The sequence below is a fragment of the Equus przewalskii genome, chromosome 25 (genome assembly GCF_037783145.1).
Source record: "Equus przewalskii isolate Varuska chromosome 25, EquPr2, whole genome shotgun sequence".
NCBI lineage: Eukaryota > Metazoa > Chordata > Mammalia > Perissodactyla > Equidae > Equus > Equus przewalskii.
Window position 1 is genome coordinate 4094787 of NC_091855.1, and position 144179 is coordinate 4238965.

Sequence of the window (144179 nt, forward strand, 5' to 3'; positions counted from 1 at the left end):
AGTGGAATGAACCAAATTACTTTAATTATGGAGTAATTGCACAGAGTGATGGTAATTAAATCTTGATCAGTTTAAGTGAGTGAATTAATTGCTCCAACTTGGAATGCACACCACAGCAAGAGGAGTTGTTTTGTAGTTTAATTAACACCGTCCACTGAAGTCTTATCGTATCTAAAATGCAGACAGTTAATGAGTTTGATATTATTCTCACCTTCATAAGAACTAGGACAGAATACATGCTGAGAAAGGTAGTGTACTGGGGAATGATAGAAAACTTAATATTCTTGTCACTTGTATAGATATAGTGGTTGCAATCTCTACTTTGCCTTCTGGAGAAATGTGCAAATAGAAATATTTCCATATAATTAGCTTCTGGCCCCATTTCATTTCAATATTCCCTGATCTGTGCAACAGTATACATTTCTGAATTTGTTAATGTTTTACATTTCTACAGCCTGAATTTCGTTGTGGATTTATCCATCATCTGCTTGCTTTTACTTGGAGGAGTCCTGCCATTGTGAAGGTATGCATGAGGTCTTCATAAAATTTGATCAGTTATCAACCATCATTTATTAGACATAGATTTCTCTGACTGTTCTATTATCCATTCCCCAGTGCTGGGAAATGCTTTCTGTTTTTAGAGGAACTTTCCTGCCTAGATCTAGCTTAGAGATGCTCAGCGCTGACTATGAATTAGAATCACCTACCAAACCTAAAACAATTACCAATACACAGGCCCCAGTATAGAAGTTAGAGGGATCCAGGCATGGGTATGTTTTAAGAGCTCTTCAGGTAACTCTAATGTGCATCACAAATTGAGAGCCACCATGCATCCCATTCCATAACCCTGAGGAAGATGGTATTATCACAAATTTCTAGGTAAAGACCCTCTGGCTTATTCTGGACAGAGTCTGAGGATTGGGACCTGGACTCTTAAGAGCCTGGACTCTTAAGAGATTGTCTCCTAAGAGCCAATTCTTCATAAATGTTCTACAACCATGCTCTAGAATAAACCAAATTGATAAGTCTCAGTTTACAAACTAGAGAAACAAAGAAGCAAAGAAAATGAACATGATTTCTTTAGCAATCTTCAGCATTGTCTTATCAAACTCCAGGTAAGAAAAAGATGTATTGTTCTAAGCCCCAAGAGTGTTCATTTGTGGGCAGTTAGTTTCAGGCCATTTCTTTAGCGTCAGTGGGTAGTAGTGATTAAATGTAATTGGTCGGGGCAATGGCCCTGATTGGAGTAGTAAGTAAGCTTCTCAAGGTCATGCGTTGCCAAAGCCAGAACTTGAATCTAGTCTTCTCTGATTTCAATGTCCACCAATGGTGGGCCTCTACACAGCAGTCCCTAGCTCAAAGTTAACACATTCAGTGGGAACATGACCGAAGAAAGTGTGTAGATTCCTGGAAGTGTTCACACATGAGTTGACAACTGAGTTGGATTTTGAAAACAAGATAGAGTTTTCTGTGTGGAGAAAGGGAAGGAAATGTTCTGAAAGCCGAGGGAACTGCATGTGCTAAAGGACACAAATTTGGGAAACTGCACATGGTCTTGCTGTGACTGGAGCATGCATTGTGGAGGGGAGACATATGCTAAAGCCAATGGACCAAAACTATCAATAACATACTCCTACGCAAAAAAGACAAATTTATTTAGCTTGTTGTGGCAAGCGAGATTGGTCAGCAGAAGGTTTGTGGAGCGGCCTGGTAAGAGGGAATTGGGAGGGGCTCTCTACAGGACTTGGGCTTTTGCTAGGTGGTTCTAAGGAGGGTTTAGGAAAGTGCAGGCTCATTCTGGATTGAGTGCCATCAAGAACGGGGAATTCAGTAATTGGATTTTTAACAATTTTATCTAGGAGATGAAAAGATTAAAGCAGGGCTAGCATCATCACTGGTAAAGTCTTCCGTGTTAGCTTGGAAAGGGGGCTATTTAGTCATTTTTGTGGTTGCGGAGTGTCCTTGTCTCTGTTTGTTCCAGACATGGTCATGCAGGGAAGTTGCCTGACCACTGTTCCATGAGCACAGTTATGTTCAGTTGGGAACCTCACAGGCTAGCCTCCAGGAATGCTTTTTACCTTCTCAAGGGGCAGGCCCTTAACTGACGTATTAAGGGGCTAAGACTTATATGTTGAAGAGTTTTAAAAAGTGAAATAACACAATACAATTTCTGTTCTGGAAGAATCCCTCAGGTAGCTATGTGGAAGATGGTTTTGAATATGGCAAGACTAGATGCAGATGTCCCAATGGGAGCAGAGGAAAGAAAACGCCCAAGAATGGAGATTGAGAGGAAAAGACTGTTAAGAGATGCCTCATGGGTAGAAAAGAGAAAAATTGTACTTTATAACAATTCAAAGAGAAATAACAACACAAGTTTACTTGGACAAATCAAGGATGTCTCTTTATCTCTATTGTTTCGTTGGGGAAAACTACTTTGAAATTTTAAAGAGTTTCCTTTTCCTTGAAAACTAAAATCCAGTGTTTACTAAGTTCCTGTTGAGCAAACATAATTTCTTAGACCCCTGAAACTTGTTTCAGCTCTGGTAATGTCCCTACATAGCCTTTTCTTACTTAGGATGCAAAAAGTTTGCAATATATTCATCCTGGCACAGTTCAGAGAAATACACCAAGCAAAGAGATAGCCAGTCCCAGGTTTTCTTGGGAGATGGACTCCATCTGTTGGTCCACGGCTGCGAGTCCTCATTCCGCTGCCAGGAGCCTGAGCAGCAGATAGGAAGGACAGCTGATGAAATAGGGTCGGTCATTCAGCCCACGCCTAGTCTCCAGGGTGCTCTTCATCCCATTCTGCCCCAGTAAAAAGAGTAAATGGGCCATGCGGAGAAACAAGAAATCACTAGAAAGCAGTAGAACTCTGGAAATTAGGAGAAAAGGGAGAAAACTTTCTTTAGTGTTGGGCAGGAGATTGACAGTAACTGAGCATCAAGGAGAGGGGACTACCTTTTTCAGAAACAGAATGCTAATTATAATGTTGTCCTGCTTTTCTTTAATCCATAAAGTTGTCATTTACTGATGTAAAAACAGGTGCATAGAGAAGACTCATGTGACGGAGGGAGGAATGAACCAAACAATGAAATCAAGAACAATAAATCATATAGTATTGCTTATTAATGGCCATAGGATAGGCATTTTAGCTATTTAGGGGAAAAAGGATATGACAATATGCAAAAAAAGTCTTTCCTCTTAGGCATTTTGTTTATTTGGGAGATTGCCTCAAGTCACTTAATTCTAATCTGTGAGAGCACATTTATATAAATAGCTTTGAGCAGAGTGCTTCTTACCATTTACTTCTACTCCATTTAACGTCAGTGTTTTGAGGAGCAGACATTGGTTTGAGAGCAACGTTTCATAAAACTCAGATGTCTTATTTACCCAGTACTTCTACAAGCCTATTCTGCAAATTAATCTTTTCTAAAAGTGTTGTATCAAGCCAAGTGAAACCCTCAGAAAGTGAGGATTTTATTACTTCATGACCTTATGTTTTAGTGGAGAAAAAGTAGCTTTGCACTCCCTAAAATGTGTTAATGTAGGGATAGAAATCTTTATCCTTCCACTTATATCATGTCCAATCACCAGAATGGATTAGGCCCTAAATAATCTGACATTAGTATTAAAGCAAATATTTAAAAACATGTGTAGCCATTACTGGTACATTATGTATGGAGCTTTATTTCTTGGTATTAAAACATATCCTGACCCCAAAAACATTTAGTAGAAATCATGACTATTATGTGAAGTCGGGCAGGGAATACAGATTACGACTTACATCACTTTTTCAATTAGTAGCAGAGGAAAGATTGATGGCCATTTAAGAACTGATTAGAGAGACAGCAGATTAGAAAGGGGGTGCCTGGTGACACATTTTGCTTCCCAGCCTTTAAATGTGTCTGACTGCAGTGCTGAAGGACATCTGCCACCAGCAAACAGCGCATCATGTTCGGATTTCACAACTAAACAATGCTGTAACTAGCACGAAAGGGGTGTCAAAATCTCCAAAAACCACAAACCACTTTTCAATTATCAACAAATTGGAAGTGGCATTACATAAAGCTATATATATGATTAATGTAAATTATTTTCCAAAAACACAATTTCACATATTTCAAAATGTAGCTCATTTTCCATCCAATTGCCTAGGTTATTCTGGCACCTAATTATTAATCAGTAACTAATTTCTTTAACACACTCTATTTTGAGCCCCTGCCATTTGTTTTCACTCTGACAAACCCCATGGGACATATAGATGCATAGTACATTGTTCCTGCTCTCATGGAGCTTACAATCTACATGAAGAATCATTAAAGGCTAAATGCTGGCATGTTAAAATAACATGATATCATCAATCTAAGCCACAATACATTGCTTAACAGTCAAATAAAGGGAATAGATTGTATGAGTGCTCTCAGCTTGTGGTAGGCAGGAAAGCATTGTTGGGTTCGAGTAGTCAGTTGAAGCTTTATGAGGAAACGGGTATTAAGCTGGTTCATGAAAGATGAATAGGGTGTGCTGGTGAAAACCAGCTCCAGGGCTAGGGAACATGATTTGGAGCTTTTGCACTTTCCGTAAATACTCCCGCCATGGCCGATTTAAAGCTACCAATCTGACATCATTGAACATGAAATGGGAGAGAAATGCTCACAGTTGGCTGTTGTGAGCCAGTACAAGCTGACTCCGACACCACTGAATGGGAAATTTACAAGTGATGAAGATTCATTCAGTACAGCAAGTGTTTTAGTTTGTTTATTTTTTATTGAAGTAACATTGGTTTATAACATATAAATTTCAGGTGTACATCATTATAATTCAACTTCCGTATAGACTGCATGGTGTTCCCCGCCAAAAGTCTGGTTGCCATCCATCACCTTACACATGTGCCCCTTTAACGCCTTTCGCCCTCCCCTCACCCCCTTCCCCTCTGGTAACCGTCAATCTGTTCTCTGTATCTATGTGTTTATTTATCTTTCACATGAGTGAAATCATATGATATTTGTCTTTCTCTCTCTGACTTATTTTGCTTAGCATTATACCCTTAAGGTCCACCATCCATGTTGTCACAGATGGCAAGATTTCATCTTTTTTGGGGGCAGCCCCATGGCCGAGTGGTTAAGTTCACATGCTCCGCTTCGGTGGCCCAGGGTCTGGCTAGTTCGGATCCTGGGCACGGACAGGGCATCACTCATCAAGCCATGCTGAGGCGGTATCCCACATGCCACAACTAGAAGGAGCCATGACTAAAAGTGTGCAACTATGTGCCAGGGGGAAATGTTAAAATGCCTCTGGTGAAATCTGGCTTTCATTCCCCGTGACTGGTGAAACAGTCTTTGGGAACTAAGGCAGTAGCAAACCTGCTGTGTGAGATCAGGTCTCCCAGAGGGACATTCTGCAGCCGCCGCTTTGCTTTGGATATATGTGTGTATCCAAAGAAATGTTAACGTGACTTAAATATTGCTAGCAATTTTCAAGTGAAAATGCATGGCTGAGGGGAGAAGAAAAGGCAATTTGCCCATTCATTCCACTACAAAAAATTAGAATAGACTTTATTTTCTTTGCTTCAATCCCTGCCTCCTTGTTCTTTCTTTTTCTCTTTTACTTTCTCTCCCCATTCCTTTTTTTGCTACCTCCACCTCTCATTAACCTTGATTTACAGACAACCTCCAAGTTTACAAAAACAGCTCTTGAGAGAACTGTTCTGACAGTTGCTGGAATGCTGTTGCTCAGCTGTACCTCTGGCCCAGCACTACTCTCCGTGCTTTGGGTACACAGGTGAACAGTACAAAGATAAGATCCCTGCCCTCATGGGGTCCACATTCCAGCTGTCTGGAAACCACAGGTTGACTGATTTCCGATGGAATAGCAGGGTTATATAGGGGAGTCATAAAAGTAAAGGCTGATGGCAGAATTCCAGGATTCTAGACTCACCGCCTAGTCCCTGAATATTGCTTATGCCCATAACGCCCTCTCCAACATTCCATTTTCATCCTAAATTGGAATGATGACCTGACATTACCAAACGCTGCACTTTCCAGAAAGGACTCCAAAAGTACCAGATTCTTAGAAACGGTGTGAAGTGGGAGATTTAAAATACAAATCTTAATTTATTTGACAGAAAGAATGGGGAGGTCAAACTCTTAAGACAAAAAGACTACTGATTTCTCCGAGAGTAAATATAGAGCACCCAGCTCAGACTGTTTTGTAAGAATTACCAGGGCGGGGAAGGACGACCAGAATAGTCTTTTATGGTCTAGAATTGCTGGTGCATGATAATAATAAAAAGTGGACTGACTTTCAGTTGAATTTATTGTTTTACAGTCTCTCCAGATGACGTCTCCGTTTTGCTTCACCCGGGCCCACCCCTCCCAGTGGCCCCCCCTTGGTACACCGCTGTTCTCCTTTCAAACGTCATCTTAGATTCATCGCATCTATAAAGTCCTTTAGACCAGCCCATGTCAAGCTGATTCCTAGCATCTGTTTCTTCTATGATCTTCTATAGCCATTATACTCTGTCCCTCTTAATTAGCCCGTATTTAAATGCAACCTTCAGTGTGTTAATTATTCCTTCCTGCGTATGCTGTACCTCCTCAAACAAAAGGTAATGAGGGCAGGACTGGGTCTGGCACCCAGCACCTACCAAATGACCTGATAGCTGCACAGTAATTGTCCATCGGTTGGTAGCGCAGAAGGATGTGGATGGCTCTGTGCGAACCAGTGCCCTCAGAGGCCCAGCTCCTCTCACGGGAGGTGAGTGCATCACTGTCCCAGTGTGGGCCCACGTTGGGCTCCCTGCAGAGACTCAGCCACGTGTAATGACCCAATGCAACTGGCCCGCCAGGCAGGGAGGGGGAGACGGGCCGGGGAGCCTGACCTGGGGGCAACATTTCAGGAATAAAGGGCAGAATGCTGCTGAGGTACAAGGTGGGGACCTGCGTCTGGGCCAGTGGGAGAAGAGGAAGAAGTAAAAGCTTTGTGAAGTCTGGGGCCCAGCAGTACTGCCCGGGATCTGTGCAACAGAGTGTGTCTCCCAAAAGGGTGGGACTCTGCCCAACTTTGCCACAGATGCCTGCGCGGTCTTCAGACGATGGGAGGGGCATCATGAGAGAGCAATCTGACAGGGAAAAAAATAGCAGCGTTGGGAAGGGACAGTGGTGTCCAGCGAAGGGAATGGTGCCTGGCAGGGGTGGCCAATCTCCCAGGTGCCACCTATTAATTGTAAAAACCCTAACATCTAGCGAGAGCACACCTCGCCCCAAGCACTAGGCTGATGTGCTTTATGTACGTCATCTCTTTGCTCTTCACAATCCTTTGAGGTAGTGTGATCTCACAGATACGATGTGGCAGAATAGGGATAGTAGCCGACTGAATTTGTTCAAGAGCATGCGTGAGGCACCCCCCGGAAACATCAGACACACCTGTGGGGTGAGCTTTCCAGGGTCTGAATATTGGGGTGGGTTTTTCCAGTGGCTATTTTGTTCATGTGTCCCCATGTGATTTCACTGTTGGTGAAACCCCAGAAAACGTGGATGACAAGAATAAAATAATCACACCGGGTTAAGGAGAAGGGAGATAACCACAAATCACAAACAAAGTAGTCCAGGCTCAAATATCTGGAGGGTGGGTGGTAATGGCGGGATGGTACTGCGCTGTGCTGATGTCCCCAGGGCAGATGGGTACCTAGGAAGAAGCTGATTAGCACTGAGGGCTGGCAGATCACCGGCCCTGCAGGGGCAGCAGAGGGAAGACTAGCCTTGAAGCGGGCCTTGGGGGAGGTGGGAAGCCTGTCACCCTCCTCCTGCCCTCCCCCTTCCCCTCCCCGAGGAGGCTTATTAGCTGGTGCTTATTACTAGGCCGCAAAGAAGTGACTGCTCCTTAGCGACACTCAGACCAGTGGTTCTCAGCCCAGGCTGAACACTGGAACCACCTGGGGCTTTAAAAACAGCCCCACTCACCTCAGAGATTATTTTATTGGGCTGGGGTGTAGCCTGGGAGGGGGGGATGTTGAGCAGAATGGATCAAGATTTTTCAAAGCTCCCCCAGGTGATTCTAACGTGCAGCTGCCAAGGCTGAAAGGCCCCGGGTTAGAGCAGGCCCTGAGGAAGGAGAGTGAGTGCACCTGACGTGGACTGAGCACCTACTGTCCCAGGCACCGTGCTGGGTGCTTTCAGGGACCTTTCTCATCCTGAAAATCAACCTGCAGGGAGGTTTGCTCATCCCATTTTGTAAAGTGCATCAACTAAGCCTTGGGGCTAAGTCAAGGTCACAGTGCATCTCCGCCACCTGCCCCCAACCCTTCCTGCTCTAACTGCTGTCCGTCCTGGAAGGACAGCACCATCATTTCAAACACTGAAAAGAGACGTAGAAAGAGACCAGAGATTATCTTCTCAAATACTCTTCATGACAGATTATAAAGACACGAAGTGAGGCCCTGCCACACCCTTCCTGCCAATATTGCAAAATTGTCCTTGAGCCTGTCTCCTTCCTCACAGCTGTGCTGCTGTCCCCTCTGACAGGGTTTGCCCGTGTGTCTCAGAACTTCATCTCCCTCCTTCTGATGCGGTGCCACGCCAGGTGCTGAGGGATATGCAAAGGAGGTGGAATACACAGCGCTTGCCTTTGGGAAATCTCTCATTGAGCAGAGAACATTAACTGAAGCTACTTTGGAACAGCAATATGGGGCAGGGCCGAATTATTTGCAAGGCAGTGAATTGCTCTAGCCTAAAATGTGGTCCTCGGACCAGCTGCACCTATATCCTGTGGGAGTTTGTCAGAAATGCAGGATCTCAGGCTGCACCCCGGACCCACTGGTTCAGAATCTGGTTCTCACACGACCCCCATTTATATGTTAAAATGTGGAAGCAAGCAGTGGTCATGAGTGATACTGGCATTACTTGTGTCCCTTTGTTGCTTTAGGAACATCTGTTTTAGCCTCTTTTTCCGAAGAATTTCTCCCCCTGCCCCCGCTACTTTTTTTTTAAAGAGCGTAGTTGCAATTTTCCCTGTTCTTCTTAAAGTACACGAACCAAGATGAGCAGAGAACCAGGATCTTGCTCATAACTCAGTCTTTTGTCAGGCTTCCTTATGTGGCCCCAGGGGCCTGGCACAGCTGCCGATGTTTAGCTACGTTCTGCACCAGCAGTTCTAGCATTTGGTATGTGAAATTCATTTTTCTCTCTCTGGCTTAGAAAAGCCTGGGGCAAAGGAGGTGAAGAACGTGGCTCTTGCAGGACATCAGGGTTGTATTAGGTGTGGCAGCGACGTCAGACCATTTTCATTTTAGGTTCTGGCATTTTATTTAGGCTGTGGCCATCTATCCCTTTAAATGGAGGCAGGAGGATTTCTTTAATAAGGCCACAAACAAAGGTTTGTAGTTCTACAGGCTCACCATTTGACTCAGGAGTCCTTATATTGAGTTATACCCTAACCAGGGGTTGTCTTCTGCTCTATGTTTGGGATAATTACTCTCAGAAATGTTCAGTGAAGTCCTCTCAAGCATGATCTTCAGACACTTATGATATTAATTGTTCCATTTAATAAGGGAACGTGATTTTCATGTAGTCAAGCAACAAAGTGAATCACTTTCTCAGATCCTAGATTTCCTCTTTAACAAACCTGTTCTACTCCTTGTTTTAGCATTAAGAATAAAGACCTACCTTTGCTATTGAACAGATTCAAAAACAAAACCTACTCAAACAGAGGAATGAATTTGCACATATTGGGAAACTCTCTGGAGTTTAAGGATGTGGATGACTTTGAAACAAACTGCATTGTTCTTGCACATTTGCAGAATTATGCTCTATAATGTTTGCATTTAGGAAAATTAATTATGATCCGAAGTCATGGGTTAGAAATATAATTAAACTGATTAGTGTCATAGGATAAAAATAAAAAGCAAGGCCTGTGACAGCTCCCCACGTGCCCCCAACTCCCCAGAAAGGCTCTTAAAGGAACATTTACAACACAAGCCTTTGTTCCCTAAATCTATGGTGCTCAGGTCAGGTGGACCCTGTGGTGTGGCTGAAATATTTCAAACAGTCACTCACAAATGTGTCATTTGACCTGCTGTTCTTCCAAAGAGGTAGGAAAAATGTGTTTCTTGCTGAGATAACTTGAAATCAAATAAACATAATCTCTTTAATTCTTTCTAAACAGTTCCATATTTTAAGTCTAAACACAATAGAACACAAAGCTTCTGGCTTTAAAAAATAAAAGTTTTTTATTTTTTATGTGTTGTTGGATTTTTTTTTCTTCCAGTTTGTGTAAGTTTGATTTTAAGAGTATCATTTATTTCAAACCAAGTAAATGTATTTCCTTCAGTTTGGAGACACACACAAAAAAGATAGCAGCATCGTTACTTGGTTAAATGTCCATGGGTGATTTTGGGAGCGCTATCTTTACGCAAAGACAGGTGTTCTTGTTTATATTAACCATCACTTGATAGACCAGAAGAAAGTCTAAACCCAGGCTTGCCACAAATGGAATGATATTTCCTTATGTAAAATTGGTTCTGGTCCATTGTTTTTATTTATCTGCAATAATGGTACTCACTCAAGTTTGTAATAACACTGTCATGGCTGAAAGGAGTTTGTTTTAGGTATTATATCTGTTATCTGCCTCCTCTCCCTTCTTTAAACAGAATCTCCAAGGAGAAAGTCTGAATGTGGCTTGGATTTAAGAAGAAGAGAAAAAACAAAAGCTTTCCTAAAACCTCATTGGGCAGGATGTTATTTTCGATTGTTTTAAGATTTTTAATAATTCTTGTTTGTTTGCCCTTGGCATTAAACATTGGATAAAACAGAAATTGCCTTATTCTTAGAGGAGAATTACAAGGCTTGAAGTCATCATATAATGTTCTATTAATTTCCTTTGCTGTCTTGAGGCAAGCATACCTAACCCTTTGCAGAAACAAGGAATGTTTTCTAGTGCTCCCTTGCAGGGGACACACACAGCAGTTTCGAAGTGTCTGCTTTGCATCACCACCACTAGAGCGCGCTCTAGTGCCACAAGATTCAGAACGTTTTCTTCAGACAGTTGGCAGGGTAGATGGGTAAAATGCCTGGAAAAAAATCTTTCCATCTAATTACACGTGTCCCTTTAAGTGTGTTGGTAAGAATGGATTACATTAAGGTGGAACTGCAGACTTTACCTTCAATATTAATGCATGACAATATTTTGGGTGAGTTTTTTTTTGGTACTTAAATTAGTTCCACTTAGCTCCAACGGTATAGTCAGAAGTATTATTTTTCCTCCATCCACAAGCTGCGTTTTCAGGCAATAACTCTCTCACTTTGTGTATAAATCAGCTTTGCCGTAGCCCCACGCACAGATGTGCAGGGGGATGGCTCGGGAAGAATGAACTTCTTGAGCGTTTGCTGCCCTCATCTCACGCCCCTGGCAGAGGACCCTCCCCGTATCTTAGCCCCCTGGGGAGTGACCAGACCACAGTCTGAGCATCTGCGCTGGGCGCTGGCCATGCCGGGGGACAGCATGTGCACCTTAGTGCGACCCTAGCACAGTTTAGCAGCACCTCTGCCTCAGCCCTCTATTCGCACAGAGCACTGACTCCTCCCGAGGAGCGAGCATCACTGTGACTCTCTCCAGGCGCTGTGGGCCTTGTGTCTCCAGTGACTCACAGTCCTTTTGCTCTTGAGCCTTTAAACAGCATCAGACCCAATACAACTTCTTCTCCAGGCATCAGTCATCGTTGATCCAGCGAAGTCTGGACCACTTGTCCCCCTAGATGTCTGAGACTCTGTGCTCAGGGTTCAGCGACACAACCTCTGGGGCTCACATCCTCCTTCTGAGCAGAAGGTAGCCTAAGGCCACTTTCACATAAGCATGTAGCTGAGTCTGCCTGGACAGACGGAGGCCCAGCTCTTGAGTCACCCTGAAGCAGATTGGCCCTAGAGGGACCACAGTCCAGAGTGCCATCTGAGGTGTCCGGTGTGCCAGGCTTCCTTTGCCTCACTATGGGCCTGGAGGGCCCCCCACAGGTGTCCAGCCCTGTGTGGGGCTTGGTGCTACCTGCTCCTGGGAACCTCAGTGAGGTGTGGAGCAGAAACATCCCAGCCCCCTTCTCAGGGGGGGTGGTGGTGAATGCTCTTCGCTGGACGGTTTCTTTTGCACAATGGGGACACGAAGAGATAGCTTAGGAGATTTCAGGCTCCCCCAGCCCAATAATCTCCACCTTGCCCCTTTCAAAGCCATCCCAAATAAAAGCAGAATCTAAATACAAGCAGTGCACTTGCTGTGTAAGTACAGCTTTAAGCCAGGCCACGGACTGAGCCCCTGCCTGAGGCCACGAGCCCTCTCTCTTCTGGCGTGGCTCCCAAGCAGCCAGTCCTGACTCCCCTTCCAGAAACCCAGGGGCCAGCCCCTCCTGGCTCCAAGCCTCCTGGGGCAGAAGAGCACCGTCTGTCCTGCTCCTGATCCCGAGATTCCATCAGGACCAGGAGCCCCCAAATGCCAGGTTTGTGGCACCTCACAGGCTTCAGAGAACACCCGTGATGATGGTCTGTGTGATAACAAAGCCCCCGAGCCGACCCCTGCTGTCCTCGTGCTCTCCCGAAGTTCCTTCAGCCTGTGCGCCTGCGACTTGCACACACGCAAACCCTGCCGTCTACTTCCCACCGGGGCCGCGGCGGGATCCGGCGTGTGGCGGGCGGAGCACAGGCCCCGAGCCCTCAGCTTGTGCACTGTGCAGTCAAGGAGCTTCACGCGAACTTTCTGGGCCTCCGTTTCCCTGTTTGTAGAGGAGCTGAGGCAGGTGACCCGGGCTTAGCGCGCGCGACTTCCCCGCGGAGGCCGGCGCCCGTCCCACCCCGTCCCCCGCCGCGCCTGGCGCCCCCACCGAGCAGGTGGCTACTCCGCCGCCGCCGCCGAGTCAAAGCGGCCTTGGCCTTGCGGAGCGAGCCGCAGGCGTCCTTCCTGGGTGTGTTACTTACCAAACAAGCTGGGAACTTCAAAAGCAACAAAGGTTTGACAGACTTGAAAAGAAAACAAGAATTCTGAGATTTACGCTAAAATAAATGTTCTCCTGCCACAATATTGAGTTTCCACCACTGAACATGTTGTGATGTGTTGGCTTTTTGTAAATTGTTGCTATTATTTATTTGACATTTATTAAATCTACCTTGGGAGTTGGAGATACAAAAATGAAGAAATAATGTGGTTCCCGCCTCTGAAGCAGTCTACCTGGGGCTAGAACCACACAACTTGGCACTGTAACGAGAGCTTGTTGCATAGAATTTATTGTGCATAATTACGATTCCTCACAGTGTATGATGAACACTATTTCATAATCTCATACCAAAACACAAATGCGCTCATATTTGGGAATGTTTCCTCCTAAAGCATTTTCCCCGTTCAATATGGTGACAGGAGCATAGAATATTATGGAAAGAACACTGGACTAAGGCCCAGTTCCGGTTCTGCCATCAACCAGCTGTGGCTCAGGTGCGATGCTTTGCCTTCCTGGTGTCTGCTTCCTTAACTGTAACACCGGGGGTTGTCACTTTAGATCAGTGGGCCCCAGACCAAGCTAATCAACAAGGTCACCGGAGATAGCCAGGACCTACCTGCAATTATTAATGAGACTCTCCAGGGGTGGGCCCAGGAATCCACATTTTTAACAACCTCTGCTGAACATTTCTGATGATCAGCCAGGTTTATGAAACACCACTCTCGGTCTTTCTTTAACATACCTCTTTTCTCACTTGGCTTGAAGAAATCTCTCTCAAATTCACCCCAGTCTCTTCCCTCACCTTCTCACTCCTTGCTGAGGGATTTCAGAACACGCTCTTTTGCATCTGTGGCCTGAGACACACACCTCTGCTCCTCCTGTGTCCTCAGGTCCTTCTTCCGCTGGGAGCCCATTCTATTCTGACTGCCTCAGTTCCTTCTCCACAGCTCGCTAACGCTTACAGCTGAAGTCACTTATAGGATGAACCCAGTCCCAACTATCCCACTCCCACCACCCACACATCCACACACTCAGGCTTTGAGGCCAACCCAGCCCAAGAAAAGGGCACTTCAAAAATTAACTCAAGGACACAGTGTCAAAGCAAGGGCCACTTGCCAGACAAGACAGTTGTCCATCATGGTTAATGTGTGGGCCTGAGATGAAATACGTGGGTCTGAACTCCTAGGGTTCACGCCCCAGCTCACCAGCTCAGTGACTTAGGCAAATTACCTGACCTCTCTGTAGCTCCCTTTCCTCATCTGTAAAATGGAAATAAAAGTAGTTTCTAGCTCAAGGTTGCTGGAATGTAAAATGAGATCATGTGTAATAGCTACCCTCTTTGGGGGCCTTAATATGCTGCAGGCACTGTTCTAAGCATTGTACATATACTAACACAGTGCACTGGTGGAAGCAGGTCTCAAACCCAGACAGGTAGGCTCAGAGTCTGTGGTCTCAGCCACTACTCTATAACTTATGTAACACACTTCAGGAAGTGCCTGGCATACAGTAGGAGTTCAATAAATGTTAATTTAAAGAAAATCTGTCCATGTGTTTCTTGTGACTCTGACTCACTTTTTATTTAGGATCCAGAATCTGGGCTCTTGCTTTCTACGTTGTGACTATTCCTTTATCTTATAGTCCAACTACAGCCAGACTCTGCATTGCTTTCTGTGACTCCATCTTACCGCCTGTCTACTTATCCAGTTCCCCCAGGGCTCATCCACCTCCAAAGAGCTCCCTTTTGTGAGACCTTCCTTCCTAATCCCTGTGTCTTTAGCCCACAGTGTTTCTGCTCTTCTTCCCCCATCCTCCTGAGAAGGACTTGACTGTGCTGGCCTGATGGAAGATGGAAGACCCATGGAGGAGAATTAAGTCATCAGTCCTCCCAGGCAAGACCATCCTAGACCAGCCAGCAGCCAGCCAATCCTCAGACATGTGAGCAAGTTCAGCCAAGGTCAGCAGAGTTACCATGCCAATTTCCCCAGATTCATGAGCAATCATAAGCCCTTATTGTTGTATGCCACTGAGGTTTTGCAGTGTTTTGTTACACAGCATTATTGAAGTAACAGATGACTGGTACATAAATGTTAAATGACATCACATGGATGCAATAACAAAAGCCAGAATGTGGGAAATCCTACAGGATGAATAATCCAGTTTCCTCTCTTGTCCTGTAGAATCCCTCACATTCCGGAGGGAGAAATGTTATAGATTAAACGAGACTTAAAAGACATACGAGCAAAGGGAATGTCTAGATCTTATATGAACCTTAATTCAAACAAACCTGCTATTTAAAAACATTTATAAGACAACCAGGGAAATTTAACGTTAACAGGATAGTTGGTAATATTAATAAATTATTGCTAATTTTAGGTGTTGTAATGATAAGATAGTTATGTTTTTAAAAAGGAGACCATATCTCTGAGAGACACATGCTGAAACATTTATGCATGAAACGATGTCTGGGATTCTCTTTACAATAATCCAGTGCAGAAAAAAGGAGGGGAGGGCTATTGATGAAACACAAGTAGTCATATATTGATAAGTGTTGCAGCTGAGTGATGAGTACTAGAGATTCAGTATACTATTCTCTCTACTTCTGTGTATGCTTGAAAAAATCCATAATAAAAAGAAAGAAAAGAAGGAAGGAAGGAAAGGAGAGAAGTAAGAATAGGATAGCGAGGAATAAGGAGCAATTGGAAATCATGAAAATGAAAAGTACAGTTGATTATATATACTGTTAAAAAATTCATTAGGTAGGCTGCCTGTTTTTAACTGAAGAGATAATAGGTAAATTGGAAGAAAGAACTAAGTAAATCTCTCAAAATGTAGCTCAGAAAGATAAGAAATGGAAAATCTGTAAGAGATGTAGAAACAAGGAGAAGCCCAGTTGGAGTTCCAGAAGGAAAGGAAAGATAATGTGATAGAGAAGCAGTCTTTGAAAAGATAATGGCTAACAATTTTTCAAAGTTAAAAGACCTGAATCTTCACATTGAAAAGAACAAATGAGTGCCAAGCAGAATAAATTTAGAAAGATCTATGCCCAGAAACATCACAGAAAATTTAAAAACAATAAAGATGAAGAACGAACCCAAACAGCTATCAGAGAGAAAAGGCAAAATAGCTAAAGGAGTGACAATTTGATTAATAATAGATTTCTTATCAATAGATGCCTGGGGAAAAAACAGGGCAATAAAAGTGCTGAGGGGGAAAATGATGAATTTAAAATTCTATACCCAGCTAAATCATCATTCAGAATCAGGATGAAAAAAAAAGACAAGGTCAGACATTCAGAGATTCAGAAACTACTGAAAGATATATTTCAGAAAAAATGAACCCAGAAGGAAATGGCAGGATGAAAGAACTGATAGTGGAAAAATATTTAGAAATCTAAATATTACCTGAAAAAGCACCTGCATTTAAATGTGCATATTCTAATGCATCTAATTCTGTTCTTCTTCATCTCTGCCACCACTGCTCTGGTTAGGACGCGAGCCAGCTCTCACCTAGACTACTCCTGCGCTCACTCCTAACCGCCTTCCCTGCCTCTCTTCTTACTTACCTTTCTTCTTCACCTGCAGCCAGGGTGAACTTGCTAAAACATAGATCATACAACACATTGGAAGTTTCCTGACATTTTTAGGATAAAGGTCTTGAGATTATGTGTGTGACCAGAGGAACAGGACACCAGTTTGAGTTTTGTTTTTGCCGCTGTAAGTATTCTTCCTTCTCTGTCCCAAGAGGGGAGTCAGATCTTCATGTTCTCCTAGGTCCGTGTTGGAGAAGGGAAAGGAGAGGTTACCAGGAAGAAGGCAACTCTAGGCTGGGCTTTTGTTTCTGACATTTGGGCTCATCAATGTTGTCTTGTCCCAGAAAGGGAGAGGAAGGGCACAAGAGCTGAGGGTTTAAGACATAGAAGGAACCAAACTAGAGGGGTGAGAGGTTTCCAGAGATGAGAGACCAGATTCTCGAAGGTCTCCAAGCAGGTGGAGACCCAGATTCACTTGCTAGCAACACTTCGCAGTAAGAACTGGTGGAGGATGCTGGAGTGGGGTAGAGGGAACAAGGAGTGGGATACATACACAGACAGGCATCTCTTTGGCATCCCTGGGGGGAAATCTCTGCAGGCCCAAACCTGGCACTGGCATTGATGGCACCTGCCTTCAAGGGACCCTGTGGATTGGACAAGGAGCACATCAGCAGAGACCACCATGCAGATTAAGCCCAAAATGTGGCTTCACTTTTCTTACCTTTTTTTTTCATCAATAAAATGAGGATATTGTGAGAATTAAATAAAATATTCTAGGTCAAGCGCTTAGCAGCCAGCCTGGCACACAGTAAGCACTCAACAAATGTTGGTTGTTATTATTGTTCACTTCAAATATATCAATTGGGTAATAATGCCTGCCATACTTATAATTGTTTACCAGTGCATGCAGGCTGGCACAAAGTAGATACCTAATTGATATTTTTGAAGTGAATAATAATCAACATTTGTTGAGTGCTTACTCTGTGCCAGGCTGGCTGTTAAGCACTTAACCTAGATTATTTTATTTAATTCTCACAATATCCTCATTTTATAAATGGGAAAAACAAGGTAAGAAAAGTTAAGCAATTTGCCCAGCTAGTAAGTGATGGAGGTGGGATTTGAACTCAGGCAGTCTGACTCCAAAGCTCATGGATGTGACCACTGCCCTGTAGTCCTGAAAGGAGTGTGGCTCCTGGTAGGCCGGGTACCACCGTGCTCCTGAGCTCTTGCAGGACTACCATGGTGCTGAGAGGCCCGTCTCACAGTTAGGACTGCTTCCCGCCATCCCTGCATGCTATCTGTTGGCTCCATGCTCCCCTCCCTGCTGCTCTTGCAACCTTCCTCTGTTTCTACAAACACGCCTGCTTTATGTACCACCCTCGCGTCTCAGACATTACCTTCTGAGGTGAAGACTCTAGAACCTACTAAACCCATCTTCTTTCATGTGCACAGAGGAGAAGGTTCTCATTTGTCCCTTAGGTAGTGTATTTGAATCTTAATAATAACACTTGATGAATGGGCCCTGGACTGACTCCACTGATTACAGTCAGCTCATTCAAAAGGTCCTAAGCCCAACCTCGTGATTCACCCAAATGACACACTCCACATGGGGCATTCCCACGAGGAAACAAAGCTCTTTTATTGGGTTTGTGGAAAAATAGACCACCAGGCATGGCATTAACTTCCTGACACCTGACAGAAGTCTCCTGTGTTCAGATACTCTTCATCTCAGCTTATCTTTGGCTTCACATGAACTTGCTGTTACTATCCTTCCAAGATGAGCATCAACTCTCAGTGTCCTTGCCTTTCCCATCTGGGGAGAGACAAGCAGTGGGGATGGATCTAGGGCATTATTTAACAGGGTGTAATGCCAGCCCCAGAAGCCTTCGTGTATGTGGGGCTCAGACCTCCAAAAGTGCCCCAACTCCCTACCTCATCCAGCTCCCATCCTTTTTGGAGCTCCCCTCCTTCAGAGAAAAGCCAGCTTCCCACTGGGCTCTGTTACCTGAGAAGTAAGGAGTTTCTCCCTTGCTCATCTTACTCACTCCTAAGATCCAGGCACAAGAAAGAGGACCCATCTTATCTTACTTAGGAAGACAAAGATAACTAAGACATTCTTCTGATGCATTGTGAAACACTAAGTTGTCTTTTGACTCTCAAAACATTTTGAGCCACTGTTTGTCTTCTTAACCCCAGCTATTAGTGTATGGCTATTTTCTAAAGGGAAAGAAAAGTTTTAGTCTCAGAAAATCATTCAAATACAGTCTGACACCTATTTTAGTGTTTTTCTTCCCAAATCCCAAGGTTAGATCACCATAAGCAAACTGACACTTCTGCAGACAACCTCCCCAACTTCGGCGATTAGTGTGGCTGAGTGACTAATCACAGCATTTCAGGTCAGGGAGAAGTAAAGAGCGGGATCACAGCCTGACTGGCAGTGGGGCCTGGGGCTATTGATCCTCAGAAAGTGCCATCCAGGGACTCCCTTCCTGAAGCCAGAGAAACGATTGCATAGTCCAGAATGGGTAAACTTTAATTATGTGCGGAATCACTACTTGTAGGCATGTGTATGAAAATAATTTATTTTATCAACTACGTTAAACTCATCACGATGTTACACATCCATCCTTTGGTGATTTTTCTTCAGATGTTGAAATCATCAAAGCAAGAAACTTGAGAGAGAAGAAAATACACTAACCTGGGAGTCAGGTACTAGATCATTAACTATGCCCATAGTTCAGAGCTTGTAAATCCTGTCACCGGGAAGGTCCTTTATTCTACTACCGGAATGCCTTTGATGACCTTGGGGATGTTAGTTTGAGCAAGCTATCGTGGTGCCAAAGTGGGGGAAGCATTTAGAGTTTGCAGAGGCAATTTTGGGAGTGAGGTGGATGAGGAGGCAAGTGAGCAGGAAGCTGGGCGATGGCTGTTGGTTGAACGCTTCTCCCCGTTCTACTAGAACTCAGCTTGTTTGGCACAAGTGGATTGCTATGGAAACGAGAAAAGGCCGAGTTTGGGCTGATGCAGCATGTTGAAGAGCAAGAGACAGAGTGGAACACGGTAGCAAGATTTCCCACCCTGGAAATACTGGGAAGGAGTTTGGACTTCTATAGACCTTGGAATTGGGGTTTTTATCCAGTTAGACTCTAGGGAGCAAGGAGCTTCCCAGTTCACATCCTGGCTGCAAATGGATGGTTTGTTTCTCTCATATATTTGCATTTCTAGCAAATTAACTTTGAATTGGAAGTAGAAAACTATGAGTCTTACTTGGCCTATTTTAAAATCATATCCTGGAGTGTTTCTTCTAAATGTTGGATAATAATAATGATAGCAAACATTGATTATGGCTCACAATGAGCCAGGCTTTGTTCTTTTTATCATTTTACTTATTCTTCAGATCAAACTTATGAGGATGGAATTGTTATTATTCTCATTTTTCAGATGAGCAATCTGAGGGCCAAAGAAGTTAAGAAACTTGTTCAAGATCACGAAGATAATTAGTAGTGCCAGGATTTAACACAAGCTGCTCCCTGGACTATTAAGAAAATGTTTAATATCATATAAGTTCCATAATTTCTAAATTACCCTGTATAGTTACAGGTCTCTTAAATTTCCTTTGTCATTTGATTTATATCTGAGGTCTGGCTTAGCACAGACCTTCTTTAGGTGGGTTAGATATAATCTTTTCTAAAAACAATGGCGAAGTTAGATATCCTCTCTACAACCATTCTACTGTCAATCATCAAATACTTTTTGAGTTCTTATTATGTCCTAGGTACTATGATCGGCACTAGGATAAATCCACAATCCTAGTATTCAATATTTATTTTCAATGTGATAGATACTTTTTTAATGTCATCTTCTTTACTGATTGTAAAAAATTCATTAGTTGAACCTGAATTAGAATAAAAAGATTTTGAAAATAGCGTGAATCATTAAAAATTCTAGTTGAATTATTCAGGTATGAGCTCACCAGATTTTGAAACAGTAGTACCATAATATTTGTTATAAGACTCTTCTGTGTTGGGGCCAGACTTTTCTTTTCCTAAATGCATATTGTATCAATGTTTTGAATTTTCCAGCCATCCTGCCTCAAATGTGTTTTCTTCACTCAAATAGAAAAAAATAATATTTGCCCCATATATTTTCTTTATTTTCGTATCAAGGGTCTTTTTGGAGGATGCGTTAAAGATGGCCATAAAGTCTTCCCTATTCCCCTTGATAGGTGGAGTCTAACTCCCTTCGTCCCGAATCTGGGCTGGCCTTAGCAACATGTCTTAGTAATTTGTAACTCACCCAGTAACATTCTGGGCCTTCTGAGGCCACGTGATTAAAAAAACCCAAAAACCCTTGCAGCTTCTGCCCTGGCCTCTTACAAGTCTCTGGGAAACTCAAGCAGTTAACAGGTTCAAGGACCCTGAGACCACAGTTGCAATCACCCCCAGAGGTAAGGACCATTATCCCAACATCTGTGAGGATGATTTCCAGTTTTGTTCATAGTTTAAAACTCTATGGATATGTCTCTAAACAATTTGGTTTAGTTTTACTATCTTTCAACTTTAAATAGCTAGAATCTTTCTACACGTATAATTTTATAATTTTCTTCTTTCGCTCAATATGTTTTGTGAGAGTCATCGGTATTATTCCATGGGAGCTAGCTACAGTTTGTTCATTCTCTTTGTTGTACAGTATTTCACTGTATAAATATACTTGGATTTATTTCTCTAGTCCATTGTTGATGGGTGTTTGGGGTTGCTCCTATTTTGGGGCTCTTATGAACAATACTGCTATGAACACTTTGTATCTGTCTCCAGGCTTCTCTAGGTACAAACCTGCAGTGGAACTGCTGGGTTACAGGCTCTGTGTATCTTTATCTTCACTTTTGTTTCCCAAAGTGGTTTTACAACTTACACTCCTGATAACATTTCCATTGTTCCACACAGTTGTCAACAGCATATATAGTGAAACTTTCATTTTTGCTAACCTGGTAGGCGAGTGGTATCTATCCCATTGTGGTTTTAATTTGCATTTCTATGATTACTAATAAAATTGGACACATTTTCATATGTTTACAGACCATTTAGGTCAAATTATATGAATATCTCATAGATTTTTGATTCATGTAGCTAAGCGGCCCTGTAAAATGTTACACCAAATTCCTTTATCACCAATACTCTATAGGTATTAAATATCTTTGGCAGTTGGAAAGGTGAAAACGGCTTTTCTTTGTTTTCATTTCAAATTCCTTTGATTACTAGTACATTTGAGTGATTAAAATTATTTTTCTAAGGCATGTTTGTGTCTTCTTGCATTGTCCTATTGTAGACGGCTTATCAGATAGTATCCCAGGTATCTAATTTTTCTAAGTTAAAGTTTCTAACTAAAATTTCACAGACATTAGTGAGATTAAGACACATTTGACTTTATTCAGGTGGGGTTTGGGGGGATAATGACTTCTAAATGACAATTTATTTATTTATTTTTTTTGCTGAGGAAAATTCAGCCTGAGCTAACATCTGTTGCCAATCCTTCTCTCTCTTTTTTTCTTTTTGCTTGAGGAAGATTTGCCCTGAGCTACCATCTGTGCCAGTCTTCCTCTATTTTGTATGTGGGTCACCGCCACAGCATGGCCACCAATGAGTGGTGTAGGTCTATGCCTGGGAACACAACCTGGGCTGCTGAAGCAGAGTGTGCCAAACTTAACAACTAGGCCATGGGTCTGGCCCCCTAAATGACAACTTCTTAGGCAAATATTAGCGCATTAATGTCTGTGAAGCTGATCTGAATGCTCAGAAAGAGTAAAACAAAGGGCCTCAGTTCCTCACTGGCTGCTGGCTGGAGGTGACGCTCAGTTCCTTGCCATGTGGACCTCTCCAAAAAGCAGCTCACAACATGGTAGGTGGCTTCATCGAAAAGAGCCAATGAGAGGGCAAGAGAGGTAGTGTCCACGAGGGGAATGCAAGCAAGATGAAAGTCCGTCTTTTATAACCTAATCTTGAAAGCGACCTCCATCACTTTTGCCTTATTCTGTTGATGGAAGCGAGTCTCTAGATCTGGCCCAGACACAAGGGGAGAGGATTACACAGGGGAGCGAATATCCGGAGTCAGGGAACTTTGGGAGCAGCCTACCACATAGCCACTGCCCTCCAGGAACTTACGATACAGCTGAGAAAGCATTATGTAAGTACCTGAGGAAGACTAAGGGACGCAATGACCACCACTCTATGCAGTGGATGTTAGTTACTCTGCAGTGAGACACTGTGTTCCTGTCAGGTCGCTTGTGCCACGGTTTCGATTGCCACTGATCTTCAGTGTATTTTGCTATGCATTCCACGGAGGTTGCCCTCCTCCCCTCCACTCCAGAATAATTGCTATAATGATGTGAAATGTAAGCTTAAAAATCCTACTAAGAGCTGTGCTATATGGTTGTCCGGTCGTCCCCACTCTTTTTTGCATTGCAGCTAATTGGAAAGTATTGTGTCTCCGTTTCATTTCCCACTTTGCGGTCAAAGCTCCACCAAAATAAATACCTCTCTTCATTAAAGTAGGAGACCACTTTCCCACGATATGAGTTATTTAATATAGAAACAAGTTTCTCAACTCCTGTGCAGAGTTTTTCTCACGGTGTAAGAAAAAAAACAGACCAACTAGCTTATTTTAATCTTTCTGAAAATGACTCGGCTCTTTAGTAGTTAGCACCTGGGCTCACGACCAGCCGTAGCAAGCGCGCGCTGGCCACGTTTCCCGGCTCCCTCTGCCCAGCGCGCGCCCACGCCGGCGGGTCGGGCAGGGTGGGCTCCGGCGGGCGGGCCGGCCTTCCGTGCAGTTCCACCCCGCGCCGCAGGCGGCAGAGGCGGCCCGTCCCCACCCCGGGACCTCCATCCTGCTTCCGTCTCCGTCAGACGCGACCAAGTCGGCGCGCGGGGGGGCGGCCGCGGAGCCGGCGGCCCCGGGCCCAGGTTGCGGCCCGAGAGGCCGTCCCACGCGAGCCGCTGCTTGGGGGCGCGCAGCAGCTGTCAGCCGCGGCGCGAGGGGCGCTGCCGGAGCCCCGGGCCTGGCTCTGGCGACGCCGCCGTCCCCCCGCCCGGCGGAGGCCCGCCCCGGAAGCCGCCGCGCGGCCGCGCTCGCCTCGCCGGGGCCTCGGGCTGCCGGTCGTCGGTCCTCCGTGCCCGCCGGCCATGGGGCTCCGCGGCGACGGCCCGGCCCGGGGGCGGGCAGCCCGAGCGTGGCCGCGGCGCTCCGGGGGCCTCGGCGGCGGCCTGGCCGTGTTCGGGGCGGTGGCGGCCGTGTTCACCGCCACGCTGCCGCCCTCGGTGCCGGGGGGAGACTCGGGTAAAGTACGCTCAGGCCGCCCCTGCCCCTCGCGTGCGCGCACCGCTCTCCGGGCCGGGCCGGGCGGCGGCCAGGGAACGGGACCGGTGGCCATCCTGTGACTGGTCCCTCGGTCCTCGGGCTTTCGGTGCGGGCTGGTGCCTCGCCCGCTGGGACTCCCGGCCTGTGCCCTTCGCGGCTCATCTCCCGGCCCCGCGTGTGCACAGGCGGGGCTGCCCGAGTCCCCGCGGCTTCAGCCCGGGGCCCGGCGGCGGGAGCGCGGGTTGGCGCAGGGGCTAGTGCGCAGGCGCCGCCCACAGGCGCGGGGAGGGAGGGGGGCGGAGAAGCGGGAGGGACGCGGACGCAGGCGGCGGGGGCGGAACGGCCCTGAGGCGGTGGCGGCGTGCTTGACAGCTGGCTGGGGCGCGGGAGGCGGCCCGCGGACCGTGTCGGGCGGGGCGCTGGCCGGGGGGGCGGCGGCCGGGTGGCTGCGAGCACGCCGCCTCTGCAGCCGCGCGGGCCGCACGCGCCCCGGGGTCGCAGGAATGATGGTTGGGCGTGTAGGATGAGGAGGGAGATCCAGGGTTTGTTCCGCTGCCGAGTTAAGTGGCCCTCCAGTAATGCCTGGGAATGGCCAGCACGGTCAGAACGGTGCTGTCACTGCGGGAGGAGGCTCTATAGATTGGAGAAACTGAAGGCATCCTTATCTTGCCGCTGAAGAGACCCGCAAGTCGAGGGACTGAAAACGGCAGCCGTTGGCGTGCCGCGTTTTCCGGGGCCGGGCGCTCTTGCTGGGTCCGGGTTGCTGTCGGCTTGTGGGCTGCGCGGCGGTCCCCTCGGGCTCCCCTGGAGGAGGATTCGCTTCCAAGCTCAATCCGGTTCTCTGCCAAGTGGGTCCCTGGGTAAACTGACCTCTGTCAAGAGAGGGAGAGGGCGCCTGTGTCCGAGCCTCTGTCGCTTGTAACCTACCCCTGGAAGCGGAGACCGCTGCGCTGTTCTGTTCTGGGCAGTCCGTCCGTCCAGCCCGCGCCCAGGGGACAAGGTCACAGTGAGGATACCAGGAGTCGGGCGCACGGGGGCGTCTTCAAGGCTGCCTCCCACCCATATTGTCAAGATGCTACATGACAATATAATTGTATAATTAATATAAAACACCCTTGATGTTTCTCTACACGCCGTTCCCATTATTCTTTCTTTCAGGTCCTATTGAACAAAGGGGAGCAATGTTTCATTAGTACAGTGGGGAATGGAGTCACCATATTCCCAAGGTTTATGTTAATAGAAATAACTTTCTATTTGCCGGAGTTTTGACATTAGAGAGCTTTCCTCAGGGGCTGTGTAGTTGTGTACCTTTACAAAAAGAAGAAAACATTGACAGTTACCCTGGTGGTTTGAGCCTGAGGTATTGGGGTGGGATGAATAATCCTAACAACACTTATTGAGCACCTACTGTGTGCCAGGCACTGGTCCAAGCGCTTCACGTGGATTGTCCTTTAACCCTCCCAGCCCCTACTCTGTGCTGTAGGTACTGTCAATAGCTTCCTTTTATAAATGACAAAACTAAGCCTAAGCTGTGTCCAGAAGGACACAGCTAAAAAGTCGGGGCAGTCAAGGAAAGAAGCGGAGTAGATTGACTTGAGAACATGCTCTCTTAACTTCTGCTCTAAATTCTTTGTTAAATTTGTCATCACATATATGTAGTCATAAAGTCTATTTAAAAATCTGTGATTATTGTCTTTATTAATACCGTCTTTTAGTTTTCTATGAAAAATAAAGTTATCTCTTCACTTTGAGTTACGCAGTTTTTAGGTGTTCTGATTTGTTTAGTTTGATGCTAAATAGTGGTTGCTTCTAGTATTTTGATGTTCATTTTGGGGGATGATAAATAAAGTTTTCCAAATATTTCCAGTAAAGTTTGTACAATATCTTTATAGTTTTGTTCATATATTGAATGTACTCTTCCCCTTGTGTTTATGAAATATATTTTTATCAATAAACAGCACATCTTAAAACTGATATAAAGCATGTATTCTTTTTCCTGATAAATATAAAATTATACTGTATAAATCCATCACATTGTGTGGCCTTTCCAAAACTCTTTTTTGCACCACTTGGTACACGTGGTTGATTTATGGGCTGGAGTGCTCATGGTCCCTTGGAGGAGAGGGTGGGAATCTACTTCTATTTGTTATTCTTGGGAAAAATAAATTAGCTTGTATATGTGTTTGTATATTTTAAGAATACTGTCTTTAAAAGATGCTACATGACAATATAATTGTATAATTAATATAAAATATAGAGGGAGCTGGTTTTTATAAAGCTTAAGCATCTACTAACCACTCTGAGCTTGCCACCCATTTGTGTCCCAGACAAAAAAGCTGTGGTTCTCAAACTTGACTGTACTTCAGAATTGCCTGGGCAGCTTGGCCCCAAGGCCAGAGGTCTTATGTAGGTAGGTTTGGGGTATGCTCAAGGGATCTTCAGTTTTAAAAAGCAGATATTTCTGATGCAGGTCATAGTAAGACTTAAATTTGAGGAAACCTTAATGTAAAGAGTTGAGAGCAAGGACCAAGTAGGCTTTTTTTTTTTACTATTCACTTTTTCTTTTCTCTTTATCATATTCAATTTTAAGAGTTTGTTTAGTTTTTTATCAAGGATACGTTTATAGACTTTGAATGGTAGCATCTTTTCTACTTAGATTTTAGTTTAACATTTGATGAGAGTTGGTTATGGAAATTTGTCGCATTCCAGATTTATCTTTATACCAGCAACTCCAGCAAAGAATAACAGCATGTTGACTTTTTAATGGTAAAAAGAAGTTAGAGAAGACAGGCTATTTTTCTTAATGTTAAATGTAATTCTAAATACATTTTAAATGGAAGAGAATGAATAGTGACCTTGAAAATTTGAATGTAACTTTGCTTCATCGCACCTATAGAAATAAAAGAACCAAAAATTGATGAAAACAGTTTGGGAGTGAAGACATAAGGGCTAACCCATTCTAGGGTAAAACTATAGAATATCCTTGACAGTAGTTACAAAGGGAACAGTTATTTTAAATATTTTTACGTCACAAACAATTTCTTTAGAAAGTAGGTAGGATACAAAAAGTGCCTTTGGTTTCTAAGGTGCCCTTGAATATCTTCAGAAAACTTAAAGGATGTTCTTAAGTAATAGACTTAAGTGAGCAATATCTGTCTTTGGGTGCCCTTATGGGGCTTCCATGATGCAAGCAGTCACTCACCTAATATAGAGGTGTCTGAGCAGCAAGGGTGACAATGTGATAGGTCATTTTGTCAGCCTCTACGGGCAAGGCTTGAATTAGATTGTGTGGCCAGAGGAGGGAGAGGTGGTGCTCTCTGGACAGGATCCTGAAATGGATAGGATAATATTTTCAGCTTAGTGGGAAAGAGAAATGAAAACAACTAACCAGAATATAAGGCGATCTAAATAGGGTGTGAAATAGAGAGGTCCAAGCAGGCTCTATGGAAGAGGAAGAAAAGATTACTTCTGATGGGGGAGGCCGGGCAGAGATGTATAAGGAAAGGTGTCATGAGAAGGTGGCAATTGAACTAGGCCTTGAAGGATGTAGGAGAGAATGCCCTGTGAGAAAATGAGTGATAAGAGGTGCGAAAGAGGACCGTTCCAGAGGAACAGTGGGTAACAGATTTGACTGAGGTTTTCATGGATATAAGCCTTGTAAAGGGACCTGGAGCCACAGAGGCCTTGCATGTCATCCTGAGGAATCTGAACTTCATTCAGTAAGGAGAGAGCAGCTGCTGAGAAATTTTAGACTAGGGATACGATCCAACCTTTTTTGGGGGGATGGGGGTGGCAGTAATAAGTGATTTCACTATGAAGATGAGTTGAAGTAGATTGGTCAAAGCTATTACTGTAGTCCAGGCCAGAGAGGATAAAGGTATAAACTATGGCTGGGGTAGTAGAAATTAAGAGCATTGATATCCATTGAAGGATAGAAAATGGACATTAATATATTTCCTAATACATAATAGTAACTTTCATTAATCATCAATAAGTATTAATTGATTTCTTACATTGTACTGTATTATAGTGTACAGGGATGTGTCAGAAATGGTCCCTGTGCTCTGGATACTTAAAATATTAACAAATAAGCATTGAGTTACTGCATCATAATTTTAGAAATAATTAATAATGGTGAGGAATTATAAAGAACTATGAAATAATATAATGATTAATGTTTTAAAAAAATGTATGGTAAAGCTTACCAAAATAACCTGGAGCTAATAAGCATTTGGTAATTGTTTAAAGGTGTGTAACATAATTAATGTAGAGAAGATATCCAAATACCAGTTTAGGGCAGAATGGAACATTTTATGGAGTGTCCAAAACTCAGATGTCTGCACATTTTATATATGATAAGGTTGTATCTTTATAGACAGTTTTGGACTAAATTTTTGAGGGATAAAGAGCATATTACACTAATGCGCCGTAAACGTTTTTATATATTTGCAAGTGTATACAACTTTCAGGAGGGAAAATAAGCATTTTTTTTTAAAAACTGGACTTCACCTATATTTCCACTGACCAGTTACTAAAAACTATCAAAGATAGTTTGTTCAATAAGACCTAAGGGGGAAAATATTCTTAGACTATTTCATGCTGTTAAATCTCTACAGATTTACAGTTTTATCCAGTTAAATTAATGCAAAACCCCAATGCAAGCATTTGGATTTTGAAAACTTTGGAGGAGTGTCATTTTCTAATAGTAATTATTGGTTTTACATTATTTTTTCACAGGGGAACTGATCACAGCCGCACATGAGCTTGGAGTAAGTATTAGTTTTATTGTTTAATCAATGCTCTCATTAACAGTTTTAGGAATTAAGAAAGTTTAATTAAGCATGGAGTAAAGTAGATTAATTTATTTTCAAACCCCAGTTTTTAGTAACTTATAAGTACAGTACGTGACAATTTACTTTAAGTTTTAAATCCAATTAAACTAAATTATAAAGCAAAGCCTTTACTATATATACAGTAGCTGGCTTATTATCACCCCAAATTTTGTATAAGCTATGGAGAATAAAATAAATCGGGTTAACAGTTTTAATAAGTTTATTATTTAATAAACTTTATTATGGTGCATGATCCCTTTAGGCAAGACCTTAGGACTGTCAGCATGGTGGTAATCCGATAGCAGTGTGGTCTTTCAACTTTCTAACCAATACGATATTTCAGAACCTGCTTTTTTTCAGTAGCCTTTTAAATGACCCTAATGTACTGTGAACCCAGAGAACAAACTACTTAAGAACTGACAATGAATGTGTCACCCTTTCTGTAGGTGACACACCATGTGAGAGACGCTGCCAAATCCACTAAAGAAAATATTTATTTGTATTGGCACAAGAGGATTACAATGGAAAACCACTATTCAAACATTTAGTCATTGGCTCTTAGTCTTTATACTTGCCTGAGAAAAGGGCTACTTTTCAATTAAAGCCAGTGTGACTCTTCTTTTACGAGATGAAAACCTTCTCACTGTTGCTAATTTTTCCATAGGTTGCCCATCCTCCTGGCTATCCTTTGTTCACTCTGGTGGCTCAACTGGCAATTACCCTGTTTCCTTTTGGTTCAGTTGCTTACCGAGTCAATCTTCTGTGCGGCTTGTTTGGAGCAGTAGCTGCATCATTACTTTTTTTCACTGCTTTCAGGTAAAGTAGTTGATTAGTTAAAATTAATTTTGACTAGTTGGAGAGGTAGCTTTCTTATAGCCCAAGTGTGTACATTAAAAAGAACAAATCTTTTGTTGCTTGGAATTCCTAATCACTCATGTGACTTCACTTTCTTAATTTACAATAGTTTCATATGCATTTGACTCCCTCAAATGATGACACGTTTGGTTCTGCTTCATACAATGGAGTGAAGGTGTCACCAGTTCATTGTCACAGTTCTCTGGTTAGGCAGAACTAATAAGGTTTGTCATTTTATGGAGATGCAGATGGGCTGGTTTAATTCAACAACATGAAGTTCATCTTTTGATAAATGGTAAATATCATTTAATTACTCACAGTATTGCTGATGGGCAGCCGCCCATCAGGTCTGAGCTAATACCAAATTGTCCTGTGTTCTAAATACGCACATGTTGTGTACTTTTTGAAATGAAGCTATTAACTAAGGAAATCAGTTTGGGATGTGGTTTTAGTAAGGTTTCACTTTGTTGCATTATAGCTGTAGGGAGGATAAGCAAATTAGACCCCACTTACTTCATGATAGAAGGCTTTCTTAGTTTAGAAGCCTACCCTGCTCTTAAAAAACGGGTCATTAGTTTAGGATATTTGTAAACTCATTTGTCTAACCTGTGCCTAAGAGGATTATAATGAAAAATACAAATTATACTTCCTGCAAAGGGAAAACCAAATTGAAAGACTTTCAGAAACTATTGCAGGTTTCATTATAAAAACAAATAATTTTTGTATGTAAATATAGTAAAATTTGAATAGACAATTTCAGATGTCACTTTTGGACACTAATGTTTTTATTTGCATTAGTCATAATATTGCTCTTTGGTTAAATTCTCTCTAAATTCCCTTTTAATTATTTATAGAAAGGTAAAAGTTAAAATAATTATGACTAAAGCATACTTTTAAATCTATTTGTGGAAAGCTGCCAGATTCAAATGTCATAATTGTTGATCATTTACCAAATTTTTATATTATTTAATGTGTTTCTATTTCAGTCTTATAGGTTTTCAGTAATAGCCAAATCTTTAAGTATGAAATTTTTAAAATAACATCTCTGCTTGTATTGATTAGTGTTATGAATACTTTTTCTAAATGATTAGAATAATCTTTATTAGAATTGTTTCTTCTGAATCTTTTATAATTAAGAATCTGTCATTATTTTTGTTGAGAGAAAAACTGATCTTTTTTTAAATATTTAAGTTGGAATTTAGAGCTTACCTGTTCTGTATTGAATGTATGAGTTATTAATTTTTACAAGACATTTAAGACGGACATTTAAAGAAAATTAATACTTGTATTTATTTAGATAGTGCATCTGTATTTTAAAAGATCATTTCTATAGCATACACATATATTTAAATGCTATGTGGATATAAATAGCTCTTATATAAAGTGATTAGTTTTCTAAAACTTTTCCATGTTTTTTGATATTTTAATTGTTGATGCCATTCCACATGAAAACCACTGTAAAAATTATGTATAAAAATCTTTATCTTTGTAGAATCCAAATGGCTTTGTACGATAATTTTCCTTTGACTTGTCCACGTTTTTAAAATAGCTTTTATCGTTATGCTTGATTCTAATGGGCTTTAGATTAGCACACTAGCCTGTGACCCTTTTCTTTTACTATACAGTTTTAATGGCAAATTTGTATATTTACTGACATATGTTTTAAATCAAAAACTCCTAATATGACTAAACTGGATATTTGAGTGGTTTTAGTAATATAATACTTTGGAAAAGTTGCTTTCTTTCAGAAAAGAGGTCTAACGATATTGTCTCTTACATACGTTTTAATATGAAAGTACTTCATTATTTTGAATACAAATAATTGACAAGGTACACGTCCTTTGGGAACAACCTAGTTCAAGTGGCAAATCTGTTTTGTCAAACAATAGACACCCTTCAGGAAAGAGCAAGCCATCTCTATGGTAATAGGACTAACAGTAGCCTATTGATTGAGTGGAAGAAGACATTATACAATGTCAGCTGGCTTGTTACAATTTCATTTGTTGTATGACCTGAACTTAACCTTTAAAACCTTTCTTCTGTGAATATAAACCCAACAGCAGGACACAGTTTTTGTACTGCCGTTACAGTGACGGCTTTTTTCCAGTCCCAGCATACAGTAAATGTATTCCTTTACAGGTTAACTCCTTTATCAGAATTTGTTTAGGAGACATTTCATTACTTTATACGTTTACAGACCAAATCATCATTCCATTTTGTTGTTGAATATTGAAGGCTTTTGATCCAGGAAACAGTTTTATTCTTTCTTTCCCCCATCACTTAAGAGAACATTACTGTACATGTAGGATTAGTGCTGACTGGTGTGCAGTAAATTAATTCTTTTAACAGGTTTAGTTTTTTTTCAGGTAATTGTTCACATAGCATTCACTATATTTAGCTCTTGGGGTGGACATAAAGACCTTCTGTGCCTTTTAAACAAAGATTGTATTTCAAAAGCAAATTTCTGTTTAAATGTGTTGATGTAAAAAGCTCTATTTTTTTCAGTAAACATGACAGACTGAAAGAACAATTTATTCGTTGTTTCCAATTACTATGTAATTTTTGCTTTTCTTGCATCTTTCTCTTGCTTTTAAAAGCTGTGAGATGTCATTAACACTGCCTTTTTTGTCAATCTTTCCTAATGGTTGGCAAGAACTCATTTATGTTTGCTCTGCCCTAATGTAGAAAGCATATGAGTAAAACAGCACATTGAAAGCTGTATGTATCACTTTAGTGTATTGAATTAAAAATAGTAAGATTGTGGCTGTTGTTTCTGTGTATATTTATGTATTGTCCCCTTCGGGGGTATTTTTAAGCATGCATTATATTAAGGGAGTTTAATCTAATACATTTCATTTATATGAAATAGTATTCATTTTATTAATGTATACATGTGTGCATTCAAGACTATGTAATACAGTTAGTGATTTATAGGAACTAGGAAGTTCTTTTTTAAGGCCATTGAAGTAAATGATTTTTAAGATTGATAGTATGATATTTAAAGTATCATATTTGAAATTCACAAATCCTATTAGTACAAAATAAAAAAGTTGCAGATAATATAAATGACTAATATGAACACCATTTAGTGTTGCCTAGTACTTGAATTTCAAACTTATTTTCTAAGAAATGTCAGACTAGGTCCCATGGACTGAAGAAGGAGGGACTGAAATCTCCATCGTGAGACCTCAGCGTGCTTGCGTTTCCTGTGTTCTGGTGTCGCCAAAAGAGGCTGGGGCATGTTGATAGCATTGTATGAAAGTTCTTTCCCTCAGGGAGGGTTTAAATTGCTGATGATCTCAGATGAGGGCGCACCTGTGTTATTTATTTTGGTAGTTACAGGGTAGGGGGTATATTCTCAACAGGCTTGAGAGCCAGTGCATCCTTTTTAAACTATTGTGGGCCAAAAGGAGCTGCAGAAGGATAGAAGAATTCGTTCGACAGTATTCGTTGAGCACTTATGTGAATTGAAAGTAAAATTGTTTTAGTTTTTATAATCAAAATTCAGTGCTTATTTTGAAGAAAGTAAGACAAAGTCACTAACTATTAAACAGTTTTTCAAATATTTCTTCTAAAAGGCTCTGTTTCAGGAAACTTCCATAAAAAAACTTTCCAGTACCATTAACTTTGTACAATAAGAAATCAGATCTCTTAATGCCAAGCAGGTTACCTAGAATATATGAATATTAATAACAATTAAAGGTATATTGAAACTATGCCTGCTTACTACAAAGAACTTATAAGCAATTTGACTAATATTTAAATCTCTTCTGGCAGATTGTTTTGTGCCAACATTCTATTTATGGGGTATTTTATTCTTTATAAGTTATATATTTCTAAACATTATGCTGCTGCTAAAAATTAATTTGATCACACTTAGAAAAGGAACACTTGATTCTGAGCACTGTGTCTGCCATTCTTATAGCTTCAGCTAGGATTCCATTCAATAAAGAATAGAAAATTAAAATGCCATACCTTAGAGAATGTAGAATCTCCTGCTTAAGAGACATTTGGATTTTCCAGCTCAAAGAGTATTTTAGATTATTGCCGTAGAGAATAATGTGAAGCTCTCCCTAATTTCAGAGGTAACTATGCATAAGTAACAAATAGTCACCCAGTTTTTGTAGTTGGAGAAGAATGGGAAGTACTGGAGCATTAATTTCCATTCAGGAGAATATCTGTCTTGATCCCTGGTTAATTGATCATATATTTCTCTCATACTTGTATTAAAATTGCATTGACTGGGACTGGTTAAGCATATTAAGAGCTCGGTTCATTTGCATTTTCTTATAAGTAGAGGGACATATTAGGCTGAAATAGCAGCACTTCGTTTTGAAGGAAAAAAAGCAGGGCAAAAACTCTTTTTTAAGACTGTGGAGTCTTCTCTGACAGCTAGTCAGAGTTAGAATTAGTTCAAGGGAATGTTAATAATGCACTGCCTGGCCTAATCCCTTTGATATCACCAGGTATCCTCCTGTTCATGGGTTAATTGCTTTAAAAGCGAAGGCAATATTCTGAGCGGTGGGCCGCTTCACCTTTTCACAGCTGTTACCATTGAGTGACAACTAAATCCCATGTGTAAGATGAGGAAGAGCTCAATCTCCAATTGGGAGAAAATTTATGTAAACCACAATCCCTTCAGAATGTGCGGAAGTCATAGACTTTCTTGATTTACTCTGCTTTTCCCAGAAAGCTCTATTGTTCACTTTCCTAAGTCCCATCAACCCTTTGTAGCAGAATATCACAGCGGCAGCAGATAGCTTGAAATATATAAATGCTATCATAGCTCTGATTAATAGCAGTGCTTATGAGTCAAGTCTGATAACAGTGCAGCTCTCCACTCAATTTCAGATACTGCTAATGGAATCTGTCTTCTCCAATTGTAATATGAGAAGGCCTAATTTGCCATGGAGCTTGGAGCTGTCACCAGTAGGGGATTGTGGGGTCAGATGGGAGCTGCCAGGTTTTTGCCCTGCAGCTTGTATCTCTCACTTTGAATAGAGCAGCCCCCTGCCTGCCAGTTAGCTGATAGGCCGCGGTGGGGTTTATGCCACTGTATACAATAGGAAAGGGCTACATAGGCTGACTTTATAATTGTGAAGCTAGCTCATATTTCCACAGCTACTGTGCTGCATAATTTCTAATAAGTGGTTTTAACAAATGTCAGATTATGAAAAGTTTCCTCAATTACAAAAACTTATAAAACATTTAAATTGCTAAATCTGGTTCCTGCCGAGATTTTGCCACCGGAACTAGTCATCAGTCATTATGGCCATAATAATAAATGCATCTATTTCTTAAAAATAAAATTATAGATCATAACTCATAGAGATTTGCAGCTTTTCAAAGCTACAAAAATGGGAAAGTCTTAATGAACTGAAATATTAAGATATATTTCATAACTTTGCATAATAAGACTACTTAGTATTAAATCTCTATTGTTTATTAAGTTGGTTAGCGTTGCTGATGAAAGTAGTGTAATACCCTCATTCTGTTGATTTTCCTTATTTGGATCTTTTAGGTTTACTTCATATACCTTTGGTATTTTAACATTTTAAAAATTATACAGCATCTTCTAAGTTTTGAGTTAAAAAGGACCTGGAGTGATGCCTTGGCCCGTGCCTTTGAGAATAACATGCTGGAATATATTTAACCAATTTCACTTTTGCTACTGAATACAAAATACACTATCAAGATTGAGTAACAAGCTAATCCTGAAGTCTTGTGTTCTTTTAAACATTTCAAGCAAAATTGACAAAAATCTGTAATTTGTGAGTTATTTTAAACTAGGCCCTGCTTTGTGAAGACACTGACTCCCATTGTGCAAGTTATTTGACATACCATGAAAACTTAGTAAAATGTAAATGATGGTGATTCCTATAAAGCCCAATTCGGTGTTTTTCTTTTCGATATTCAGGGATAAGTTGATGGGATATAATAAAATGAATTGTTCTAAACCTTAAATAGCTTTTCTCGTTTATTGGCAAATGCAAAAATCTTACTTCTAATGGAAATTGTGTGATTACATTTTATTTATGGAAGCTATTCGTAATCGTATTCCCTCCGTTTCAGTTGTGCTTTTTTCCCCTTCTAAAGGCTTTTAAATTTTTTCCCCAATTTTATTTAGTGGTTTTAAATCAGGAATAATATTTTGTACTTTTCCTTTTAGTGTACTGATAGTTGGTATTTATGTAGCTGAAAATTCAGGGGAGAACAGTTTTTTCTTTTTGATTGAATCTCGTGAAATAGAACAAAGCTTGGTAGGATTTTATCTGGAGTGAAAGTAAATTTTTATAAAATGTGGGAAAAAGGGCTTACTTGCAAATTTATTAAAGATGGAAATGTTTTACACTTTTTTAGGTGTCATGGTGGTTTCAGAGATATAACTTTAATATACAGGGTCCTAAATTATTGATTTACATTCATTAGGTCTAAACTTGAAAAGAAGAAATTTAAATTCCACTGCTGTCTAAATGGCCACTGACTATAATTTGCCCACAGAGTACCTGGCACATATTAGATGCTCAATATGCATTTGCCGAAAGAGTGTTGAGTGCACTGCCACAGAAAGAGAGTGTTGAGTGGTTTTCTGTCAGTAGCTTAGCTTCCCAGTTTGACCATTCTCCAAATACACTGAAGAGATAAATACATGCATGTTGGTTGTGTGAATGAGCCAGAAGGTAACATTTGTATAATTTTCGTGAATAAGACCCATAAAGATAAGAATTTGGGAGGATGGGGGTGGTAGATTTGCTGTTAATAGTATCCTGCTTTACCATACTTCTTCCCTGAAATCCATTGCAATTTTTTAGTTGTCAATATGAGTTGATAGTAATTTATTTAACAGTAATGCTCAGATGCTGTATTGTGGCCTTCCTACTTGATTCTACTCATTTCAAGTAGGAGTTTTTGGTGTAGACAGAGGGGAGTGTACCCTCCATGTTGGGTTCTTTGCATGCAAGTAGCACAGAAGACAAATAGATTCATGAATTTTATGAGGCACGTCAAATGTGTATTCTGAAAGAATTTCAGGTTTCTGTTATTTGCCTTTTGATTGAGGGTTAGACAAACATGTGACTACACGTGAAAATCAAATACCGTGTAGTGGAAAGAAAAATACGCCTTATCATCAATAGTAAACTTGTGTCAATGGTGTACATTGTAACCTCCTGATTTATCCATTGTGTCAACAGATGGATAGTATTCCATCAGTGAGAAAACCACTGCACAATCAGTACCCGTCTTAGGAATCTTATCTGGGGCTCATGGATTGTGTGGGCCAAAAAGAGAGCAGTTAAGGTTTAAACACAGAATTCTGAGCCTCGCATTTGTTAGGATACTCTTAATGGCATCACATATCCCTTACCCTAGTGGAGAATGGCTGTCATTCGCATTATCTGGGTGAGATTTTAGACATTTGACCACCCTTCTCATACTATCTATCACACTCTTGATGTATCTTTCCTCATTGCCTAACTTCTGTGTTCTCTTGGAATGTGAACTACGTGATTTTAGTGTGAACCCAAATAAAAAGCAATTCGGAAGATTTATTTACTGCAATGTAAAATATAAAATATATTTATTTATATAAAATAAAACATACTTCAATGACTTTTAGATTATTTAGTATTTTGGATCATCGGTATCATTGTTAGTGTGAAACCTTGAAAATTGAGCATACCTCTCTAGGAGTGTAAAATCTTGATTTTGATTGTTAGGATTGACATGTGACTCTCTCTTACAATATGGTGGTTATATTATTAAAATTATCATGGTAATTGTGTTTGAAGTGTGTGATCTTTGTATAGCCTCATAAGACGTTATCTTTCTGTAGTCAGGTTAGATTCTAAAAATACATATTTCATTTGAAGAGCTGTCTCCTTTGACCTCCTTCTTTGAGGCTCTATGAGAATTAGATTGCAAATGGAAAACATTTTTTTCTCATATTATATCTAACTCATCATAAATGTTCTTAAGTTAAAGTGGAAAATAGTTTAGACTATTTTGCAATTTTATTAAAGAGTTCTGGTGAAAAGAGTTCTCATTTTGTTCACATCCTCTTTGAATTTCTCTTGTTTTTCTCCAGTTTATTAGTTTTGTTGAAGTAATAAACTGAAGAAAAACAATTTTTATCAATTTCAATGGAAGAATGTATGTCTTTTAATTTTAATGAGCTAATTTTAAGATGCCACTTTAGTACATTAAGTGTAAATAAATAAATTTATTAATTCCTTAGTAGCTTTTTAAAAAAAATAATAATTTCTTGGGGCTGGCCCCGTGGCCGAGTGGTTAAGTTTGCCTGCTCCTCTTTGGCAGCCCAGGGTTTTGCCGGTTGGGATCCTAGGCACGGACCTAGTACCGCTCATGAAGCCATGCTGAAGTGGTGTCCTACACAGCACAACCAGAAGGACCTACAACTAGAATAGACAACTATGTACTGCGGGGCTTTGGGGAGAAGAAGAAGAAGAGAAAAAAAGGTGGGCAAGAGATGTTAGCTCAGGTGCCAATCTTTAAAAAAAGTAAATAATTTCTTAAGTATATTTATTTAAAAAAAAAAAACGGAAATTGAAAGTAGGACTCCTGGATTGCCAAGAAAAAATGCAATGGTGCTTTTGATTATGTCATTTTTGTTTGAAAAAAAAATCAGACTTAGTCTACAGGTACCTGACACTTGTTCTGTCTTATTTGGGAGGTACTTATATTTATAGTCCATCTGTACATTAGACTTTATGGATGATACCAAACAGCTCATTTTGTGGGCTCAAAGCAACAATTTCATTTAAAACTCATGTTTAAATAATAATGTCAGATTGAATATTCCTTCTATATATTTTTACAAGAAAGATTACTTACCAGAAATTTGGGCTATCAATCATTTAATAGTATTTAGGTAGTCAGATTTATGAATAATGTTTCACTCTACCTATATAATCTAATTCTGCCAAGAAAACTTAAAAAATATGTTGTAGCCTTTTCAGGAAAAAAAAATTGTAGAGTGTGTATTCTGGTTAGAATTATTCCCTGAAAGAGTTAGATTACAACTGATTTGTCTGATCACTTACTCTGGGGCACCTTCATTGAGAGGTATCGTCACGGGCCAAATTCAAGACAGTGGATTAATTGGAGGCTCTAGGAATTCTGTAGATTCATTGGACTCATAGCTTCTTAAAAAAACTGATAAATAACCAGATAATAAGTGCTTGCTCAGTCACCTCATTTGCTTAATGCAGTTAAGACTAGATTCACCTTCAGACACACGCATCAACGTCTTTGCAGCATCACCTATGTAAGTTGTCTTTTTCTATCTCAGATTTGCAGTGCCTTGTTCATATGGAAGGTTCATTGATATTTAGCTCAGTAAGACTTAAGGTGGAAACCTTGAGGTATTTTGTTTGAAATTTCACAAAAATTTGAGAAAATGTAAGAGATATTCTTTACACATCAGTATGTGAAAGGCAATATGAGTAACTATGAACCTTCTATATTTTTTTATTCCCTTTGAAATATTTATGTTATAGATAAGGAATAAATCAAGTAATATGAAAAAAAATGCTTAAGTAAATTTTTGTTTCTGTATTCTTGCCAAAATAATATTTAAATACTTAAAGTACAGAATGATGAAATGACTATTCCTTAGTTTCTGTAAGCTATATCCATATGGACATGACTTTATTTTTAAAAAATCAATGTAACAAAATCAAATGAATCCTTTAATTTTTTCCTTAATTTCATTTGTTACTAAGATACCGCTTTTATAACAGTAAAGGGCAGCAACGATAAAGGACATAGTTCTTAAAAGAAGCAAAATTTACTCCAATACCAAGACATCTTTTCTTTCCATTTTCAAAAAAAGATTAGTTTCTAAATAATAGCTTAAGTCATTTTATAAAGCATTATTTGGAAATGGTTGGATTTAAGTTGAGGTAACTAGAAACCATTGTATTTGGAGAGCATTAAAAACTAAAGATGAAGTATGTCTGAAATAAAATAGGTAGGAAAACATTTAGTTTTAAAAAATCAGATAGCTTTTCTAGGGACACCCACATACACACATAAGTATGTATATGTAAACTGAGCTGTCCTTTTAGTTTTAAAAAGGCGCTAATATGCTGGCATGGCTATCCAGTGGTATCAATAGTTCAAAAATAATTCTATTGGTTTTGTAATACATTATTTAGAGAATTTTAAGTTCCTCAAATCTGGTTTCCTTATTGTGTTTTGATTAGGTTACAGTTAAAAATTTCTATTCTTCAGGATCATGTTTTTTTAGAAATATAGAAAAAACTGTCTATTCAGTACCCATTCAATACCTTTGATTTAATGAATGTCTGAAGGAGTGGCAACTACGCTAGTCTTAGCGAAAGTACTTCTGGGAATCTTCCTGGAAAGGAGATGCCTATGCTGAGTTGTAGGCAATAAGTGGGAGCTGGCCAAGTGAAGGCAAAACAGTGCTCCGGACATAGGGACGCTCATGTGCACAGAAACCCAGAGGTGGAGGAGAAACAGCTTGTTAGTACAGGAACTTGCAAGTCATTTAGTGTTGCTGGAACACCATGTTATGATAGGTGTGTCAAAAGAGATAGGTTATGTCAAAAAATGAAGCTACGAGTGGGCTGAGACCAGATCATAAAAGGACTTGTCTATTGTGATGAGGAGCTTGTAATATGATTCATGATCAAAGGAGTCCTTAAGGGGTTGAAGGCAGAAAAGTGCAAGGTGAGATGTTTTAGATGCCTTACCCTGGTGGCAGCGGTGGGCCTCGGACTGGAGTCAGAGAGCACACAAAGCTGTGTGATGAGAACAGCTGAGACAAGGCAGTGGTGGAATGGGTGCAGAGAAGAGAATGAGTTTTTAAAATGTTTATGAAGTAAAATTGGCAAGATGTGGTATGTTCACCATGGGAAGGAGCTTTGATGATGACTCCTAGGTGTCTTAACTCAAACTAGGTAGATAATGAAAGTCAGTAAGAGAGAACCCAGGAGCAGGAAGCATTTTAGGGAAGAGGATGAGAAATTTTGACATTGAGGTTCTGTGGGACATCCAGAGGTGGGGTGGCTTTGTGGTGAGGAGTACAACTGTCAGGTGGAGACATGTAAGTCTGAAACAAGCGAGAGGCAGTGCTGGGGACAGATTTGGTTTTTCAGTTTGTGGTTGACATCAAGGTGGTGGATAAAAGCCACCCAGGCAGAGTAGGTGGAGTGAGAACAACAATTGCCTGAGAATGAAATCCTGGGAAACACTGGCTTTAAAGAAGTTAACGGAAGAGGAGGAGCTATTTGGAGAGAACACAGGAGGGAGATCCAGGGCCACAGTAGGAAAGCCGGAGGGATGTGGGGGTCCCTGATGTCAACTCAGCAGAGTGATCAACGCAGCAGAGAGGTCTGGAAGCCTGTTGTGTTTGGCAGGTCGCTGGTCACTGGGTGCTAATTTGGCAGAGTGCTAGGCAGAGAACAGAGGGTGGAGGCTGCAGATGTGGACAGCGTGAGGCTAACACTGAGCCTGGCCGTGACGCTGCAGCTTGCCTTCATGAAATCATCCATGGTGTCAGCTTGCTTTTGTCGTTTATCTCTGCCTCAGTAAGATGAAAGGAAGCATGCTCAGATGATGTAATATGCCTTGAACAGTGTGATGAGGCTGCTTACCTATAGAGTCAGCGAATGAGTTGAAGACCTCCGAAGTCTTCAGAAAGTCCTCACCCTTACCATTGTGACATCATCCTTTGACTCGTCAACAGGTCGGAGACTCAGCCTGCGGTGTAGTGATGGGGGGCATCACGTCTCCCTGTTAGCCTGCATGTGATGTGGCACAGGGCCACACACCTGTCTTCCTACGTTGCACTCACGCTGCACTTATTAACGTGTGATGTACTGCTTGTCTTTCAGGACAGATACTTAATTTTAATGAAAATCTTGTGATTTGGAGAAGAGCTTTATTAAACTCTTTTCTATCAGGGGCTCGTTCAACAGTAGAGTCCACTCTTGCTTAATGGGTCTATTCCACCCTTTAACAATTTGATGTCCCTTTCTCCAACCCACTTTCCACTCCCTGGCATGACTTTAGCCTTCAGTTCACTCATTTCCTTGATGCCTGTACACTTGTCTTCATTTAAATGAGACCTGGAACCCTTTGCTCATCCTTTTTATCTCCTCCATCAGCCCCCTGCTGGCTTTACTTCCTTCCCTATGCGATGTAGGCCCTGTGGCTCCTTACTTGAACTCCCTTTCCCTCTTCTCCTTCTGTCCTACTCACCTAGTAAGGCCCCTAACCCTGGGTCAGTCCAACCTCTCCAAGCTTGGCTCAGGCTGCTGCAGACGTTTCCACAGGTGTGCAGACTGATGCTGCTGCTGCATATCCACCGTCTCTGCGGTCTCCAGCCTCAGCTGAGCATCTCTTGCTTCCTACAAATCCTTGTTATGTATCCCTCCTCAGTTTGTGGAGTTTCCACGACAGATGGTTTAGATTATCTCTACTTTTCTTGATTCACTAGTGTATATGTTACATAGTTGGTGAATGTTGATTAATTCTGAATCTTAGCATAAAGCAAACTTTTAAAGGCAGTGTGTTAAAATATGTGCATTTTAAGGGACATTCACAGTTTGATTTATAAAAGGCTGTTGAAATCAAAGAAAACTCATACAGACTTAGCCTATATACCTTATTTTATGGAGAAGATAAATAGCAAAACAATGAGGCCTTCAAAATGTTTCATATTCTACATACTCTCTATATAGATGCACACTGACTTTCTGCTCTTGGGCATACTGCCCTCTCTTCTATTTTGCACAAAGCTCTGACAACTTTAGCATTTGTTTTCAGAATTTCCTCACATGGTTTCCCTTGAAAACTTAATAGAAATAATAAAGAGGGAAATCCAGTTGTTTCGGTCAGGATTCTTGGTTGCAAGCAATTGATTCCAGCAGTTCAGCAGAGAAGAAATGTATTAAAAGGAAGCTGGGAAGAATCCTACAACTCAATGATAAAAAGCCAACCCAATTTAAAAAATGAGCAAAGGATCTGAATTTCTCCAAGGAAGATATACTAATAGCCAATAAGCACTTGAAAAGATGCTCGACATCATTAACCACTAGGGAAATGCAAATCAAAACCTCAGTGAGAAACCACTTCATACCATTAGGATGGCTAGACTCAAAAAGTCGGATAACAGGTGTTCGCTAGGTTGTGGAGAAATCAGCACCCTCATCCACTGCTGGTGGGAGTGTATAATTGTGCAGCCATGTTGGAAAACAGTCTATCAGCTCCTCAAACAATTAAACAGAGTTGCCATATGACCTGGCAGTTCCACTCCTAGCTAGATACCCACAGAAATGAAAACATGTGTCCTCACAAAAACTTGTTCGTGGATGTTTATAGCAGCATTATTTGTAATAGCCAAAAGGTGGAAACAACCCAAATATCCATCAGTGGAAGAATGGATGAGCAAAATGTGGTAAATCTATATAGTGGAATATTAATTCAGCTATAAAAAGGAATGAAATACTTATACGTGCTACAAGTTGGATGAACCTAGAAAACACTGTGCTAAGTAAAAGAAGTCAGTCACAAAAGTCCACATGTTATATGATTACATTCATGTGAAAGTCCAGAAGAAGGAAATCTATAGAGACAGAAAGTAGACTAGTGGTTGTTTAAACCTGGGGTGGGGTTAGGGATGGGAGTAGGGAGGTGACAGCTAAACAGGATGGGGTTTGTTTTTGAGGTGATGAAAATATTATAAAATTGACTGGTGAGCCAGCCCTGATGGCCTAGCAGTTAAGGTTTGGTGCATTCCGCTTTGGCGGCCTGGGTTCAGTTCCAGGATGTGGAACCACACCACTCGTCTGTCAGTAGCCATGCTGTGGTGGCCGCTCACATAGAGGAGCTAGAAGAATTTACAACTATACACAACCATGTACTGAGGCTTGGTGGGGGGGATGGAAGAAAAAGGAGGAAGATTGGTAACAGATACTGGCTTAGAATGAATCTTCCCCTGCAAAAAAAAAAAAAAAATTGTGGTGATGGTTGCATATCTGTAAATACACCAAAAATCTTTAATTGTACATTTTAAATGGGTGAATTTTATGATATGTGAATTATATATCAGTAAAACTGTCTTTTTTACAAAAGGAAACTTTCAATTCTAGAATTGTAAAAAGAAAGAGGAAAAGAAGGAAGTTGGAGAGCTTGCAGAATTTCTAGGAGGGCTGGCTTACCAGGCTCTGAGCCTGAAACATCTGGAGTTCTAGGCAGGTATGTTCTAGTGAAACCACCACCGCTGCCATCTCTGGACACTGGACACCCCAGCTTCCACCTCCAGCACTGACCTGGATTCTGAATATTGCCCCTGAAAGTCTGCCATCATCGTCTATGGAAATGACACATTAATGCCACCAGCCATGTCTCAGTAGGTTCTGCCCCATCCCTGCTTCTTTGCCTCAGGAGTTTCCAATTCAAAGAATGGAGCAGGTGCTTCTGGTAGGCAGAGCCCAGGACCTACACTCATGCTCTACCTGCAAGGAAGACCGGAAAGTATCTTGTGTTTTCAGTGGTGTAATAGGAGGGGGCTGTGCCTCATAAACTGGGCATCCCTCAAGCGTAGAAAGGGACTTTACATGGTGAGTAGCAAAGCAAAAACCGAAAGATCCACTACTCTTTTTGTCTTCAATTTATATTAGGATTGCAACCCAAATTCCTATAGACTTAGTCTGATTTCTAAGCAAGCTCATTTGAGATGCTAAAAAGATCAAGATTATAGGTTTGATTTCTGTTACTGGTTTTATAATCAGTTGGTTGCCTTCTCTTTTATAACCTTACCCAGCAGTCTTAGAAATTATTTCCTGATATCAAGGAGAATCAGATGAAAGAGTATATGGATTATTCATTGCAAAACCATTCTGACTTGGGTGGGGGTGGGGGTGGGGGTGGAGAAAATTCAGATTGTACTCCTTGCTGATGTGGGATCAGTCTTCAATAAAATGCTAATGCATGTAACTATGTGTAATAGGCTCAGGTGACTGGATAGATTTTATCACTGAAGTTGATAATTTTACCTTTCTCTCTTCAATTTTTAAAGCCTTATGAAATATTTGGAAAGGCAGTTAATATAGTTCATAATTTCAATAATTAGTGTCAATAATTCAAACACTTTGGGATGTCTTCTGAAGCATAATAACTTGTTAAAAATCATTGTAGGTTAGTGAGTTTTCTTCCTGAGGATTCTACATATCAGGACTTTCTTCTCAATTCTCCTTAATTAACTGTCTCATGGTTTTAAACTTTGACCTATTTCCCTTTCAAAAAAAAGGTTAAAATCAGTCTTGAGAGATGTTAAATATAATTCAAGCTGGTAGTGTGTTGTTTTGATAAAGTAAAAATAAATACAATTCTAATAATCTATAAAACTTCTATTCTTCACTCCAGGATGTACATATTTAACCAAGTAAAAATACAGTATATCATTAATCTAGAATAAATTATTTGACATTAAGATTAAATAACCATCATTTACCCCATGCTGTAATGGGACTAAATGGCTAGACTAACGATTTGAATCCTGGTTCTGCCACTTAAATGCCATAGGACCTTGGAAAAATTACTTGACCTCTGTGGGCCTCAGTTTCTTCATTTGAAAAAAGAAGATAAATGGCATCCACTCATAGGGTTATTGTAAAAATTAAATGAATTACTATAAGGAAAGCACTTAGAAGAATATCTGACGCATGGCAGGCAAAACTCAATAAATGTTAGCAAATTATTATCTCAGGAATATGTTGATTTATTTTGTTAACTTTTTTTTTTCCTTTTTCTCCACAAAGCCCCCCCAGTACATAGTTGTATATTCTTCTTTGTGGGTCCTTCTAGTTGTGGCATGTGGGACACTGCCTCAGCGTGGTTTGATGAGCAGTGCCATGTCCGCGCCCAGGATTCGAACCAACGAAACACTGGGCCGCCTGCAGCGGAGCGCGCAAACTTAACCACTCGGCCGTGGGGCCAGCCCCTATTTTGTTAACTTTTTATTTTGACTTAACTTCAGATTTATAGCAAAGTAGCTAGAATAGCCCACTCTGTATACCCTTCACGCAGGTTCCTCACAAGTTAATATTTCACCACATTTGCTTATTCTTGACCCTGTGCATATGTGTGTTGTTTTGTTTTGTTTTTAACCATTTAACAGTAAGCTGCAGTCATGGTCCCCTTTTACCTTTAAGTGCTTCCGAGTATGTTTCTTTAAAACAAGGACATTTTCCTACATATCCACAGTGCAGGTCTCAGGAAATCATCATTGATACAACATTGTTATCTGATCTTCAGACCTGCTTCAGTTTTGCCACTTGTCCCAATAATGCACTTTATAGCAGAAGGAAATCCCAAATCACGCCTTTAATTCTCTTGTCATATCCCTTTTGTCTTCTTAATCTGGAGCAGTTCTTCATGATTTTTTTTTTGGTCTTTCTAGACCTTGACATTTTTTGATATATCCAGGCCAGTTATTTGGCAGAATGTCCTTCAATTTGAGTTTGTTGTTTCTTCATGCTTAGATTCAGGTAATGCATTTTTGGCAGGAATGCCATAGAAATGATGCTGTGTTCTTTTCATTGGAATAGGTCAGGAAGCATATGATGTTTATCCTATTGCTGGGCTGTTAACTTTGATCATGTGGTTGAGATTGCGTCTGCCACCTTTGCCACTGTAAGGCTAACATTTTTCCGTTTTAATTAATCTGTTTATAAAGAGATACCTTTAGACTATGTACGTATTTCTGTTACTGCAAAACTTTAGCCCACTAGTTTGGTATCCATCGATGATTATCATGATGGTTGTCAAATGGTGATTTCTGATGCCATCCCTTCTTCTACAGTTGTTAGTTACTAGTTAACTTTCTATGGACGTTCCCGTCTCCTCCGTGTATGTGCATCAGTATAGCTTCATGGGTTTTTGTTTATTCATTGGGTTACACTCTATTACTATAATTATTTTGGTGGTCAAGTTATCCCCAGTTTGGCCTGTGAGAGCCCCTTTCAGCTACCTCCTGGGTCCTGTTGTCATATCCCTGTTTGAGCACTTCCTTACTTTCTGGCACAAGATGTTTTGGATTCATTTTTTACTTGAGCTCCCTCAGCCCTGGAATCAGTCCTTTCTCCAAGAATGCTAATTTATGTTTTAAGTAGAGGGGGGAATCTTGTATCTTATGCTGACTTCCCAAAGTAATATTCACAGATGAACTTAGAAGTTCTGTTAAAAATGTTACTAATGCTTTAAGATTAATTCATTCTCTCATTCACTGTTTCCTTTCTGTGCTTGGGGCTAGATGCTTCCAATATAAGTGAAGTTTAACTCCAGTTCACATTTCAAAAACAGCGTCAAAATAATTGTTAAGACAATTAAATGCTGTAGATGTTCAGAGATGGGCTAGAAACCTGGGAATTGAAGAGCAGTTTGAGAAAAGAGTAGAATTTGACTATATGGAAAGGAGCAAAGGGGGCATTCATTTCAGGGGTACAGCATAAGCAAAGGTGTGGTGCTAGGAATAGGCATGTCTTATTAGGGAGTTTTGAGTAGCCTGACTAGTAGATGGAGATAATGTTGGTAATTAGTGACTATGTGGGGTCCAGTTTATTGGGAACCTACATTCCAGGCTGACTCATTTAGAATTTATCCCATAGGCAATGAAGAGTTCTTAAGTTTGGGGCTAGGTAGTCATAAAGAGTATGTTTTAGGAAGTTTAATCTGATGCTATATTGCAGAATAGAGTGGAAAACAGAAGACAAGTTAGGAAACTATTAAAATAATTGAATCTAAGGCAGTAGGAATACAAATTGAAATAAATTTGGAAAGTACTTTGGAAGGAAGAAATGATTTTAGTGTGTTGAATCAGGATGACTGGGAGAATGAGGGCCTCTGAAATAAGTAGGAAACTGATGATTTTTATAAGGGAAAGAAAACAGGAACAATTGCAAAGAGAAACTCAAAAGAAAACATGTTTGATGATACTCAAATTTTTATTTTAACTTTTCTATAGCAGTTGGTTAAAAGCCATAGAATTACTCCGTAACTTTTTATACAAAACAATGTAGTTAAAAAGTAATGACATGGGGCCATATAATACCCTAATTATTAGACACAGTAATGCTTTCTGAATTTCATAACACTTGTTAGAAATAGATATTCAGTAATAGCTTTAATTTTCTTGTTTTTAGATTTATAGTGAAATATAAAGTTGTTTTGGTTTGATATGCTCTGGTATATTCAGCCACATTACCAGTCTCAAATCATATCTCTGAACCAAGATCCAGATTCCTGATTGATTTGAAATATATGGCTCTTGTTGGCATTTTGGGGTGAGAAATTTGTTTCCAAGTATAGCATTTGATTCTTTTTGTGTTATTAAAACTCACATTCTCATCTGTCTCTTTAAAAAATATATCATTTTTAACTTCAACTTTGTGTGAAGAAGAAATCATCAGAAACTAAGAGCTTAAAAAATCTTAACATCACCACATATTGTAACCTTTGCCATGTGCTGGGAGGTAATTGTAGAAAGTACCTAGATCCAAACTTCCACAAGAAGTGAGAATGAATGTTCTTGAATAGGTATCTTGCCATTTCATTAATTTCTACAACTAAACGTATTTCAGCATTCACCAGACCATCATTATTCTTCATAGATGCAGCAAGAAAAATGACATAGGTTTGTTATCTCTCTGGCTGCTATCTCTTCAGGCTTTCTGAATTGGCTTGAATCCTAGAGGTTAGATCTGATAACTAAACCTCCTTCAGTCCACAGGATTCCAGCAGGGTTGTTTGTTTGTTTGTTAATAGGTTAATATATGAACTTCCTAATTAAAATCTTTTGAAAGAAATTTTACGTGAAGTAATGTATTAACCATATAATATGTTGGGATAGTGCTGGGTGACATAATTTCTGCTGCTACAGTTTATAAAAAGGAAAATAAAGTCAGTTCTTTTTGTTGGGAAAGAAGATTTCATGTTATCTGTCTTTGCAGGCTTTCTGGCTCATATGCTGGAGGAATCCTTGCTGCGGGGGTGTTTTCATTTTCTCGTCTAACATGGCAGTGGTCCATTGCAGCAGAGGTTTTTAGCTTAAACAATCTGTTTGTGGGGCTGCTTATGGCTCTTACTGTACATTTTGAGGAGGCAGCAACTGCAGAAGAAAGATCAAAGGTAACCTATTTTGATCAAAGTGAAGTCACTTTTTGTTTTAATTTTTAGACAGATGCTGTATTTCTTTTTAAGTTCGGTTTAGATACTGTTTATCTATTCTGATTACTGTCAAGGTAAACTAGGCATGTTAAGAGAGAAGATATTCTCAGTTCTTTTACTGTGAACCATGAGAGCCTTTATAAAACATGGGACTTTTTTTTTCTCTTAGAGTTCAAAAGTTTTTTGGAGAATGAGAGGATTCTGAAATCCCTTTTGAGTCCTATGGGAAAGACAGGCTGGTTAGATAGTTCCTTCATTGTTTGTGTGTGTGTATGTGTGTGATCTTAAGATGCGAAGCTCTGGATTGACCCTCTCAAATTATATATCATTATGGTACATTGACTTGCTCCTTAATTGCAAAAAGATCAAATTTGTCCTTTTTCTAACTGAAAGGAGAATATCAGATGTAAAAATGACATAGTTTGGAAGAGCTTGCAATGAATTGTAAGGCAAACGCTCGCGTCAGAATCGTCTGAAATGTGAAGGAAGCCTGTCTTCTGAGGGCTTACAGTCTGCGCGTTGGAAAGAGCCGCATCATCCTAGTCTAGGCAGCTTTGTGTCGGTAACGACTACAGAAACACAAGGACATCATGGTTCGTCTGTGGTTTCTGTAAACAGATCTGTGATGCTGTGAAAGTTTATTTTTGGTTTAAAATTAACTTTTTTACTGATTATGAAAATAACGCATGTTCAAAAAAAGCAAAAACACCACCCATGGATAACCAGGTTTCTAATTACAAAGTATTATATTTCATTTATTTAATTTAATAGGAGAAAAGGTAGAAAGAATTGCTGAACTTCAGTTATAAACTTTATTTGAATAAGAATTATGTGATATCCTATTACTTTTAGGACTCATCTAGTCACCATACAGGACTTTCTAAAACTTAGTTTGAAGACAGTCATTTAAGGGCAAACTGCAATGATTTGGTGAGAATGAAAAATATTAATAAAAAATAATGGTGTTAAATATTAGTGACTGTTAAAGCCTGACTTCTTGCATCTGAGAGGTTGATTGTAACCTGCTGGTGGTACAAATACTTGGTTTTGATGTAAAGAATAGCTTTTTACTATTGTGCTTATGTAGAGTTTTGGGTGAATGTTTAGCTTGGATTTTTTTCTTTTATTTATTTTCAGATAGCCAAAATTGGTGCTTTCTGCTGTGGCCTTAGCTTATGTAATCAGCACACAATAGTGCTCTATGTTTTGTGCATAGTACCATGGATTCTCTTTCGACTTTTAAAAGAGAAGGTAGGTCTTTGCATTTTGTAAAAAAAAAATCATAATATTTTATTTAAGCACGATATAGCATTTATGGCATCAGAAAACATGGGGCTTTAATTTTTTTTTAGTTTTATATAAAGCATAAATAACCTTAGGCCCTAACAACATTGACTGAAAAAATTGGATTTACAAAAATTATGCAGTATTGATTGCAGTGGCATCTGGTCTGTTTCATAATTTTCCTATGGATTCTGAACAACAACTTGATGAAAATAGGCTAAAGGGACTTAAAAAAAAATAGCAAATGTCCTCAATGGTTTTATTCTACATTCTACGATGAAGAATAGTGTATTAATAATAGTTCATTCACTCATCCAATTGTTTGTTGAGTGCCTGCTCGGTACCAGCAGCTGCCTCGGTGCTGGAGATTCAGCTCTCAACACAACAGACACCATTGTTGCCATTGTGAAATAAACAATAACATCTCTGGTAAATAACAGTCCTGTTTTCTCAGAACAGATTTTCTTAGAGTTAAAAACGATTTATTTTAGTTTCTTCTTTCTCTGAAAGGAAAAATGATTAGTAATTTAGATGGCGGTATAGAGCAATATAGGAAAATTATTTGTTAGGCAATGGAGACGTAAGGCAAGGAGAAGGCAGGGAGCAGAGTTAGACACTAGTTCTTGGAAAGATAGAAACTCTGTTCTATCAGTCTTCCTCGCAGAGGTTAAAATAGTCCATATACAAAACCAATACTGGAGTCATTTCACTTACTTTATTGTTTGTTTGTTAATTACACCTCAGCCACCTTAGTTTATCATTTCATTATTTGTCACTTATACCCAGCTATAATCAGAATTATATTAAGAAAAACACACATAATAAAATTATTATATAGAAATAGGGAAATAATTATACCAAAGCTTTAGATAATTGTAGTTACTACACTTGAATGCATTTTCTTTCTTAGCTTCTTGGCAACAAAGCAAAAAGGGTAATGTGGAGCTTTTAAAATTCTTTTTATGTGATTAAAAAAAATGAAAAGGAAACATAACAATTGACAGGAAAGACCAACTTTTTCTTGGAACTGAATTCTATTAAGTCAATCATATAAGACCTTATGTAAGGGATGTTAAACAGTGTGACAGGCAGTGTCTTTAATAGTGATTTTATAGAGTTCTTTATATAATTTTTTATTATATAAGCCCTTGGTTAAAAGAATTGAGATACGATATGAAAAAGTATAACTCAGTGAAGACTTTTCTATTGAATACACACCTGAGGAGGCCCAAATATTTTTCTTGTGAATTGATGGATGCACAGATGGAGATGCATATCAGTGCATCCTGATATCAGTCATCTTAGCCAGGCTTCTTTTTTTTCCCTAGTCTTCATTCCTCTTTTAGTTTTTTTTGCAGCTGTATTGAGATATAATTGACATATAATATTGTGTGAGCTTAAAGTATACAATGTGATGATTTAATCTATCTATATTGCAAAATGATTACCACAATAAAGTTAACCAACACCTCCATCACCTCACATAGTTACAATTTTGTGTGTGTGGGTTGAAAACTTTTAAGATCTACTCTCTTAGCATCTTTCAAACATACAATACAGTAGTCATGCATTGCTTAACGAAAGGGGTATGTTCTGAGAAGTGTGTCCTGAGGCGGTTTCATCGTGCGAACATCACGGAGTGTATTTACACAATCCTAGATGGTATAATCTACTACATACCTAAGCTCCATGGTACTAATCTTCTGGGACCACCATTGTATATGTGGTCCATCGTTGACCGAAACGTCATTTTGCAGTGCATGACTATATTGTTAACTATACTCACTATGCTGTACATCACATCCCCAGAACTTATTTGTGTTATAACTGGAAGTTTGTACCCTTTGACCACTTTCACTAATTTCCCTCACCTCTCAGCCCCCACCTCTGGCAACCACCAATCTATGCTGTTTCTATGAATTCCATTTTTTAGATTCTACATATAAGTGAGATCATACAGTAATTATCTTTCTCTGTCTGACTTATTTCATTAACATAATGTTCTCAAGGTCAATACATGTTGTCACAAATGGCAGGATTTCCTTCTTTTATGGCTGAATAATACTCCATTCCACACCACATTTCCTTTTTCTGTTCATATGTTGATAGACGCTTAGGTTGTTTCCACATCTTGGCTTTATTAATAATGCTGCAATGAACATGGGTGTACAGCTGTCTTTTCAAGACAGTGGTATCATTTCCTTTGGATATATACCCAGAAGTGGAATTGCTGGATCATATGGTAGTTATGTTTTTAATTTTCTGAGGAACCACCGTACTGTTTTCCACAGTGACTACACCAATTTACATTCTCACCAACGTTGTGCAATGGCTCCCTTTTCTCCACATCCATGTCAACGCTTACCTCTTGTCTTTTTGATAATAGCCATTCTAACAGGTGTAAGGCTATTCTCATTGTGGTTTTGATTTGCATTTTCCTGATGATTAGTGATGTTGAACACCTTTTCATATATCTGATGGCCATTTGAATATATTTTTTGGAAAAATATCTATTAGGTCCCTTGCCCATTTTTTAGTCAGATTATTTGTTTTTTTGCTGTTGAGTTGTGTGAGTTCCTTATATTTTTCAGATATCAACCCCTTATCAGATATGCAGTTTGCAAATATTTTCTCCTGTAGGTTGCCTTTTTGTCTTGTTGATCATTTCTTTTTTGTACACAAGCTTTTTAGTTTAATGTAGTCCCGTTTGTTATTTTTGCTTTCATAGCTTGTGCTTTTGGTGTCATAGCTAAGAAATCATTGTCATGACAAAGTCAAGGAGCTTTTTTCCTATGTTTTCTTCTAGGAATTTTATGGTTTCAGATTTTATATTTAAGTCTTGAATCCATTTTGAGTTAATTTTTCTGTGTGGTGTAAGATAGGGGTCCAGTTTCATTCTTTTGCATGTGAATCTCCATTTTTCCCAACACTGTTTATTGAACAGACTATCTTTTCCCCATTGAGTATTCTTGATTCCCTTGTTATATATGCATGGGTTTACTTCTGGGCCTCAATTCTGTTCCATTGGTCTATGTGTCTGTTTTTATGCCAGTACCATATTGTTTTGTTTACTATAGCTTTGTAATATAGTTTGAAATAAGGAAGTGTGATGCCTCCAGCTTTGTTCTTCTTTCTCATGATTGCTGTGGTTATTCAAAGTCTTTTGTTGTTCCATACAAAGTTTAGAATTTTTTTTTCTATTTTTCTAAAAATTGCTGTTGGAATCTTGATAGGGATTGCATTGAATCTATAGATAGCTTTGAGTAGTATGGACATTTTACCAATATTAATTCTTCCAATCAATGAACACGAGATATCTTTCCATTTAGTTGTGTCTTCTTCAATTTCTTTCGTCAATGTTTTATAGTTTTATAGATCTTTCACCTCCTTAGTTAAATTTATTTCTAAGTGTTTTGTTATTTTCATGCTATTGTAAATGGGATTGCTTATTTTTTTTAGGTAGTTTGTTGTTAGTGTGTAGAAATGCAACTAATTTCTGTGCATTGATTTTGTATCTTGCAACTTTACTGAGTTTGTGTACTAGTTCTAACAGGTTTTTGTTGGAGTCTTTAGGATTTTCTATAAATAAGATAATATGATCCACAAACAGAGACAATTTTACTTCTTCCTTTCTGATTTGGATGCCTTTTATTTCTTTTGCTTGCCTAATTTCTCTGGCTAGGACTTCTGGTGCTATGTTGAATAGGGGTGGTGAGAGTAGACACCCTTGTCTTGTTCCTGATCTTAGAAAAAAAACTTTCAGCCTTTCACCATTGCATATGATATACGCTGCGGGCTTAGAATATGAGAGCTTTATTATGTTAAGATATACCCTAGATCAATTAAATCAGAATTATTTTAGGGTGGGATCAGCCACTGGCTCCACTCTGCAGATGGGCAGACCCACTGGCTGGGATCTCTGCTCCAGCAGGCAGGAATGCAGTCTGCCAGGATCTGAGCGCTGGTTGCTTTGTAAGCCCCACTTCCCTTCTCCATCTCTAGCTGATGCCCACTGATTGAGCGCCACAGATCCCCCTTCAGTGGTCCCTATGAGGTGAGACCAGAGTGGGCCTCCTGGGAAGCATCCTGCAATGCTAGGGGAGGTGGATGTCCACTCGGGACTCTCTTTTCCCATTGGGAAAACTAGCCCCAGGGGCGCCCTCTCTGTGCAACGCTGTGCTGGCCTGGGGGAGGTGCGATGTGATCAGAATGTTCCTCTGACACTTCTAGTGTGATCCTTCTCAGTCTCTGTGGTCTGGGGACGTGCTTCAGCCTCGCCTCTAGATTTTGAGATTTTCACAATGGTGTCTTGTCCATGGATAGTTGCTGTTGGTCTTTTTGTGATGAGGACTGAAGTTGGGGATGCTGTATATTGCCATCTTGATGGTGTCACTCTTAGCCAGGCTTCTGACATCAGAGTAGTTGCTTTCAGATATCAGAGAAGTGCATTCTCTGGCAAGAACCTAAAAAGCATGTATTTTGTGTTAGTTGATTGAAAGGAGAGCCATTTGCTTTGTTTAAACCATGCAAGACTCAGAGTTGACAAGTTAGGAGCCTGGTCTGAGAGCCTGTTTGCCCTGTACTTAGGTCAGCTACTGATGAATGATGAAATTTTGCGAAGTATCACTCTTCAAAGGACCTTTCATTTCCACTGTTTAAGTAGCAGAGGCTAGAAAATAAGGTCTACCAATGAAGTGAAAGGATAGTTTTGTCTCGCTGGTCAGGTGATTTGAGGCAGAGCAGGAAGTCGGTTGGTTGCAGCCCTGACTGCTCAGTTAAATTATCTGGGAAGCTTTAAGAAAGTAAATGTGTGTATATATATTGCATGTATACACATACAGTCATGCGCCACATTAACATTTTGGTCAACGACAGACTGCAAATAGGACAATGGTTCCATAAGGTTAGTACCATATAGTGTAAGTGTGTAGTAGGCTATACCTTCTGTTGTCCAAGTGCACTCTGTGATGTTTGCACAACAACGAAATCGCTTAACAGCACATTTCTCAGACGCTATCTAGGTCATTAAACGATGCATGCCTGTATATACATACCTGTATTAATGTATATATATATTTGTGTGTGTGTGTGTGTGTGTATTTATGCTGCTCCCACCGTAAAATAATTCTGATTTAATTGATCTGGGGTGAGGCCCAGACCTTGATAGTTTTACAAAGCTCCCCAGGTGATTCTAATGTATGTGCAGCTGGGACTCAGAACCACTTTCCTGGGCCCTCTGAAATAGTGCTCATGTAATTGTCTCCCTGTTTGTTTCCCACACAAAAGGAAAATTCAGCAGCAGCTGCATCTTGCCATTCTAAGTTGAACTTTATAATATGCAGAAACTGCTAAAATATAAACATTTACTTTCTTTAAAACTGCTTTTAAGAATAGCAAAGCCATGTTGTTCGATTAGTTACTTCTTACTCTTTTTATGCCATCATTTTTTATGCATCTCACTACTACTTTAGAAATATCAAATGAAATCAGTATAATAATAAAAGCACTCCATTTTCAATTAAGAATATTTATTTGAAAATACTAATATAAGTCAACTGTTTGCTCTATTTCTGGTGAATGTGAACCTTAGTTCTTGAATTCATAGTCACATATGAATTTCCCCTTTTTTTAAAGTAAAAATTGGCAATTTCCAATTATGATATTTGTAAGAGACCCCATTTCCCACTTGCTAAAGCAACCAATATTTGAATCTTTCTAGTATACCAGAATTCTTTTGGACTTAATCTTTATAAGACTTTGTCAATATTGTCCTTTGTTTTAGAAGTGTGCAGATGAGAAATATATTTTCACATGAAGCAACATTGTTACATAGAACATCAAAAATTTCCTTCCAGCCTACATGTAAAATTGAGAAAAAAAGAGCTTTTGGATGAGCTGGGAGGTTATTTAAAAGCTAGTTTCATTTGTGCCAGGTATTTCCATGAAATGTCCAAAACCCTTGTAGAACAATCATATTGTCAATGTATAATCGTATTAGAGTATGTAGTTGAAGCCTACTCCTGATGAGGTGATAAGTGAATTGGTAATAGAACCATATTTGGGATATATTCAAAATTAGCCAAACAACTTCATCACTTCCAAGTGAGTTATCTCAGCTGTGCAATGCTGCGTGTCATGACATGGTTTTAAATGTAAAAGATGCAATAAACATGATACTCATGAGTCTTCGTTAGTATTATTTGCTTCGCTCGTATTTCACCTGCCATGTGAAGAAGTTCAGGCTGATGCAATTTTCTAGTAATCCACAGTAATCAGAAGGTTTAACATAGTGTTCTGTGGTGACTTAATATGAATTGAGAGATCAGCTCTGAGTAAACATATCTGATGTTTTCCTCGATGTGTTCTTGAAGGCCCAGGATGAGTCGCTGAATAAACACGGTGACGATGCAATGTGCTCTCGTGCAGGAACTCTCCCTGGGCTCTTTGCTGAAGTTGAGTCTGTGCTGCTTTGCTGGTTTGCTGCCCTACACCTACCTTCCCATCTCATCCTACCTCAATCAAGCCCGTTGGACCTGGGGAGACCAGACAACGTTGCTAGGGTTTTTGACGCATTTTCTCAGGGAAGAATATGGAACATTCAGTCTGGTAAATTTGTAATTAAAGCCCTTTTAAGGAAATAAGTGGCAAAACTTCAGTGTTCTGCCTGGACCTTGATTGAAAAAAAAAGCAATCAATGTTTATGGATGACAGTAGGTAGAATTTTCATTTCAGTTACTTATGTAACAAACTTGCCCCTTGAAATGTGACTTTTACATACATTAGAAAGAAATTGGATTCACTTAACCTGAGATCATACAGTTTTATATCTTGACTATACTTTTCAGGATAACAGGCATTGAAAAGACTCTCCTGCCAGCAGTTGAAGCATTTCAGTCTTCTTAGCGTTGGGTATCACTTTGGGCTCTTGGTCTGTGATTAAAAATATTTGGGAAAGATTAAAGAAAAAAAATCAGAATTTTTAATTTACCTTAACCAAAACACTTTCTTTTTACATATTTGATGAATAGTATTCATGTTGTATTTAGTGTAGTACATTTGTGTAAGTACTTTATAAAATATAATTTCACTGAATGTGAAATTTAGTGTGTTCTAAGTTCAAAAGGTCTTGCTTTCCCTAATACATAAATTAGGGGAAAACACTAAATGTGGTTATAGTAAAGTTTACCTGGAAAATGAAAGGATAAATGGATGGTTTTTTATTTTAAGACAGTTGTATCAGATTTTTCTTTCACAGTTTGTGCTTTTTGCGTCCTACTTAAAAAGGCACGTTTCAGAAGAGTACATATTATATGACACCATTTGTACAAAATTCTAAACCATGCAAAAACTAAAACAATCTATTGCTCAAAAGATGCATACAGAAGTAGTAAAACTATACATTTTTAGAAAGTAGGGGAATAAGTAACACAAAATTCAAGGTAATAGTTTCCACCAGGGAATGAGAAAGGTGAGGCCTGTGAGGGCTTTGTGAGGGACCTATGCTATTCATGCACTTCTCTCTTAACTGGATGGTGGGTCTATAGATTGTTTAAAACTCTTTATCCTTTAAATATATTCTATATATGTTGTTTGTATGTAGGAGATATTTCATAATAAAATAGGTTAATAAAAGGATAATTATTAATTGTTTTTTGCCTTAGAGAGTTTGATAATTTAAATTTATGCTCTGGTTTACTTATATTAGTTATTCCATTAAAATATTGCTGGAGGGCCATTGCAGATTTGAAATTTGTATAATTCACACATAATTGTCAAATTATAGACTAACAGGTGGTAATGAGCTCTAGTCAAAGTGCCCAAAAAGAGCTTAAAGAAACTCTCTAACAAGAGTGTAAAGTCTATTAATTCGTTAATGGGTTATTCATTCCTGAGGGAATAATTTAAGTGATCTTTAGCCAATTATTATTTCTGAAATTCTTGCTAAAAGATGTATATGTTTAGTTTTCACTGACTTCACTTCAAAAATTTCATAACGCTCTGAAGACTTTGAATGAAGAGGGGTGTTGCATTATATATTTAAAACATCTGTCTTTTAAATCAAGGTAGTTAAAATACAATGGCCTAACAAAGCTTCAGTTTCATGCCTGTGCAAATAAACTTTTCTCTTTTATGTTTAGGCCAAATCTGAAATAGGATCCAGTATGTGTCAAATATTGCTGTGAGTATGAAATATTGAAAGTATTTTTAAATCAATTCTCTATTAGTTCTTTTAAGTGATTTTTGAGAGTTCTGAGTTTCTCTTTCTGAAGGCAATATGTCTGAGAAGTGGTTTTCACCTATACAGTTGTTTGTGTATCCTGTTAAATATTTTAGTATTTCTTTCGGAAAGATAAAGCTTAAAGTGAGCAAGAAAAACAGCAGTGAATGAGAATGTGAGGAGATTGTATCCAACTGAAAGTTGAAACATTTTAGTTTAGTTTTTTTTTTTTAAAGATTTTATTTTTTTTCCTTTTTGTCTCCAAAGCCCCCCGGTACACAGTTGTATATTCTTCGTTGTGGGTCCTTCTAGTTGTGGCATGTGGGACGCCACCTCAGCGTGGTTTAGATGAGCAGTGCCATGTCCGCGCCCAGGATTCGAACCAACGCAACACCGGGCCGCCTGCAGCGGAGCGCGCGAACTTAACCACTCGGCCACGGGGCCGGCCCCCCGAAACATTTTAGTTTTATATGTTCCCTACAGTCTCCTCACATTCTCATTCATAAAACTAAAATGTTTCAGCTTTCAGTTGGATACAAATTACCCAGTGTAGTGTTGCTTTATAAATTTATTCTTTGTTCTGCTTTTATATATCTTCTTTATTTCAGAGACATTTTGTAACATTATATTTAGCAATTTGAATCATTATTTTCTTGTTATTTGGGATTGAGCTATGCTTTTTTAATTCTTCAGAGCTTAATTTATTTAACGTCTCTTAAGATTTTTCCTGTAAGCTGTCCTTAAGCTCTATTTTTGACTTACATATTTTTAACATCCCGCCTTATTAGAGCCAGCTTAAGCAAATATATTTCATGTATATTATCTACTAGCGTTCTTTGAAAATGAGTTAGTATTTTCTTTAAAACCTACACAGAGTAAGACAACTTAAAAAATATCCATACCAATCCTGTAATATTTTTATAACATTTTTCAATATAAAATTAGGCAAGAATAGTTTTCTATAACTCCCAACTAAGTGATCTCCTAACTAAGTATTAATTTTGGATTTTCAGGACTATTCAAAAGCCATTTTAAGAAAATGGGGAGAGTATTTCGACTCCACACATGAGGCAGCTCACAGGTTCACAGTCTCTATCTTAGTTGCTTGCTAGCTTGTTTGCTTCCTTCCCTCCTTCTTTCCTTTCTTTTTAAATGACCTTTTCCCCTACTCCAAAAAAAGATACATAATCATTATAGAAAGTTTAGAAAATACAAGTAAGCAAGAATAAGAAAATTAAAATTACTGTAGTTCTGACCTGCAGAGATAACCACTATTATTAATCTGTTGGCGTTTTTGTCTATATCCTTCCAATATTTTTGTCTTCAAAAATGTGATCATAAAATATATAGTTTTATTAGCCTGCTGCTTTTCATCTTATACTATATCTTGAAAATGTTTTCCTGCCACCACTTATTCTTATTTTGATGGTTCTCACAATTGATTTTATTTTATTTTATTTTTTTCTGCTTTTTCTCCCCAAATCTCCCCAGTACATAGTTGTATATTTTTTAGTTGTGGGTCCTTCTAGCTGTGGCATGTGGGACACCGCCTCAACGTGGCCTGATGAGTGGTGCCATGTCCCCAGCCAGGATCCGAACCAGTGAAACCCTGGGCCACCGAGCTGGAGTGTGCGAACTTAACCACTCCGCTGTGGGGCTGGCCCCTCACAATTGATTTTATATATTTCGTTTTATATCTGACTGAGACATGTGTGGCTCCTTTTTCTTTTTTGTTGGGGAGAAGGTAGCAAGAAGCTCAGTTTCCCTTTTAAAGGTAAGGACAGCTTTTCTGGTCTTTCACTTAATTCTGCTTTGCTCCATCCAAAAAGATTCACCACCTGCTCTTTTCTACCTACCTTCTGGAGTTGTTATCACACTCAGGATTACTGATATATTTTGCCTTAACAAATCCCACATGAATTCCAAAGAACTCTCAAGAGTATGGACCATACATCTAACTTTTAGTAGTTGCACATAAAAGTCATCTATTGAGGAACTTGAAGGCCTCCTTCACATTGAAATAATAGCAGTTAGGTTTTATACCCAGAAAAAAAGACTTGACAAAAGTGATGACCACTCACACCCACACTATTTATTTGAACCAATTCCTATGTGGAATAGAGGCATAATCCTAGCACCCTCTGATTGAGTGAGAGAATTCCTAGTCTTTAATTGTTGAAGCTGGACAGGAGTGTTGAGAAAGGCAACTCATAATTAACTTACTAGAAAATCCTTCAAAATGATGGAACCTAATCATCTACCCTTTTTGTCAAGCAAATTAAATTCTTTCCCCATGCATATCTCTAAATTGCAACCCTGTACAGGGAAATTATCGAATCTAACCCTAGGCAGTGACCATGTTTTAGAGCTTACGTTTAAGCAACAGATTTCCAAGAATTAATTTTGAGACTGACTTCATTCCTTTTGAAGAATGGTTTAAAATGGGCCTCATGCTGGAATCAATTTTTCAAGTGTATTTGAAAAGGAGTAAGGATATCTTCTCATAGTAGATGAGTCTCCATTAGTGAAATACACATTGTGTAGTTTCCATAATTATGGCATCACATTTTCTCCAGTAAAATTGCCAGTAGGGAGAAGAAAGTTCTTCAAGATGGTGGATAGATTCATTTGTTTTTTAAAAATTGGAGACTGCCAGAGCTATTTTAGAACTCAGATAACACTTGGAAAATCCTTATTAGTTAATGGAAGAATTTAGTTTAATTGTAGGAGAAAAAACATGCATTTCTTGGAGATTGTTTAAACATTTTTTGAACCAAATAATATAGAAAAAAGGAATACTTTTAAGGAAGAAGATAACCCGGAAAAGAATGGTTGGAGATCACTTCTCTTGTCCTTTTTTTCTTCATGATTGGATCCTCAGAAAATTATTTGAATTAGCTTTGTTTTCAATTGCTAAATCCCTGGAGGCCATGTCTACACTGCTGATAGAAGAAAGTCCAAAAATCCATTTCAGATGACTTCTTGACAAACCAGTTGGGGATACAAATTGGTTTACAATATCAATACAGTATACCAATATCACAAGCACAGTATTATTTGTTCTGATCCTATTCCAAATTATATAAGTTGGTAAACAAATGTTACAATTGACAAATCTCAGAACTGTTTAACTCTTTCTTTTGGTACTTTGTCTCCCAAATTTAAAAGAAGACAAAATAATTTTAAAATCTGATTCCAGCCTTTAAAACTATTCAGTGCATAATCAGATGTATTCTACAAAGGATGTTTTATTTGGAATTAACCAAATTTGTTTTCTGCCAACAATAAGGTAGATTTTCTTTTACAGTGCTCAGGTAACAAATATGAGGACCCAACTCTCATTCAACATTCAAGCCCTCGCAGTCTGGGCAAATATATGTTTAGCAAGAAAGTGAGTAATATAATTCCTTTTCCTATTATTTTTCTCATATTCATTAATTCAATTAATATTTTCAGTATGTCATTGTAAAACATTGCCAATAATATTTTATATTCCAAATAAATGACTAACCACTTCTATTAAAGCAAGTGTGTATTGCTTTCTTGCTAATTTTTTTGCTATAGGTTACTAATTTTGAAAGATTGAGCAGTATATTACAATCTCAAGTCATTTGATGTCTTAAACTTTTGACTGAATCCCTTACTCTACCCATAACCAATTATTATTGTTGCATTGCAAAAGAATCAAACAACTATTTGAATTCCTCTGGAGATAAAATTAACCTCCAATGATAAAAGATAACCTAAAAAATATAGCACTATTAATTTCCATTAATTTTTTAGTTCATTTACTTTCTAGTCTGTTGAGTGTATTTTTATGTAAATGTGTATATGTACATATATTTACAGTTTTATTTCCTTAATATTTAGCATTATATTGTGAGCATTTCCCCATACTATAAAAATACTTAACTTCGTTTAAATGTCTATATGATAGTCCATCCTGTGACCTAGGAGAATTAATTTAAATGTTCTCCTAATTTGAGGATCTTTAGATTGCTTCTACTTCTTCCACTATTATAGGTAATACCAAAGCATTTTTGTGGATTAATCTTTATCCACATTTCTGGTGATTGCTTAAAGATTTATGCCTACATGTCAAATTACTGGATCAATGAGTATGAATGTGTTTAAGGCTCTTGATATATATTATCAAATTAACTTGTCTTGGGGATCATACTAGCATTCATTCTCATACTGCTGCACTCTCACCAACATTGAGATTTGTCATTTTAAAGTCTTCGTTGTTTTGATGCATGAAATTCTTTTGTTTTGCATAGGTTTAATTACATCTTAAATTAACAAGATTAATAATTTGTGGTTTTTTGGCAAATTTTCACTTTATATCTTTTGCTGTGTGGTTCTAAGTTGTCTACAATATAGTACAGTATTAAATTATTAAAGTACGATAATAAACTGTTACTATGTTTTGGTTATTTATTCCAACTCTGATTTTTAAAACTTAGATCTTTCTTTGTTCCTACTTAAAAATGGAAAGTTTTATGATCCAAATATTTTTGCCTATAGTTTAAAACTATGTAATATTATTATTGATATTCATGCTCATAAATAATTTTGGACATTTTAAATTTTTTTATAGGGACAAACAGAACCCATCATTAGTATGGCTTTTTACTGGGATGTTTTGCATTTATTCATTGTTCTTTGCTTGGAGGGCAAATTTAGATATTTCAAAACCACTTTTCATGGGTGTGGTAAGTTACTTAGATATTTCCTTTGACTATAAAATTAGTGAAGAATGTACAAATTTGTCTTTCATGAATCTTATAGAAGAGCAGATTATCTCAGAAATGCTTAAAATTGTATATACATTATAATAAATCAAGAGCTAAATTATTGAACCAGTAAGGCAAAGGTCTCTTTTTAGGGAAAAAAAAGGTCATGTTCAGTTAACACAATAGTTGAATAGAAGAATAAATGTAAGGTAGATGTAAGCTGGTCACGCTGTGTGTGTTTGCTGATACGGGGACTACTGCATGTCTCGTGGGACTTTTTTTGAGTGGAAACTCCTGACCTCACCAGTCCCAGGCCTGTGCAAAAGAGCAGCCACGTTTCTGTTTTTCCCTGGCTGCCATCTTTGAGATTAGGATATTCTTCCCCTTATAATAGAAACTCTATAAATGTAAATAGCTCTTTTTTAACAGCTGAAACCAACTGTTTTTTTTTGTGTTCAAAAGGCCTGATAAATAATACCTTACTTGATCACCTGAATTCAGAATCAATTGAGAAACAAAATAAACCAGTCCTCTGGGTGGGAAAGTCCCCTTTGTCACTGACAAAACTGCGATTGGAGAGCGTGGTTTATACCTGTGGGTGGGGGGCTTCCTCACCTGCATCCCAGAATGGACAGACCTACGCTAGTTACAGGCAGTGCTGCACAGGACAGGCCCTCCCCACCCACTGGTGCCTCCGGGACAGAGCCTGCCCCTGGACAAGTGCCTCCTGTGGGCAGGTCACTTCCGAGAGAGAGAGAGACAGAGAGAGGGAGAGAGACAGAGAGACAGAGACAGAGAAAAAGGGAGAGAGACAGAGACAGAGACAGAGAGAGAGGGAGAGAAGAGAGGAGGGCTATCAGGCCCAGACCCCGCTCCCAGACTCCCCAGTTGGATCCATCCCCACAGTCCTCCAGGAGGAAGCGAGTGAGGGGGTGTTATACTAGTGGAGCTTCCCCACGTGGAAGGAAACTTCAGGAGCAAAGCAAAAGCATTGGTCCCCCTTCTCCACCTGACACATTGCAGGAGTTCAAGATGAAGTATTGAGAAAAATGAGTGGATGCAAAAAGGATGATTCACATGTCAAACTGGGAAGGAGGAATGTTTGAAAATGGGAAAGGAAAGTGGCATGGAGTGGGGGTGGGGAACTCAGTTAATAAGACCTGAGTGACAGCAGGCATCAGCAACTAGGTGTGTGCAGTGTATTTTTAAAGTATGTAAGTACCCGATGGATTGCATAAATCAGGCAGCTGGATGTATAGTTTGCACGTCTCTTTCGCAGGTCGAGCGATTCTGGATGCAGAGCAATGCCGTGGTGGCCGTCCTTGCTGGTGTCGGTTTGGCTGCGCTTGTTTCTGAGAGTAACCGAGTGCTGAACACCAGTGGGCTTCATTATCTGGAATGGCTTTCAGCAACTCTCTTTGTAATTTACCAAATATATTCTAATTTCAGGTAACACATGGTTATTTTTCTGAAAAGTAGCACTCAAGCCAGAGACATTTGGGCATTTAGATTCTAGGACTTTATTTCGCCTTTAACTTTCACACTTTTCTAGTGAGACGGCCTGGGCTGGGTGCAGTGGTTCTTAAACTTTTGAACCAGAATCTCAGCATGAATGATGCGTAGTTTCAGGGCATTGCAGACAAGGGTTCACGTGTTGCATGTAAACTGTCTGCGTACTTTCCTCTAAGGAACCCTTAGAGATACTTTCGGGTCTGGAGTATATGTAAAATTCCCTGATCTAAAATGCCTCTTAGCTGGAGAGTGAAGACATTTGAGCCTTTTTGTATGCTCTAAAATAATTCACTTTATACTTCAAAGATTTTATCTTTTGAGTAATACCTGGCCTTATCTAGTTTACTCTGTGGTAGTGAATATTAATTATTTTGTAATAAAATTCTAAAAGTTTCTTAATCCTTATGCATTATTAGTATTATATGTATTTTTCAAAACCTGTTTAATAACCATTCTAATGAAAAGCTGAGTCTAACATAAAAGATGTCCAAGTTTTAGATGATAATTCCTTTATTTCCAGCAGTATGGAGTAAACATTACAGAAGTGGAAAAGCCATTGGAGATTCGATTGATATTTTAAAAAGTTACATTTCCCCTTTCAACTTAACTTTAAAAACCAATGTTCTTTATAATACGGGGGTCGAGACAGTGTCAGGAAGGCTGCGTCATCAGGAGGCCATGTGGGAAGGGGATGCACGTCTCAGACACAACTCCATAGCTAGCTCACGAAGGGTTTGCAAGCCCGCAGTGTGTTTCCCAACCTTTTTTATCCCAGTCTCCTCCTGGCTTGGGTCTCTAGGGAAATCCAGGTTCAACACCAGGTATGAGTGCTCAGGATGGCTGGTTTTATTTTGTTTTGATTCTGTTATTTGCCCCAGGGGACTGGAATAGATAGCAACTTTTCTGGGTGGCAAAATGTGAGGGCCTCACCCTGCAAAGTAGAGATTCATAGTCGGAAACAGTTTCATCAATTATAAGGCAAAGGTAATATTTTGTTCCTAGCAGTGTTTATTTGATTTGTAGTACTAACCCAGTGATGTGACTTTAGGCTGTGTTTCTTGGCACCACTGAATGTAGTGGACCTGATAATAATGGGAAGGGCATTGCTTGTTGCATTCTTTGATGCTTCCACTCTCTCGCAGTCTGTTACTTTTTTCATGGGAAGCTTTCAGAATTCATGCCAGTTTTTCTTTGAAGTTAGAAAGTCCACTTCATCATTGAAAAGAGTTGTACTGCTGTTGTTGGCATTGGCAAATAATGCCTGGAGAGAAGTAAACAACTCCCTAATGCTTTCTCGGTCTAGAAGGGAGAGAGGGACACGGGAGCCTGTGGTTCAGGGATGTGATGGAGAGGATTGACTGTACATGCAGGAGACTCAGACAAATGTTGTGTACATTTATGTCAGAAATCGGCAGATTCCCTCTTGTATTTCTGAAAATTCCTTTGGACTAAATGGAATTAACAAGAAATTATCTTAAATTCCAAGTAGAATCAGAAACCTTACTTCTTTGTAGTGAAATTGGATATGCGTTTAGGAAACAAAAGGACTTATTCTTGAGCACCAACTGATTTTTTTATGGAAATGATTATCAATTCCAGAAGTAAAGCAGTACGCTGATTTTTTTCAATTGCACAATTAATTCCTTCCCCTTTTTTTTTTCAGATGATAGTGTTCTCTTTTCAAATATAAGCATCTTCTTGGAAGATACAAATTAGAATGCTTTGAAACACTAAATGTAGATTGTGTGGTAGGAAAGGAATGGAGTGGGAAATAAGCCTAGTCTTATTAAAACTGAAGCAATGTGTTGCTATTTTAATGTTCTCTTTGATCATTTTACGTAGCATTTGTGACCAAAGGAACAACTATGTGATCGATAAATTTGCAAAGAACCTTCTAGCCTCTATGCCTCGTGACGCAATTATCTTACTCAGAGGAGATTTGCCAGGAAATTCTCTCCGTTACATGCATTATTGTGAGGGACTGAGACCAGATATTTCATTAGTGGATCAGGAAGTAAGTATATGAAAAGTATACTTAGAATATAGTAATTGTAATAATTTGAAGACATGTTTTTTTAAAAACTATTTTTTTAAATAATGGATGGGTACAATTTTCATAATCACTCTTAGGTAGGATATATATCACATTCTTTTGTTTATTTTAACTAATAGTGTAAGTCATATGAGTTGCTTCTTTCTCATTTAAACTGAACGTTTTAAGAATCAATATGTTCTCATCACTCCTACTCAACATAATACTGGAAGTCCTGGCCAGAGCAATTAGGCAAGAAAAAGAAAGAAAACGTAGCCAAATTAGAAAGGAAGAAGTATAACTGTCACTAGTTGTGGATGACATGATTTTATATAGAGAAAACCCTAAAGACTCCACCAAAAAACTTTTAGAAATAATTAACAAACTCAGGAAAGTGGCGGGGTACAAAATCAAAAACAAAAATCAGTTATGTATCTATACACTAACAATAAATTAGCAGAAAGAGAAATCAAGAATACAATCCCATTTACAATCACAGCAAAAAGAATAAAATACCTAGGAATAAATTTAACCAAGGAGGTGAAAGACCTATACACTGAAAATTATAAAACATTGTCAAAAGAAATCAAAGAAGCCACAAAGAAATGGAAAGATATCCCATGCTCATGGATTGGAAGAATTAACATAGTTAAAATGTCCATGTTACCTAAAGCAATCTACAGATTCAATGCAATCCCAATGACATTTTTCATGGAAATAGAACAAAGAATCTTAAAACCTTTATGGAACAACTAAAGACCCCAAATAGCCAAAACAAGCCTGAAAAAAAGAACAAAGCTGGAGGTATCACACTCCCTGATTTCAAAATATACTACAAAGCTATAGTAATCAAAACAGATGTACTGGCAGAAAAACAGACACACAGATCAATGGAACAGAATTGAGAGCCCAGAAATAAAACCATACATCTATGGACAGCTAATTTTCTACAAAAGAGCCAAGAGCATACAATGGGGAAATGAAAGTCTCTTCGATTAATGTTGTTGGGAAAACTGGACAGCCACGTGTAAAAGAATGAAAGCAGACCATTCTCTCACACCATACACAAAAATTAACTCGAAATGAATTAAAGACTTGAATGTAAGACCTGAGACCATAAAAGTCCTAGAAGAAAATACAGGCAGTACTCTCTTTGACATAGATCTTAGGAGTATCTTTCTGAATATGTCTCCTCAGGCAAGGGAAACAAGAAAAATGGCACTACATCAAACTAAGAGTTCCTGCAGGGCAAAGGAAACCATCAAGAAAACAAAAAGACAGCCTACCAATTGGGAGAAGATATTTGCAAATCATATATTCGATAAGGGGTTAATATCCAAAATATATAAAGAATTTGTACAACTCAACAACAAAAAACAACCTGATCAAAAAATGGGCAGAGGATATGAACAGACATTTTTCCAAAGAAGATATACAGATGGCCAATAGGTACATGAAAAGATGTTCAATATCACTAATTATTAGGGAAATGCAAATCAAAACTAGGAGCTATCACCTCATGCCCGTCAGAATGGCTATTATTAAAAAGACAAAAAATAACAACTGTTGGAGAGAATGTGGAGAAAAGGAAACCCTTGTATGCTGCTGATGGGAATGTAAACCAGTGCAGCCACTATGGAAAACGGAATGGAGATTTCTCAGGAAATTAAGAACAGAACTACTATATGATCCAGCTGTTCCACTTTTGAGTATTAATCCAAAGAACAGGAAAACATTAATTTGAAAAGATATATGAACCCCTCTGTTCATTGCAGCATTATTCACAAGAACCAAGACTTGGAAACAAACTAAGTGCCCATCAACAGAATGGATAAAGAAGATGTGGTATATATACACAATGGAATACTACTCTGCTATAAGAAATAAGATGAAATCTTGCCTTTTGTGACAGCATGGATAGACCTTGAGGTTATTACACTAAGCAAAATAAGTCGGACAGAGAAAGACAATCACCATATGACTTCACTTGTATGTGGAGGATTAAAAACAACAACTAACGAACACATAGATACGGAGAACACATTGGCGGTTACCAAAGGGGAAGAGGGATGGGAGAGTGAAAGGGTTAAAGGGCGCATGTGTATGGGGACGGATGGCAACTAGACTTTTGGTGGTGAACCTGATGTAGCCTATACAGAAGTCAAAATATAATGATGTACACCTGAAATTTGTATAATGTAAAACAATGTTACCTCAGTAAAAAAAATAGATTAAAAAAATCAATGTGTTTCATGTTAGATTCAAATAATATCCTAGGTCTCTAGTTCACATGACAAACCATGAAAATATTGTATTGTAAATTTATTTTTAAGCCAATCCTGGTGGTCTAGTGGTTAAGATTTGGCACTCTTGCTGCCGTGGCCTGGGTTCATTTCCTGGTCAGGGAACCACACCACCCATCTGTCAGTTGTCATACTGTGGTGGCTGTGTTGCTGTGATGCTGACAGCTATGCCCCTGGTATTTCAAATACCAGCAGGGTCACCCATGGGGGACAGGTTTCAGTGGAGCTTCCAGACTAGGAAAAAGGACCTGGCCATGTACTTCTGGAAAATTTGGCCATGAAACCCTATGAATAGCAGCGAGCATTGTCTGATGGAGCACCAGAAGGAGAGAAGATGACGCAGAAAGACCTGGCAGGGTTCCGCTCTGCTGTCCAGAGGGTTACTGGAGTTGGAATGCACTTCACAGCACCAACGACGAATTTTTTTTTAATTGTTCTTATTTACATTCAGCCAACTCAACCATTCAAATTAACACTGCCCACTGGTCCAGGAATTAAAATAAATTAGGTTGAATATAAAATAAGTCATTCTGCAGGTAAGTAAACATTTCACTCAAAATAGAAATTAACCACAATTCTGCTATAGAATTTTTGTGTGAACTTTGTTGATCTTATGACAAAAATATGTTTTGAGAGGAGTTATGAAAATTTTGAGGTCTGTTAAAACAAGCTTCTGGAACTGAAGAACTATATTTAAACTATAAGATTTATTATTTAAACCATATATACTTAAAAGGGAACAAATCTATCTCTGGTGTCTTTAGAGCAGTCATTAGGAAAAGAGAAATTCTTAATCTTAAAAAATACTATGATTAGTTTGATTCAGCAAATAACTAGGCACAATTCTTTAATAAATTTTGTTGAATTAATGAATAATTAGAAATTTTTGGAGAAATCTGTGTAAACGGATTTGCAAATACAGGGAAATTTGCAAATCACACATTTTTATAAGCAGTTTGCATTTGTATCAAGTACGCAGATGGATTAATTTGATCTCCAGTCCAGCTTCTGACGAAAGCTAAGTTATTTGCTGATAATATGGTATTGCAGTATGATTTTAAATACTGTTTGGGACAGCAGCTGCTATAGTTGAGAAGCATGAATTTCAAAGTTAATTAGACCTAAATTCAAGTCCTCTTCCTGTCACTTCCTGGATGTATGATGTGGGGCTAATTTTCCTCCCAGAGCCTCTGTCTCCTTATTTATAAAATGGAAATGATCATCATATAAGTTAGGATGCTTCTGAGTGCAAGAAACAACATTGATTAAGAGTGGCTTAAACTATGGAGTTTTAAATTCTACGTAACAAGTAGCCTGGAGATAGGAGGTTTGGGGGTTGATGACACAAGCGGCGCAAGGAGGTCAGGGTTCCGAGGCAGCTTTTCTGCAGGTCTCTTGGACTAGTGGATGCCCAGTTCCAAACATCACATCCTAAAACAAAGCACAGTGCTTCTGCGGCCTGCCCCACCCCTCTCTCTCTATTGGGAGTGACATGGGCCCCAGAAGCCCCCACTCAGGCCCCACCAACCAGTGTTGGGTCATATGCCCACTCCTGCTCACTAGCACAAGGGATGACTAGACCTGAGCACAGTGCTGCTCTGGGCTACTGACCAAAATCAGGATTATGTTGGTGAGAAAGAAGATGGTATTAGCTGTTGATGGGCAATCAAAAGTATCTGATATGATTATTCTCACATAATAGGCTTACTGTGAGAATTAAGTGAAAAACATTAAGGTCATAGCACACAGTGGGTATTTAATTAATGTTAATATCCCCAAGAACTGAAACTATTGGGTAAATAAAATCTAATTCAGTAAATATTTTTTGAATATTTACAATATACACTTAGATTAAAATTAATTTATTTCTAGTTAAATGACTTGTATAAGGCAAGTAAAACAAAGGCATAATTACTCAAATGATGATATCCAAACTTTAACAAAGCTTTGAAAGTGTAAATAGGAGTCTTTTCTTTCTTTCTTTCTTTTTTTTTTGAGGAAGATTAGCCCTGAGCTAACATCTATTGCCAATCCTCCTCTTTTTTTGCTGAGGAAGACTGGCCCTGAGCTAACATCCATGCCTTTCTTCCTCTACTTTATACATGGGACACCTACCACAGCATGGCTTGCCAAGTGGTCCCATGTCCTTACTCGGGATCCGAACCAGCGAACCCCAGGCCACCGAAGCAGAACATGTGCACTTAACTGCTATGCCACTGGGCTGGCCCTGAAGTCTTTTCTTTTAAAAAAAGAAATCTATATATATAAAAGTCTAGAATTTAAGTACGTGTTAATTACAGAATTAAGAAAATTATGATTTTTTTCTGATTCTAATGATTTATTTTAATCAAAGGGACATGTCAGGCTATGTAATTGGAGCTACTAATAAATTCAGACAACTTAGCCAAAAGGGTGTTTAGCTTTGAGGCCTAAATTATCATATGATTGCTCTTCTCAAGGGCAAGGATTATATCTTCCTCATTATACGTGAGCAATACTTGATTTTTGAATGAATGGAAGAATGGAGTAATGACACATCTCTATGTTTTGCCTGGGCTGTCTAGCCTGATCATCAAAGACATTTCAACTTGAGCAAACGTAATTGAGAGCTATTCCATGCTGGGCAATGTGCTAGGTGCAGGTGCACAAAGATGAGGAGATAACAGTCCCTCTCTCTAGGAGCTTGCAGTCTAGTGGGGAGTAGGCTAAGAGCTATAACAGAGGCAGGTACAAATGCTATAGAATATAGACCATACCGTTCTGCAGTAGAAACTGAGGAGGGCATCACAGAGGAAGCGATGTTTAAGCTGGTTCTGAAGCACATTCTCTAGGTATGCGAATGGGGGAGGGTCATTCTGGGCAGTCCATCAGATGTGTGGAGGCAAAGTGAAACTAGATGCTGGTGTTACCAAAGACAGTTGTAACTTAAGACATGAAGTCCAAGGTTTAAGTCATTAGAAGAGTCGTCAGTGCCACATACCTTGGTTGTGCTTGTATGTATTTTTCAATTATGTTTATATTTAATGAGTACATACGCATTTTAGAACTTTTTCATTATACTTGCTAAACTTGATTTTTCTTAAGAAATATACAAAAAGTATAATATCATATGTTATTTTTCTGGCAGATGATGACTTATGAGTGGTATTTACCCAAGATGGCCAAGCATTTACCAGGTGTCAACTTTCCTGGAAACCGGTGGAATCCTGTGGAAGGAATATTACCTAGTGGAATGGTCACATTTAATCTTTATCACTTTCTTGAAATAAATAAACAGTAAGCATTCTTTTCATATAATAGCTTTTCTAAAATCTTAAGCTTTTCTAAAATTGTTTATATAGCAGCTGTGCTTTATCCAGAAGACCAATTTTCTACACCTATTTCTCTGTCACCAGTGAGATTATCTTTGTAATTAAATTGAATATCTGTGCATAAATGAGGCCAGGCAGAAATAAATGTTATTGTTCTGGGTAAAGGAAAAATAAAGACAGATTAGCAAGAATAGCAAATAAGATCTTAGTACAATTCAGAGAAATTGGAGATGTGCCTGCCTACTTGAAATCATTGCAGGTGGATCGCAAGCAATTATAGTTTCCCCCTGATCAACACCATGGCCCCCTGTTAAGTGTAAAGCTAATGTTTTCCTGGAATAATCACTATATAAAAATAGCTTATGGAGTTTTTAATAAAGGATAAGACATTTTTATAAATAAGAAAAACACCTACAGTTATGTTGGCTGAGATAACATACGAGAATTGTGAATTCTATACTTGAGAACATAAAATTATTCATAGTTAAAGTCAAGGGTAAATAGCTGCTTCAGTGCTGTGGTGTTGAAAATTTCTCTTGTCTGTGAAATGCTTGGGATTGTCCAGAGTGTGAAGAGAAACTTATTTCATAATTTCTATTCTCTTATAAAAGGGACCTCATAAATTCTTTGTAAATTCCAAAGTTAAGTTATCCCTTACTAAGAACGCAATAATGTGATGCTTTTGGTGTTCAGAGTCTGGAGTTTACTGTGGCTCATGAAGTAATATGAAGGTAATGGATATAAATGCACTGTGAGGGTAACATTTAATTATTCTATTGTTAAATGAGATCTTAAGAACCATTGACTTCCCCAAATAGGCATTTTTTGTGAATTTATTTAATTCAGCCTCACAAACGTTTATTGAATTCACTGTGTTCCAGCTTACGTTAGGCTTTGGCAATAAAGCGGGAGTCAGTTCCGAATTCAAGTAGCCCAGAGTCTGGCTGTGTATACACAGAGAGGAATAGAACTGGCCATGATATGGTGGGATAAGCTCTGTACTGGCAAAGCCTTGTCAAGTGTGAGACACAGTAAATGTTCAATATGTGTTTACTAAATGGATGATTTAGCTGACAGCATAAGCCCAATGTTCTGGGAGCATGGATGAGGAAGCAATTCTGCCTGGGGGCATTCAGTCAACATTTATTTAATAAATATTGGGTGTCCAAAATGTCCTGACAGCTGTACTGGCCGCAGAGGTGTGGACATGATCCCTGCTGTTACAGTCTTTCAGAGAGGGGTTCAGGTCGTGTCTTAAATAAGAAACAAATAAATTACAGTATCATCTGGTAGGCTCGATAATGTTGGTGTGGACAAAATTTGGGAGCCTTAAAGACTAGTAGGACTTTGCCAAGTGAGTAGGAGAAGGCTGATTGAAGGGATGTGCATGTGCAAAGTCAGGGAAAGGGCCCGCTGAGCTCTGGGGAAACGGGGGTGTCCCAGCCTGTTTGGAGCTCAGGGCCGAGAGGGCTGGGTAAGGGGGTGAATGTGGATGGTGGGGCCCCGATGGTGATGGGCTTTATCCTACAGGCATGGATGAGGGGTGTCCTCATTGTGGAAATATTGTATGTTCTTTGTGGGAACTCTAGACAATATGGACAAGCGTAACGAAGATCAGTATCGTCTGTCTTTCAAGGACAACCACTGTTAACATTTTGGTAAACCTTTCGAATTACATTCATTTTTAACAGAAATTATTTATACACATGCATATATACTCACACATGCATATTTTACATAGCTGGGATAATGTTGCGTTTCCTGTCCAGTTTTTTTCACATAATATCATATCATGAACATTTCCCCATGTGTTCAATAAAATGTCTCATTACCATCATTTTTTGGCTTAATATTCTCATAAAGATGCATGATAACTTAACAAATATTCTACTTTTGGACGTTGTTGTTTCTAGACTTTTACTATCATAATATAGCATGGTGATGTTTATGATATTCTGATAAAGATGCATGACAACTACTCCTATTTTTGGACATTGTTGTTGTTTCTAGACTTTTACTATCATAATATAGCATGGTGATGACTATTCTGGCCCATAAATTTTTGTTAATATTTTTGACTAATCAAGGCCCCAAGATAAATATTGTTTATTGGTGTCAGTTTTTAAAATAAAGTTTTTAGTTTAAAAAATAGTATGTGTTCATTACAGAATAAGAAATTATTTTTTTAAAACTAAAAAAAAGTATGGTCCTATCATTCAGAAATAACAAATAGATCAAAAATGCATATTATTTACAAAGTTGAAAGCATAATGTGGAAGAATCCTATTTTTTCATTGAATATCATAAAACCATCTTCTTAATGTTTTTACAAACCCTTTGTAAATAGTTCTAGTAGGTACATGTACTGTGATTTAATAATAATAGGGGAATGGAACTATTAGTAGATACTTAATATGATGTCTTAATTTTTACCTAATAAAATTATAGCTTACAAACAAATGCCTGTGTATAGTTTTCTTGTGGAGGAGCTGGAAGTTTGAATTATTAGAAAAGATTCTCAGAAGTAAAATTACTAAGTCAAAAGACATGAGCAATTGAAAGGCACTTGATAGAGACATTGTTTCCCAAAGTGTTGGACCAGCAGTGTCATATGAAAGCTCTCTAAATGGATACTTTTTTAAAAGGAAGGAAGCTAATATTTATTGAACATCTATTATTTTATTTTTAACATGCACTATGAAATTTAACGCATGTATACATTTGTTAACCCCCACAACAATCAGGATACAGAACAGATCAATGATGCCAAAACTCCCAAGTGCTGCTCATATGTAGTCATACTGTCTCGGAAGTCATAACCTTCACAACCACTGATCTATTCTCCATTACTGTAGTTTTACCTTTTCCAGAATGTCATATAAATGGACTCATAAAGTATGTAACCTTTTGATACTGGCATATTTCACTTAGCATAATGCCTTTGAGATCCATCCAAGTTGTGTGTATCAATAGTTTATTCCTTTTCATTGCTGAGTAGTATTCCATTGTATGGATATACCACAGTTTATTTATCCATTCACCTGTTGAAGGATATTTGGGTTGTTTCCAGTTTGGGGGCATTTGTGAATAGAAGTGCTGTAAACATTCATGTACAAGTTTGTGTGTGAATATGTTTTCATACCTAAGAGTGGGATTATCGGGTTGTTCGTTTTCTTACTATTGAATTTTGAGAGTTCTTTATATATTCTACATAGAAATCTTTTGTCAAATATGTGGTTCATAAATATTTTCTCCCAGTTTGTAGTTTGACTTTTTATTCTCTTCAAAGTGTCTTTTACAGATAAAAGTTTTTATTTAGATGAAATCCAATTATCATTTTTTCCCTTTATGTCTTATACTTTTTGGTGTCATAGTGAAGAACTCTTTTCCTAATGTCAGGTCACAAAGATTTTCTCATGTTTTCTTCTAAGAGTTTTATAGTTTTATGTTTTACAGTTCAGATCAATGTTCCATTCTGAGTTAATTTTTGTAAGAGTGGGAGGTTTTAGGACAAGGTTCTTTTTTTTTCTCTCATATGAATGTTGGATTGTCCCAATATTGTTTGTTGAGAACATTATCCTTTCTTCATTGAATTGCATTTTCACCTTTCTCTGTATTTATTTAAAAAATCCTTCTGAGGTTTTTGATTTTAATTTAATAAGTGTTTTCATGGCATATCTTTTTTTATCTCTTGCTTTTAACCACCTATACCATATTTAAAGTGGGTTTCTTGTAGACAGCATGTATTTGAGTCTTGTTTTATTATCCATTCTGACAATGTCTATCTGTTCCTTGGTGTATTCAGACCATTCACATTTAATGTAAATATGATATATTTAGATATATGTCTACCATTTTATTATTTACTTTCTGTTTATTCTCTCTGTTTCTCATTCCATTATTTCTCCCTTCCTACCTTCTTTTGGATAATTTGGAATTTTTAGTATTCTATTTTAAATTGTTCATTGAGATTTTTACTGTGTCTCTTGGTAAATTTTTCCAGTGGTTGCTCTTGAGATTACAGTATGTGTACTTGACTTTTCCCATTCTATTTAGGATTAGTATTTTACTACTTCAAGTGGAATGGAGAAATGTTACTGCCATATAAGTCCCTTGAACCTCCCCACTTTTGATTGTGTTGTCATATATATTATATCAGACATGTTTTTTGTTTTTGACTGTGATACGTATATTTTAAAACTTAAGAGAAAAAAGTCTGAAATATTTATCCAGATATTTACCAGATCTCTTGCTCTACTTTCACTCCTGATATTCCAAGTTTCCTTCTTCTATCATTTTCCTTCCTTCTGAAGATACTCCTTTAGCATTTCTTTGAGAGTAAGACTGTTAGCAGTGAATTCTCTTAGTTTTCCTTTGTCTGAAAATGTCTTTACTTCACCTTCATTTTTGAAGGATATTCCTGAAAATAGAATTCTGGATTGATAATTCTTCCCACGACCACCACCACCCCTGCACTTAAAAAATGTTATTTTACATCCTTTTGACCTGCATGGTTTCTGATGAGAATTCTGCAGTCATTCAAGGCATTGTTTCCCTGTGTGAAATATGTTGTTTTTCTCTGGCTGCTCTCAAGATTTTATTTGTCTTCAGTTTTCAGCAATTTGATTATGATGTGTCTAGGCATGGATTTCTTTGCGTTTAGCCTGTTTAGGGTTCAGTGAGTTTTTTTAATCTGTAAGATTATGTCTTTCACATAATTTGGGAGCTATTCAGATGTTATTCCTTCAAATATTTTTTCTGCTCCACATTCTTTCTTTTCTCCTTCTGGGATTCTGATGACATGAATGTTAGGCCTTTAAGTCTTGTCCCACAGGTGCCTGAGAGTCTGTACATTTTTTTCAATCTTTTTTCTCTCTGTTTAAATTGTATAATTTCTGTTGCTCTATCTTCAAGTTCATGATACACACACTTTCTAAAATCATATTAAGCCCACCCAGTGAATTTTCAATTTCAGTCATTATATTTTTCAAGTCCATAATTTCCATTTGGTTCCTCTTTATATCTTCAATTTCTTGGTTGAGATTTTCTATCTTCCCATTTATTTCAAGAGTATTTGCCCTTACTTCTTGGTGCATGGTCATAACAGCTATTTTAAAGTTTTTGTCTGACAATTCCAGCATCTGTGTCATCTTGGAATTGATATCTCTTGATTATGTCTTCTGTTGTGAGTTGAAATTTTCCTGGTTTTTTATATGCTGAGTAATTTTGGATTGTATCCTGGACGTTTTTAATAGTTGAGTCTTATTTAAATTCTAAGGAGAATGTTAACTTTGTTTGTTTGTTTATCAGGCCACCAGCGAGGTTAATTTCAGGTTGCAAGTTCTGCCCTTCCTTCTGTGAACTCTGGTTCTAATGTCAGTTCTGTTTTCAAAGGATTTATAGTGCTATCTAGATTAATCCCTTCTGTGTGCTACCCAGTACCCAGTCTGGGACCTGGGTGGTGGTCTGCCCTGTGGTTCATTTCTCAAACCCTGTTTAAGGTCAGATCCGTGCATGCTGAGCTCAGAGATAATCCAGGAGTTCATGCACAACTTTATGGGACTGCTCTCTTGATTACCGTCCTTTCTGTGTTCACCCCAGTATTTTCCAGCTCCCCAGGCTTTAATTTCCCTCTTTTGCCATGCAGTTCCTGCGACTGTCTACATCTGGGGCCAGGCTCTGGGAAGACTGAAAGAGGCAAAGAGTGATGGGGATTTGCCCCCTGCTCTTGGAACTACAGCTGCTCTGATTAGAGAGAAGAGTTCTTCCCTCAGAGTTGTAGGAACCTGCCCAGCTGCACCTGCCATCGCTGTGCTGTTGCCTCTGCTGCTGGCACGGTATTATTGCCGTTGCCTGGGGAAGGAGAGAAGGGAAAACGATCCAGAGGATTTCCTCTGCCTTCTCCAACCCTTAAGAGTTCCCTTTCCTGTTCCTTGGGCTAGAAAAAAAGGGCTTTTCTTGGAGCTCTTTTTTTCCTCACTTGATGTGTACTTCTGGGCTTCAGGCTTCCTTTGAGTCCAGGCCAGGTAACACTGGGAGGGAAAAATTGGTGAACTCACCACAGAGTTGGTAGAACTTAGACTTCTGGTTTCTTCCCCCAACCTTCTTTCTACCATTTAGTTTTCAGAGTCCTCGGATAGCTGTCCCATGTTTTCTGTCCAGGAATTATGGTTGCGTGCGGTGGGAGACACAGAGCAGAATGTGCCTCCTCCATCTTCCCCAGAGCCGGGACTCTGTTACAGTTTAAGACTGTGCTTTTATCAGTTGTCGCATCTAATCTCAACCAGCTCTGAAAGATAGTTATACCCATTTCACCGATGAGGAGACTAGACACAAGTAGTTAGGTCATTTTCCCAAAATCATGGAGATAATAAATGGTGGAAAACATCTAAAGTCTAAGCCAGAAGTGTCTTGTAAAGTTCATAAAGTTTTTTATTTTCAAGTAATTTCTCCTAATGTACTTTTTTCCCCTACTTAATAATAGCTATTAAGGCGTACACCACAAATTGGAATAGAACTATTCAATTATAATGTTTTTGAACCAAGCTTATTTAAACTATTTCTATTACTGATTTTTACAAGATTTGAAGCTCTTAATAGTGATTCAAATCTAATTAATTTTACTTAGCAAATACTGTGTATTAGCTATTCATCATGTTATGTGAGATTCACTTAATTCAAAGAGAGAGTGCCTATCCTCAGGATGCTTCTGGGCTACTCAGAAAGACTTATAATGCAAAGAATAAGTACAATAAAATAATGAAAGAAGAGATAAAAAAATAAAGTGCAATGGGAATTTGAGAAAGACTACTTCTAAGTAGGGACACAATGCTGACTTAAAAGGTGTCAAATAATATGTATACGCATGAGACAGAACCACAGAAGTTTGTATTATAACAGCACCTGTCCCGGAGTAATTAATGTTACAAACAGGCAGCTTTTATCATTTATGTCTGTGCACTTGTTATCAATCCCCTAAAACAGCTTTTTTACATGAATATAAATTTCAAACAGTCGATTTTGGAAAGATTTAAATAAACCAAAATGTTTGCAAATGGTTTATTGGTAACCAAGGTTTAAGGAGTCAAAAATGACCCCTCATGAGTTTATTTATTTATTTATTTATTTATTTTTTATTTATATATTTTTTTATTAATGTTATGATAGATTACAAGCTTGTGAGATTTCAGTTGTACATTTTTGTTAGGCATGTTGTGGGTACACCACTTCCCCCTTCGTACCCTCCCCCCACCCCCCCTTTTCCCTGGTAACCACCGATCAGATCTCCTTCTCAATATACTAATTTCCACCTATGAGTGGAGTCATATAGAGTTCGTCTTTCTCTGACTGACTTATTTCGCTTAACATAATACCCTCGAGGTCCATCCACGTTGTTGTGAATGGGCTAATTTCGTCTTTTTTCATGGCTGAGTAGTATTCCATTGTGTATATATACCACATCTTCTTTATCCAGTCATCAGTTTCTGGGCATGTAGGCTGGTTCCACGTCTTGGCTATTGTAAATAATGCTGCGATGAACATAGGGGTGCAACGGACTCTTGAGATATCTGTTATCAGGTTCTTAGGATAGATACCCAGTAATGGGATGGCTGGGTCATAGGGTATTTCTATTTTTAACTTTTTGAGAAATCTCCATACTGTTTTCCATAGTGGCTGTACCAGTTTGCATTCCCACCAACAGTGTATGAGGGTTCCTCTTTCTCCACAACCTCTCCAACATTTGTCGCTCTTGGTTTTGGATGTTTTTGCCAATCTAACGGGGGTAAGGTGATATCTTAGTGTAGTTTTGATTTGCATTTCCCTGATGATTAGCGATGATGAACATCTTTTCATGTGTCTATTGGCCATATTCATATCTTCTTTTGAGAAATGTCTGTTCATGTCCTCTGCCCATTTTTTGATCGGGTTGTTTGTTTTTTTGTTGTTAAGCAGTGTGAGTTCTTTGTATATTATGGAGATTAACCCTTTGTCGGATAAGTGGCTTGTAAATATTTTTTCCCAATTAGTGAGCTGTTTTTTTGTTTCAATTCTGTTTTCCCTTGCCTTGAAGAAGCTCTTTAGTCTGATGAAGTCCCATTTGTTTATTCTTTCTATTGTTTCCCTCAACTGAGGAGTTGCAGTGTCCAAAAAGATTCTTTTGAAACTGATGTCAAAGAGTGTACTGCCTATATTCTCTTCCAAAAGACTTATTGTCTCAGGCCTAATCTTTAGGACTTTGATCCATTTTGAGTTTATTTTGGTGTGTGGTGAAAAAGAATGGTCAATTTTCAATCTTTTGCATGTGGCTGTCCAGTTTTCCCAGCACCATTTGTTGAAGAGACTTTCTTTTCTCCATTGTAGGCCCTCTGCTCCTTTGTCGAAGATTAGCTGTCCATAGATGTGTGGTTTTATCTCTGGGCTTTCAATTCTGTTCCATTGATCTGTGGACCTGTTTTTGTACCAGTACCATGCTGTTTTGATCACTGTAGCTTTGTAGTATGTTTTGAAATCGGGGATTGTGATTCCGCCGGCTTTGTTTTTCTTGCTCAGGATTGCTTTAGCAATTCGCGGTCTTTTGTTCCCCCATATGAATTTTAGGATTGTTTGTTCAATTTCTGTGAAGAATGTTCTTGGGATTCTGATTGGGATAGCATTGAATCTGTAGATTGCTTTAGGTAGTATGGACATTTTAACTATGTTTATTCTTCCAATCCATGTACAAGGAATGTTTTTCCATCTCTTTATGTCATCGCCTATTTCTTTCAAGAAAGTCTTGTAGTTTTCATTGTATAGATCCTTCACTTCCTTGGTTAAGTTTATCCCAAGGTATTTTATTCTTTTCGTTGCGATTGTGAATGGGATAGAGTTCTTGAGTTCTTTTTCTGTTAGTTTATTGTTAGTGTATAGAAATGCTACTGATTTATGCACGTTAATTTTATACCCTGCTACTTTGCTGTAGTTGTTGATTATTTCTAATAGTTTTTCTGTGGATTCTTTGGGGTTTTCTATGTATAAGATCATGTCGTCTGCAAACAACGAGAGTTTTACTTCTTCGTTACCTATTTGGATTCCTTTTATTTCTTTTTCCTGCCGAATTGCTCTGGCCAGCACCTCCAGTACTATGTTGAATAGGAGTGGTGAAAGTGGGCACCCTTGTCTTGTTCCTGTCCTCAGAGGGATGGCCCTCATGAGTTGTATTTAACATTTAGAACTTTAAGTTAAAAAAATTTTTTTTTCTATTTTCAATAGAAAAGAAACATTTGTTTGCATAGGAATTCATGAAGGTGACCCAACCTGGAAAAAGAACTTTTCACTGTGGCCGTGGGGTTCTTGTGACAAACTAGTTCCTTCAGAGATTGTATTCAACCCGGAGGAATGGATTCGACTTACGAGAAACATCTACAACTGGACTGAAGAATATGGAAGGTACAAAGAGCACTTACATTTTTCATCAGAGTACAGCAGCTTTGTGTGCCTCAAAAACTTACTAAATTTTGAAGTGCCTTTTAATTTCTTTTGGTATTTTTTGTTTTGTTTTTTATTAGCTGTTAGTATTGTTATTTGCTTCCCACAGAGTATCATAATAGAGAAAGAGGACATGTATTTCTTGTCTTCGTGTTTGAAGAACCGTGAGAAGATGGGAGGGAAAGGAGGCTGTGGTTGCGGGCACCACAGCAGTTAGATGCATGTGACCTCCACTCCGGCTCTTGCAATGCGACGTCGTCCCCACCCTGTATCTCCTACCCTGAAGGTGGAAGAGATTCGTGAACTGCAGAAGCGCTTTAAAAGGCGCTCTGTTGCCCATGATAGTTTTCACTTGCATAAACTTGTCATGTGTCTCTTTCTTCAAGAATGACAGTGCTCTATAGGGAAGACTGGGACTTAAGTAACTTTTCCTCACAGTTGTTTGTCATCAGCCTGGTTATGCTGTTTTGGGCATGATTAGTCTTCCTGAAGCATTTCTATGTAAAGTTGACACTTCCCCATATGGAGAATGAATCATCATCTAAAGAAATGTACTTCTATTGCCTATTTTTAAAATTAGGAGTTATTTAAAGATTAGATAATCATTGCTTATAATTCAAGAACAACAGGCAAGACCATATGAACAAATGCTACGAAGGCTTTTTGAATCAATGAGAGCAAACAGAGCGCACTGCTGTGCACCAGCTAGAGGTGGAGAAGTAGGTTTCCATCAGAGCACTCTGTGACCATCTGGGGAGAGTTAGAAAATCACCCATCCTCCAAGCAGCCAACAGCAGTTCAGGGACACAGCATCACTCGTTATCTCGGTTCTGTCAAAATAGATAAGTAATGAGAACTTTTAATTAAGAGAAAGAAAAAGCCAGTAAATGGTTTAGCCAGTGTTCTTTAAGCAGCTTCCTAGCTCCCACAATGATTTCTCAAAGCCAGGAGTCCCCTCTCTTCAGGTTTATCACTTTGCTTCACAACCCGTTGGCTCTTAGCTGTGTCCATAGGGTGACCCAGGCCTTAGCCCTGCACCACGGCCCAGCTGACAGTTTTAAGGAACAGCTGCTCCCCACATGCCTCCAGCCTCTTCCCACTAGTCCTTTGTTTGCTCCCATGAGGCACTGGGGCTCATTATGCAAATTAAGAACACATTTACCAAAACCCCAAATTCCTAACAATTGAACTTTTCTGGAAGAGTAAGTTTATTATTTTGTTTCCTATCAGTACTTCAAGATCCAGCATATTGGCCTTGCAAGATTATAAAACCAGGATTACATGTCTATAGCAATAAATGTAGCTGACAGAAAAATGTTGCCGTTTTCTTGTAACTACAGGTTTGATCCTTCTTCTTGGGAGTCTGTGGCCAATGAGGAGATGTGGCAGGCAAGGTGACTAATCTACATTTTTATGTTTGCAGTCTGTTTTTAATATAGCAGAGAGGTCGCCTGTGGCACTTTCTATTTTGGGAGTAGGGGCAAGTGGTGATAATAAAAATAACATTTATGATCAATTATTTTCTTTGAGGCATAGTACTAATCGTTATACATGCATGATCTCATTTCATCCTCACAAAACCCTGTGAAAAAGTTATTATCATCCCCATTTTACAAAAGAACAAACTGAAGGTGGAGCGGTTACCTGTCCAAGGCCACAAGCTATCAGAACCCACATCTGTCTGACTCTGGAGCACTTGTAACTCCTGTGCGCTCCTGCTTCAGCTAAAGCAAAGTGAGGGCGCCTGAGTGAGGAGAAGGCAATGAGGACCCTGGCTCCGTGTGTCATGTGCTAGTTAACTATTTAAGCCCTTGTTGAAGACTTACTAGAGGCCAGCCACTGTGCTAGGCGTGGGAGCGACACGAGAATATGGTGCAGTTCCCACTCTTAGGGAGCTCAGTCTAATGGAGCAGGCAGACGTATGAAAAGAGATGTGCCTGTTAACGTGCTGGATGCTATGCTTCTCTGTGTTCCTGTACAGAACACTTCATGTTGATGCTGTTGATTTTCTTGGTTCCTGTCATTCTGTTAAAAGAATCAAAATAGGGGCTGGCCCCGTGGCCGAATGGTTAAGTTCACGCGCTGTGCTGCAGGCGGCCCAGTGTTTCATCAGTTCAAATCCTGGGCGCAGACATGGCACTGCTCATCAAACCACGCTGAGGCAGCGTCCCACATGCCACATCTAGAAGGACTCAAGTAAAATATACCACTATGTACCAGGGGGCTTTGGGGAGAAAAAGGAAAAGAATAAAATCTTTAAAATAAAATAAAATAAAAAAGAATCAAAATATCTAACACTAACAGCCTTTGGCCTAAATATTAATGTAAATGTCCTCACTGATACAGACAGAGGTACCAATTCCTTATGAAGGACTTCCGTCAGCAAAAATGTATTGATGCCCATGCTGGGCTGGGGACTGAGCTTTGCACCAAGAATTGAGTTATGGTATAAAGGGTTTGCTTAAGTTTAAAGAGGTTTGTAAAAAGTTGTCGAGAAATACAGCTCCAAAATAGCAATTATAAAAATAAATATAGCATAGTTTTTGCAGTAGTGCCTTTTAAAAAGTCAAACAACAGCATATTACAAGTTATTAGTCTAGTTACAGGGACAAATACTTGCTTTGAAGAATGGATCAAAGATATACCATATGTTTGCACAATTCTTCACTGTGATTGAATGCGGGAAAGCTGGGGGAGAAATCACATAAAAGAAGAAAGCAGGTCATTATTCGGGCAGGTATTGATTTAATTGGTGTGCTGAATACAATTTGGATGAGTTCATGTGGTCAAAGAGCCCAGCCACCTTTGAAGAACTGGTCACACATGGCATGAGCCGTTGCAATGGGCACCTTCAGGTTTGTGCTGACCAACTCAGCAAGTCTTTCCCTCCCCAGATGCTCTTGCATAACAATAATGCACATCTGGAGGAAAAACAGTGTCCAGTAGTCATGATGAACATAAGCTTTTTTCTAAAAGATTTGACAGTCAGTGTGAATGCAGTGTCTTGCAGTGGGGGAAGCAGGGGTTGCTATTGGTTCAGAGTAAAGGTCTATGAATATGAGAGAAGGAAAAATAATATAATAAAGGGTTTTGTATGTTCCTTATCAATGGGAAGGTCTGGCAGATTTAGCTTTGAATGTGAAATTGACATGATTTTAATAGAGGTTCCCACCCATCCCCAATCCCAGGATGAAAACACCGTTCTTCATCTTTAACCTGGCAGAAACAGCAAGTATGCCTTCCGATGTGAAAGCCCAGCTCTACACTCACGCCTACACCGTAGGTTATACTTTTATGTATATCGTCATATTGGGCAGGAGGGTGGGGGTGATTCTTTGGGATGGAGAGAGGGTATATCACAGTAGAATTTTTTTGTTTGTTTCCAGATTTATTTGGCATTATAAAGCATTATAAGTGGAAAAATACTCATATGTATCACAAATAATGTCTAAAGTAAATGGCTGTGGTCAGCAAATAATGGTCCCCCTAAAGATGTCCATGTCCAAATTTCCAGAACCTGTGAATAGATGACCTTACATGGCGAAGGGGACGTTGCAGATGTGATTAATTTAAGGAACCTGAGGTGGGGAGATTATCCTAAATTATCCAGGTGGGCCCAATGTAATCACAAAGGTCCTTCTAAGAAGGAGGCAGGAAGGTCAGAGTCAAAGATGCGACGATGCAAGCAGAGGTCAGAGAGGAAGATCTGAAGGTGCTGCACAGCTGGCCTGGAAGATGGCGGAGGGGTCACAACTTGGGCAGTGCAGGCAGCCTCTGCAGACGGAAAGGGCAAAGAAACAGATCCTAGAGCCTCAAGAAGGAACACAGCCCTGTTAGTTCTGCAAAGACTTTGATTTTATGACGCCAGAAGTGTAAGATAATAAATTTATATTGTTTTAAGCCACTACATTTGTAGTTATTTGTTACAACAGCAATAGGCTTTATAAATATCAGCTTTATTAAAAAAAGCCAAGTCTGACAGGTTGCCTTCTCTGCAGAAGTCATGGCCCTGGCTGCCCTGCGGTGATGGGGCCATAGCTGGTTGAGATTTCATGAGAAACCTCAAGGGTCTTGGACAGTGGTGCTGTCTTCTAACTGTGGCCCAGGAAGCCGACTAGACTGAGACCAGGCAGACTGAGCTCTTGCGCAGCCAGGCCTCCAATGGAGTCGGGTGTGAGCAGAGGCTTGCCGCAGCTCTGCTTGAACAAGTGCCTGCTCTTCTGCGATTTGAGCACCAGCCTCTTCAGACACCTTCAGGGAGAGTCTTGGAGCCTGCTCTGTAGGAGACAGACGTCCTGGCAAGGGACCAGTGAGAGCAGAGCCCAGGGGCTGGCTGTGTGAGTGGAGGAGGTATTCCTGCTCTCTTGAGGCTGCTGTGGATCTGCTCAGCCTGGGCACTTGTTTGGTGCTAAGTCAAAATAGCATGATGTCCAATCAGGATGACTGGTTTTACTCCTAAATTTTGTGATCATTGGTTTATTGTTTATTCATTTATTCATTCACTCACAGAGCACTGATTGACCACCCAGTCTGTACCCAGTATTGTGGTGGAGACAATCGAGCATTGTCCCTGCTATCGAAGAGGCAGCAGGTGAGGGAGGGAGACAGAAGATAAAGTGCTCAGTTCAGCTCAGGCTTGTGACTGGAGGAGAGTCTGCAGAGAGCTGTGCCTGGGGACACCCTCCTGGAGAGGGGAGTGCTGAGGGGGAGGCTTCCAGAGGAGATGTCACTGGAGCGGCATCCTAAATGATCAGAAGGGGCTAGCCAGACAAGTGGTGGCGCAGGGTCGTGAGAGAGTGGGGGAAGGAGGACAGGCTGTAAGGAGGGAGCCACAGGGCCAAGGCAGGGCCCTCCAAGGCACCCGCCCTCGAGGGCAGCAAGCAACTAACGACAGGAGGCAGCATGCTGGAGCTCTGTCTGGCAGTCGAGAGGTCCGGGTTCAAGGCCTCCGCCATTGATCGTCAAACTATGAGTCAATTAACCGTTCCAGCTGGTGAATTTTTCTTAAAAAAGCGTGAACTTTAAACTTTATAGAATATCTCTCATATCCTGGTCATATCACGTCCTATTTATCTCTGATCCTGTGAAAAACAAGTATGTATTTGGGAGAAATCTGAGACTTACTGCTATGACATACTCTCATCAGTAATGTGTTCCACGGTCAGCTGTGAGGCCACTACGGAAGCTAATTCCTGAATTATTGTCCCTTTGGGCTTGTGAGCTTTAATCTTCTCTGTGAACGCCAGTCTGCAGCACATTCTATGGGTGTCTCCTGTGCGTACATCTCCAGATGTCTGACATTGTTTGCAAGACAAATGAGGCCAAATACTTGATGGGTCCACACAAATCTACCCCCCAGTACCGGTTTTTCAAGAACATTATTTTTTAGAGGTGAAAGATATTTTTGTTACTGTTTCCATTATCCCGCTCCATAGCTTGTACAGAACATTAAGTTCAGGTGTAGTGGGGACGCAGGGAGTATCCCTGTCAGCTTTAGGATACATGTGATAAGTTAAAGATGTCCCCAATAAATAGAATATAGTCCACCAAGACTACTGTCACAGTAACACACACACAGGAAGAAATATAACTCACGTGATGAGAAACGACTGGCCTCTCAAGCTGCGGCTCACGTGGCTTGACAGGCCGTCAGAGCGTGCCGGTGATGCATCAGTAACAGCGTCCTCACAAGGACAGTCTGCTGGTTCTAGTGCCTAAAGACTACAGCAAGAGGTCGGGAGGAGCCTCTCTTTGTCCTGAGCCATTTGGGAAATGCTCACTGAAGTGCTGGCATCGGTTTTGAACTCCAAAACCTTAACAGGATTTTGAAAACTCAGGAAAGTAGGGAAGCTGAGCAGCTCCTGAGTACCCCTCTGTGTCGGCAGTGTGCACGCACTCACACATGTCCCTCGTCCGAGGGAGGCTCAGCAAGAGAAACAGCGGAACAAGGAAAAAAGACTGAGGAAAGGTAGAGAACTTTGACTATTTTACCAAGAAAATAAAAGAGCAGGAGGCTGTCAGTAGCTTTGATGTATGTGAAGGCATGAGGTGACTCTTTCCTATTTTATGGAGTGAAGGAAACTAAGGGGAAAATTGCTTTAAAAGGCACCTTGAAGACTAAGGGTCGTTACAGATCAAAATGGCATGTCAGACACAGGGTGGGGACTTTTTCATGGGATGCTATTTTGAAATAGGTTGGATATGCATTTGTCTGCTGTGGAGTAGGGGTTGGGGAAATAGAGAATGTGACTGGCTGCCTGTCACCCAAATGACGTGGTGAGTACAGTTCTCATCCGGAGGGCACTTGTCCTGGAGAAGGCACCACTGCTTGCTCTGTGCTCTCATGGGGCCATGGGAGATTCAAGATCCTGTGAGTTGCCCTTCAATAGATAATCCCCAGGAAGGCTGTGAAATTCCCAAGTAAGCAAGGGTAATATTCCATTTTGCAGATTCGTTCTTCTTTTTTGTTTATTTTTTAAATGTTCCTCTGGAAAATTCAGTATCAAAAATTCTAACTCATGGGGCCAGCCCCATGGCCGACTGGTTAGAAGTTCCATGCGCTCTGCTTTGGTGGTCCGGGGTTTTCGGGTTTGGATCCTAGGTGCCGTTCTACTCCACTTGTCAGCCATGCTGTGGCAGCATCCCACATATAAAGTGGAGGAAGACTGGTGCAGATGTAAGCTCAGGGACAATCTTCCTGGAGCAAAAAAAGGAAGATTGACAATGGATGTTAGCACAAGGCAAATCTTCCTCGCCAAAAAAAAAAAAAGAAAGAAAAATTCTAACTCTTTCCAGTTAGTATTATCTCTGATATTGAAAAACAAAATTCTGAATTCCTGTGGGCAAACTTTTAACTATGAAAATTATAATTGTAGGTTACTGTGAAGATTTTCAAAATCTCACTTTAAGGATGTCTCTTACATTCTGTTATGCCCAGCCTACTTGATGCTGGGTGTGTTTAAATTGTTTTATTGTTGCTATTGTTATTACTGTTCTTTTTAATGTAGAGAGAAATTTATGTAAAAATGAGGGACGGAATTTAAATTCCTTAAAGTTCTTTTTCCATGCAGTTTCTAAAGAAAGCTATTTTTTTCCCCAACAGCTAAATTTAGAGTTTCAACTTTTCTGCCTGTTGATAAACAGCTTTCCATGATTAGAACTAAATCCCTTTCCAGAACATCTTTCTGGAGGAGGAGCATTTTGTCCTGACACAGCGTGTCTTAGGTTCCCTCTGCAACATCTGAAAACCCCAGAAGCAGTTTTAGATGAAGCGTCCTTGCCTCCTGCTACTGCAATAATTACAGCAACGTCCTTGCGTTTCTGCATGGCCCAGTAACCATTAGATTTTTACTGTAGGCTGCTTCGATTTTTTTCTTATGTTATTAATTTCTCTGTTTTTTGAAAAAAAGTCAAGGGATAACAAGGGAATACCAACATTTTTACTGTTTTCCAGCTTTATAAGGAGATTGTCTACTTACAAAAGGAACACCCAGTGAACTGGCACAAGAACTATGCCATCGCCTGTGAGCGGCTGCTGCGCCTTCGGGAAGGAGGTGCAGACCCTGAAGTCTTGTTATCGGAAACCATCAGACATTTCCGCCTCTACACTCAGAAAGCACGGAATGACCCGCAGCTGGCTGCTATTTTAGTTGCTCTGAAGCACCTGAGAAAAGAACTGCAAAGTCTGAGAAATACGAAAAATGTCTGAGACAGCAAAACGTGAGAACCCGCTCCTCATTCAGTGTCAAAATTCTGAAGTCCGAACACTTTCATCCAAGAAAAGAAACCGTATAAAAATTGAAGACTGAGTCACCTCCTAAATAAAAGTAACGTGGCGCAGCAGCACTGCTTAACGGGGTTAGTGACTGAGATGTGCTGTTCATGCGAGCTCTGTTCATCCCACGTTACCAAACGAGCATCTCAGTGAGACGCTTTCAAAAAGCTTCCCACCTCCAGTCTTCCACCAAATGACTGTGCTTGATTAGATGCTAGAAGAGAACGAACTATTTTCATACACTTAAAACATCAATTGCGAGTCTTCACAGGGCCCTGATTATTGGCATTGGTTTTGAAGGTTAAATTCTGAAAACGTTAATACCAGACCAAAGACACTCTCTATTTCCCAAAAGTGAAATCTTTTTTTTTTTTAAGAGTGAATCTTGTTATGCTTCAAGTTAGAATGCTTCTTTTTCTTTTTTTTTCCTCTTGTGTCTGTGGTTGTTACATAATCTCACACTTCAAGCTAAACACAACTGGGTGATCCTTTGAAAAAAAGTTGAGGTGTATATTTGATTGTCTTAAATAATTCTCTGAAATCACTAAAACCTAAAGCTAATTTGTTGTTTGCTTTTTTCTCAGTTGCATAAACTGATTGGCAAGTAAAAAGGATTTTGTATTTCCTTAATTAATTTTATATTTGTGTTTTACTTCTATTTGGGCTCATAAATCTTGGCCCAATAATTAGGCAGCTCCTGCTGCCAAAAGGAAAAAAAACGGTGGAGATTGGGGGGAGGGGACGGGGAAGTGGTTCAATGAATTCATTTCTGTTACAAGCATCTTTTATACATATTACTAAAGAGAACATAGTAAGAAATGCAAATAATAGTTCTTTATTTTATTATGACAGTTAATTAATAGCAACTTGTTTTAATGAATAAAGTCAGTCCGAGTGCTTCAGCACTTCCTAAGGAAAGGGCAGAATCGGTGGGGATTCTTTCGCCCAGTTGTGGAGCTCCTAGACTCCAAGCACTGTATAGAAATGCTCACTAATGAAGAGGGAGGGGTAGAAGCCTGTCTGCATTCAAAGATCACTGGTGAGTCATTCAGCAAGAAAAGGCCCCTTACCAGGAATAGTCACAGTTCCGTGGCATTGTACTAGCAAAAGGGTCTGATCAAAGGTCTCCTGTGGAGCTTGCATGGTTCCCTTTCATACTACGACCATAATTAAAACCACTAATTCTCTTTTAAAATGCTGCAGGATGCCATGTAGGCATCTGTCTGGAGTGTCCTTTGTGATGTCATAAGCTGTTAAGGACCAGTGCCGAGGGCTTTTGAGTGAAATGCCAGTCATGAAGGTGCTTCAAGACAAGGGTGCCTCGAAAAGCTTGACAGGGCCTTGACTGCACAATTCGAGCTGAATTTGCCCCTTGTCAGCTGCCAGTAAATAAATCTCAAAGGGGAAAAGCTGAAGTTTCATTACCTGATCCGTGGGGCTTTGTTGGTTTTGGCATCACACAGGGGAAGCCCTTGCCCCGCATTCTCTGGGTTTGAAGATGTCCACTGGAGCCTGCAGTGCCTGGACGGGGTTCAGAGCGGGACCTTTTGAAGAGTGTCAATAGTTGTAACAGTTCAGCTGTTAGGAAGACAAATAAATGGAGGAGCTCATTAATCCGCTTTTGGCTCTCAGTGCCTTTTGCCCTTTTATCACAGCCTTATTAGGCTCCTACTCATCTTGAACCAGAAAAAAATGAATTGAAGTTGTTGAGTACTAATTGGCAAAGACTTTTAATCATGGGCCAAGAACTTTCACTGACTTGAAAGTAACTTCTCCACAGGGAAGAACCAAAAACCTGGTTTACCTTAAAACAAAAACCTGTTGGAGTTCAGTGTGGTGTAAAAATTTAAGGAAGCATTGATAAATTGTCTTAAGTTTATCCATTTGAAAGAAATTATGTAAGATTATGATTTCCGCTTAAAAAAAAGTACAATAAAATTCAAATAAACATTCCCTGGAAAATGTGCCGTCTTTATTGGTTCAGAAAGGAGACTGCGTGCATGTGTGAGACGTCACGTCTGTTTCTGAACATCCACGTGTATGCATGTAAATATTCATTTGAGCATCTACACATACATGTGGTATCGGAGGAACCTTATTAGAAGTAATAGTTCCTGTTTACGGCTTTAAGAATGGCCAGTAAAGGCCTTTTTTTGAGAGTATCTGCTTTTCAAATTTGTGTATACTGTGACGCTACATAATATGTCTGAATATGCTTTGTGTGTTGACTGTTGTCAAATGGTGCGTGAATTGTTCTGTATTTGTGCAACAATAGCTTTGGACCACGCTCTCTTTGAGAAAGTAATGATATGACGGCTCAGAGTAGGTAGGATCATGATTATTTAAACTTCTAAAGACCGTGAGTAAATGAAAAAATAGCAAACTGAGCTGAGATTTTGGAATGTTGGGCTTCATTCCCAGATCAACTACTTTGAAGAATTCTCTCCTTTCTATTTGTGAGGTTGAACAAGCTGCTTTCTTTTTCCTTCTCTTACTTTTCCTTGGCTAGTGCACAAACACCACAAAATCTGGCAGAAGGGGTCTCCTGTAGTCTAAGCCCCGCCATGGAAGAGAACGTGAAGGAGGTGACTTCTGATGCAGGATTTGGCCAGCTTTCTCCTAGCAGTGTCCCTGGAGTGCCGTGTGTTGGCAGGACGACAGGAACCCCATAAGGCCAACTTCTGCCTGGACTTTGGCCTGAGGAACAAGTGGGAGCCAGCAAAACTGTCTGCCTCTCCACAGGCTGCCGTGGCCTCCTGTCCGGCCCAGAGGCCAGTGCACACTGCAGGGTGGTGGAGGCGGGGATGTGGCCCGCGTTCTCTGACAAACCTCCCAGCCCTGTTCTCCTGATGGGAGGTATGCGTGGTTCTTGTTATTGACTTTCTTCTTTTCTTTGTTTGTTCAAAGGGGCCATTATTTAAAAAATACTTTTGTTCTATTATTCAAAATGCAGCCAAAATAGAAGGGAATCAATTACTAGGATACTATCTTGAAATTTTCAAATAGAAATTGTGAAAAGTTATTTCTGTCCATATTCTTAGGATTTTCTTATGATAGAACCATGATGTTAGCCTTTATGATATTTAATTAAAGCCATTTTGAGTACTAGGAGTATTTTATGATACCCTGCTGATTTCTTTAAGTCACCAGGCAAGGATATGAAAAGCAGTGTTTTAAATTTATATTTTAAAAGTCAAACAATGTGAGTCCTTAATCATAGGTCCCAACAATATCCCTCAGAATTTAAAAATGTTAATACTTTTAATAATCAGAAAAAATTTTAATACCAAATGTTAAAAAAAAAAGATCCTGTTACAGCAAATCCTTTTACTCTGTTTTAATTCTGGGATATTTTATAAATGCACAAATGTGGGGTATTACTTAAAATTCTGTTCTTCTAGCTGACTCCAAGTCCTATGGTTAGGTAAAGAAAATAATTCTGCCCTGAAGAAAACAATCCACACTGCTTTGTTCATCTCATATTTTGTTGTGGATGCAAAAATGTTCTAAAGTTTATACTCACAAACAAATAAGTAATGTTTCCAGAGATTCTGGGAACATCTAAAGGCCAAGATCTTGGCACAGTATTACAGAGCAAACAGGGAGCTAAAGCTGTAGCAGCGATCATAGTCAATGAAGACGTCATTGTCAGTACCCTCTAAAGGTCTGTTTGATTTGGATCAGCATGGATGGTATAAAAAAGGCCTCAGGAATAGCGCAATGTGCCTACCTGGATATCGGAAAGGAAACTAATAGTAATGTATCTTAAGAAAGAAGTTTTTCTGAAGAAAAAAAAATCTGTTTGTTCTTCAACAGTGTAACATATTTGGTGGGAATTGTATGTACTAAGAAGACTAGCTTATGTCATATTGCAAAAAAAACGAAGGTGAGGGGGAGAGATGAGGAGAAGTTCCAAAGCGGTAAACACAAGGCAGCAATTATTGACCTGTAAGTGGAGTTATCTGGACCTTTTCCGCAGATCCAAAGCGTTATTGATGAGCGTTACTTGTCAGCAATAGAGATACAGTGATGATTTTAGAAAAGTTGATAAGGCTGAGAAAGTTTCAAGATACAGATCAAGAACACAAAGGCAAATAACTGGGCCACATTCCTGTCCCAGTGACCCAACCTCCCAGAGCCCACGAGCGGCCTCCAGTCTTTCTGTGCATAGTTGCCCTCAGATGAGGTTGGTGTCAAAGGTCTAATAAAAGACAATTGGAAACAAGCCAGATTTAAAACTCTTTCACAATTTTAATTGTTTAGAATTGGTTATAAATCTGTATAAGTAGTTCCCAGGGGAAAAGTATGATGGAAGGAATACAATCTTTATATTGGTAAGTTCATTCTATGTTATATATTATAAACTAGTGAATGGAGATTATGTCCTGTTTTTTAAAATATACAAACAAACCATAATCATCTTCTATTTAGAAGTATTACCTAAAGGGGGTTATTCTGTAATGTAACCTTTTAAAAAAGATATTTTGAGATTTCTCTCATCTAAATGAAATATTCCCTAGCTGGTTGAACTGTTGGAAATACCGTTAAAACCTGTGGTTGTCGCTTATATGCGAAAGTACGTGTGATTAAAGCCAGAAAGGGAACACTGCTCGGGAATCAGATCCAGTTTTCTCATCCTTGCATTATGGTGTGATGGAGCCTAAATGAATCCCCTGCATATTGATGATTCCCTGGATCCACGAGCATCATCTGAGGCACAGAAATCCCTGTAACACCCTGGCACACCAGGACTTGAACTCAAAAACTGCAACAGATGGCCCACTGGGGATTTGAGGACGGGTAAAGGATACAGGGACTAGACGACTCTTTAGTATCTTCCCTCAAAATAGGTTTTCAAAATGGAAGGAAAACGTTATATAATTGTTTTATTATTCACCGTGGTTTTAAAAGTTAATATAAAAAAAATCAAAGGCTCTTTTAAAATACTCTAGCAAAAGTGACAGAAACTTTAAAAGGGGTTGTTTATAAAGAGAAGCTGATCCACTTATCAAAACACTAGGGTTCCTTTGACCGAAGAGTCAAAAGCCGGTCTAACGGATGAGAGGAATTTGAAAAAAAGTTTTGCTTCTAGAAGAAGGAAAAACCAAAGTTCAGTTATTATCAAGTTCAGAGCTTAAAACGGGTAAGTTCATGGGGCCGGCCCCATGGCCGAGTGGTTAAGTTCGTGCGCTCCGCTTCGGCGGCCCAGGGTTTCCCAGTTCGGATCCTGGGCGCGGACATGGCACCACTCAACAGGCCACGCTGAGACAGCCTCCCACATGCCACAACTAGAAGGGCCGACAACTAAAAATGCACAACTATGTACCGGCGGGCTTTGGGGAGAAAAAGGAAAAATAAAATCTTTTAAAAAAAAACAAAAAGGGGTAAGTTCCATGATAGAGCTTGTACTTAGTGGTTGTTTTTATTTAGTGTGTCACAATTTTTCACTAAAATTGTCGCCTATTCCTTCAATATGTGGGCCTGCACCTACACAGTTTTATATTTTTCTTTCAATGATCAGAATTTTAACCATTAACCTCTGCAGTCACCTGCAGTCACCGGGAGCCAGTCCCTCGAGGTGCAGGATTGTGCCTAGTTACGGTGATTGTCAAACTGGGTCATGAAGCCAGCTTAGTGGAAATTGACCAGCGTTTTGTTAATGAGATGAAATGGAAACTATCGTGCCGCATCTGAGGCAGCAAGGGTAAGTACGGTTTCAAGAAATTTTTAGTTTCATTTCATGTATGAGTGTGTAACATATGCCTCACACTCTGTGTGTATTTGTACATATCTAAAACATTCACGAATAAATCTATAAATGTATGTGTACTGGGTCACAACATAAAATGTACTTATTGTTGGTCATAGTAAAAAGTAAATTTGAAAGCCACCAAAAAGGTTAGTAAGGGATCATCTGGTATAAGTAGCATGACTAATGTAGTTTGATAAATGAAGAAACTGAGGCCTACAGTGAGTCAGAGACTTGATTAATGTCACACAGCTAGGTGGTGGCAGAGCTGGGACTAGAACCTGAGCCCGCGGCTCAGTCTGGTGTACTTCCGCCTCGTGCAGCACAGTTCAATGAAACCAGCTACATTTCACTGTCAACGCTGTGTCACATTAAAGTCTCCAAGTAATGTGGCCATCTTAAAATTATGGTAGACTTTTCTAGAAGTGAGTGGTGTGTGAAATCAAGAACTATGTCTTAGGAAATTATTTAAAAGCCATGCATCGATCTTTCTTCCCCTCCTCCAAACCTCTGAAATATAATTTCTTTTTCCTTTCCTTTTTAGACAGGGCCAGTTGTATCTCTGGCTTTTGACAGAAAATTTCTCTAACCACTTAGACTAAGGAATATACATCCAAATTAAAAGGTTTTAGTGTGATAAGAAAAAGTCACTTTGAAATCTAGGAACTTATTAGCATAAATTACATTCCAGCTGAATCAGCTACTGAGAGCTCCCTTGAGAAAGCCTGCGCTGGTTTATGCATGCCTTCTCTTCCCACGCAGGCTTCAAACATGTAAGCACATCCATGTTTTGCAGAAGGAAGTGTGTCCCAGCCCCACAGGGAAGGTCACCGATTCAGGAGTTGGGCTTCTCCTCACAGAAACCAAGACCACCTAGAGCCAGTGTTCACGATCCTCCTGTTTGCTTCCGCCACACTATGAAAAATTTCTAACAGTGTCCAGAAGGGCAGGGGGCCTCTTTGTCTAGTTTTAACTATGTGAGTCATATGTGTGATTTGTAAAAATATATAACAATAATAATAATTATTGTTGTTGTTATGACAACTAATCCCATTCGGTATCCATTGAATGGCTTCAGTGATCAGAAACCATCTAAATGTCCTGCATTTCCTGTCAGAGTTGGAAGTAATTTGACCTTTCATTTTTGGGAGGTAACTAAATTTGATATTGCTCATGAGGCAAAGGCTCCTTCTGATGCTAACAGACAACACCGTTTTCCTTTTCCGTGCCCCCTTGTGAACAAACAGATGATCTACTGAGCCTAAACCTGTTGAATATTGTCAGCTAATTTGTACACAGCAAGCGTGTGAACCTTTACAAGAATCAGACCAACCAGAACTTTGTTTTAAAGCAATTCCATGAGCTTTCGTAATAATTGTTCTTAGACTGTCCTGTGAAGCATGTGACCTGCTTGAAATTTTGCTAAGATGGAGATTCGATGTTCGTTTTAATAAAATGCTCCTGGATAAACAAGTACTGGAGCAAACACCTTCGCCCGCTCCCTGAGGCTCCTGCCTCGTGCAGTCTCCTGCAGGCGCTCCCCAGGCCACCCCGCAGGGAGCGCGGCCCCGCTTCTCACGGCGTGCCTGAAGAAGCGCACGTGCCTAAAAGAGCAAAGAGTGGAAACCTAGTCCTTCCCAACTCTTCCACTCACGTTCCCAGGTTACAGGCTGTTCCAGAAAGCACAGGCCTTCTAGATGGCACTAGAAGCACCAGGTCATGTAGTGGTTAGAGCTAGACCCCAGCCCTGCCTCCTGCCAGCTGGATGACTTGGAAGTGTCTGTGTGCGTTAGCTTCCTTTTCTGTGGAACCGGCGTATAACACACTGACCTGAGGGTGCGTCTGTAAGGACGAAATGGGTTGCTGCATATAAAGTGCATTGAACAGTGTGCGGTAGTGGCACCTGTCACAGTGCTGGCTGTTTTCATTCATATGCCAGTAAAACCGCTTCTCATCTACTCTGTAAACCCGAGTAAGTAAGAATTCAGAGCCTGCTAGTGCTTTGCTTCTCTCTTGTATGTTTTAAAAAGTCCTCACTAAATATGCATCTGGAAAACTTAAATAACTCGATTTAAACTATAGTGATAATTATAAAGTGTTATTTAAATTATATGGAAACCCGGCAATTCTAAGAGTAACCAAGAAGCACTGAGCAGATGAAGAAATGAAATCAGTCCCATCAATAAAGGAAACACGTCTCAACCTGCGATTGCACACTGCCCCCCGCCCCGGGGAAAATCCATTCTGTGCGACCTGTCACCATGCCATCCCCCCTCCCGTCACCATGCCATCCCGCCCTCCCGTCACCATGCCATCCCGCCCTCCCGTCATCATGCCATCCCCCCTCCCGTCACCATGCCATCCTCCCCTCCCGTCACCATGCCATCCTCTCCTCCCGTCACCATGCCATCCTGCCCTCCCATCACCATGCCATCCTGCCCTCCCGTCACCATGCCATCCCCCCTCCCGTCACCATGCCATCCTGCCTCCTTCCGCTGTTGCCCGAGCCGCGGCCGCCCGGAAGGCGGCTTCAACATTCTTTGCCTCCTCTCCCCAAACTTAGATTTTGCCGTCTGTCTGTGCATTTAGTCTGACTCTACCTCCCCCGAGCAGGGTGGATTCCTTTGGTCCCAGGAGCCTCTCACAGAACAGCCCTGTCCCAGCTCAGCCTCTCCAGGCACTTGCAGGACGAGCACGGGCGGAAAGGCTGGAGTCGGCGCTCAGGGCCGCTGCTGGGCTCCGAGGCCACGCTGGGGCCGGGGTCGTGGGTTTCCAGGTGGGGATGAGCGGAGTGCCCAGCAGTATTTTTGTTAATGAGTACTCCATTCACTCACTTATCTTTGTATTAATTTAACCAAACATTTTCTGTGCTCCTACAATGGGCCAGGCCGGGACCTAGGCTTTGAGAGGGGGAGGGGAGCCAGACAGAGCAGGGCCTGTCCCCGACGCAGCTTCCATTCTAGGGGGAGAAAGCCAAAATGGAGGTCCTCAAAATCTGCCCCAGGTCCTTTCTCACCACCACGTCTAACCGCGCGGAGGAAATGGAAACTGCCTCTGCTTGGGACGGCGCTCAGAAACGTCTGCCCCCCCAGCACGAGTCAGCCGGTTCCCACCGGGGCCTGCCTGCGTCTTTCTCGGGTGATCCAGAGCCCGCCGAAACACAAAGGGCTGCCAGACCCGCAGACCCGCGGCTCGCCCGCCCTTCTGGGCGCCCCTCTGTCCCCACGGGCCGCCTGCACGACAGCGCCGCCCTCGGCTCCTCCTCGCGGCCGCGGACCTCGGTGGCGCGGGGCTGCTGGCGCTCGCTGTCTGCCTGGAGCGAAGCAATGCCCTCGTTCTCCCGCCGCCCCCACGGGAACGAGGCAGGAGGGACCCGGAGCGAGGCGAGCCGCGCGCCCGAGGTTCCGTGCCCAGCTCTCGGGTTCCCAGGGGTGCATGACCGGTCCGGGCCTTCAGCTCGTGCCCTTGCCCAGCTTCATTGCTGGAAAAGGACAGGTCCCACTTCCACAAAGCAATGAGATGGAATCTGCGCTTCTGTGGTATTCTTGCCAAAAATGGGCAACTTCAGTTTAACCACAAGGAAACGTCACACGAACCCAATTTGAGGGACATTCTGTGAAATGCCTGACCAGTGCTCTTCAAAAGTGTCAAAGTCGGGAAAGAGAAGGTCCCAGAGCGAAGGGGCCTGAGGAGACGTGACGACGAAGGGCAGTTGGCACCCTGGGTTGGACCCTAGCACAGAAAAATGTATTAGTGGAAACACTGGTGAAATCAGAATTAAAATCTGAGTGTAGTTAATAGTGTTGCACTGACGTTAGTGTCCTGGTTTTGATAATTGTACTAGCAGTCATGTAAGATATTAAATTCGGTGAGATCGAGTGAAGGGTATACAGGAACTTTGAACTATTTTTGCGACTTTTCTATAATTCTAAAATTATTTCAAAAAGGGTTAAAACAATTTTTTTAAGGCAAAGCACTCCTTTTCCCTCTTACTCCTTGTCATTCTTTGTTTACTGTGTTAAGCCTCAAGATGAGCAATAGGTAGAACGGCTGTCTTCACGACTTGGGCGCACCAATGATCAAAGAGACAAGACCCCTAAGGCCAGAGGCCACAGGCCTGCAGCCAGCCTCGCCAGTAGGGTGGGTGGTCCTCGTTGGCCCTGCGTGGGGACTCCCGCGTGGCTGTCCACTGAGTGGGGGCATCTCCGAGGGCCCGACGCCCTGTTTCCAGCCTCTTGCGGAGCCTCAGCAGAGGTCTGTGGGAGGAAATGCCCCGAGAAGCCACTGGACTCACACCTGGTTTGAAGACAGCGGGATCTGGTCTCGGATCATTCCTCTGGTCCGGCTTCTGTCTTGAGGCAGTCCCTACAGGAGAAGAAGGAGTGAAGACGAGCACCCTTAATACCCTAATTCTTTCCAAAGATGATTCAGGTTTTTGTAGCTTCATTAGCATTTGCAGATAGAAATACATTTTAAGTGGCATTATGCTAAGTAATTATTCTTACAGGATCTAAAATTAAACACATTTTACTCAGCATGAAATTATTCCTGCCACGTACTGAGTTTGGTGACAGCTTGAGAGTTTGGACGGTGGGTTGCAAGAGGGAGAGAAGCAATCCATGTATTAAAAAAAATCCAACCCAAAATATTTCACCAAAGGTAAGTCTTTGTAGCGAAATAATTTTGGCTGGGTGAAATATTAAACCTGCTACTATAAATTTCACGCCTTGCATTCCTAAAGCAGATGCAGCGTGATGATGCCAAAAATTAATTGGAAATAATGTGACTTGCCTTGTGTACTCTGTCCAGTAGAGGGCGTAGCAGATAAGCGTTGTGTGTGTTGGCGACTTAGCCCCTGATAAGGCTTGCTGGTAATTGCTTCTGTAAAGATATGTAGCAACATGCTTGGATGCTTATTTACATTTAGGAATGTGGTTCGGAATAGGAGGTTTAGATTTATAACTTTGTTTTTGTCTGTCAATACATGGGAGACTTTGGTTGTTGCGAGCATTATATTTACCAATGCGCAATGTTGAATTGCTGGATTTAATTGTTACAGTACAGTGAATTATTCTATTATTTCTTACTTTTTTATCCTAAGGAAAATTCAAACTTTCCAGGCTTTAGGGCAGGATAAAATGGCTCTGAGCATGTCAACGTCTCAAGAGGACATTATTTTCTTATTGGATTGTATTAACTTTACAGATGGAAATTTGAAGGAGAATTAGAAGGCTTAGAGATGGGAAATTTGGAGACGAAAAGAATAATGTCTTAAGATTTCTGGAGGGGTTAACTGGTAAGTCATTTTGAAAGCTGCTGATGCTAATGCTCGTAGCAAGAGACACAGCAGACCCTAAAATTATCAGGAATGAGGCACAGAATTGCTAAGAAGGAAGAGAATCTTGTGTCACACTCAGAATTGCCAAAGGATTATTCAGGTTTCCTCTCTCTCTCTCTTTCTCTTTCTCCTGGTCTCAATACCTGCTATAACTGGCACAGAGTTTTATTGTGTAAACTCCTAATGGGGCAGCTCTCCACCATCTAGGCAGAGGGTGTTTGGTGTTTCTCTTAGTTTAAAAAACAAACACAGTCTCCTGCTTCAGATGCATTGGACCCGAAAGGACAACAACATGACATATATAAGCAAACATCTACCCATTCTCTAATTTGCAGCTGAAGGGGGAAGCTGTGGGAATAAAACACAACATTATAAAACCTAACAGACAATAATGCTAAAGGAAAAGGCGTGGGCCTACCTCCCGCCGGGGAATCAGTGGTTTCGTGAGGCTCATGTGGCTGAGGGTGGGTACCACAGGTGTCCCATCCATGCTGCATGATCAGACCCTCGGCAAGGCACCAGCCGGTGGGTCTGGAATCCTGGCTGTCACCCACCCCCCACCACCACAGACTCCTCTCCCCCTTCTGGAGCTCTTCCCCATGATTTTGGAGGCTTCCACACAATCCAGGGATCAGAAGTGCCCTGTTGGGAAAATGAGCTGGGGAAGAAACCCACCAGAGCTGGCCTCCGGGGGGGACACCAGGAACCTGGGCTTGGAGATGACAGGAGACTTGCTCTGTGCCCTTTTTAGCTTTGAATTTTGTAGCATGAGCAAGTAGCGCCTAATCTTAAATTGTAGAGAAGTGGAACCTGGACCTACAGACAAGGACTGACTTGCCCGTTCCTAGACCATTCTCCTTATCGGCCTCTCTCTGCCACATGAATTACTCTCTCCCTCTCCTGCTTTTCATATGGGAACAATGATTCTTTCTCCCTGGGATTTACTCTCCTGCAGATCTTGTTATCATTCCTCCTTTGAAACTGTAGTTTGTTGTTTATATCACAGTCTTTCTTTGCAAATGGACTGGGCCCTGTGTGTGTTTGGTGGGGGGATGGGTGGTGGTGGTGAAGGGCGCCTGCTGAGGGGAGGGAGCAAAGAGACGGCAGGGAGAGAACAGGGAGAGGCCATCCATCATTAGAAAGGTTGTGGAAGAAGAATTCAACATGCAGGCTTAAGAATTTAGGGTTGAGTTTTAGGATGAGTTCAAGCTTAATGAGAAGGTTGGGGTCTCCAGAGCTCTGCTTCCCATCCACCCCTAAAATCTTATTGGTGGTACTGTCGCAGAGGATTGTACGCATACCCAAAATGGCAAGAGCCCTGATTTGGCTCCTATAAATAAAAATTTGCTACCAATAAACATTATAAACCTTTCCTCTCTTCTTAGATAGCAACTTCTCTTGCCTTAAAATCTTTCTAATCAGAAACTATATTTAATATTGCAAATAAGTACTCCCATGGTATATCAGACAGGGTTCCATTGCAAAGAACAGAATCCATTCCAGCTAGTTTCAGCAGAAAGGGGCTTATCACAAGGCATTACACGGCTCACAGCATTACTGGGAGGGTTGAAGAGACAGGCTCTGGGTGTAACCTTTCCAGGATGACCTCACCACTGCTCTGCAGAAGCCAGCCGCCAACAGAGCAGAGGCCTTCTACCACCAGGAAGCCCTCTGCCAAATGGGAAGTTACTGTTCCTGCCCCCAACTCCAGAACTGTGGCACCACTGTCACCCTCAGGAAGCCACCATGGTCAGGAAGTCCCTGCAACAGCTACAACTGGAACCACCCAAGTGCCCACTAGAACCCACACCAGCAAGTGGCTGACCCACCGCTGCTTTCAACACACAGAAGGCTAGTGAGCAGGCACAGCAAAACAAAATGTGCGTGACTTTGCTTGCCAGCAAAAAGAACACAAATGGGGGCTATGTCTCACTCCCACCTTCAAGTCCCAGGTGACTGCATCTGAATGGCTGCACCTCACTCGTATCCAGAACCCCAGCGGCAAGGGCCTCTGGGAAATACAGTTTTCATTTCCCAGCCTCTGCAATGCAGAAGGCATTCTAGAAGGTGAGTGGAGTAAATGTTGAACATTAATGCACTGTACCTGCTACACTCCAAACAATTACAGAGATGAAAACATGCTTTTTTTTGAAAAAGCTCATTTATAAACTGTACACAAGAAGAAATAGTTTCTTCTGAACTAAAAATAAATGCTACTTCAGAAATGGACAAAAAGGTAAAGCAGGATTGTTCCAACAAAAATTTATAGGTGCTATGCCAACAAATGGGATGACCTAGAAGAAATGGATAAATTCTTAGACTCAAAACCTCCCAAAACGGAATCAAGAAGAAATAGAGAAACTGAATAGACCAATCACAAGGAAAGAGATTGAAACAGTAATCAAAAACCTCCCCAAAAACAAAAGTCCAGGACCAGACGGCTTCTCTGGAGAATTCTACCAAACATTCAAAGAAGATTTAATACCTATCCTTCTCAAACTATTCCACAAAATTGAACAAGACAGAATACTTCCTAACTCATTCTATGAGGTCAACATCACCCTGATACCAAAACTGGGTAAGGACAACACAAAGAAAGAAAATTACAGGCCAATATTGCTGGTGGACGTAGATGCAAAAATCCTCAAGAAAATATTGGCAAACCAAATACAGCAATATATTAAAAGGATCAAACACCATGATCAAGTGGGATTTATACCAGGGACACAGGGATAGTTCAACATCTGCAAATCAATCAACGTGATACACTACATTCACAAAATGAGGACTAAAAATCACATGATCATCTCAATAGACACAGAGAAAGCATTTGACAAGATCCAACATCCGTTTATAATAAAAACTCTCAACAAAATGGATATAGAGGGAAAGTACCTCAGCATAATAAAGGCCATCTATGACAAACCCACAGCCGGCATCATATTTAATGGTGAAAAACTGAAAGCCATCTCTCTAAGAATAGGAACAAGACAAGGATGCCCACTCTCACCACTCCTATTCAACATAGTACTGGAGGTTTTTGTCAAAGCAATTAGGCAAAAAAAAGAAATAAAAAGTACCTAAATTGGAAAGGAAGAAGGGAAACTCTCTCTGTTTGTGGACGATATGGTCCTATATATATAACACCCTAAAGAATCTACCAGAAAACTATTAGAAATAATCAACAACTGTAGCAAAGTTGCAGGGTACAAAATCAACTTACAAAAATCAGTTGCATTTCTATACACTAAAAACAAACTAGCATAAGGAAAAGTCAAGAATATAATCCCATTTATAATCACAAAAAATGAATAAAATATCTAGGGTAAATTTAATCGAAGAGGTGAAAGACCTATATACTGAAAACTATAAGACATTACTGAAAGAAATTCAAGAAGATATAAAGAAATGGAAAGATATTCCATGCTGATGGATTGGAAGAATAAACATAGTTAAAATGTCTATAATACCTAAAGCAATCTACAGATTCAATGAAATGTCAGTAAGAATCCCAATGACATTCTTCATGGAAATAGAACAAAACATCCTAAAATTTGTATGGAACAAAAGACCCCAAATAGCCAAAGGAATCCTGAGAAAAAAGAACAAAGTTGGAGATATCACAGTCCCTGATTTCAAAATGTACTACAAAGCTATAGTAATCAAAACAGTGTGGTACTGGCACAAAAACAGACATGTAGATCAATGGAACAGAATTGAAAACTCAGAAATAAAACCACACATTATGGACACCTAATCTTCGACAAAGGAGCCAAGATCCTAGAATGGAGAAAGGAAAGTCCTTTCAATAAATGATGTTGGGAAAACTGGACAGCCACACGCAAAAGAATGAAAGTAGACCATTATCTTACACTGTACGTGAAAATTAACTCAAAATGGATTTTAATCTTGAACATAAGACGTGAAACCATAAAACTCCTAGAAGAAAGTATAGGTAGTACACTCTTTGGCATCAGTCTTAGCAACAACTTTTTGAATACCATGTCTACTCAGGCAAAGGAAACAAAAGAAAAAATAAACAGATGGGACTACATCAGACTCAAAAGCACCTGCAAGGCAAAGAAAACTGTGAACAAAATGAAAGACAGCCCACCAACTGGGAGAAAATATTTGCAAATCGTATATCCGACAAGGGACTAATTTCCAAAATACATAAAGAACTTGTACAACTCAACAACAAAAAAACAAACAGCCCAATCAGAAAATGGACAGAGGATATAAACAGACATTTCTCCAAAGAAGATATACGGATGGTAACAGGCATGTGAAAAGATGTTCAACATCACTAATTATTAGGGAAGTGCAAGTGAAAACTACAATGAGATAGCACCTTACACCTGCCAGAATGGCTATAACTACCAAGACAAAAAATAGCAAATGTCAGAGACAGTGTGGAGAGAAGGGGACCCTCACACACTGCAGATGGGAATGCAAAATGGTGCAGCCACTATGGAAAACAGTATGGAGATTCCTCAAAAAATTAAAAATAGAAATACCATATGATCCGGCTATCCCACTACTGGGTATTTATCCAAAGGACTTGAAATCAACAATTCAAAGAGATTTATGTACCCTTATGTTCATTGCAGCATTATTCATAATAGCCAAGACATGGAAGCAACCCAAGTGCCCTTCAACTGATGAATGGATAAAGATGATGTAGTATACACACACACACACACACACACACACACTAGAATACTACTCAGCCATAAAAAAGAGAAAATGGTTGCATTCTTAACAACATGGATGGACATTGAGAGTATTATGTTAAGTGAAATAAGCCAGACAGAGAAAGACAAACACTGCATGATTTCACTCATGTATAGAAGATAAACAAACACATGGCCAAAGAGAACAGATTAGTGGTTACCAGAGAAGAAGGCGGCGGAGGGGGGAGTGGGCAAAAGAGGTAAATGGGCACATTTATATGGTGACGGATAAAAACCAGACTATTGGCGGTAAGCATGATGCAGTCTATACAGAAACTGATAATAAGGTACACCTGAAATTACACAATGTTATAAACCATTATGACCTCAATATAATAAGTGAAAAAAAAAAGAATTTATAAGTACGGAGAGCAACACAAAAAAAGGGAGGGGGGATGGGAATTGTTTAATTTCCTCTATCCTAGCAATAGAAGAATTAGCAAAAGTTGGTGCATTGTGTCTGTGTATGTGCTATCTAGGGCACGTTAGTCAGCAGATGATTAGAACACAGGACAGAAGAGCAAAAGGCAGCTGATTTTACCAGCTAATGACACAGAAGCTGGTGGGGACCCCCTGCTGTAAAGACTGGAACTGGGAAAGGACACTGTTACATCATCGATGCAGTGGGTTAAAGATGCGGAGCGCTCATGGCTGGGTTGCAGGAATTGGGGCTGCATGAGCTGATGGAACCAACGTGCTTCCAAAAAACTCAGAGGGCCTGCCGATGGGAAAGACACAAAACAGACACCGGAGCATCTTCCGCTTTTCCATGGTCATTTGAGAAGCCATCTTAGGACAACGTGGGCAGGCGTGAGTGGAAGCACATCTTTGGACGCTGCTGGAGGGCAGACTAGGAAGTGCCACTCAAGTGTGGGAACTGGGACAAAATTGTTTATGCTACAGGGAAAAAGCAGCTTGAAAAAGAGAATTTCTTGATAAACAATAATGTACACCTGAAATTACACACTATTATAAACCAGTATAATCCCGATAAAATTACTTGAAAGAAAAAAAGATGGACTAATCGATATATAGAAGGATGGAGAGAGACATGATAATGCAAATATGGTAAAATCTTAATTATAGAATCCAGTTGGTCAGCTCATGGATATTAACTGTAAAAATTCTTTCAACCTTTATGTATGCTTGAAAATTTTTATAATGAAATGATGGGAGAAAAAACCCCCAAGAATTTCTGAGAACTCAAAATCAAATGACCCAAGAGAGTACCAAGCATACACTGTCCCAAGGCTTTCAGAAGCTGGAAGATGACTTATAAAGAAAAGCATAACCTGTCACAGAATAACAGAGGCCACAGATTGCAGAAGAGACAGGAGCAGAAAGACACAGCGGTTATCCTGTGTGGAAGCCTCCTGCAGCTCACGATGGAGAGTCAGAAGTCCAGCAGAGCTCCGACGGTGAAGCAAGTAGCTGAGTCCAGAGGGCCGAGGGCGGTGCCGAGAGCAATCCCCTGATGTCGCCTGTGTGGAGTTCAATCGCTTGTGTCTTCATGGGCAGCAGAGTCAACTGCTCTAAAGCTCTGAGTGACGCATGACCTTCAGCATGGACATTAACGTTTTCATCTTTTCACTTATTTACTTATTTACAGGTTTTTAAAAAATATCCACTATATGTCAGGCAATATGAAACGTAAGTATGGTACTTTAGGGGGTCGATAGTTTTACCAGGGCCAAATTGAAATAAAGAAGCAATTACATTAGAATGTGGTAACTGCTATAAGAAGGGAACCATGGAGGGTGATGCAGGAAACCTCCCTGGAATCCAGGGGGGGATGTCAAAGAAAGCTGCCTGGGGGAGGAGACCACGGAGAAGGGAATGGGGAGGAGAGATGGTCAGGGCAGAGGAGGGGTGCGGGCCGGAGCAAGAGGAGAGAATATTTCTGGAAGAGGGAAGAGCAAGTGCAAAGCCTCAGGGTGGAGAGAGCATAGCACATTCATAGAATTTATAGTAATACTGGGTGGTTGAAATGCGGAATTTGAAGTGGCAAGAAATGAAGCTGTGAAGCAAGAATGGACCGGCTCTTAGAGGATCTTAAGAGCCACAATAAAGTGTTTGGGATGTATCTTGAGGGCAATGGGACACTATTGGAAGCATTTTAAACTGGGATGTGATGACATGTCATTTAGGATGATCACAGTGACAGCAAAGCAGAGAATAGACTGGGACTAGAGACAAGACGGGAAGAAGAGAAACCAATCAGAGGCGGCTGCCATGACTTAGAGGCGATGATGTGCCCAGCTAGGTAAAGTGATGGTAGGAATGAAGAAGAGTGGGAATATGCTAGAGAACCTCAAACCTCAAAAGGGCTCCTAACACCGCCTGTCAATCCTGGTAAGCTTGGTCTCTCCCTCCCTCTCCAGACAACCATCACAACAAGCTTCTTCTCTCCTCCAAACTCCAGCTCCCTTTCCTCCACCCTCCAGCCATCTCCCATTTCATTGAGAACACAGACGCCATTAGCAAGGATTTCTCTCTTCCTCACCATCAGACCCACTTGCTTCTGTGTCCATCTCGCCCTCCTCCACTCCTGAAACCTCCTCCGATCACAAGCCAACCCTGTGCCAACTCTGAAATCCTGTGCTGGCCGCCTTCTTGAGGACTCTGCTCCTCTGGGTGTCCTCTTCTGGGTCCTTGGTGTCTCATTCCTTCTCTCTTCCTCTCCCTCCCTCTCTCCCCTTCTCCCTCCACCTTCCTCTCTCTCACTCCCTCTTCCTCTCCCTCTTTCCTCCGTGGCCTGGCTTTGCCTCCTTGTCCAAGTTCCCCAGGGTCTGTCCTACTCCTTATGCCCACACTTCAGCCATCCTGGCCCCAAACTCTCCAAGCCCTTTCCTACCTGAGAGCCTGTGTAAACACTGCTCCATCTGCCTGAAAAAGATCTTGCCACTTTTACTGGGTTGAATAGTGTCTCCCAAAAATTCATGGCCATTCAGAACCTCAGAATATGATGTTATTTGGAAATACAGTTTTTGTAGATGTAATTAATTAAGATTAGGTAATACTGGGGCTGGCCCTGTAGCCTAGCGGTTAAGTTCAGTGCACTCTGCTTTGGTGGCCAGGGTTCGGTTCCCAGGTGTGACCTACACCACTCATCAGTGGTCATGCTGTGGCCGTGACCCATATACAAAATAGAGGACAACTGGCACAGATGTTAGCTCAGGGTGAATCTTCCTCAACAACAACAACAACAAAAAGATTAGGTCATACCGCATTAAGGTGGGCCCAAAATCCAATGACTGGTGTCCCTACAAGAAGAAGAGAGGACACACAAAGATATAGACACAGAGGGAAGAAGGCGTGTGAAGATGGAGGCAGAAATTGGAGTGGTGTGTCTGCAAGCCAAGGATTGCCAGCAACCACAGCAGCTGGGAAGAGGCAAGGAGCCCCGAAGGGAGCACGACCCTTCTGAGACCTTGACTTCTGACTTGTAGCCTCCAGAAGTGTGAGAGAATAAACTTCCGTTGTTTTCTGTCAGTGTGTGGTCCCTGGCGATGGCAGCTCTGGGAAATTAACGCCCTGTTCTTACGTAACACATCCCTTCTCAGCCCTGTCTCTTCCCTAGGAGGGTCTTCCTGGCCACCTTGGCTGAGAGTTTCGGGCTTTTCTTTTGTTGAGACTAGTTCAGTTTCTTTATGGGCTTATCATGAGAGGAAGTCATAGGTTTATCAGCTTATTTTTGCTTTGACTGTCTATTTCCCACACTAAACTCTAAGCTCCTAGAGGACAGGGGTCATGTCTGATTGTTTTCCTCTCTAGTACTGGGCTGAACCTTGGTAAGTGTTCAGTAAAAATTTGGTGAATGAGTGAAATAACGAATGGATGAGTGAATCAATGAATGAATGAATGAAGCCAGAATGGACAGGATTCGTGGCTGGTTAGGTGAGAGGGGAAGGGGCTGCCATGGTCAGGTCCCAGCTCCAGTCCGGGAAGTGTGGGTGCCCTTCAATGACTACAGAGCACAGGAGGGAGGGCAAGTTTGGGGCAAGGCAATGAGGAGTCTTGAGTGTGAGGTGCCTGCGGGGCATTCAAAATTAGAAGCCAGCTAACTGGCAACCCTATTTCTGCGCTCCAGCCCAGCCTGTTCATAACACGCAGCTCGGCTGAGCCTTCCAAACATGAGTAGGTGACGGCCTCCTCTGCTCACCATCTTCCTGTGGTTCTCATGCACTGTTTATTTTACTCGTCTGTTTATTGTCTCACCTCCCTGCCTCAGTGGCATGTACGCTCTGTGAGGGCAGGGCTTCCTGTCCGTTTTGTTCACACCTCATATCCAGCAGCCAGACCCAGGGGCACTGTCACCGCCACAGCCCGGGTTCATTTCCTGGTGAGGGAACCACACCACCCGTCTGTCGGTTATCATACTGTGGCGTCTGCATGTTGCTGTGATGCTGAAAGCCGTGCCACCGATGTTTCATATACCAGCAGGGTCACCCACGGTGGACAGATTTCAGTGGAGCTTCCAGACCAAGACAGACCAGGAAGAAGGACCTGGCCACCAATTTCCAGAACAACTGGTCATGAAAACTTCATGAACAGCAGCAGAGCATTTTCTGCCTTAGCGCTGGAAGGTGAGAAGATGGCACAAAAAGACTGGGCAGGGTTCCCGCTTTGCTGTCCACAGGGTCGCCAGGAGTCAGAACCCATTTGATGGCACTAAACATGACAGCAAACACATATCTAGCACCTACAACCGTCTCTGACAGATAGGAGGTGCTCAATAAAATGTTTGTTGGATAAATGAATGAGATTCCATTAGGAATCTGGATTTATGGGTCTTGCACTCAGGAGTGAGCTCTGGGCTGAAGATGAGGATTGGAAGCCATAGAGATAGATGAAGCCTTTGGGATAGATGTGAGGTCCCACAAGCAGGATGTAGAGAAGGAGTAAAAGAGAGTCTAGGATAGGGCCCAGAGGAACAGGATAGGGAGAGTGGCGCCCTGGAAGGAGACTAGGAAGCAACGGCCCATTGGTACCAAATGACCCAGGGGAGAGAGGGTTTCAGAGAAGGAGTGATCCACAGGCAAATACGGCTGAGAGGAAGCTGTCTACAAATGGCAGCTTTGTGAAGTGGTAGAGAGAACCCAATTTCAGTGTGGAGGGATGAGTGGGACGGAGGATAAGCAGACAAGCGTAGCAGCTGGTATGGACAGCTCTCCCAGAAACCAGACTGAGGAGGAGAGACAGGATGATTACTGGAGGGGGGCTAGGGTGTCAATATGGAGGTTTTAATTTAATGATGGGAGAGAGCGGAGCTAGCTTTAATGCTGATGAGAAGGAGCAAGCAAAGAGAACAGCTGGAGACTGAGGTGCCTGACACAGCAGAGAGAACGGATGGTAGACTGGGTAAAGGAAGGGATGAGTCCATGTGAAGAGGAGCGGTCGAAGAAAGGTGGGACAGCAGCTTACAACCCCAAGAATTTGTTCCTTGCTTACACACCTGTAATTAGACTGAAGTTCAGCTAATCTACGTTGGGCGCAGCTGGGCTTGGCTCCAGGCTGTTCAAAGTATCTCTCATTTTTCTGGAACCAGCAATACATGTTCTTCTCACGACAATGGCAGAGGCCAGTGGAGAAAGTCCAACCATACAAGCACATCCTAGCCTCTGTTGACATTCCACCTGCTAACATCCCATCAGTGAAAGCAAGTCACTTGGCCAAGCTGAAAGTCAAGAGGGAGGGAAAGTACACTCTGTCCACACGAGGCCATGGCTGGGCTGTGAATGTGTAACGCTATTAAGGGGCATGGGGGCAGGTAAACAATTGAGGCAATAATGAACCCACCATAGGTCAACATTTGTACCATCTTTATTATTATCACCTCACCCAGGCTGTGTGCAGCATAACTGCTGTAGCTCCCAAGCAGCCTTCCCATCTCTGATTGATTGTGCAAAACACCAAACTCATCCTCCTCACTTGCCATTATCATGGTGTCACTCCTCTTTCCAAACCCTGCCTCTAAGGTAAAGCCCAGAGTCCTTGGCCAGGTAACCAAGGTGCCAAACCCAACCTGTGCAGCGTATGCCCATCACTCTCCGGGAGGGGCTCTCCTTTGTGCCCATCTAATTCCACTCACCATCCCCAAACCCTTCCTTCCTTCCTGAGCCCCCTCATCCCCAAAGTTCCCCTCTCCATGGTCAAGCTTCCATGAATTCATCCCAAACTCCTACAGCCCCTCTCAGAATTCCTATAACTAAATGCCAATCAAGTTTATACTACTATTTTAAGACTTCATGTATAGGAACTTTAATGACTTGAATTATGAATGCGTTTTGTTTATATATTTACTGAAAAAATACTTGTTTTTTTCAGAATCCACTTGTCCAACAACTCATAGGTGGTTGGCCGCACACCAGGAGCTGCAGGTTTAGCAGAAACCCGGCGGATTCCGGCCCGAGGGAGTTTCCAGAGGAGCTCTAGGAACAGACCGGTCAATGGGTAATCGCCACGCAATAAACGCTACCCGCGGGTTGAGCACGGGAGAGTCCACAGGAGGGCACCGTCCCAGACTCAGAGGAAATGGAAGGCTTTCCAGAGGGAGGTGGGACCTGTGTTCCAAGCTGAGAGAACAGCTTGGGCACAGGCTGGGAGACATGAAGGAACGTGGTGTGGTGGGGGAATAAATAGGTCTGTGTGCCTCTTAAATAGCAGTGAGGGCTGCAGTAATGGGGAGACAGCATGGACTGGTTGGTTGATGCCAGTTCTGAAGGGCCTCGTGTGCCACCCTCAGGAGTTTGAAATTTATAGGGGAGTGAAGGCGAGAGGAGGCCAGAGGAACATGTGTGGGTGGGAGGGTCTCTCCATCATGTTTGTTCTCAGGATTACTGGAGGTGAGGTTTGCCCTCCAAATGGTCGCCAAGTGCTAAACGTATCTGGAGAGCCCCGCGCCATCCTACAGCCTGCTTCCCTGTTAGGATGCCTCAGCCCAGACCTGAAAGGATGGTCTTTCAGATGACTTGGCAGTTTCCCATTCCTGGACAGTCCCTGGATCCTCTGTCCCAACCACCTCCCAGGATGTTGACAGTGACCCCGCGCTGGGCTAGCGCCGCATCAACGCCTGCCCAGCAGCCGAGGAGCCGACTCTCCTTCTAGGCTCCGTTCACTTAGGCTTACTCTTCAACTTGATCTTCAATTTATCCCTAATTTGGAAGCGGGAAAAAGTATTTCTTCTTCCTCCGTCTTTCCAAAGTGTTTGCAGACACCATCCAGAGGAGCCTCAGTTACTTGAGGAGAAATCCACGTGATCCCTTTGGAAGCTCTGGCGTCCTCAGAGGCTGGAGGTAATTCACAGACCCTGTCACAGGGTCACCTCTCAACGTGCCTCTGTGGTTCTGGATGGAATTGGATAAACACCGGAAAGAAAAGGAGACCTCAGCATCACAATGCTGCTTCCTTTGCTAAATCGTTTGTATGCTGCTGCCCTTCCTCTCATAGCTCCACGCAGGGGGGCCTGAGGTTCACGTCGCTGACCCCCCTGCTCCCGACCCTGCACGCCCTGGCCCTGTGCTTGCTAGATTGCCTTCCTCCCTCTCATCTGCCGGCAGACAGGCAGGGCGCCCCAGCATCCCGCAGTTCCTGGGTCCCCACGAAGGAGCATTCCCTTCAGCACTGCCTTCTCACTACAGCCCTATTCCTTTGCCTTCAGAGATTGCCGGAAAGCTTCCCACATAGTTCTCTACCTACACATTCAGAATAAAATGTGTAATTTTTACTATAAACTGAGACGTTTCTAGGGGAGGGCAGTCAACCACAGTGAGCCTTCGAACATTCCTCGCTCAGTCTGTTGTCCTACATGCCTTTACATTTTACCATCATAACCTGCTTGCTTTCTTCCGACGACCGTGTGTTTCCCAGGTCCTTAAGAGGGAGCTTACTCCAGCCTCATGGATTTGTGTCTCAAGGCACTGTCCTCCAGGAGCACCAGCCCTGGTGAGGAGCTGGGGTGTGGCAGGTGGTCAGGAGTGTGAGCTCTGAGCCCAGGAGACTTGTGAGTCCTCTCTTCTCATTTGCCCGCTGGGGGGCCTTGGACCAGTTACTTAACCTCTCTGAGCCTCAGTTTCTTCATCAGTAAAATGTGGGCGATAATATTTACTCCATAGGGGTTTAAGATAACTAAATGATGTAATAAATGCAAATTGGTCCATTGTAAGTACTCATTCAAAATCCACTGCCGTTGTACACACACATCCCAGGATCACTGGCTCTGCTCTGACTCCTTCCCCTCCTGTCCTTACTCTTAGACGGTCTGTTTTCCCTTCTGGCACCAGCTCTGACTGAGAGGGCAGAGTGGACTCAGTTTGAATGCCACCATATGTTCGCCTCACTCTCAGGTCAGAGCACCTAGTGACAGCTTGACTGTTCCCAGGGTTGTGGAGCCAGGTCACCGGTGCAGCAACAAACGGAGGAACCCACCGGCCGGATTGTTCGCTCATGGGCCGTGGCTTCCCCGGTGGCTGCCCAGAGCCTGGATAATGTGCACAATCCGCGGTGCAGGAAAGTTGACCACGCACAGGTAGGTTGGCCAGTGGGAAGGGGGATGGGAGGGAACCTGAGGGCTCTTTCTCCTCCTGGATAGACTCTTCTAGGACACGGTAGTTCACACACCCTCTCTGAAGACTGAAGACATCCCACAAGACGGAGCCGTCAGCCGTTCCTGCTACAAAGCGATGGCCAGCTCAGTACCGCTCCCGTGCTTCTCTCCCTGCTTCCCTCCGCACTCCACTTTCCCCGGCTCTGCTCCCCTGGGATTGCGCCGCCCGCCCCAATAAACAGGGAGCTCGTAAGCTATTGCCTCTCGCACTGACATTTAGAGAAGCTGGGCTGAGACACGCAGAAATTCCTCTCCTGCACAGCGGGCAGGTGGGCACGGAGTGCGAAGTGACGACACAGGAGGACCATGATGAACAGACCGCAGGGAGCTCCCCACGTCTCGGCTGGCCTTTCCGCCACGGATTTGGGTTTGGGGTCGAGTCCTCTTTTCTCAGTGAACTGCAGTTTGCTCATGGCTTTGCTTCCTGGAACACGTTGTGTAAGTCCACCGCTCCTCTACTAAAGTGCTTTCCACGTTTTATCAAACACCACGGACTTCCTCGGTCGTCTCCAGGTTAGACACAACTCATCTCTTCGTCAAAAAAAAAAGTGCTATTCAGGCTCACATCTCCCACTGTGGTCACCTCCGCGGTGTAACAGATCAATGTTCCTCTTAAAGCGGTCCCCACTCAGGCGTCAGCTGACCCGGACGGAGGCCGTGTGCCGAGAACTGGCCCCCCTTTGCTGAGGGCAGCATCGGATCTCAACTCTCAACTGACCCGGCTGAGCCTGAAGCATTACTGTTGCCTCATTCTTGTTTAAAGAGCAGCAGGGGGCCAGCTTCCATGCCAAAAATACACTCACTTCATAGAACCCTTTCAAATTTTCCTAATTTAGAAAACTGGGAGGTATCTTGGCATTAGATAAAGAAAAGTCATGAATTTTGGAGTCCGGTGGAAATGGCTTTGAATCTAGGATGGCACCTATTAACTTTGCGACCTTAGGCAAGTAACGACTTTGATGAGCCTCAGTTTCTCATTTGTAAAGTGGAAATATTATCCAACCCCACAGGACTGTTGCGAACGCTGAATTAGGTAATTCAGTCGTGAGCGCTCAGTCAATGTGAGCCTCCTTCCCCTGCCCTGCCCTGCGCATGGAGCCCCTGCTTCTTCGAGGGCAGTCTGACACAGGGAATGTGCTCTGGGCGTGAGGAGATGTGGGTTCTGGTCCAGACTCCTTCCTTATCATAGCGTGAGAGTTATGAATTCTTTCTGCATTGTCCTTAGGGCTAATGTGCACATCAGAGACAGCGCAGCTGGAAGGGCCTTAAAAGGGGTAAGGACTTGATAAAGCTAAGGGATCTTTACTGATACTCGGTCAGCAGGTATTTGAAGTGCATCAGCTCTGGGTCAGGCATTGAGCTAGGCAGAGAGGATGCAGGAGCGCGAAAACTAACAATGCTCTCCTCTGGCATGCTGAAACTTTGAAGGAGCTGGATCCAGTGCCTCCATTTATTGATAGGGTTGGAGGATCTTTCCAAACCTTCTCTTCATGGACAGACCCTGCTGGATTTCAGCTTGGCTTTTTGGGCAGACCAGCCTACAGCCTGGAATAAGCTCCCTGCTGGGGCTACTTTCTGGGCTGTCTGGGATGAAGCCACCAGCAGGTGGTAGGAATTCTTTCCTCAGAGCCCTGAGTTTGAATACCACCTCTGCCATCTTCTAGTTGAGTAGCCTTACCTAAACTCCTGAACTCCTCTGAGCCTCACTTGCTAACCTGTAGAATGGGCACACTATTTACAGGGGAAGACACATTGGTAATATACATGATAGTTGATACTCCAACATCCATTTCATCCCTCCACCATTGGGCAGTGGCAACATTACCATCTGAAGAAATGGGGAAGTTTCCAGAAGCCATCCTATAACTATGAGGATAATTCTGACACTCTGAACTATAAACTGCAAGGCTGAATGAACCTGAATACTTTAGTGAAATATTTATAGTGGTTGTCTCTCCAAAAGAATGTCAGCTTCTCTAAGATAGGGACTTTGATAGGTCTGGCACATAGTAGGCATGCCAGCAATGTTTACTTTAATAAATAGGAGTTTGCCAGGCAATGAATAAAGAAAGCAGTATTCTAAGCAGAGTACAATGATGTAGATTCAAAAAATGATACAGTGTGTTCACGAACAATGAGAAGTGCCAAAATGCACAGGATGTGTGGTAAGAATTTGTGGAGATAAGGCTGAGGAAGATGGTCCCGCTCTCACGGTGAAGGGTCTTTCATGTTGTACTAAAGATTTTTTTAATTAATAGACTTTATTTTTTAGAGCAATTTTAGATTTACAGAAAAATTGGGTGGAAGGTACAGAGAGTTCCTACATACATCCTTTCTTCTCGTTCTCCCCCCAATCCACACAGTTTCCCCTATTATTAACATCTTACATTAGTGAGGTGCATTTGTTACAATCGCTGAACCAATGCTGATACATTATTGTTAACTAAACTTCATAATTTGCATTAGGGTTCACTCTTGTTTTGGGGTTTTAACAAATGCGTAATGTCACATATCCACCATTACAGTATCGTACAAAATAGTTTCACTGCCCTAAAAATCCCATCCTCCACCTGTTCAGCCTTCCCCACCTCTCTCGAACCCCTGGTAACCACTGATCTTTTTACTGCCTCTATAGTTTTGCCTGTTTCAGAATGTCATATAATTGGAATCATACAGTATGTAGCCTTTTCAGATTGGCTTCTTTCACTTAGCAATATGCATTTAAGATTCCTCCATGTCTTTTTGTGACTTGATAGCTCATTTCTCTTCATTGCAGAATAACACTCCATTGTATGGATGTACCTCAGTTTATCTTTTCACCTATTGAAGGATATCTTGGTTGTTTCCAAGTTTTGGGCAGTTATGAATAAGGGAGGTTTTTATGTGGACATAAATTTTCAACTTATTTGGGTAAAATACCAAGGAGCACAATTGCTAGATAATATGCTGACTATGTGTAGCTTTGTAAGAAACTGTCAAACTGTCTTCCAAAGTGAGTGTGTACCACGTTCTCACCAGTAATGGAGGAGAGTTCCTCGTGCTCCACATTCTCATCAGCATTTAGTGCCGTTAGTGTTCAGGATTTTATCCATTCTAATAGGTGTGTAGTGGAATCTCATTCTAATTTGCAACTCCCTGATGACATATGATGTTGATTATCTTTTCATATGCTTACGTGGCACCTGTGCATCTTCCTTGGTGGGGTATCTGTTCAGATCTTTTGCCCACTTTTTCATCAGGTTGTTTGTTTTCTTATTGTTGAGTTTTAAGAGCTCTTTGTGTATTTTAGATAACTGGTTTCTCAGATATGTGTTTTGCAACTATTTTCTCCCATTCTGTGGCTGTCTCTTCACTCTCTTAACAGTGTCTTTTGCAGAGCAGAAGTTTTTAATTTTTTTTATTAATGTTATGATAGATTACAACCTTGTGAGATTTCAGTTGTACATTTTTGTTAGTCATGTTGTGGGTACACCACTTCCCCCTTTGTGCCCTCCCCCCACCCCCCCTTTTCCCTGGTAACCACCGATCAGATCTCCTTGTCGATATATTAACTTCCACCTATGAGTGGAGTCATATAGAGTTCGTCTTTCTCTGACTGGCTTATTTCGCTTAACATAATACCGTCGAGGTCCATCCACGTTGCTGCAAATGGGCCAATTTTGTCTTTTTTTATGGCTGAGTAGTATTCCATTGTGTATATATACCATATCTTCTTTATCCAATCATCAGTTTCTGGGCATGTAGGTTGGTTCCACGTCTTGGCTATTGTAAATAATGCTGCGATGAACATAGGGGTGCAAGGGACTCTTGAGATTTCTGATTTCAGGTTCTTAGGATAGATACCCGGTAATGGGATGGCTGGGTCATAGGGTATTTCTATTTTTAACTTTTTGAGAAATCTCCATACTGTTTTCCATAGTGGCTGTACCAGTTTGCATTCCCACCAACAGTGTATGAGGGTTCCTTTTTCTCCACAACCTCTCCAACATTTGTCGCTCTTGGTTTTGGATGTTTTTGCCAATCTAACGGGTGTAAGGTGATATCTTAGTGTAGTTTTGATTTGCATTTCCCTGATGATTAGCGATGATGAACATCTTTTCATGTGTCTATTGGCCATATTCATATCTTCTTTTGAGAAATGTCTGTTCATGTCCTCTGCCCATTTTTTGATCGGGTTGTTTGTTTTTTTGTTGTTAAGCAGTGTGAGTTCTTTGTATATTATGGAGATTAACCCTTTGTTGGATAAGTGGCTTGTAAATATTTTTTCCCAATTAGTGAGCTGTTTTTTTGTTTCAATCCTGTTTTCCCTTGCCTTAAAGAAGCTCCTTAGTCTGATGAAGTCCCATTTGTTTATTCTTTCTATTGTTTCCCTCAACTGAGGAGTTGCAGTGTCCAAAAAGATTCTTTTGAAACTGATGTCAAAGAGTGTACTGCCTATATTCTCTTCCAGAAGACTTATTGTTTCAGGCCTAATCTTTAGGTCTTTGATCCATTTTGAGTTTATTTTGGTGTGTGGTGAAAAAGAATGGTCAATTTTCAATCTTTTGCATGTGGCTGTCCAGTTTTCCCAGCACCATTTGTTGAAGAGACTTTCTTTTCTCCATTGTAGGCCCTCTGCTCCTTTGTCGAAGATTAGCTGTCCATAGATGTGTGGTTTTAGCTCTGGGCTTTCAATTCTGTTCCAGTGATCTGTGGACCTGTTTTTGTACCACTACCATGCTGTTTTGATCACTGTAGCTTTGTAGTATGTTTTGAAATCGGGGATTGTGATTCCGCCGGCTTTATTTTTCTTGCTCAGGATTGCTTTAGCAATTCGCGGTCTTTTGTTCCCCCATATGAATTTTAGGATTCTTTGTTCAATTTCTGTGAAGAATGTTCTGAGGATTCTGATTGGGATAGCATTGAATCTGTAGATTGCTTTAGGTAGTATGGACATTTTAACTATGTTTATTCTTCCAATCCATGTGCATGGAATGTCTTTCCATCTCTTTATGTCGTTGTCAATTTCTTTCAAGAAAGTCTTGTAGTTTTCATTGTATAGATCCTTCACTTCCTTGGTTAAGTTTATCCCAAGGTATTTTATTCTTTTCATTGCGATTGTGAATGGGATTGAGTTCTTGAGTTCTTTTTCTGTTAGTTCATTGTTAGTGTATAGAAATGCTACTGATTTATGTATGTTGATTTTATACCCTGCTACTTTGCTGTAGTTGTTGATTATTTCTAATAGTTTTTCTATGGATTCTTTGGGGTTTTCTATATATAAGATCATGTCATCTGCAAACAGCGAGAGTTTTACTTCTTCATTACCTATTAGGATTCCTTTTATTTCTTTTTCCTGCCGAATTGCTCTGGCCAGCACCTCCAGTACTATGTTGAATAGGAGTGGTGAAAGTGGGCACCCTTGTCTTGTTCCTGTCCTCAGAGGGATGGCTTTCAGTTTTTGTCCATTGAGTATGATGTTGGCTGTGGGTCTGTCATATATGGCCTTTATTATGTTGAGGTACTTTCCTTCTATACCCATTTTATTGAGGGTTTTTATCATAAATGGGTGTTGGATCTTGTCGAATGCTTTCTCTGCATCTATTGAGATGATCATGTGGTTTCTGTTTTTCATTTTGTTGATGTAGTGTATCACGTTGATTGACTTGCAGATGTTGAACCATCCCTGTGTCCCTGGTATAAATCCCACTTGATCATGGTGTATAATCTTTTTGATGTATTTCTGTATTCGGTTTGCCAGAATTTTGTTGAGGATTTTTGCATCTATGTTCATCAGCGATATTGGCCTGTAGTTCTCCTTCTTTGTGTTGTCCTTGTCAGGTTTGGGGATCAGAGTGATGTTGGCTTCATGGAATGTGTTAGGGAGTACTCCATCTTCCTCAATTTTCTGGAATAGTTTAAGAAGAATAGGTATTAAGTCTTCTTTGAATGTTTGGTAGAATTCTCCAGAGAAGCCGTCTGGTCCTGGACTCTTATTTTTGGGGAGGTTTTTGATTACCGTTTCTATTTCCTTACTTGTGATTGGCCTATTCAGATTCTCCATTTCTTCCTGATTCAGTTTGGGGAGATTGTAGGAGTCTAGGAATTTGTCCATTTCTTCCAATTTGTTGGCATATAGTTTTTCATAGAAGTTTTTAATTTTAACAAAGTTCAGCTTATCAATTGTTTCTTTCATGGATTGTGCTTCTGGTGTTATATCTAGAAAGTCATCGCCCAACGTAAGGTCACCTAGATTTCTTCCTGTGTTGTCTTCTAAAGTGTCCATAGTTTTGCATTTTACATTTAGGTCACAAATCCATTTGTGAAAAATTATTCACAAATAATTTTTGTGAATGGTGTACAGCTGTGTCTAGATTCATTTTTTTTGCATGTGAATATCCAGTTGTTCCAGCACCATTTGTTGAAAAGACTGTCCTTTGTCCACTAAATTGCTTTTGCTCCTTTGTCAAAGCTCAGTTGACTACATTTGTCTGAGTCTATTTCTGTGGGTCTATTCTGTTCCATTGATCTGTCTGTCCTTTCACCAGTACCACACTGTCTCAATTTACTATAGCTTTAAGCCTTGAAGTCAGGTAGTCCAAAGGCAGGTAGTACAAGTCCTCCAACTCCATTCTTCCTCAATATCGTGTTGGCTCTTCTGGGTCTTTTGCCTTTCCATATAAACTTCCTAATCAATTTGTTTATATTCACAAAGTAATTTGCTGGGGTTTTGATTGGGATTGCACTAAATCTGTAGATCAAGTTGGGAAGAACTGACATCTTTTTTTTTTTTAATGTGAGGTAACATTGATTTACAACATTATATAAATTTCAGGTGTATGTTATTATATTTGATTTCTGTGTAGATTATATCATGTTCACCACCCAAAGACTAATTACCATCCATCACCGTACATGTGTTCCCAGTTGCCCCTTTCACCCCCCCTTGTTCCCCCTTCCCCTCTGCTAACCACCAATCTAATCTCTGTGTCTATGTGTTTGTTTGTGTTGCTGTTGTCGTTTTTATCTTCTACTTATGAGTGAGATCATATGGTATTTGACTTTCTCCCTCTGACTTATTTCACTTAGCATAATACCCTCAAGGTCCATCCATGTTGTTGCGAATGGCAAGACTTCATCTTTCTTTATAGCTGAATAGTATCCCATTGTGTATGTATACCACATCTTCTTTGTCTGTTTGTCCCTTGATGGGTGCTTAGGTTGTTTCCAAGTCTTGGCTATTTTGAATAATGCCACCGTGAACATAGGGGTGCATATATCTTTATGCATTCATGTTTTCACCTTCTTTGGGTAAATACCCTGCAGTGGAATAGCTGGATCATATAGTAGATCTATTCTGAAATTTTTGAGGAATCTCCAAGGTGTTTTCCGTAGTGGCTTCACCAGTTTGTATTGCCACCAGCAGTGTATGAGAGTTCCCTTTTCTCCACATCCTCTCCAACACTTGTTATTTCTTGTTAATTATAGCCATTCTGATGGGCTTGAGGTGATACCTCACTGTAGTTTTGATTTGCATTTCCCTAATAATTAGTGATGTTGAACATCTTTTCATGTGCCTGTTGGCCATCTGTATATCTTCTTTGGAAAAATGTCTGTTCAGATCTTTTGCCTATTTTTTAATTAGGTTGTTACTTTTTTGTTGTTGAGATATATAAATTCTTTGTATATTTTGGATATTAACCCCTTACCAGATATATGGATTGCAAATATCTTCTCCCAATTGTTGGGTTGTCTTTTTGTTTGTTGATAGTTTCCTTTGCTGTACAGAAGCTTTTTAGTTTGATGTAGTCCCATTTGTTTATGTTTTCTTTTGTTTCCCTTGCCTGTTCAGATGTAGTATTTGAAAATATGCTGCTAAGACCAATGTCAAACAGCGTACTGCCTATGTTTGTTTTCTTCTGCAAGTTTTATGGTTTCAGGTCTTATGTTCAAGTCTTTAATCCATTTTGAGTTAATTTTTGTGTATGGTGTAAGATAATGGTCTACTTTCATTCTTTTCCATGTGGCTGTCCAGTTTTTCCAACACCATTTATTGAAGAGATTTTCCTTTCTCCATTGTGTGTCCTTGGCTCCCTTCTTAAAAATTAGCTGTCCATAGATGTGTGAGTTTATTTCTGGGCTCTCGATTCTGTTCCATTGATCTGTGTGTCTGTTTTTGTGCCAGTACCATGCTGTTTTGGTTACTATAGCTTTATAGTATATTTTGAAATCATGGAGTGTGATACCTACAGCTTTGTTCTTTTTTCTCAAGATTCCTTCGGCTATTTTGGTTCTTTTGTTGTTCCATGTAAATTTTAGGATTCTTTGTTCTATTTCTATGATAAAAAGGGTGGAAGTTTGATAGGGATTGCAATGAATCTGTAGATTGCTTTAGGAAGTATGGATTATTATTAACTATGTTAATTCTTCTAATCCAAGAGCATGGAATGACTTTCCATTTCTTTGTGTCTTCTTCAATTTCTTTCAACAATGTTTTGTATTTTTCAGCGTACAGGTCTTTCACCTCTTTGGTTAAATTTGTTCCTAGGTATTTTATTCTTTTTGCTGCAATTGTAAGTGGGATTGTATTCTTAATTTCTCTTTCTGCTACTTCGTTGTTAGTGTATAGAAATGCAACCAGTTTTTGTATGTTAATTTTTTCTTTTTTGAAGAAGAAGATTAGCCCTGAGCTAACTACTGCCAATCCTCCTCTTTTTGCTGAGGAAGAATGGCCCTGAGCTAACATCTGTGCCCATCCTCCTCTACTTTATACGTGGGATGCCTACCACAGCATGGCTTTCGCCAAGCAGTGCCATGCCCACACCCAGGATCCAAACCGGTGAACCCTGGGCCCCCAAGAAGCGGAACGTGCAAACTTAACCGCTGTGCCTCCAGGTCACCCCCTATATGTTAATTTTGTATCCTGCAACTTAACTGTATTCATTTACTATTTCTAAAAGTTTTTTGGTGGATTCTTTAGGGTTTTCTAAATATAAAATCATGTCATGGGCAATAGTGACAGCTTCACTTCTTCCTTTCCAATTTGGATCCCTTTTATTTCTTTTTCTTGCCTGATTGCTCTGGCCAGGACTTCCAATACTATGTCAAATAAGAGTGGTGAAAGTGGGCATCCTTGTCTGGTTCCTGTTCTAGAGGGATAGCTTTCAGTTTTTCTTCATTGAATATGCTATTAGCTGTGGGTTTGTTATAAATGGCCTTTATTCTATTGAGATACTTTCCCTTCTTTACCCATTTTATTCAGAGTTTTTATCATAAACAGCTGCTGTCTCTTGTCAAATGCTTTCTCTGCACCTATTGAGATCATGTGGTTTTTATTTTTCATTTTGTTAATGTGGGGTATCACATTGACTGATTCATGGATGTTGAACCATCCCTGCCTCCCTGGAATAAATCCCACTTGATCATGGTGTATGATCTTTTTATATATTATATTGTTGTAATTGATTTCCTAGTATTTTGTTGAGGATTTTTGCATCGATGTTCATCAGTGATATTAGCCTGTAATTTTCTGTTTTTGTGTTATCCTTTTTTGGTTTTGGTATCAGGGTAATGTTGGACTCGTAGAATGAGTTAGGAAGTTTCCCCTCATCTTCAGTTTTTTGGAAGAGTTTGAGAAGGATAGGCATTTAGTCTTCTTTGAATGTTTGGTAGAATCCACCAGGGAAGCCATCTGGTCCTGGACATTTATTTGGGAGGAGGGTTTTGATCACTGTTTCAATCTCCTTACTGGTGATTGGTCTATTCAAATTCTCTATTTCTTCTTGATTCAGTTTTGGAAGGTTGTATGATTCTAAGAATTTATCCATTTCATCTAGATTATCCAATTTGTTGGTAAATAGATTTTCACAGTATTCTCATAATCTTTTGTATTTCTGAAGTGTCTGTTGTAATTTCTCCTCTGTCATTTCTGATTTTATTTATTTGAGCCTTTTCTCTTTTTTTTTTCTTAGTGAGTCTAGCTAAAAGTTTGTCAATTTTGTTTATCTTTTCAAGGAAGCAGCTCTTAGTTTCATTGATTTTTCCTCTTGTTTTTAAATTCTATTTCATTTATTTCTGCTCTCATTTTTATTATTTCCTTCCTTCTACTGATTTTGAGCTTTGTTTGTTGTTCTTTTTCCAGTTCCTTCAGGTGCACTGTTAGATTGCTTATTTGAGATTTTTGTTGTTTGTTGAGGTAGGCCTGTGTACCTATAAACTTCCCTCTTAGAACTGCTTTTGCTGTATCCCATAAATTTTGGCATATGGTATTTTCATTTTCATTTGTTTCCAGGTATTTTTTTACTTCTCCTTTGATTTCTTCATTGACCCAGTATTTGTTCAGTAGCATTTTATTTAATCTCCACATATTTCCAGCTTTTCCAGTCTTCTTCCTATAGTTGATTTCTAGTTTTCTTTCATCGTGGCCAGAAGAGATGCTTGGTATTATTTCAGTCTTCTTAAATTTATTGAGACTTGTTTTGTGGCCTAATATGTGATCTATCCTGGAGAATATTCCATGTACATGTGTTCAAAAAGAATATGTATTCTTTGGTTTTTGGATGGAATGTTCTGTATATAGCTACTAAGTCCATCTGGTCTAATGTGTCATTTAAGGCCAATGTTTCCTTATTAATCTTCTGTTTGGATAATTTATCCATTGGTGTAAGTGGAGCGTTAAAGTCCCCTACTATTATTGTGTTCCTGTCTATTTCTCCTTTTATGTGTGGTAATAATTGCTTTATATATTTAGGTGCTCCTTTGTTGGGTGCATAATATATATAAGTGTTATATCCTCTTGTTGGATTGCTCCCTTTATCATTATGTAGTGTCCTACTTTGTCTCTCATTACAGTTTTTGTTTTAAAGTCTATTTTGTCTAAGTATTGCTACCCTAACTTTTCTTTTCATTGACATTTACATGGAGTATCTTTTTCCATCCCTTCACTTTGAGTTTGTGAGTGTCTTTACATCTGAAGTGTGTCTCTTGTATGCAGCATATATATGGGTCTTGTTTTTTAATCTAATCAGCCACCCTGGGCCTTTTGATTGTGGCCTAATATGTGATCTGTCCTGGAGAATATTCCATGTGCATTAGAAAAGAATGTGTATTCTGTGGTTCCTAACCTAAGGAAAGAAACCGATATCTAGGTACAGGAAGCACAGAGAGAACCACACAAGAGGCCAGCACCAAGACACATTATAATTAAAATGTCAAAAATTAAAGATAAGGAGAATATCCAAAAAGCTTCAGGAGAAAGGCAAGAAGTTACATACAAAGGAAACCTAATAAGGCTATCAGCTGACTTCTCGGCAGAAACTTTACAGGCTAGAAAGGAGTGGCACAATATATTTAAAGTGCTGAAAGGAAAAAACCTACAGCCAAGAATACTCTACCTGGTAAGGTTATCATTCAGAATGGAAGGGGAGATAAAGAGTCTTCCAGACAAGCAAAAATGAAAGGAGTTTATCATCAATAAACCACACTTATAAGAAATGTTAAAGGGACTTATTTAAATGGAGAAGAAAAGACCACAAATAGGAATAAGAAAATTACCAAAAATAAAATAAAATCACTGGTAAAGGCAAATATACAGTAAAGGTAGCAGATCAACCTACTATGAAGCTAATATGAATGTCAAAAGACAAAAGTACTAAAATTATCTATTTCCATGATAAGAGGTAAATGGATACATACACACACAAAGAGAGGATAAATATCAAAAACGTAAAATGTGGGAGGAGAGGAGTAAAGAATTAGAGCTTTTAGCAAGAGATCAAACTTAAGAGACCATCAACTTAATATAGATTGCTATTTAAGTAAGTTATTATATTTGAACCTCATGGTAATCACAAACCAGAAACCTATAATAAATGCAGAAAAAATTAAGAGAAAGGAACGGAAACACAATACTAAAGAAAGTCATCAAAATACAAAGGAAGAGAGCAAGACAAGAAGAAAGGAACAGAGAAGAACCACTAAAACACCCAGAAAAAAAGTAACAAAATGGCAGTAAGTACCTGCTTGTCAATAGCTACTTTAAATGTCAATGGATTAAATGCTCCTATATCTCTCTTGTCCTTCTGGGACACCTATAATATGCATGTTAGTGTGCTGCATGTAGTCCCAGAAGTCCCTTAGATGGTTCTCATTCTTTTTTCTTTTATCTGTTCAACTTGGGTGATTTCCTCTAGTCTTTCATCCAACTCACTGATCCATTCTTCTGTATCATCTGCTCTGCTATTGAGTCCCTTTAGTGAATTTTTCTTTTCCATTATCGTATTCTTCAGTTTGGATTAGTTCTTTTTTATATTTTCCAATTCCTTGTTGAATTTCTCCCTGTATCCATCCATTCTTCTCCCAATATCAGTGAGCCTCCTTATCACTATTAGTTTGCACTTTTTATTAGGTAGATTGTTGATCTCTGTTTTGTTTAGTTCTTTTTCTGGGGATTTGTCCTGTTCCCTTATTTGGAACATATTCTTTTGTCTCCTAGTTTTGCCTATTTCTCTGTACTTATATCTATGTATTAGGTAGATCAGCTATGTCTCCTGATCTCGGAGAAGTGGCCTTATTTAAGAGATGCCTTATGAAGCTCAGCAGTATGCTTCCCTCTTGTCACCAGTTTCAAATGTTCCAGGAGTGTCCCCTGTGTGGACTATGTGTGTCCTTCTGTTGTGGCAGGGTTGCTCTTGCTGCAGGTGCATGGGAAGGCTAGGTTGTCCCCCTGGCCAACTGGTTTTAACACTGGCTGCGTGTAGTTGCTATGGTCCCTTCACTCACTTTATTGGGTCAGGAGAGCCCCAGCACAGTTGGCTGCAAGGTCTAACAGGACATTCCTGCTGCAGTTTTTCTATTGAGTAGGCCCCCAGCATGGCTGTTTGCTAGGCTCAGGGGCTTACAATTGCTGATATGCCTCTGGCCTGCAAGGCTGTTGTCAGTTCTCTCATTAGTGCAGCTGGGTGGAACCAGCCCCATGTGTGGCAGCAAATAGTTGTTTCAAGTGTTGGAAGGTGGAGGCAGATCCCCTATGTGGCTGTTTGAGAAGCACAAGTCTTCTGAGGCTGACAAGACCCACCACCCACAGGCCCACACACCCCATCAATGCAGTCCTGCACATGTGTGCACACCACACCCAGCTGAAGGGAACCCACTCACCCTGCTGCAGCAGTTCCACACACCCCCATCTAAGCAGGCCCACAAGTTACCCAAGGGCTTGCTGGTGGGTGAGGCCAGTCCCTAAGGGCAGGTTGCCTGCCCTGGATGAGCTGGATTAAATCGGTGCCCTAGTTGGTGGGGCAAAGCCCTGCACTAACAGATCAGGGAAAAAACTCCAATGGTGTCTTCCAGTGTCTGTGTCAGCATGCCAGTGTTTGGTCACAATAATGGCTGCCACCAATGTCTCAGTCACTGGAGAGGTGGTCCCAGTCACCTCTTGCTTCCCTGAGATGTGCCCAGAACCTACCAAGTGAGTCTCTTTTCACCAAAGGGCTGTGCACCTTTCTTTCTGGTGACTTTGTGTTGCTTTCCAAAACTGGTAAATTTGTGCACAGGCCCTTTAAGAGCAGGCTTTTTTTCCTTATGTCTAATAGCTTTTCTGGGGCTATTCCCCAAAGTACTTAATAGCCAGCAAAGCCAGATATTATGCCACTCATCTTGGTTGTACTAAGTCCAAAAGCTGCTTATTGTGGCAGGTACTCTCCTGCTCAGATGCCCCACTCCTCCAGGGAGAGCTTCATACAGTAAGATTGCCCCTGGCTGTGAAGCACCACAACTGCAATGTGGCTTTTTTCTCTCCAAGGAGGAATTCCTGCCTGTTTCACTTCAGTCAGCACTGTCCCTTGTTGTAGGGGTTCTTTTTATCCAGTTTCCAGTTCTGTCTCAGGGGTAATTGTTCTCAGGGGAGGTGTAAGTTTGTTGAGTCCATGGGAGGAGGCGAGTTCAGAGTCTGCCTACACCTCCATCTTCCCAGCAATCCTCAAGAACTGACATCTTAACAAAATTGAGTCTTCCTTCCATGAGCACAAATATCTCTCTAGTTTTTTAGATCTTCTTTGATTTCTTTCACCAGAATTTTTTAGTTTTCCTCACATAGATCTTGTACATGTTTGTTAAATGCATACCTAAATATTTCATTTTTGTGTGCTAATGCAAAAATTGTTAACATTATATTGTACACAATAGGAAGTCACAAGTTGCTAAGCAAAGGAGTAATATTGTACATTTATTTTTAAGAAGATTGTTCTGCTAACAGTATGGAAAATGGCTTAGATTTGAGTAAAATTGGAGGTAGAAAGACTAGGTAGGAGATTTTTTTTTTTTTTAATGTACAAGTGGAAGTAAAGGTCTAAACTGAAGCAGTGGCAGAAGGTTGGGAAATAGTAAGTCTGACTCAAGAAATAAGGCAAATTGTAAGAATGTTCTTTTTCTAAGAAAGCCAAGAAGACAGACATTCCAACAGCCTTGATGACTATTCACCAACACTAATCTTGATGTCCCAGGAAGGTGGCATTTAAAGACCAAAATGGCAGTGCTAGCTGCCTACTCCAGCATCCTCTAGTCCCCTGCTCCTTTCCCTGCCTAACACAATCCCAGTTTGTTCAACTGTCCTCCTTCCCTACCTGGCCAAGTGCCACAGGGGAAGCCAGCTCCAGCCCAAGCTCCAAGGGTGGCCTACTGGGTCTAAGGGTCACCCCAGCCCCCTTGCCAGGACTGGATCAGGAATGGGCATGTGGGCCAATTCTGGCCAGTGAGACAAAAGGAGAAGTCTGTTGAATGGGGTGGGTACAGGGTCTAGAAAGATGTCCTCGTCCTAAGTGAAAGCCACGGGAACAGTCTCCTGCCTGACTCTGAAGGTCATCCTGTCTTTGTAACTCCCAAACTCCTGCAGCCATATCTGTCAGCTGAGGACGGAGCCAACAGTGAAGGTGGTATTGCATAGAAAAGGCACTGCTGAGCTGCTGAGTCAAAGAAAACACATTTCTTTATTGTTTAAGGCAGGAGGAGGTGGGATCTCTGAGACTTATATCTGAAGGCATCCTATCTGTTACCCTCCCCTTGTTCAGCAACTAGGCTAACTAAGCTTGCCTACTAGCCACTCTCCCCACCCCAAGGATGCCGAGTTCTTTCCTAGTATCAGCTTAGATCACACCCCCAGAGTATGACTTTGCCTGCTAGTTTACTGCTGTATCCCCCACATCCAGAACCTGACATTCAGTAGGGACTTAATAAATATCTAATGTATCAATGAATGAATGAAGCACGGAAGAGCTAAAATTTGTAGCACGTGTGTCTAGCTACTCCCCATCCCCCACTCTGTTTTCTCCCACTAAGATTTACCATTATTGAGTTTTGACTGATGTATGCCTTTGACAAGCACCAAAGATTATAGCAAGAAATAGCTATATCAGAGTAGGCTCTGCATTTGCTATACAAAAAGATTGTCAAACACACTATATCATGTTTTCAGAGTTCCCATACAAAGGCTAAAAGACTTTCTAAAAGAAACAATGCCAGAGTAAAAAGCATGCTTCTCTTGGAGAATTGTTCTGACTCCTTCTAGTAGGGTGTATGGGCTATCTAATTGGGTGTCCTTTTTTGCCTGGGCTGCCAGGAAGCTCAGAGACTAATCTGATGCTAAATCCTAGTAACTCTATTACACTTCACAGTCACTGCTTGCTTCTCCCTCCTTTCCATGGCTTTGCTGTTCTAATTTTAGTTGAATGACCTTATTGTGTTTGCCTTTATTGTAAGTTGCTTCAAATCCTTTTCAGAAAGAGGTGCGTATCTAAAAAAAATTAACAGCTCAATTCTAAAAAGCCATGCAGAGCCCGAGTTGGCACCACTTGCTCTTTGTAATAGCCTGGGAGGGCCCCCAAAGTAGGCTGGTGCTTTATCTTTACAAACACATGTCAGCCGGAGCAGCGGTGCTCACTGGAGATCTCCGGAGACAAGGGCAAAAATCACCCGTCATTTTCTACTGAATGGGTGTCTGGAGGACCATTCAGGCTCCTAGTGGCTGGATTTGGTGGGGCGGATTAACGTGGAGAGCCCTTGGAAAATCAGCATCGCCCCTGCCTGGACCTGCTATTGTTCCAGAGGTGAATGTTCTGTCTAGTTGTGCAGATAGAATCTCTCTCCTGCCCGGCCCCAGCCCCACCGGCTTTCTGTGCAGGGTCCTGTGCCCTTTCCCAACTCTGGGCCCCAGGCCTCTCCAGCCAGCCCTCCATGCCAGCTGGCAGAGGGTGCTCTTGTACAGCAGATCTGACGCCCTCCCCATGAATGCGCTCCCGCTGAAGCCCTCCCGCTCCAGCCAGGCTGCCTCCACCCGCTGGGGCCCTGGAACCCTCACGTGGGGCAAACTGCTGCTCCTTTCCGAAGGCTAGCCTGGGCCATGCCCCAAGCCACTGCTGAGCTGGCCTCATTCCCCTTCAAGCTTGTGTGCCCCTCTCTGCACCCCAATTTCCCCACAAATGGAACAGAGTGAGGCTGAATATGAGAGGATGTAGTGGGTTTGCTGATAATTATATGTGTGTTGGGCGGGGAGAGAGAGAGAGGAAAGAGACACTGCCCTCTCAGGGCTCTGCAATAACAGACTTCAAGATTTAATTGGAAATTTAGTAAATCTGCTAAAACATTTAGTGGTTTAAATTTTTCCTGTTCTGCAAAGAAACAAAGGCTTCTGGTTTACCTTGCGTCTTTCAACAACTTTAATTTCATTTGTAGATTACGGGTGGAAGTAGCATTTCCACTCGATTGCATACTGGGCATTAAGAAGACAAAAACCTTCCTTGTTTGCAGCCCTCAGAATTTTTTCAGACATTAAGCTGTAGGTGGCATTCTTTATACCTGACATCAGAGCACTTTTGTCAGGCGTTTAGTTGACAGGATTCACTGCAAGCCCATCGTAGGAGTGTGAAGCAGGAAAACAAGAAAAGATTTCATCCAGGTGGTCAGAGAGAGGAGTGTGCACAGGCCGATCGGCCCGATCGGGTAACCACTGTTTTCAAACTGTGTAATTAAAGATCCTTAGAGTTCTTCGAAGGGAATTAATTAGTAGAGAAAGGATGTTTTGTTTACAGTCTTTATCATCAACATAAGCAAAAGCCAGCCTTGGTATTGGTGGTGAACTGGACCGAATTCTCCCGAAGCCAAGAATGCTCCACGCAGAGCTTTCCTTGTTTTTGGAGGTTTGTTCCATCCGTGCATTAACTTGCCATCAGGGGAGGGGAGGGGGCAGGGGCAGTGGTGACTGTGGGTAGAGGAGAGGCATTCTCAGTGTTGTCGAAACATGTGCAGCCCCATGTGGAGTTCCCACCCCTGAGACCCACGTTCGCAGAGGATGGGGGCAGGGTGGGGTTAGCGTTTAGGCTCTGGATGGTTTGTCTGTGGGTGACCATGTTTTCAGGCCCACACCGCTGCACCTGGGTAGCCCTAAAGAAATCATCTGGTAATGTGTCACAGTGGGTGTCACTGTACTGGCCTGGTGGCATCAGCAACACCTGGAGTGCTTCATAATAAAGGCAGCTGACAGTCCCACCCAGACCAACTGAACCAGAACCTCCTGGGATGGGACTCAGAAATCTGTGTCATTAACTCATGACCCAAGTGCTTCTGATAGGCAGCCAGGTTTGATACGCAAGCTACTGATCTAAGCTGTTGAGCCACCTTTTGGTGAAAGGACATGGGCATGAAGAGGGGAGAAGGGCAGGGGTACCCAGGGAGTTTACCCTGGGCCAGAAAAGGCCAGTCACAAAGTGTTAGACCCATGGCCTCTGGGAATTGACTAAAGCTGCTGCTGGGAGCCAGGCTCACTCTTTGCAAAGTGCAAACAAACCCTGACCTTGGAGGATCATCCTATCAGCCCAGTCTGAGCCATAGGGGCCATTCTCCAAGCCAAGGGAGACACAGGGCAGCTGCAGCCCTCCGCTCCCCTTCCCTCAGGACTCCGTTTCATGGCTCCAGGAAACGTTCGAAAGGACCAGCAGCCTTCTGGGAGGTAGCCAAGTCGGTCCTATGATTATCTGACTTGTGAGAACCGGGTCTCAGCAGGCTCTGGGTCTTACAGGCCCAATTCCATCTGATCATCTTGATGATGACATTCCTGATCCTAGCTTGTCTTGGCCATGACAAGAGCTCAGAGACTTCCTCAGTTGTCCCACCTGGCCACCTCTGCAATCCATACCCACCATTTCCCGCGGATCTTATAGAATATCTAGTCCCAGCCCGTTACTTCAGGGTCATTTTCAGTGAAAACTTTTATATTGTAAAATAATACGAGTATGTTGTTAAAAGGAATTTTTTTAAACAAGTAGACGTGTTCAAAGTGGGGAGTGGAAGCTCTCCCTATAGTCTCGCCCTTCAGGAATCATTCCTGTTAATGGTATCAACCGCTTCATTTTCCAGATGCCCACACTAGGGTTCAGAGAGGTAGTCAGTGATTCTGTGGCGAGCAAGGACAGGAGTCCCCGACCTCTCTGCCCAGTGCTCTTCCCACCCACACCACTTTGTAGGAGGCCTCTTCCAGCACCCTGGGTTGCCAGAAGCTTTTTGATGCCATCAACAAGGAGATGACTAACTCATTTCTCAGGCATCAGTACAGGTGATCAGTACACTTCTCCGGAAGCCTAAAACCGAACTTTGAAACCAGATTCTTCCGGATTACAGGAAACGCACTTCACTGGCGGCTTCTTCCTCCGCCCCTCTGGTCTTTATACCCATCAATTTCTCCTCGGAAAGCTTCGCTTTTCTGACCTAGGTTCGCAGAGGTTCCAGATTCACAAGGAAAGCAGAACCGAGCATGTTCCGAGATGGCCAGCGCCTGGGCTCGGCGGGCAGAGCTCCTGGGGCCATCTTGGGAAATGGGGCAGGGAGAGCAGAGAGCGAAGGCGGGTGGCTAACTGCCCCGTAGCAGAGCCCACAGTGCTGCTCTAAGAATTCCCCTAAGGCCTTTTCTCCTTCTCCCAACATTCCTGGGGACTCAAGCCTGCACAACATACGATCTGGTGCAGGAGTGGGCAGAGGACGGCGTGTAGGATTAGGTGTCCTTCATTCCCAGGTAACGCGGGGCATGCAGGTGCAGTGTGGCTGCAGTGAGAGGCTTTCAACAACGCTGGCAAAGTGGAGGTTTGTGCTTCAGCGTGCGCTTTGTTTTGTTCAGTAGACCCAGTGAACAGTCACGCTCAGTTTTCAGTACTTGCAGAGTCACAACGATAACGAGTCTCCTTATCCTAACTGTCATGTAATAAGGATTGAGCATGTACCAGGCACCGGCCTAGGTGCTCCACATAAGATCTCTCACCTAATCCATGCTGCCATCTCCGTTTATAGATGGAGAAATTGAGTCTCAGAGAAGGTGCCTGAGGTCACACAGCCAGTTGCCAAAAGAGTCAGGTTTCCAATCCAGGTTGACTTGATTGCAAAGCCTGACAGTTTATAAATGTAAATGCAGGCCTGGTGTCAGATTTCAGCCTGAGAGGAAGCTTATGGAGAAAGGCAAGGTCACTAAAGTGAAGACTGGTTTCCCACCCTGTGCCCGAGTAAGTGGACGCTGAGCAAGGCTGTCCACCTGTCATGTTGGGTGAAATCTTGGAAGACACCATGTTACCTGAAAACATGGCAACTGCCGACTCAGATGTGGCTAGGAATTGGTTCTTCTGCCTTGCTGATTTATTTATTTTATGTTTAGTCCCCTTTTCCCCTAGAAAAATAACCTTCACCTCTTTGCCTACAGTTCTGTTGACTGCAGTAATGTATACTGACCACAGCAATTGATAAAGAAATAAAGGCTTCTGTCAGATCTCCAAGTGGAGGGACACCAAGGAGGCACTAACGAGCAAGGGAGCCCCAGCCAGCTCGGAAGTAATTGTCAGAGTAGCCCAGAGCCCAGGGTGGTGATTTCCTTTCTTTGACCATTTTAAAATTCATGTCGGTAAAGCCAGGTCCTTGGTGCGCCCCTGGGAGAGACCTCTTGCTTTTTTAGCTTCATCTGAATCTCCTCTGAATTTTGCCTTGCCATTGTTGGAAGAGACCTTAATTTTAATTCTTTTCTCTTCCGTGTGTCCCTCTTTCTCTCCCTCCTCCCCAAATGTTTTAGCATCTGTTAATCCCAGTTGGAAACCTTAGCAGATAAAAGTCGTGTTCTGTGTAGATTGCTTCCAGAACAAATACGGGATGGTAGATAATTTAGCATTCGGTTTCAGAAGGGCTTAGGGTGGGGGCTGCAAGGACAGCACCTCTTCCTCATAAGACATCCAGTAAAAGCAAAAGCACAGTAATTCCCAAGCTCAGATGGAGTGCATGTAGATCAGGTTCATTTCCAGAACAGCCGCTGCCTGCGTTTAGGTGATATTAGAAGCCACCATGACAGCAAAGTAGTTTTATGCATAGCGGCTTAGCACACACTCTGAGAACTAGTTTAGTGAAGCTATCAGGTTGAAAAATACCAAGTCACAAAGTTTTAATGAAACTAAGTGTGGATCAACGTATCATAAAGAGCATCCAGGACGACTTAGAAGATCCATGGGTGGAAATTAGAATGGATCTTCAGGATTTATTTGGCAAAGCCTGTCTATTTTGACCTTTTTTCCATTTCATATTAAGGCTACTGAAAGTGTGTTTTGTTTGGCTGAGGCTGGAGAAGGACAGCAGCTATGGGCTGTTACACTGATGCCGCCACTGAAGTTCAGCAGCGTTAATTGACTGATAAGGGCCGGGCAGCGAATCGCAATGAGAAAGGCCATCGGAGATTTTCTTGCTTTATTTCTCTCTGCACTTCATTTACATCTTAAGCCATATTGGTGATCCAGATTTGAATAAAGCCACGGCTTAAGCAGTGATTAGATCTCAATAGCTTGGATTTTCTGTGAAATTGCTGCATTTTTACTAGATGTATTTAGAAATACTGGTGAAAACTGACACCTTGGGTAACTTTATCATTTAAAATGGAGCTTCGGGTGGATAAAAAAAACCAGCTAAAATGGGAGTATTAGTGGCCAGGCCTTTGACTCCAGCAGTGTCAGGGGTTAGAATTAGACAAAAGCCAAGCTCAGTGTGACTTGGGCTAGAAAGAATGCAGATAAGTCCACCCAGCACCTTCCCTTCGGCCTGCTGTCCCCAAAAATGGTAATTGAAGCAATGATCCCGGAACCTGGAGGAAAGTAAGGAAGCCAAAAGGAATATATAATGCAACAAGGAGCTTTTTTTATTCTGAGATTTTTTTTTTAATCATGAAGCAATATTTTTAACTCTAAGGTTAACCTGCTAATCCTTAAGCTGGTGATATGGCAGTGTCAGATGTGACGGGATTTTGTGATTCTCATTATTGTTATGTATTGTTCTTTCCCTGGTATTCCATATTAATATTTATAAATGCCCTTTTTATAGAACCAGGAGAACCAGAACCCATTATTAAATTTTTAAAATGGACAAACGTCGCATCCAATATAGTTGATTACAATTTAGAACAAAAGGGATTTCAGTGGTAATCCACTTCTTGTTTCTCGTTGTTGTTGATTTCTGTAGACAGCAGAGCTCCTGATGTTATTTTTTTTATTTACTTAAACTACTGTTTGCACAAAGTAACATCCAAATGACAGGGAATAGCAGAATATTGATTCTGCTCCACAAGAAGGAGTTGAAAGTCACCATGAGCAGGTAAGAGGGCATAATGGAGAAAAGGTGTGCATTTAAAATGCTAAGTCACCCGCCAAAGGCAAGGGCAAAATGAAAGAATCGATTAAAATTTTAAAAAGAAGGAGGTTGTTCATTCACTTGTTTTCAAGTGCCTCATTTTACTTGACAAGTGGCTTCAGAAGGATTCAGTAGGCATCACCGTGTGTGAGAGAGGAACTCTCCGTAATAAAGAGAGGCAAATCAATCATCCCACGACCCGCCATGGAGGACAGTCAAAACTGACAACTCATCTAACCAGGCGGCTATCCTGTCGGCACCATGGGATGCAATCAAACGTCCTTTGGAGTCAAAAAGGAAGAAAACGTGTCTACCCCGCTCAGGGATATTACTGCTCCCGGCTCTGGGTGGCCAAGAATAGTCTTCAGCCCCAGAGAGGAATATTCGTGGAAGGCAGGTATTTTATGGCCAACTGGCCCCACCTCTCCCCCCCCCTCCAAAGGGACTGAATAACTTGGCGTAATTAGCAGGAGGGTATAGGAAGTAATTGGCTGCGCTTGCGGAGTGGGGTGGCTGGGAGGCCTGGTTTTGCAGAACCATCAAGTAGGAGGAAGGGTACCATCTCTGCTCCTGGAGCCAAGAACCCAGAGGAGTTATGACGAATTGTTAGAAATGTCTCGACTCTTATCCTTTTGGAGAGAAGGAATTTTCACGGGGATTTTTAAAATTCTTTTTATAAAAATTATTTTTTTTCCCGATTCAATATCCAAACCCTGGGCTTCAGAATCAGACTTCAAAGTGTGAGTCCTGGCTTTTCCCCTTCAAGCTGTGTGATCTCAGGCAAGTTACTTCATCAGGTCTCCTTGATTATAAAATGGGAAAAGCAACACCTGCCTCAGCTGTTGATGTGCGATTAAATGAGCCGGCCCGAGTGTTGAGGAGGGGCTGCCACAAGACGCGGGCAAGCAGTGGGAGAGATGAATGCATCTGTGACTTTGGAGACTTGAAACTCTGTTTCTTTATTTTGGATAATTTTCTCTCTTTTGTCCTCTCCTGGTTTGGGAACTAGAACCCTTGCATATGGATCTTTGTAACTGCAAAAAATAAAAATAGGGCCCAGGTTGCTTGAGGAATTCCAGGCTATGTTTGGCCTTCTGGGATAAAACACCGGGCATTTATTTTTAAACACCTCTAAGGTATTTTCCAGCACCAATAAGGAAAGAGGAGTCAGAGCTGATGCCTAGTGGTTCTGACAGTTACTCTATTACAGCACAGAGTTACGGGCACAGAGGTGGCGTGTTAGCTCCCGGCTGAGGGGTATTGTGTGTTCAAGCAGCAGTGTAACTCAATTCCGGTGAAACCCAAGTTTGGTGAGGCCATAAGAAGGCTATTCTTCGTGACCAATCTGTATAGAAACTGGCCTCGCCTCCTGGGGACACATGGCTTAGGTTTCAAGCGTGTGTAATGGCCTGGGTTGCAATGTGGCATTTGTTCAGGAACTATGCTAAGATGCAGGCTTCTGAGGCCTCTCAAAAGTGTGCCAGCCTGCTTCTCCTTGGAGTCCCTAGTGCCCTCCTGTCTTGAAGGGTCTTCGTTTGCTCTCCTTGTGGAGGGAGTTCTCCCGAGGGAAGTGGGGGGATGTACTTTGGTGCTCTTCTCCTTCTTTCCACGGTGGACCCCAGGCTTCTTTCTACACTCTCCTCAGGCAGTTGGTGGCCTGAGTTGGCCTCGGGGGTCTCTCCCTCTCCACCACCACTTGCTGCCCTCCAACTGTTCTCCTCCCACTGATTTATCAAATTCACTTGTCCTCTGCTCCATTTCCTCAGGAGGACCTGGACTAAGCCAAGCAGCACTCTAGGAGAAAGCTCAGCAAACCCTTGAATTGAATAAATGTGTTCAGTGATTGGCACTAGCCTAATGTAATCGTGACTTATTCTCCCTCAGATAACGTTTCCTCTATGCCAGACAGATTTGTGCCCTTTCTCACATGGCTTCAGTCCACCTTTTGGCTCCAGTTGCTACTCTGGCAACACCTGTGCCCCCTTGCAGATGGACAGCCCCTTCCTCAGCTGGGCTTCCTTTCGCCCGCTTTCTGCCCGGGGCTTTGCTCCCTCCACTGCCTATGGGAGCCAGCTCAGCGATGCTCACACATCCACGATGCTCACACATCCACGCACAACCTGGAGGTGTGAAGGGGTCGGCACCCCCAAAGCAAACTTTGACCAACGGAGATAAGAGCAGAATGTCCCCCTGGGGACTGATCCCACACATCCACAGTGATAACCAGCTCCCTGATGCAGCCCCAGGTTGGCTTTGCCTTTCTCCCTGCTTCCTCCTCCCTGGTTCCTCCACTCCAGATCCCGGAGTTCACTTCTCAAAATAAACTACCTGCACATAAGCCCTTGTCTCAGACTCTCCTTTTTGGGAGAACCCAAGGTGAGACATCCTTTCTAACAGGGACCTTCTAAAGAAGGCTCCCTAATCTAAGACAGTGCATCTCTGCTGGTGGAATTGCTGTGCTGTGGGATATATGTTGGGGTGTCCCCATAGCTGCCAAGGCACAATCTCCCTCAGCTTTTGTCATGTTAGGTGGTCATGGCCTGCAGATTTGTCTGTCTCCCCAGTATACTGAATTCAGGGACAGCATCTTTTCTTCCTTATCTGTGTGCCTAGCAGCGTCTAGCATGCGGCGAGACTTGAATACATATTTTTCATGGACGAATGAATGAGCGAGCGGGTGAATGCATGAGAGCCATGGCTGCCCATATCACATGTCATAGTTAACTATTCACTCTAAACTCCATCTGTGTCCCCCGAAAGTCAAACATAATACAATATAAAATAATATAACACAAGCAAGTTAAATTTTAGGGGCAGCAGGAAGAAGCACAAACACTCATGGATAATCCCCTCCCCACGAAGAACATTTTTGTTCTCGCACACACCCTTTCAGTGGTGGCCCTCCCTGTCCTCCTGGTCCAGCGCTTTCTCTGGCTACTGAGTCACTGGCCCCATCTTGGTCCCTTTCGTCTGCCTTCCCAGGTGGTCCTTTGGGTATAATTTGGATCTGCATAGACTTTCCTGTGGGGATTCCTCCAAGGGATTGTAAGGGAGTCATATCAAGAATATATGCTCCTTTCTGAGTTTTTAGGACCACTCAGAACTGGAGTGACAAGGCACATATTTTACCTGGACTCCCCCTAATAAAAGACTATCCTGGGAAGCTGGCACCAAGAAGAGAAACTCAGCTTAAAAGGCATCCCAGGGTGCCACCAAGCCCTGTTCAGATTCCTTTACCTTACCCTCCGTGTGAAACATCCTGTGCAACTGTGAAATCTGTACATTCCATTTGTGGAGAGGCTGAGTCTAGCAGGCCAGGAACCAGGACCTCTGTGGGAGATTGTAGCATCATGACTGAGCATCCCTGTATAGCCAGGAAGACGCAGCACCTCTGTGTCATCCCGCAGCTGGAAGACAGGTTCTCTTACTGACTTAAGTAGTCTTAAAGATTTAATTACTGTACAGCATTTGGAACAATTACAAATTTGTACATCATCTTATTTTAAATTTAGTTTCCCATTTAATTAAATGAGAAATTGAGCTTTTAGCAATGTCTCTGCTACAATAGTAATAGTTGCAGAGAACTGAAGTAACTTTAATCTTGCCTTGCTAACAGCCCTAATTTATCAGTTAGGATGCTTTCAATTGCAAGTAACAGAAACTCCAAATCAAATCAATTTGAATAATAAGAAGACTTATTATCTCACGTAGAAAAAAGAAGAGGTACGGTGAGTTCTGGGACTGATTCAGCAGCTCAAAGGTGTCATCAAGGACCCAAGTCCTCTCTGCTCTGCCATCTTAAGTGTTAGCCTCACCCTTGGGCTGGGAGCGACACAGCTGTAGCAGCCAGCACCAGGCCTCACACCCAGACCCAAAATCCAGAGGAAAAAGAGAAATCACCTCTTCCTGTCCTTTTTTTAGGAGAGAGGAAACATTTCCCCAAAGCCCCCACTGGACTTTCTCTCATCTCTCCTCTCTAGAATATGGTCATAGCTTAAGCTAAATTATGCTCTAGTAAGAGATAATCCCTAAATCTCAGCAAAGGTTTATTTCTTGCTTCATGCAAAGTCTGCCTCGAGTCCAGAGACTTTCCAGGGTGGAGATGTCTGTGAGTTGGCTCCGAAATCTCTGGGGCACCTGCATCTCCAAATACTCTTCCACTGTGACAGAAGAAGAGAGTGGTGGAGGGTCTTGGGCAACAATCTAACACTGAATCCTGAAGTGATACTTGTTACTTTCATTCGTGGCCCTTTAGTTATATGGCCCGATCCAATTGCAAGTGGATGGAGAAGTGTGATCTTCCTATGTGCTAGGGAAGGAGGGTAGAACCAAAAATGGAGGGCACTGGAAATTCTCCACACTGTGCCCAATTCTGACCCATCACTTGTGAGGGTGATAGGAGATGAGCAGTGGAAGAAGGTTAGGCTAATGTAAGGTGGGATGTATGCTGAGGAGTAAACCATATATCCACTCCATGTGGTCTGAAGATTAAGAAGACAACATATATAAACCTTTGAGGTTCTTGGAAGATGACCCAGAAATCAAAGAGCAGATCATTCTGGATTGCTCATGAATTGATTATTCCATCTTTGATGTGCTCATCAGCGAAAAGGAAGAGAACGACAATTTCAGGTACCTGTGTTAGATTCTTTCCTAAATAAACCACCACCCTCTACCAGAAAAGTCCCTTTTGCCTAGACGTAGAATGCTTTTGAACCCTGCAGAGCAACCTTTATTAAATTAAAAGTTGATTAAATCTTTAGCCATCACGCTCAGTCCTGAATATGAGAAAGAAGCTGGTGGCAAAATTTTGGAAGCTCTTTTTTTCCCATAAAACCAAAGAGCGGACATTATAAAAGGGTTTTTCATGTCCTCTCAATTTCTTGAAATGGGACCCAACTCTTCTTCTCTGAAAGGTAGTCTGCCACATTTTTTAAAACTTGTTTTAGTTCTCTTGTTCATCCAATGACCAAATGCATTAAAATTCCCCAGAAACCATGCACAAGCGCAGGGGGGAAAGGTAAATAAATAAATTAAATAGAAGCAGCTCAAGCCTGGAGATTTGGCTTGAGTAGCTGGAGTACGTGGCTCAGGAATCTGCGTTCTGATAAACCTCTCGCGTAATCACCACATGATGCCAGCTTTCACGTCACAGCTGTCCGTCAGCAGGTGAAGGTCCCCTACTGACAGTTTTCTTCTTCACCTGATGGTTAGTTTATTTAACAAATCATGGTTCTCATTAGGTTATTAGGGCAATAAAGTGATGTTTATTGAGCCTAATAGAACGATAAATCCAGTTTTCAATCACTTTATCGTGTCCACGTTGAGTTATTTTGTTTCTTAATGTTTTTCTGATGAGCTGGATGGGGATGTCTCTAAAGGAAGCATAGAGGCTTCTTTCTGATTTGACTCTTCATAGAATAACCTTTAGTGTAATTGAACCCACCTTTAATACCGCTTTCCCTCATTATAAGCAGAAGTGTTTGCTAGCGTTCATTGCATGCCCCTTACAATAGCAAATACTGGATGATAGAAACTTGGCTTCCACTCTCTTCACCTCAGTTTATTCATCTGTGAAATGGAGATAGCAAGAGCTTCTATCGCAAAAAGTTGTTACAAATTAAACAAGACAGAACAGAGATCCTGGAAATAGACCCATACAAATATGCCCAACAGACTTTTAACAAAGATGCAAGAGAAATTCAACAAAAGAAAATAGTCGTTTCCAGGTTGCCAGTGCTGGAGCAATTGGATGTGCACAGGGGTGAGAGAGATGAAAGACCTCACTTAATCTCACACCTTATACAAAAATTAACTCAAAATGGATCATAGTCTTAAATATAAAATGGGAAACTATAAAATTTTTAGAAACAAACATAGGAGAAAATCTTTAGGATCTAGGGCTGGGCAAGGACATCTTATACTTGACATCAAAAGCATGATCCATAAGAGGAAAAATTGATAAATTGGACTTCATCAAAATTAAAAAGTTTGGGGCCAGCCCGGTGGTGCAGCGGTTAAGTGCGCATGTTCCACTTCAGTGGCCGGGGGTTCACAGGTTCGGATCCGGGTGCAGACTTGGCACTGCTTGGCAAGCCATGCTGTGGTAGGCGTCCCACATATAAAGTAGAGGAAGATGGGCACGATGTTAGCTCTGGGCCAGGCTTCCTCAGCAAAAAGAGGAGGATTGGCAGCAGTTACCTCAGGGCTAATCTTCCAAAAGAAATTAAAAAGTTTGCTGTGCAAAAGACCCTGTTAAGATGATTTTAAAAAACCACACACACACAACATACAAAGTGGTAGAAAATATTGCAAATCGTATATCCAATAAACGACTAGTATCTGGACTATATAAAACTCAAAACTCAGCAGTAAAATAAAAACAAAAAACAAACAACAATCCAATAGAAAATGGGCAAAAGACATGAAGAGATATTTCATCAAAGAGTATATACAAATGATAAATGAGCACATGAAAAGATGTTCAAGATCATAAAGGAAAGGCAAAATAAAACTACAATGAAATATCAGAAAAACACACCTATCAGAAAGACTAAAGTGAAAATAATGACAAAACCAAATGCTAGTGAGCATGTGGAGAAATTGGACCTCTCATACATTGCTGGTGGGAATGTAAACAGTTGGGCAATTGCTTAAAAAGCTAAACCTGCAACTATCATACAACCCAATAATTGCACCCCTGGGCATTTATCCCAGAGAAGTGAAGACTTATGTTCACACACACACCTGTAGACAAAAGTTTATAGAAGCTTTATTCATAATAGCTGAAAACTGGAAACAACCTAGATGTCCTTAAATAGGGGATGATTAAACCAACTGGTGCATCCAGATCATGGAATACTACTCAACAATAGAGAGGAATGAACTGCTGATATAGGAAACAATCTGGATGAATCTGCAGACAACTGTGTTGAGTGGGGAAAAAACCCCTAAAGATTACATGTTGTATAATTCCACTTACATAACATCCTTGAAATGACAAATTTATAGAACTGGAGAACAGATGAGTGGTTGCCAAGGGTTGGCGGGGAGGGAAGTGGGTGTGTCTAGAAAAGAACAACATGAGGGATCCTGAGGTGAAGGAAATACGGTCTTGACTGTGTCAGCGTCAGTGTCCTGATTCTGACGGTGTCTGTAGTTCCGCAAGATGTTACCACTGGGAGAGACTCTCCTTATTTTCTACAATTGCATGTGAATCTACAGTTATCTCAAACTAAAAAGTATAATTAAAATAATTAACTGAGTTAATATCCATGGCAGAAACCTAGTAAGCCTTTAACACATTGTAGCAATTATTGATTGCACTTTCCCACAATAACTTAATACCACTCCTTTTTGTCCCTCTGTCCCTTCTGAAATACTATGAGACAATGTGGCACAGCAGAAGGGCAGTGCTGGCTGAGGGTCAAACTCAGGTTTCAATCATCACTCTGACACTTATGAATCAGTTATGTGACATTGGGCATGATAAAACCTGTCTCGAGCCTTATTTTCTTCATCAGTAAAAGGAGGATAATAATTCCCTTGCATCCACATCACAGGGCTTCTGGTTTGTTTATTTGCTTGTTTAAAAATCAAATAGATGTATGGGAGGAAGAAAAGCTTTGAAAACTAAGTGCTATAGAAACGCTACACATTCAACATACATTAATTAAATACCTCTTACTCATCTACTGCCGCTATTACTATAAATATGACCATTTACTCGCTTGAAACCCTTGTTGGAATTTGGCATGCAAATTTCCTGAGTGTTGCTCATTTGCATTGGAAAAAGGAAAAGAGGTGGGAGGCCTTTTGAAGCCTTTTGAAAATTGAGCTCAGGGGGATGAATTCTTATCACTGGGCCCAAGGTGTAATTGATTTTCTACACAATGACTCACAGGTGCTACATTTAACACCCTGAGTAGTAGGAGGATGGAAATGTATCCCAAGGTGCAGCTTTTACTTAAAACATCTACATAGTCAGCCCCTTCACTCTGGGAAGGCTGAGAAGCCTGGGGGGTTGGGCAGCCCACCTTTCCACCAATTGTCTGAAAGTGCTGACAGACGAAGCTGCTCCTTCGTTTTCATCCCACTCAATGAAGTGGGCCTTGGGTTTCTTATATTTCAGTGGCCAGATGCCAAAAACACCTCTTTCCAGACCCAGATCACAAGGTTAGGGAAGAACACAGGGCAAGCCCACCACGAAATACATATTAATATTATAACAACCTTTTCAGAATTCACTGTTGCTATGTCAACAAAGCAGCTGGGGAAATTGGGTCTTTGGGAAATTGGGAAATGAGGTCGGCCCTGGCAACGTGGCAAATGTTTCCTTCTCTCAGAACAATTGGTCTGTGACACCAGCGAGCCTTTTTCTGCGTACCCTTCCTCCTGCTTATTTACAGGAAAACTGAGAAGCAGAACAATGGCCATTAAGATTTGGGGTTAGGGAGCTTCCGTTTCATGGAAGAAGCAACAGAAACAAAATGATCCTCCTCCCCCCTTTTCATCTGTTTATGTCAGTTTCTCAGTCCCAACCTGGAATCCACTGGACCGAAAATGGATTCTGTACCCTGCTCTGAGACTTTAAATGAATTACTGACTTCATCTGTCTCAGTTACCTCCTCTTATGAAATGAAGGCATATCTGCAAGACCAGCTATGTCATCTGTCAGGCCCAATTCAAGATGAAAA

At 41.0% G+C, this 144179-nt stretch overlaps 1 protein-coding gene across 1 annotated transcript; it reads left to right on the forward strand.

Moving 5' to 3' along the window:
- The first annotated feature begins 23389 nt into the window (after positions 1 to 23389).
- On the forward strand, positions 23390 to 91354 carry TMEM260 (transmembrane protein 260). The gene is made up of 16 exons (XM_070594248.1): positions 23390 to 23831; positions 28590 to 28621; positions 29349 to 29500; positions 48541 to 48718; positions 49895 to 50008; positions 56468 to 56647; positions 58180 to 58220; positions 61567 to 61650; positions 62860 to 62974; positions 64275 to 64444; positions 66350 to 66521; positions 71970 to 72118; positions 81403 to 81579; positions 82959 to 83012; positions 84807 to 84897; positions 89072 to 91354. Exons 1-16 carry the CDS (start codon positions 23678 to 23680, stop codon positions 89324 to 89326), a joined length of 2118 nt encoding a protein of 705 aa, XP_070450349.1. The 5' UTR covers positions 23390 to 23677; the 3' UTR covers positions 89327 to 91354.
- The last annotated feature ends 52825 nt before the right edge of the window (positions 91355 to 144179 follow it).

Coding starts and splice junctions, on each gene's coding strand:
- TMEM260 (XM_070594248.1), top strand. CDS start 23,678: ATGGGGCTCCGCGGCGACGGCCCGGCCCGGGGGCGGGCAGCCCGAGCG. Junction 29,501..48,540: donor CTTTTTTTCACTGCTTTCAG/GTAAAGTAGTTG, acceptor CTGTCTTTGCAG/GCTTTCTGGCTCATATGCTG. Junction 58,221..61,566: donor AGTATGTGTCAAATATTGCT/GTGAGTATGAAA, acceptor TTTCTTTTACAG/TGCTCAGGTAACAAATATGA.